The sequence below is a fragment of the Prinia subflava genome, chromosome 8, assembly GCF_021018805.1.
Source record: "Prinia subflava isolate CZ2003 ecotype Zambia chromosome 8, Cam_Psub_1.2, whole genome shotgun sequence".
In the NCBI taxonomy this organism is placed as follows: domain Eukaryota; kingdom Metazoa; phylum Chordata; class Aves; order Passeriformes; family Cisticolidae; genus Prinia; species Prinia subflava.
The window spans coordinates 199913-331154 of NC_086254.1; the positions used below are offsets into that span (position 1 = coordinate 199913).

Below are 131242 nucleotides of genomic sequence, written 5' to 3' on the forward strand. Positions count from 1 at the left end.
GGACTAGGAAAGAATTCTGTTAGACCATGTGAACTTTAGAAAATAATCTTCATGTCTTGAACAAGTTTCCCCATGAGAAGAACTGGAGGGTTCATGATACCTGTTTTCGAAAGTCTTCCAGAAATGTTGGGTTTGAGTGTTGGTTTTGAGGTTGGAGTTTTTGCAAGATAACATTAGATCTGATATGCTGGCTTCATGTTTTCAGGTTGTCCTCACAGAGAGAAGAACTGCAACAACTTCAACCCAAAGCAAATGATTGCTGGAGAATGGGAAAAATTTGTCTGTGCTAAGGCTTGAGTCTTTGGGGATTCCCTTCAATGATGTGCATAAACATCCAGCTGCCTGTCCCAAGGCACAGTCCCTCTGTGCACTCAGGCCTATGCAAACACTTGGAAATTTTCTTCTTACCATGGGCCAAGTTCCCTTAAAGTAAGGAGGTTCTCCTCTACCATCTCTACTGCCACCATCCCAAGTGACCAGATATCCACCTTGGTGTCGTGAGCACCACTGCTTCCAGCTGGGGTATAGTAGTTTAAGGTTCACCAATTTTAACTTTTCTCAGGCAACGCACTAAATTTGTGGTGGTTTTTGTGCTTACTCTTTTTCTTTTTGTGAGATAGATTTTTGGGAGGAAAACGGCAAAACAGGCCATCTTAAAAGTTGCAAAGATAGTTTTATTAACACCCACTAAACAAAGGAAAAAAAGGAAAAAAAAATTGAAATAAAAAAAAGAAAATTTGAACTTTTCAAAATCCTTCTCTTGTCTTCACAAACTGTTCACTTTCCCACAACTAACATAGAGAGACAAAACTATGATTTTTAGTCAGTTTCACTATTTAAACATAATCATCTATCACTTTGGGAGAGGAGTCTCTCTTGATGTCTCTGTGGAATTTCTCCACTGTTTTCCTGTGGGTTTTAACTGCCACAGAAAACAGCCATTCAGTAAAAAACCTTGCTTCTCTGACCCCTCCCATCAGCAGTTTCCCAAGCGGCTTAAGGGTCATGGGTCTAGACTTTTGCAAGTTAGGGTGTCACCTTTTAAAGATGCACAGCTCAAACAAACAAAGGATTCTTCTTCTCAAGAACAGAGACTGCTTCTCACTTCTTCCCCAGCACAATGAACCTACCTCTATCTCTGTTCAAGCATCTCACAAGATCAGTATCACTTAGTCTATCACACACACTTTTCTTTAAAATCTACACACAAATTTGCACAACATCTCCCTATTTTCCCATGATTTGAGGGGATATATTAGTCTAGTTTCCATGGTTTACATCCAGAGAAATCCAGTCAGAAATGTCTACTTCCTCAATCCCTCCTTCCAATAGTCTTTATCAGTTTTTACGCTGACTTCATGTTGTCTCTCTGCGTGTTAAATTACTCTTTCCTCTCTCTCTCCCTCAAGGAAAGGGTTGGAGTTTTGAAAACTTTGTCTTGCCCAGAAAGGGTTAAATCTGTCCAGGTCTGCAATGATCAATGTGATCAGCTGCTCTGAAGAAGCTGGGCTTTTTTCTCTCCTCCTTTTCCTCTCAGCCCGGGAGTCACCGGAGGAGGGGAAAGGGGAGGGAACAGTCTTTGCCCATCCCTCAGTGGCTATCGGGGTGGGCTCAGCTCAGCTGGGCCCAAAGGTGTTATCAGAGTCCCAGCTCAGCTGCTGGCCGTCTGGGCCCAGAGGCACAGCCAGGCCCTGAGTTAACTACCCCCAAGGGGAAGCGAGCAGCAGGGCCAGGCCAGCCTACCCTATGCCGTCCTAAGAGAATGGCCCAGCTCAATGTTACCTGTTTGAGTGGCCAGGAGGAAAGGGCTGACTTGGACTCACCTAGGATTTTATATGGGTATTCCTCAAAGTCGCATCCAGCTTCCTCAATGGTCCAAAAAATGGTCCAAATATTGACAACATGTCAATATTTAAAAATGGACTCTGATAGGTCTCTATCTCGAAAACAATCCCCATGTCCTGACAAAGAATTATTCCTACTTTAACTAAAAACCAAACTGTGTCAACCTGTAACAACAGCTGTGATCTCCTGTGTCACGGGAGCGTCCGCAGATCCAATGGGCTCAGCTCCGGCAGGTGTGTCTTGGTTTGAAAGACAGATATCTGCTACGAAGGGGCAGGACTTCTCTAGAGATGGAGAATTTAAATCTCCTCTCTCTAAATTATTCTAATTAAAAAAAAAAAAATTAAAGGAGCTTTCAGGCAGAGGTATGGGGGTAGGAATAACAGTTCTTTACTAGTATATATGACAAAACGACAAACAAACAACAACTATAGCATCAATAATAAACAGAACTAAGAACTTTGAGGGCTTTCTTTTACAAAAGCCCAGAGCAGTTTGATCTCGGCGCCCCTGCAGGACTCCGAGAGGCCGAGCTGGAAGGGAGGAAAGTCCCGGGCTGGTGGATGAGATGAGGAGCTCTGCGCTGGCAGCTGGAGCAGCAGGGGTGTCCCGGCAGGGCTGGGCAGTGCAGGGCTACAGAGTAGCAGGGGAACTTCAAAGCTCTGAAGAAGCAGCGGAGGTGGGGAGAGGCTGGAGAAAACGAGCTCAGGATTCCTGGGTACACAGCAGATGACAATAGATTTTTCAGGACGAGGCAGAGGCAGAGGGCAGCCTGACCGTCTTTCTCGGCGCTGAGAGCAAGAGTGCCTCCCCCTCTTCTAGATCTGTCTTTTTGCCTTTCCTAAAGCTCATCATCTCTCTCCTCTGAGGGACACTCCCAGGGACGCATAAACAATAGATGTAGCTTTGTGCTGCTATATCCCTCAAGTACTCCTTTTGTTCTGACTAAGTAGTCATCAAGGCTTCTTGGAAACTTATGGGAAAAAATTCTGTGAGAAGAAAAAAAAAAACTAAATCTAACCCCCAACAGGGTGGGAATTCCTCTCCTTCCAGCCGGGATCCAGGGTATTCGTGGTCACTGACAGCACTGCCGAGGTCACCAAGAGGCGCAGGGAACACAAGGAGATCCAGACTGAGGAATTCACAAATCCCTTGGGACACATCTGCCTGGAATGTCTCCAGAAATATGTCAGATATGGGCAGCAGGCACTGGAACCTAAAGGTGGGGAGGGTAGAATTCCCAGGGGAATATGGGAATTGTAAATGGGGGATTTTGGAGGGCAAAATTTGGGAACATGGGAATTCCCATGGGACCTCCACAGGAGGATCTCACTGCTGTTCCATTCCTATGGGAATTCTGTAGATGGATCTCACTGCCACCCCATTCCCATGGAATTCCATGGGCAGATCCCATCTCCATCCCACTGCCGTGGAAGCTCCAATTCAGTTCCCCCCCAAACCCATCCTTGGGATCCCACCATGACCCAGCCAGCCCCCCAAACTCCTCCTGCGCCCCCCTCACCTCCCACAGGGATTCCTGGAAGTCCCCCCATGTCCCCTCCCCCAGGACTTTGGGGGTCCCTCCTGACCTGTCAATGCCCCTCCCCCATTTTTGCCCCCCTGTGATGGTGGGGGGTGGGGCCAAGTGCTGGTACCCTCCTGCCTGCAGCAGATCCAGCAGTGAGGGGAGTTCAGGGGTTCCCTTAGCATTTGGGGTCCCCTGGGATTTGGGGTGACCCCCCAGGATCTCCCTGAACACGCTGACACTGCCCGTGCAGAGTGAGAAGTTTCAGACCTGGCACGGGGTCCCCACATCCGTCACTGGCATTGCCCAGGTACCCCCAAAACCTCCCGGGAATCCCAAACCCTCCCCACGATGCCCAAACCTCCCCAGGATCCCAAATTCATCCCTGGGACCCTCCAAAAGTGGCCCAAGACTGCAGAACCCCATACAGAGCCCTCAAAAACCTTCTAATCAAAATTTCCACAGGGCCTCCCTCCATCCCCTGGAGAACGTTTATACCTGGCATAGGATCCCCATCTCTGTCACTAGCAGGTACCTCAAAACAGATTTTGGTTCCCCCTGGGATAGCCTAATCCCCCCCCCACCCCGACCCCCTTGGGAACCCCCAAAAATCCACCATGACCCCGAAAATTCCTGGGATCCACATAACCTCCCCCAGTAACCCTCACAAATGTTTATACTCAGCATGAGGTCCCCATCATTGGCATCACCCAGTTACCCCCAAAACCTCTCAGGATCCCCAAACCCCTCCGGGGCTTCACTGCCGGAATCAATGGGAGTGGTGTTGACCTTTTAAGGGGAGTTACAGTGGGACCTCAAAACAGCGGGGCTCTTAAAGAGGTGATGGTAGAGAGAACCTCAAAAATCCACCCGGGGGGGCAAAACATCCCCCACAGGGGCTTGCAAATGGGGCCTCCCTAAAAATGTCACTTAAAGCCATCATGATCCCCCCTTAAAAGGGACTTGTGAGGCTGTGGCCTCATAAACACCCTAAAATGGAGAGGAAAACACACCCTTGTAGTGGTGGGATCCCACCTGGATCCCCCCTGGATGGCTGGAGCTGTTCCATGACTCATTTCTCGTATTCCAGGGGGATATATTCTGTTAATGGGCCACCTGTTAAAACCAGGTGGGGCAGTTTTCTTTATCTCTTCCATGACCTATCCTCCGCCCAGGGAGACATTTTCTTTTAATGGGCCGTTGAGTCTCACTGCATGACTGATAAAATTGCATCATCCCATTGTGAGATGCTCCACCCACAGGGAGGAGCAAAGCATTCCTACCTGGATATAATCTGGGATTTAGAACACCAGAAGCAGCCTGTTTCTACTGGATTACCAGAGGAAGACCAGACCCATCTACAACACCACTGGACCTTCAGACGAAAACTATATCCTTCTACAAGATCATTGCTTCAACAAAACCACATCTGTGACTCCAGGAGGACTGCAGCCACGATTTGATTGGACTGCTACCAACACCCTGAATAACAGGGTGTCAAGTTGTATTCTGACTCTGTCAGTGATTTTTTTTTACTACTGAATTTTTAGCTTAATTTTCCTACTGAAGAACTGGTATTCCTATTCCTATAACTTTGCTTGAGAGCCCGTTATATTCAAACTTATAATTCAGAGGGAGGGGGTTTATATTTTCCCTTTCAAGGTTGGCTCCTACCTTCCTTAGCAGACACCTGTTTTTCCAAACCTAGACAGGGAGCTTGGCCCAGATATCCTGGGGGGTCCAAGAGTTGGGTTTTCTTGGCGGGAGGATGTTTGGAGAATGAAGAACTCCAAAGCTGAGTGGAAAATGCCCCTTGGGTGGACATTGGGAGCTCCCAGTGGTGGCTGCCAGCAGAGGCAGCCTGGAGGAGCAGAGCCCTGTGTCCCCTAGGAGCCCAAATTGGGGAGCCCAGAGAGGGGGAGCGCCATGATTCACGGGACCCTCAACAGCCTGGAAAGGGGCAGGGGGGACTCCTTCGACTTCAAATTAGAAAATAAGGGGAAAATGGACCCCAGTACCCAAAACTCCCCTCTGGCATCCCTATTTAGGGAGGTGGAAAAGGGGTGACTTTTTGGGATTCTTGGGACTCCCAGCAGCCTCGGAATGGAGGGGGGCTGAGTAGACGGGGGACCTCCAGTACAAGCTCCAACAGCTGGGACAGGGGGGAACCCCTGAACGCCAAAAGGGAGAGACTAGAGACAGGGAACTCTGGGAGGCGTTTTCAGAGCTGAATCTAGGTGTTTGGGAGGTTTTTATGGACCCCAAATGGCTGGTGACTTCTAGAGATGGACTTGAGCAGGGGGATCTTTAAAATCAACATGCTCATCCATTGTTTTTCCCCCAAAACTTGGATTTCCCATTCTCAAACCTTGGATGGATGAAGGAGAAGGCTGTGAGGAAGAGGAAGATACTCCAGGACAGCCAGGCAGATGAGGAGGAAGTCACTGCCCCTTTCCCCCTCTCTCCTGCTCCATCTCCCAGCCCAGCATGGCCCCTGGCAGCAAGACAACCCCCCTGCTGATGCCGTCCTGGCAGGGATGCATTGGTGGAATCTCCTCCCCCTTCCCTCTGGCATGGAGGCAAATGCCATCCTCTCTTTGTCCTTCCTCCCCCAGACAAGGAGCTGAGGATGGAGACCAGGGAGGACAAATACCCATGGCAGAACCTCATGGAAGAGGCCGTTTTGAGCGGCTCCACAGCAAAGAAATCCAATGAGGAGGAAAAGCCCTAAGATCCCACAAGAGGAGGGGCCCCAAACCCATTCCATGGTGCTCCGAGGAGGAAAGACCCATGCTGAGCCAGGAAGGTGGACAGAGCTTCAGCAAGGGCTCAGAGCCGGTGGTCCATAAGCAGCTTCATGATGGGGAGAAGCCCTATAAGTGCTTGGAGTGTGGGAAGAGCTTCAGCTGGAGCCACAACCCGATTCACCACAAGATGATCCACACTGGGGAGAGGTCCTATGAGTGTCTGCAGTGTGGGAAGAGGTTTCACACCAGCTCAGATCTCCTCGTGCACCAGCGGATTTACACAGAGGAGAGGCCCTTCCACTTCCCCGACTGCGGGAAGGGCTTCAAGCACAACTCCAACCTCCTCAGGCATCGGCGGATCCACACCAGGGAGAGGCCCTATGAGTGACCCCAGTGGGCAAAGAGGTTTCAGACCAGTTCCAATCTGCTCTTGCACCAGTGGATTCATACAGAGGAGAGGCCCTTCTGTTGCCCTGACTGCAGGAAGGGCTTCAAGCACAACTCCACCCTCATCACTCACCAGCGCATCTACACTGGGGAGAAGCCCTGAGAGTGTCCCCAGCGTGGGAAGAGCCTCTCAGACAGCTCTCACTTGACCAGACACCAACACGAGGCACTGGTAAGGGAAGCCCTGTAAGTGCTCCAACTGGAGGAAGAGCTTTGTGCGCTGCTCCAACTTCATCCCCCATCAGACGACCCACAGGGGGCAATGACCTGGTAACCCACATTACCAGTGATCTGCACTGGGAAGTGTTGGGGGTTAGATCTGGGTTTCTTTCTTATAGGTGCTTGGGGAAAACAAAGAAGTGGCCAAAGGAGAGTGTAGCACCAGGTTACATCTTTCTTGGGCTCTGGGAGTTTTCTTTCAGAGGGAAAAAGATACCGTGAGGTTTGGGGGCAGGTAAAGGATGGGGATAGAGGCAGCTACACTCGCCATTGCTCTTGGCATCGGAGACAGGACAGCCGGGCTGTTGCTTGCTGCAGGAAGAATTCACTGTCACCACCAAATCCGGTCATGGGAAATCTACCACCATCTGCCGTGGAATTCTGAGCTCGCCTCCTCCTGCCCTGCTGGAGCTGGGCCGGCCCTGCCCCACTGCTGCTGCTTCTTCAGCACTGCTCTGAAGCTTTCTGCTACTCTGCAGCCCCCCACTGCCCTGCTGGGACATCCCTGCCATTCCACCTACCACCAACAGAGCTTCTGATAGAACTCATCCACCAGCTCAGTGTTATAAATTAGGGCCAGGAGAGCTTCTTCTCCTTTTAAAAGCCTTTATTAAAAGATTTCAGCCTTGGGGTGGGGGCTCAAGGGGTGTGCGCCGCCGCCTCCGCTGCTCCCAGGTCAATGTCGAAGAGGAGGAGCACGTCATCCCTGTTATCGTAGACACCAGGTCCGGGGGTCTCATCTTCACGGGAACATCCAAAGACCTCTCTTAATGGCTCAGAGTTCAGGGGTCCTTGCTCTAATGGAGCTGGGTACAAGTCAGGGCGACACTTGTGAACTCTTTCTGCTGAAAGCTACTTTTTCTCTTTATTAGGTAACATGTTTCTTTTGTGAGAACTCTTTCTAGGTTTGCTGATTTAAAAGATTGTTTCACTTAACTTGGCTACATGCCAGCTCATTTGCATATTCTGTACGTGAGGCAGCCATTTTGTGAAGTACGGGTAGCTGGCAGTGCCACTCTTAGGTCACATGGAGAGCAAAGCAGAGATGGTGGGAGCAGCGGGCGATTTTCCGATGGAAAAACAAGAGAGGGGGCTTTGGGGAGGATCAACAACATACACAGGAGAACAGGAGGGTACACAGGATGAGTACATTAAACAGGAACACATAAGAAAGCGAGGGGAGCACAAACGAATGCAATGAATACACTGGACTGCAACATGTAAGTGAACAGGGACTACACAAATGAATACAATACACATAGGAGGGCAGGGGGTACATAAATGAATACAGCAACTGGGATGGAAGTAAGATACATTAATTACAACTATCACAGCAGTAAGAATAACAGTTGGTAACACAGAATGAGACAACATGGGAGAACCAACATCAGGTTCGGGCCTTCATAACCTCTATTTCTTACACTTGGGATTTTCCACTGTTCCAGCTTGGTGCTCTTAAAGTCCTGCAGGGGCACCAAGATCAGACCGCCCCGAGCTTTGAAAAGCAAAGCCCCTCGAGGTTGCTGGTTCTGTTTTGTTGTTAAAGCTGTAGTTGTTATTTGCCTTGTTATACATACTAGTAAAGAACTGTTAATCCTATCCCTGTATCTTTGCCTGAGATCTGACCTCATTTTCAAAATTATAATAATTTGGAGGGAGGGGGTTTGAATTCTCCATCCCAAGGGAGGCCCTGTGTCACTGTTTGCCATGTTCAAAATGTCCACACGGGGGCTTGGAAGTTGTGTGAGAAAGCAGGGCAGAGAAAATTCGCTCTTTGTTTATTACATGCTCTTATATACTTTAAGAAAGGTGACCATTGATTGGAGAGTGTAGTGGTTGAGGGGGAGGTAAATTTTCCAGGAAGTTGTGGGCAAACCAATCAGTGGTCAGGTTTTATGCTGGCACCTGGAGTAGCCACTGGTAGGTTTGGACATGACTCTGAGAACACAAGGGGTTAAAAGCAAGGACTCCTAGAGGGACTTTCTCTTTTGGGTTCCAGTTTCAGCAGAGAAGCATCTTCTCCTCCTCCCCAGCCCAGCTTACAAGGCTGGGTGGGGGAAGGGCACCATGCGGCCGGGCTGAGGTGCCCTGGGGGGGAAGAGAGTGAACGGGACTGGAGCTGAGCCAGCCTCATCCAGGATGGAGGGGTGGAGAATTGTGGAGGTGCCTTCCGTCCTCCCCCCCCCCACCCCGCCCCTGGGAGAAGGTGCCCAGCTGCATGTGGGAGTTGTCGAGTCTGTGAGTGCCTGAGCCTGCAGCCCTGCCAGCAGCCAAGAACTGTTAACTCTTTCTGAGGCAGAAGGAAACTTTTCCCAGACACTGATTCTCATGGCTAGTGGTTTCAGAAGAGAAAGAGAGACAGCCTGGGACCAAGATGATAAAGGAAGATGAAAAGAACCTCAGATGAGCAGAGATGAAGAGAAGTGGCTTTTAGGCTGGACTTTTCTTACATAATGTTAGCCATAGACTGAACCTGAGTCTCTTTTGAACATAAACTGCATTTGGGTGGATGCAGCTGGCTCGACTTTGCTGCAGTGACTGGCACTTTAAGAGTGGAACGAACAGAGAAGAGAGCAAGAGGGTGTGGTGGCGCCCTCCGCCGTCAGGGAAGATCTGTTCTTTGAAACCCTCGGCCCCAGGGGAAAGATGGGGAGAGCTCGGCATGCAAGCATCCTTAAAAGAGCCCTATATGCAGCTTTGGCCCATGGACAGTGGTGAGAGCACTGGACATGGAAAAGAGAGTGTCACCACAGCAGACTTCTCCAGGTGGTGTCATGGGTGACATGGAAACACATAAGGGGTGGACCCGTGTTTTCTGAGGAGCAGGCTTTGGTGCGAGAGAAACTCCTCTCTCCCTTGCTGAATTGAAGATTAGATTTTTTGAGTGGTGATTGTTTGATTTAAAACCCAAGGTTTTGGTCTATGGAGAGTAATGTGTAAGGGATGGAAATTGGGGGAGCAGAAGAAGTGTTTTGGGAGGTTTTCATTTCGGGGTTTTTTTTCTGTGTTTAGAGTTTTTTCTTTTCTATTTCTTTTCTTATGTAATGTAATAAAGTTTTGTTTTCTGTTTTCAAGTTTTGGGCCTGCTCTGCTCTCTTCTTGATCACATCCCACAGTAGTTGTTAGGAAAAAACATATATTCGTGGGTGCATTAACATCTGACCAGTGCCAACCCATGACAGAGAGTGGAATCCCCACCTCTCAACCACATCGGTCAAAAGAACTGTCAAACAACCACCCTTCTCTTTGGAGAAGAATGTGAAAACAATGGTAATATTTATAAAACACAATCCCCTGTTTACATGAAAGAGTGTGAGAAAGTGAAACCTTCTGATTTAATATGAATGCTCAGAAAACTAGGAAATCTCATGATGACAGCCCTGCCCTCCCTAGCAGACACCTATCTTTCAAACTAAGACAGATTTTGGGACCCAAGTGTGGGGCATGAGGGTATTAAGAGAAAAAAGGTGAAAAAAAGAATAATAGTTCTTGAGTGACCTAATTTCTTGTGTACTAGATATAGAAACCTCGTAAAAAACCATGTGGTCTAACTTACCCTGGTTTGGGTGCTATGTAGTTGTGGCTATATCCCATTTGCAGGCCCTTATATAAACATGACTTCTATAACTAAGGCTACTGTGGCTGTTATCCAATTTGCTTTATGGGTTAAAAAGGTAAAGAATTCATGGATTTTTAACTGCCTCTGGAAGACAGGCACATGGATACAAGGCTATTATACACTAAGTGTATGTTTTTGGGGTTACTTTTAAAATGGTACCTTCTATGAGGAAGTGACAGCAGGGGAAGTTTTCTCCCAGACCTTCAACCAGTTCTTTGTGCCTACCCCACCTGCTTTTGAAGAGTTTGAATTCCCTCCAGATACTAACCAATTCTTGCTAATAGTCCAAGACTATTTAGCTTTCAGAGATAAAGTTGATTTAGATCACTGCACAGACACCTACCTCAGAGACTAAGGATTTTACCACAGAGCCTGACACTACCCCACAGACTAAGGATGCTGCCCCGGAGCCTGACACTGCCCCACAAACTGGGGATGCTGCCCAGGAGCCTGACACTGACCCACAGACTAAGGATGCTGTCCCACCACCTGACCCTGCCCCGCAGCCCACCTCTGAAATGAACCACCCAGACTGGGTGGGAGTTCTGGTGAAGGAGATGGGCCAGATGCTGAAGGAGCACCTTTCCCCAGGGGTGGCCTCATCAGCCCCAGCTGGTGGGAAACCCTCCCCCTGCCCTGAAGAGGGAGAGTCTGAAGGTGCAGCAGTGGAACCCACAGACGTTACAACCATCCAGGTTCCAGGTGAACCACAGGGGCAGTCACAGCCAGCAGCAGTCGCCCCTGTGGAAACTAAGAAATATAAGATGAAATCAGAGCACCCAGGTAATAAGGATAAGAAAGGAGGGCACTCACAACCCACAGGGGAGCCAGAGTTTGACATCATCACTGAGTCCCTGACATTTGAAAGTCTACGTAATCTGCAAAAAGATATTGCACAACACGGACATAAGGCTTACACAGCATGGTTATTTCAGCTCTGGGATTTTATGGGTACAGGCGTGCAAATAGATGGTGGTGAGGCAAGGAATTTGTGACCTTTGACCCAGGATTGAGGTTTGAATCAGGTATTCGTAAGGGAGCCAGGGCCCCTTTCCCTCTGGGAGCAGCTTTTTATGAGTGTAAGGGAGAGGTTTGTCCATAGAGACAGAATGCAGGAGCACCACCATAGAATGTGCTGGAAGACCTTTGAGGAAGAGATCAAATATCTGAGAGAAGTGGCCATACTGGAGGTACTCCTTGGGAGGGGTGGACAACATGACAATGACCCTGACAAGGTCAGGTGCACAGGGCAAATGTTGTGGAATCTAGCAACTAAAGGGCTATCTCAATACAGCACCTTCATTGCAGTGATTAATCCTGATACCAACAGAGAGACAGTGGGTTCTGTAGCCAGCAAGCTTAGAAATTATGACATAATGATCAGTAGCCAATCCACCCTCAAGTCTCACCCCTCGTTAAGGAACTCAAAGAGGAGATGAGGGAGATGAGAAAAGAAATGAGAGAGGAAATGAGGGAGGAGATGAAGACAAACAATTCCCATGTGGCATCGGTGTGAGTTACAGGCCCCAGAGTCAGAACCCAACGTCCCTCAGCTAGAGAGAGAGAGTACACCCCACCAGCTGACCTGTAGTCTTTCCTGCGTGACCATGGAGAAAACATAGGAATGTAGCATGGGAAACCTACTTCTGTTCTAGCAGCACAGGTGCGTGAGCTCAAAGAAAGAAACACTAACCGAGGGGGTTCCACAAAAATGAAAGTAGCCACAGCCTCCCATGATTGAGTCACCAAGTATTACAGAAGTGAAGATGCAGTGTCAGATCCCCTTGAAGGAACCTCTACTATTTACATCCAGGAAGAGAATAGTAACCAGGGGTCCTTGCCTCTAGCTAGGAAGAGGCACAGGAAAACAGAGTCTTTTAGACTGTGTGGATTCGATGGCCTGGTGCATCAGAGCCACAGAAATATAAAGCTTTGGTTGATACTGGTGCGCAGTGTACCCTAATGCCATCAGGACATGTAAGAACAGAACCTATTTCCATTGCCAGGGTGACGGGGGGATCACAAGAATTGACTCTGTTAGAAGCCAAGGTGAGCCTAACTGGGAAGAAGTGGCAGAAACATCTGATTGCAACTGGCCCAAAAGCTCTGTGTATTCTGGGCATAGACTATCTCAGGAACGGCTGTTACAAAGACCCTAAGAGACTCAAGTGGGCTTTTAGAATAGCTGCTGTGGAAGCAAAGGGCATTAAGAAATTGAACACCTTGCCTGGATTATCAAAGAACCCATCTGCAGTAGAACTCCTGAAGGTAGAAGAGCAAAGAGTACCTGTTGCCATCTCAACAGTGCATCGGCGGCAGTATCGGACTAATTGAGATGCTGCAATCCCCATTCTCAAGATGATCCGAGAGCTGGAGAGCCAAGGGGTGGTTGGCAAAACCCACTCGCTCTTCAACAGCCCCATTTGTTCTGTGCACAAGTCTGACAGAGAATGGAGACTGACTGTGGACTATCGTGGCTTGAATGAAGTGACTCCACCATTGAGCACTGCTGTGCTGGACATGCTGGAACTCCAGTACGAGCTGGAGTCCAAGGCAGAGAAGTGGTATGCCATAATTGACGTTGCTAATGCATTTTTCTCCATTCCTCTGGCTGCAGAATGCAGGCCTCAGTTTGCTTTCACCTGGAGGAGTGTGCAGTACACCTGGAACCGACTGCCCCAGGGGTGGAAGCACAGTCCCACCATCTGCCATGGACTGATCCAGACTGCACTGGAACAGGGGGAGGCTCTGGAACATCTACAGTACATTGATGACATCATTGTGTGGGGGAACATGGCAAGAGAAGTGTTTGAGAAAGGAGAGAAAATCATCCGGATTCTCCTAGAAGGCGGGTTCGCTATCAAGAAGAGAAAAGTCAAGGGACCTGCCAAGGAGATCCAGTTACTGAGAGTAAAATGGCAAGATGGGTGGCATCAGATTCTCCCTGAGGTCATCAATAAGATCACTGCGATGTCTCCACCCACCAGCAAGAAGGAAACACAAGCTTTCCTAGGCGCCATAGGCTTTTAGAAAATGCACATTCCTGAGTACAGCCAGATTGTGAGCCCTCTCTACCTGGTTACCCGCAAGAAGAATGACTTCCACTGGGGCCCTGAACAGCAGCAAGCCTTCGTCCAGATCAAGCAGGAAATTGCTCATGCAGTAGCGCTTGGCCCAGTCAGGACAGGACCAGAAGTGAAGAACGTGCTCTACTCTCCAGCCAGGAATCATGGCCTGTCCAGGAGCCTTTGGAAGAAGGTGTCTGGTGAGACTCAAGGCCGACCACTGGGATTTTGGAGCCGAAGTTACAGAGGGTCCAAAGCCAACTACACTCCCACAGAGAAGGAAATCTTGGCTGCCTATGAAGGAATTCAAGCTGCCTTAGAGATGATTGGCACGGAAGCACAACTCCTTCTGGCACCCCAACTATCAGTGCTGGGGTGAATGTTCAAAGGAAAAGTTCTTTTTACCCACCACACCACCAACGCCACATGGAGCAAATGGACTGCCCTCATCACTCAGCATGCCTGTATTGGAAACCTGAATCACCCTGGAATTTTGGAAATAATTACAAACTGGCCAAAAGGTGAAAACTTTGGTCTCACAGATGAAGAAGAACAAGAGCAAATGGCATGTGCTGAAGAAGCTCCACCATATAATTAGCTGCCAGCAGAAAAAACACTCTATGCTCTTTTCACTGATGGTTCCTGTCGCATCATAGGGATGAACCAGAAGTGGAAAGCAGCTGTATAGAGCTCCACTTGACAAGTTGCACAAGTGACTGAAGGAGAAGCTGGATCAAGTCAACTTGCAGAACTCAAGGCTATTCAATTGGCCCTGGACATTGCTGAGAGAGAGAAGTGGCCAAAGCTCTACTTCTACACTGATTTATGGATGGTGGCCAGTGCTCTGTGGGGTTGGCTGGAAAGGTAGAAAAAGGCCAACTTGGCAGCGTGGGGGAAAACCATTCAGAGCTGCTGATGAGTGGAAAGACATTGCCACTTGGGTAGAGAAGCTACCTGTAAAATCCGCCATGTAAATGCCCACGTCCCCAAGAGCTGGGCTAATGAGGAGCACTGAAACAACGAGCAAGTAGATCAAGCTGCCAAGATAGAAGTGTCAAAGACAGACTTAGATTGGCAACACAAGGGAGAGTTGTTCCTAGCTCGATGGGTCCATGACGCCTCAGGTCATCAGGGCAGAGATGCCACCTATAAGTGGACACGAGACCAAAGGGTGGATCTAACCATGGACAGCATTTCTCAGGTTATCCATGACTGCGATACGTGTGCTGCAATCAAGCAGGCCAAGCGTTTGAAGCCCCTATGGTATGGCGGGCGGTGGTCCAAATATAGGTCGACAGAAGCCTGGCAAATTGACTACATCACCCTTCCCCAAACCTGCCAAGGCAAGTGTTACGTGCTGACCATGGTGGAAGCCACCACTGGATAGTTAGAAACCTACCCTGTTCCTCACACTACTGCCCAGAACGCCATCCTGGGCCTGGAAAAGCAAGTTCTGTAGAGACATGGCAGCCCTGAGAGAATCGAGTCAGACAAGGGGACCCATTTCAAGAACAGCCTTATAACAACCTGGGCTAAGGAACATGGCATCGAGTGGGTGTACCATATTCCTTATCACCCACCAGCAGCCGGGAAAGTTGAACAGTGCCATGGCCTGCTTAAAACCACTTTGAAGGCACTAGGTGAAGAGACTTCCAGGAACTGAGAGATTAATTTAGCAAAGGCCACATGGTTAGTGAACACTCAAGGTTCCACCAACCGAGCAGGCCCTGCCCAATCTGAGCCCCTGAGAATAACAGATGGAGATAAGGTTCCAGGGGTACACATGAGAGGTATGCTGAGAAAAACTGTTTGGATTAATTCTGCCTCCAGCAAAGACAATCCCATCCATGGGTTGTCTTTGCTCATGGACCAGATTGCACCTGGTGGGTGATGCAAAAGGATAGAGAGACCCAATGCATACGTCAAGGAGACCTTGCTTTAGAGTGAACTACCCACATCGCTGTGTCTGTACCCGTATCTGTATGTGTATATGTATATAATTAAGGTAGTGCATGTATATATACATTTTAAAAGTTTAAATTCAATGTATGTGTTGATATGAGAAAAAATTTCAGAGTGGATAATGTTGACGGTTAGATTTGTGATTTGTTTGTGATGTTTCCCTCTCCTGCAGACCTGTGGCCCTGGATAGCTCTGGGGAGAGGGCATGACAGAGTCTACAAGGTAGACAGACAGGCATGTCTGGGACCTGGAAAGGAAGGCACGCGAGGCTGAGTGAATGGACGTTCCAGAACAGATTTATTCTCAAGGGGGTCCAACACACTCCAGTGCAGAACAAAGGATTACATAAACTTTTAGAAGGGGGTGTGACAGTGTAGGGGATTCAATCAGGGTATCCTGGAGGTGCAGTAGGGTGATACTCGACATGACAGGGAACCAACAGGGGTCCTTTGGGGGAGGATACAGGAAATCCAGGCCAATGGAGAAACTGATACAGGGGAACTTTCCAGAACCAGGTTTAGGGTGATGGGCAAGGGGTAGGAGTGAACAAATGTATCTTCTGGGGTGACTGGCATAAGGTCGAAACCATCTCTCAAGGGAGAGTGGGAATGTACCAAAGGGAAGAAGGGGTGCACCACAACAGTTTGTTGGGATTTTTTTCCTTTTCTTATAGAATTTTTCCCTATAAGTTGCTAGGAGAAAAATTGCTGAGTTTTTGACTGACACAAAGAAGCGATCAAAGGAGATTGCATCACCAGGCTAACCTATTGTTTTTGGGTCTCTGGGAGTTTCCCTCAGAGGGGCAAGATAAGGTGAGCTTTGGGAAAGGTAAAAGAGCTGGGGGAGTGTCGCCATGATATTTCCTAGTTTTCTGAGCATTCATATTGAAGTACAAGTTCTTGCTTTGTCAGGCTTTGCTCATGTAAACAGGAGAAATTTTTTTTTTTTTTTTTTTTTTCAGGTTGTCTGTCAGTCCCTTTGGCCAATCGTGGATGGGGATGGATGGCAATTCCACCCTCCAATCCATTGCAACCTTTCTGAAAGTATACAATAGGATATAATAAACAAGGAGCATGAGCTTTTTCTGCCCTGCTGTCTCTCTCTCAATTTCAGTCTTCGTATGGTCATGAGCGTGGCAAACAGTGACAGGGGGGCAGTTGCTCTCTCTTGCTCTCGGCATCGGGGAGGACGGTCGGGCTGCCGCTCACTGCAGGAAGATTCATGGTCATCACTCTGTCTCATCCTGGGAAATCTACCATCATTTGCTCGTGTACCCTGGAATCCTGAGCTTGCCTTCTCCTGCCCTGCTGGGCCGGCTCTGCCCTCACCGCTGCTGCTTCTTCGGAGCTTTGAAGCTTTCCTGCTACTCTGTAGCCCTGCACTGCCCTGCTCTGCCGGGACATTCCTGCCATTCCATCTACCAGTGCAAAGCATCTGATCTCATCCACCAGCCCGAGACTTTCCACCATTCCAGCTTGGTCTCTCGGACTCCCGTAGGGGCACCGAGATCAAACTGCCCCGGGCTTTTTGTGAAAGAAAGCCCTCGAGGTTCCTGGTTCTGTTTATTATAAATGCTGTAGTTGTTGTTGTTGTTTGTTTTGTCACATATACTAGTAAAGAACTCTTATACCTAGCCCCATACCTCTGCCTGAAAGCCCCTTTAATTTTCAAAATTAGAATAATTTAGAAGGAAGGGATTTGAATTCTACAACTCTAGGGAGGTCCTGCCCCTCCCTAGCAGATACCTGTCTTTCAAACCAAGACAACAACTCATAATAAGGGCATTCTCAGGAATATGACTTAATAGTTTACAAAACTAAAATGAACATCATTAAGCTGAATTAATAAGCAATAAAAAAAGCATTTGAGACTTAATTACAGAGGATAAAGTAACAGAAATTATGATACTGAATTAAATGAATACATTTTCACTTAATGAGTAAATAGTTCTATCTCCTTTGGCTTTTGGTCTTCTCACTAGAAGGAGTGCAGTTCCTTGATCTCCTCTTCACAAGAAGCATAGTCTTTAGTGTTTGGTCTTGGTGTTGTGGGTGTTAGTAGGTGATGATGAGGATGAATGTGAAGCAAGGAATGGTGAAAGCGGCAGTGGTGGAGCTACTAGCAGTGGCACGGCACGGCCCAGCCCTCTCTCAGGGTTGCCCAGCTCTGCCATGCCACCTCTGCCATGCCGGCCTGAGGTGGCGCCAGCTGCAACGGCACAGCAGGGCCCGGCCCCCTCAGGCCAGACCAGCCCTGCCTCGCCTCTCCTGCCACGCGGGCCAGAGGCGGGGCCAGCTGCAACACCACGGCAGGAAGGGGGGTGAGATAGGTAGGGGGGAAGGGCAAGCTCAAGACTGGAAAAGAAGGACTTCGGTGGGAAAAAAAGGATCTCAAAAACCATGTGGTAAGTGCCATTTTTGGAAGGAAAGGCCTGGGGCAGCATGCCCACTGCCTTCCCAGGCAGGGAACAGGCAATAAGAAGAGAGAGGGGACAAAGAAGGACACAGGATGGCGGAAGGACGGTAGCACTCCCATGTCACCTCTGGATGGGTTCTGACCTTTGTCCTGGCTTCAGGGAAAGAAGGGTAAGGGTGGAGAGGGGAACAGGATGACAGAGAGATGGTAGCAGCTTAGAGCCATCCTGGCAGTTTTCACTCCTTGCCACATTCTTAGGAACAAAGGGTAAGGAAAGACAGGTAGCTTCACAGAAACTGAAAAATGTGAAGTTTCACAGGAGGCAGGACTACTGATCTAGAGTACTGACACTCTGCATGCAAATCGTCCATAATCATCCATAAGTAGCCACCAGGGCTTTACCATCCATAAGCTGCAACAGCCGTGTTAGGAGAGTTGATAAGAGCCCCCAGCATGGTCCTTTTTGCAGGCAGACTAGCTGCTTGTAGCTCTTAAAACTCCCTCTCATGAAGAATGAGAAGACGTGTGATTGTAGATGTTCGTCTATTGCTCGGTCGCAGTAGGCCAGTGCCCTTACTGGGAGTTTCCCTCCCTGTAAGCTTTTTACCTCCATGTAAGATGGGGGTCCCACAAGGTGTAAGAATCTGTGGATGACTTACGGGGTGCTGGTTGTGCTGTCCTCACTGGGTGCCCACGTTCTCCACCAGTTGTTGCATCATGTGGCAACAGTGATCATCATGTCCAGGGAGGTACAGCCGCCAGCAGGGAAACAGATGAGACAAGTCTCTGTTTTGTTACGCTCAAGAATCCATTTTTATTTACCTCAGGGCCAGAGAGGGAGAGGAAGATGGAGAAAGCGCAGGAGCAGGGTCGTGGGGTTTTATAGGGTGTTGTAGGGGCAGAGCTTTAGGGTTTGGATCAAAGGAGGAGTTAACAAGGTAAGATCAAATTCCAGTGACGTTAGAACGGGAGCATTCACATAGAAACAAGGCTCCATTATTGCACAGAATGGCTTCATGGCACCTAGGAGGCAACTGTGTTGCAAAGAAATCTGATAGAAACAAGTGTCCATTGTGACATAGCAAGGCCGCATAGAACCAAGGAGATAACTGTGACGCAATGCAATCTCTGGGAACCAAATGACAACTGCAAACACTAACCCTAACCCTCGCCCTAATCCTAACTCCTAACCCCTAACCCCTAACCCCTAACTCCTTACCTTAACCCTCTGCCCTCCTCCATCACCACTGGCCCACCACCCTTGTCCTCACACCAGGAGGCACTGCAAGCAATACTGCATTGCAAACCAGAGGTCAAGGTCTAGCTTGTGCTCAAGCATTCTGGAAAACACCTTTCTGAGGAGAGAGTTCTACCCAAAACACAAATTTTGCATCCTTTCCCACAGTTCATTTTCAGCCTGCCACTATCTTGGGAAGGACAACTTGACCTGCATGCTCATGCCTCCCTCTTGAGTGTACCTGTAGTGACTTCTGTCCATTACTGCCATTTTGTGTGGCGTTGATGCAATTTCCAGTAAACCCTCACCATCCTGAGAGTAGCACTACAAGTTTGTTGTGTGTGGTAAATATGGTATATTAGTTCGTGTTCTTATGGATTATAGTATGTTAAGTCATGTTTTAGTAAATAGACTGTAAATATGTTATGTGGAATGTAACCTTAGTTCCAGCCAGCCACGGAATTGACGAATTCCAAGGCAGGCAACACCCAGAAACCACCATTTAGGAGGACACAATGAAATGTTGGGAACCAGAGGCACCATCATTGGCACCAGAAAGGAGGACACATTAAGATAAGCAATCAGTTCTCCTCCCAAAAGCAGCAGAGTCATCAGAGCTTCACCATCTCGCTGATCACCGGAGGAGAACATCTGTCCATTCAAAATTCCGTCTTTCATTCACTCACCGGAGGTCCGAAGTTGACACTTCTCCCTCCCATAGGAGACCCCATTCAGCAGACCAACGACGGCGATGCATTCGAATAACTATTCCAAGGAAACAAAGAACTGTGGGGAAATCTTATGCCGGGGGCAAAATAAACCATATAAAACCTGGACCCCAGACGAGGCAAATTTGTGAACACTGGGGGACTGCACTCCGATAGAGGCTGCTGTCTGATTCACCCTTTGATGATCCCGGGTTATCCTCACCGTAACTCCGCTTGTTGGTTTTACCAAAATTCTGTAATTTGACTTTTTAATAAACCAAATTATATTTCAATTGGCAAAGTGGATTGGCATTTATGACATTGTGAATCCGCCATCTTGACTGTTATGGCACGTGACTTCCTGTCATGCTCACCATCTTGAGACTGAACTGATGCCAATTACTGACTCCTCTACCATCTTGAGCACATTATCTTCACAGAATCACAGAATCACTAGGCTGGAAGAGACCTTTAAGATCATCAAGTCCAACCCATGCCCTAACACCATCTCAACTAAACCATGGCACTGAGTGCCACATCAAATCTTCTTTTAAACACATCCAGGGATGGTGACTCCATCATCTCTTGGGCAGATGATTCCAGTACTTTATCACTCTTTCAGTAAAAAACTTTTTCCTAACATCCAACCTAAGTTTCCCTTAGCACAGCTTAAAAATGTGTCATCTTGTTCTGTCAGTTGTTGCCTAGAAAAAGAGACCAAAGACCACCTGACTACAACCACTTTTCAGGTAGCTGTAGAGAGTGATAAGGTCACCTCTGAGTCTCCTTTTCTCCAGCCTAAACAACCCCAGCTCCCTCAGTGGTTCCTTACAGGGCTTGTGTTCCAAGCCCTTCAAGTCATGTGACTTCCTGCAGCCAAAGCCAAATGGCACACGGCGACAGCCCTTCTGCTCCTTTGGCTCACTACAACCCTTGTCTGCCACTGCTGCTGCAGCTGGGTCCCACACGTGGTGCTCCAGGCACCACGTGTGTGCCAGGGCCAGCAGGAGACAGAGGCATGGAAAACGCCACAGATACACTCTGACAAGTCAATGTCTGTGTGCACACTTCTTAGTTGCAGTACTACTTTTTAGCTGCAGGTAGCCGCAGCGAGTCATTTAAGTCATGGCACATATGCCCATATCTTAGTTGCAGTACCGCTTTTAGTCTACGAGTGACACTATTGAGTCATTACATAGAATGTATCTGCAGTACCTCGTGCTTATCACGAGGTGGCAGCAGCAATCTAAGTCCCAACCAAGATCTCAGACTGTCTTAAGAGTGACGCACAAAAAAGCTCTGAATACACAGAGCCATTTCTACTGCCTTCATAGAGATCATATTTTCTCCCATTTTCAAGTCTTTTCTTGTTTAAATTATATATACAAAAGGTACCTTCGTATTTTCAAACCCTATATATCTGTATTTAGGATTTCTTATACTCTTAAGATCCTGCATATAAACAGCAGATAAAGGCTTGTATTTGGAAATCAATTTTTATAAAAATTATTTGCATATAGATGTATAAAATATAAGAAAAGTTACCATTTGAAACTACTGTAACTACTACCCTAACCATTACCCCTTACAACTACATCTAACCTGGCATCTCACTGTCAGGGGCAGTTCAGAGGCAGCTCCCAGGAGCCCAAAGCCAGCCAGAGGCATAACTCCTGGCAGCGTTCATCTTGTAACAATCCTCCGACGTTCACAATTTTAGGAGGCAGAATCCCACTTTTAGCCCCAGGAGTGTGACTGTGAATGTTAGCTCTTTTCCATAGGAAGGAAAGCTCTGCAACCCACTGTCTCAGAGGCAGTTGAGACATAGCTCCCAGGAGCCAAGGCTAGACAGAGCCTGGCAGCTTTCATCTGGAAGGAAACCTCCAATACTCGCATATTTTGGAGGCAGAATCCCGTTTTTGGATTAAGGCACCTGACCACGAATTGATGGCCCTTTTCCATACGAAGGAAAGACTGGCAACCCAGTGTCTTGTGAACACAACCCAGTTGTGTTCCAGCCCAAACTGCTCCATGATTCTATGATTGGTATTGCTTCAAGAAGTCCTGCTGAATGAGTTCAGGGATAGGGGTGCCATTGCAGGCCAGTAACTGCACCATCATCCCAATGCCTATGGCTAGGATCAAAGGGCCCTTTCTAGGTTTGGTGAGAATACCCAGAAAACAAGTTGATCTTTCCTCCTGAACATTTACAGGACAACACAGAAATAAAGTTGACACTAACATAAATGCAGGTTTTATCTGGGTCTGCAACTGTCATGAACTCCATCCATTTCCTGATACTTAGTCTTTTGGTCCATGCCAGTCCCAGTCCTCCACACTTTCCTTCCTGGCAGCGCCCAGCACCATCCAGGATTGAGGGTCACCATCAAACACAGGGCAGCAGGATGGTTCAATATGCATGGCACAGGCATAGCCCTGTGAACAGCCTGCTTGGTCATAAACACTTTGGATATGCATCTGGATCTGCACGCCAGCCCCAGAGCCACAGAAGTGATGGGCAGACATTGAGCTGATGGCATCAGCCACTGTTTTTTCTAAGGCTACTTTCTCCACATTACTGTGGGTCCCAGTGACTTTACTGTCATCATCCACACCAAAAAAATCAATATCCACCCTCAGTGTTTGTAAAGGCAGAGATCTATTTAGGAAGGTTTTTCCTAATGTATTACAAGCTACTGTTTATACTGCATTCCTTAAATTCAATATATGTTGCCTCTGTGAAATCCAGGATCTCCCCAACCAGCATTTCATCTTTCTTTATAAACCTGGCCACAGCATCTTGGATGTTGTGCTCTTGGGTGTTCAGAAGAGTCTCTTTTACTCTCCCATCAAAACTCAGCTGAGCTCTCTTGGGGGTCAGTCCATTCTCATTGTGGTATATGGCACAGTTTTTCTTCCTCAGGAACTAAGGAGCTTGTCTGGAACTCACAGGATAAACCAAAGTGCCTGACCTATAAAACAAACCAGTGGTCAGACTGCAGAGGTGCAACTTTGTGGCTGCACCTCCTGGCTCCCAGCCTCCACAACTCCATATTTTAACAAAAAGTAGCAGGTTACTCCCCTGCTGCATCCATGCAAAGTATTCAGAGGCCTTGTTTCTGCCAATGCAATCCCTGAGGCTCACCTCTATGTTCTCACAAATGCCATGCTCCCGAAGAAGTAATTCCTGTCCTGACTCTCTATTCTCTCTATTCCTCATCCTGAATTCACCAATGCACACACTGTTATGGAAAAGACCTTTTGTTCTGTTTTCTGATTGCTAAACTACTTCTTTCTGGAACTCTTTCCTAAAAGTATTTTCCCAATAACTACCACCACATCAGGATAGTTTATCTTCAAATCAATCAGCAGCTACCCCTCCTGGCTGGCCATCCTGATCCTGAAAGGATACATTATTAAAAACGCTTCATGTGTATCACAGAATTCTTAGGGTTAGGAAAGCCCTCTGATACCATGGAGTCCAACTGTTCCCCATAGCACCACCAAGGCCACTGGTAACCCATGTCCCCATGTGCCACATCTACAGATCTGTTAAATCCCTCCACAGATGGTGATTCCAGCACTGGCCTGGGCAGCCTGTGCCAGAGCTGGACAACCCTTTCACTGAAGAAACTTTTCTGCAATGTAATAAACCTCCCCTGAGACAACTTGAGACTGTTTCCCCTCATGACACTCCTTGCTCTGTGGGAGCAGAACCCAACCCTCACCTTGCTGCACCCTCCTGTCAAAAGATTTGTGCAGAGCAAGAGGTCTCCCTTGAGCCTCCTTTTCCCCAGACAGAGTCCCCCTAGGTTCCTCAGCCACTCCTTATCAAACCATGCTCCAGACCATTCCCTGGCTCCGCTACCCTTCACTGGACATGCAAAGAAGGGCACACACACGGTATCGGGGCCAAAAAAACTTGGGAAAAAGGAAACATTGGAAAACCAAAATTAATTTATTGCAAGGGCAGTCACGTCTGAGCGGGCTGGTGCCGAGGCCGCGGGTTAATGATGGGAATTGGTGGGGCGCTCTGGCACTGTCCTGAAGTCACGTCCAAAGCACAACCCCGCTTCCCGCGGCTGCGGCCGATTTCTCCCGAGCCCCGCGGTCCCTGACGTCGAGGAACCCCGCGGGGGTGGCTGCGGAACGAGCAGAGCCCAGGGCCGGGGTCACAGTCGGAGCTGCTGCACAGGGCGGAGGAGCTGCCCCGAGCTCCTGTTCCCTCCCACCTGCCCTGAGCCGCCCCCGTCGGGCGCTGCTGCCTCCTCGGTTCGGGCTCAGGGCCGGCCCCCGCCTGCTCCGGACAGCGTCAACACCGGCAAAGACAAAAGTGTGGGGAAGCGGGACCGGGCGCTGACCGAACTTCCATGGGAATCGGACTACGAGCCTGCTCCGTGGGCGCGGCAGGCGGCGAGTGCCGGCACTGGGCCCCGTTCAGCAGAAACTTCCCCTCTCTTCCCGCACCGCCCCTCCCCACGCGGCCCTACGCAGCCTACACCGTGCTCTGCATCTGTATTTCAAACAGTTTAATTTTAAAAATATTCTATTCAGTGCTAAAATAACTTTCCACTTCCACGCGCGGCCGCACCTCCAGCTTCACCAGGCTCGATCACGGACTCGGTGGGACATGCAGTGGCAGCGGGGGGAGAATGGGGCTGGGCGGGGAGGGGGGGGCAGCGGGTATTGGGGGGCGGCAGAGGCCCACAGCAGGAGCGCTTCCCGGGGCCTCCAGCACCCTGCCGCTTCCCTTCCCCATTCCGGGGATACCTAGGCCAAGGCAAGGCCCCCAGCACAGGGCAGCGGCTCTCCCTGCTCTTCTGGCTCCCGGGAGACTGCAGATTCCACCCAGCTGGAGTTGTGCCCCGTGGCAGAGCCGAGGCCAGTCAGTACCTGCCCTCCGGGAAGAGAAAGCGCTTCCGCCTCTCCCAGCATGAATGGCTTAAACTAGCAGCGTATTGCACAGCGTCCCAGTGGGTCCCTGCCGGCCTCCCCTCACTGCCCCCACACCCACCACCACCATCACCACCACCTGCTCCCACAGCCAAGTAGACACATCACCTGGAGCAGGTACAAGGTGGCTCTCCTGTTCCCAGCACCCAGAGGAAGGGCAGGCAGGGGTGCCATGAGCAGGCAAACAGCATCTGCCAGTGTCCTGGGGACCATGGAGAGCAAGGAGAACCTTCCACACATGCAGCCCACCCAGCAGAGACCCCCAGCTCTAGGGCAGGGAGCAGGGAGAGAGGGAGCCAATAAATAGAGGCAAATTTGCAGGTACTGGCAGCAGCCCCAGGCAGGTCAGGGCAGGGTGAACTTGATGCGAGTGGTGGGAGCCCCTACACTGGGGAAGGGGCAGGCTGGAGGGAAGCGCTGGTCCTGAGGGGGGCCAGGCAGCTCTGCAAGGGGCTGGCAAAGGTGCCGGGCCAGGCAGGTTAGCTCTCCGAGGCCGTGTGGCACACAGAGTTCTGGTCAGCACAAAATCTCTTCAGAGGTGGTGCACCAGAGTCCTCCTCCTCTTCAGTTACCTGCAAGAGCCAGAGGTCACAGGCAGTGACACCGAGCTATGCACACCTAGACAAGGCTGTGTCACACCATGGGGACATCCCAGGTTGTCACCTATGCACAGACCTCAGGGCACCAGGAATGGGAACCCACTCTAGCCCTGGAGCCTGCCAGAATCATCATTTTCCCACACATCCACATCCTTCCTTCACACTTCAACACTTGATCTGAACCAGGGGATAAAGACCAAAGTTCACGAAACCAGGAGGTTCCAGGAGCTCCCGGGGGCACTTTGGGACTGCAGAGCAAGTCCATCCACCAAGATGTTTCTGCTATAAGAAGCACCAACAAGGGTCAGAGGGCCAATCTGGGTCCATGCACATTTAGAGGTTGTTTCAATCCGCCTTCCCTTACCTGAGTCTCAAGGGGGACTGGCTCTTCCTTTGTTAGAGTGGGAGGCTCATCTGCCACTTCTGAGGAAGGCAGGGAGGGTTCTGGGGAGAACAGGTGGGTCAACAAAAATGCAGACCCAGCACCCAGGACAGAACGACTAGCCAAACAAGTCCCCGATGCCCTGTCAGCTTCCAGCAGTGCCAAGGCCACCCACCAGACCACCAACAGCCCTGAAGGGGCCTTCCCTGAGCCCACCCATCTGCCTCCTCCCTCCCCAGCCCAGCACCCACCTTCCAGGGTCTCCTGCCCCAGGGTGGGAGGCTGCGAGTCGTCCGTGCGGAAGTCGGACGTGTGGGCAGGACTCATGGACTCGCTCTGCTGGGGACTGGGGCTGGAGTTGGGGCTGCTGTCCACCTTGAGCTGATACACGTCAGACAGGGAGCTCTGGTTGCTGTTCTCATCTGCAGAAACAGCACCTGGTGAAGAAGTGCACCTTGACCCAGAGGCACAGGCAGCCCAAGGTAACACTGCAAGCTGGGGTCTTGCCACAAAGGCAGAGCACAGTCAGAGAGTTAAACAGGAATTCACTGTCCCCCATCAGACCAAGGGCTGTCAGGCACAGGACTGTCCTCCAGAACTCAGTGGGAATCAAACAACTGACCATGGGAGAGGGAATGCTCCTGCCCTGGGAATGAGAATGAGCACTGCCAAATCCCACATCTGCTGCTTGGGAAGGCCCAGGGCATCTAAGCACAGGAATCTCCTGCCAGGGTTTTGTTCCTGCTCTGTGAAACAAGACCAGGATGAATGCTCAGCACCTGTCTCCCAATGAGGAGGCAGGCCTGGCACACACCTTCCCAAACTGCAGATCTGCAACATTAACTCCACCACATCTCCTAGAAGGTCCAGAACCTTCTGGATTTTCCTTAGCCAGGTGCAAAAAAGAGGCTGGGCAGATGTGTACACTACTTCAGCAGTGAGTCTGGTGTTGCCAGAGCCTCTCCTGGCGGTACCACACTGCCCAGACCAAGAGCAAGACCAGGGACATCCTTTGCCCCTTCACCCTAAGGTCCATGGAAGTAACTGTTGGAAAAGCTAGCTTGGCCGCAGGTGGATAGTGACCTCTCCCCAGCAGAGATTGGAAAGAGGGGAGCAGGAAACCCCACTCTTCCAGCTGGCTGTGAAGCTTCCCAGAGAGGATACCAGAAACAGCCCATTAAGACTCTCTGACAGCAAAAAAAAATAGTCTGGACAGGAACAATCCAGAAGCGGATCAGCCCAACTCCACAGCTCATTTCTATAGTTCTCCACTCCATGCCAGTGCTCAGAGTCGAGCACTGCTCTTCCCCATACAGGCAACACACAGAACCAGCAATGTCCCAGCTGCTGTACAGCCCTGGAGTCTTTCCCCACATTGAAGAGAGCTCGGCCAGACCCACCTTGGAACTCCAAAAGGAGAGAGGAGTTGGCAGAGGTGTCAGCTGGGAAGCCATTGGGTTCTCGGGCTGTGCTGCTACTTGATTTGGATTTCTCTTTCTTGAGGACAGAAAGAAAAGCACAAAGACAATGTCAGAGGAACACATGCTGCTCCAGAGGCGACATTCCCCTTTCTGTCTCCAGAAGCTCAGAGGGATGTGCTCAAGTTGGCCTTTTCCCTTGGCTTTGGGGGCACATTTCTAAGGAAGAGGCAAAACTCCATTTACAAAGGGACTGGGAATCAGGAAAGTGAGGAGGAGATGATGCCTATTGAGGAATAATACCTAATAAAGCAAGTCCTTAGAGAAGTCAGGCAGAGAGTCTTAGGGGGAGCAGGAGGGGGCTCAAGGGAGGTCCAGGATCTCGGCAGGGGCTTGATAGTTTGGGGGGTCAGGTCGGCTCAGGTCGGCTCGTTGGGGCTTGGGGGTCTCAAGAGGGATTGACAGGGGCTCATGAGGCTTCAGAAGGGACTACAGTGGGGTTCGTGTGGGCTTGGGGGTCAGCTTGGGGAGGGATCAGGGGCTTGGGGGGACTCAGGGAACCTCGATAGGGCAGGAGAGACTCGATGGGTTCTCAAGGGTGCTCAGCAGCGCTGGGAGGGCTCAGCGGGGGCTCAGGTGCTAGTTCAAGGAGGGCTCAGGGGTCGACTCGGAGGGGATTCAGGAGGGTTTGGTGGCATTCGGTGGAACTGGGGCCTCAGATGTGGCTCGGGGGGCTTCGGTGGTCAATGGGGCTGGAGGAGGCTCAGAACTCCCAGCTTAAGGGGGGTTGTTAAGGGGGCTAGGCTGGCTGTGGGCAGTGGCTCCCAGCTCATCTCCACGCGCACTACCCACCTCCTTACTGTCTGCCACTGGCACCCACTTGAATATCCGCAGGGACGTGTCGCCCACCGTCACCCACTTCTTCTCCCTGCGAGACACAACGTTGACAGGCCGGACTAGGCCTAGGGCACCATGGCAACAAACCCCGCCACGCCGCCACGCTCCGGTTGGCCTAGAGGAGCGTCAGTTCAGCACCCCGCAGCATCCCCCTGCCTCCCGCACTGTGACTGGCTGGACCAACTGCCCATCACGGGCGCTTCCGTCCCCGCCCCACTCCAATTGGCCACCGCCCCCCCGCCCACACCCTCTGGTTGGGCGCGCACTCCCGGGTCGCACCCCGCTGTGCGGTGATTGGGTGCGCGCGGGCAGCGGGGCCCTCCCCCCCGCGGACCCGCCCTCACCATCTGCGGACGCGCTCGATGGCTGCCATCACCTTCTTGATGTCATCCTTGGCGCGGCTGCGGGTCTCGGCCCGCACCGAGCGCCCCGACATGGCGCGCGCACCCCCGCAGCACCGGCCCCGCCGCACCCGCCGCCGCACCCGGCCCCGCGCACGCGCCCTGCGCGGCCCGCCCGCGCGCAGCGCGTCCTGCGTCACCACGCCCGACACGCCCCGGCTGCTGCGCCTGCGCAGACGTACACGCCCCCCACAACGGGTACGGAAACGACGCGCAGAGGAGGCGACAGTGCGCTGCCATCTTTCTCTGGGTCAAGCCCGCCTCACGCCACCGTGAGATCACCCTGAGACACCGGGCCGGCGGAATGAGGCCACCCTAAGTCCGCTGCACCGTTACAGTGCTGCCCCGTCCCTTGCAGCAGAATCCCCAACCTTTAGCATCAAAGATTGAGCTCTGGCAGCTCCTCTGGAAAAAAACAAATAAGCAACCGAAAAACCTACCCCAAATCCACACAACTCCCGTTTCTAAGCTTGTAAGAAAACTCGTAGGCACCGCCTCAGCAATCACTTCCATGGGATATTGATAATCCAAGCCTGAGGGGAAAACAGCACAAGAGCGTGACACTGATAGACCTCACAGTCTCCAGCCCTGCCCAGCCCATCACAGAGCACAAAAGGAAGGACCCAGGCATTTGTTTATTACTGCTGTTCACAGTTACTAAAAAAAAACATCCCCAAAGGCAGAGCACAGCTGCCTCCTGCTGTACAGGTAGCTTAGTACTTCTTGCCATAGATGGCAGCCAATGCTTTGCGAGCGCTGCAGATCTGCTGCTCCAGCCTTTCCTGCGTGGCTTTGTTCCCAGTTTTTTTCAGCATGGCCTCCATCTCCTCTACCACAGCACGGTGCCCAGTAGTGTTGTGGAAGACACGGATAGCGCGGTCCCCACATGACACGACATAGCGGCCAGTGGTGTCAAAGGCAAGGTCAGTGATACAGTGGCTGTGCACGCCAAGAAAACGCTCCTCCTCCTCAGCGCGCCGTGTGTTGTACACCACAATGTCTGTGCTGCCCGCTACAGCAACTGTGCGGCCATCCGGAGATAGGGCAATGCGGCATGGCTCCAATACTGCACACTGCCCTGTCAGAAGCAGGTATGGGTCCTGCTGCTTCTTGTACTCCACATCTGTGTCCCAGAACTTCCACGTGCCATCCTTTGACACGGTTGCCATCCTGCAGCCAAGAGAGAACACAGTGAGTGTGTGGAAAAGGGGTGGCACCTTGCCTATGAACCAGGAATCCTCTGTGGAGACAGATCTCTTGAGAAGGGTGAGTCTGTATACACATACAGGCTGTTCTCTTTCCAAAGCAAAAACCCTTCCACTAGACTAGGCTGCTCCAAGCCCCTTCCGACACAGCCTTGAACACTTCCAGGTATGGGGCAGTCATATCTTCTGTGGGCAACCTGTGTCAGGGCCTCACCACCCTCACAACCAAGGCTTTCTTCCTAATATCCCATCTAACACACTCTCTGTTAGCCTGAAACCATTACCCCTTATCACTCCAGGCCCTTGTAAATAGTCTCTCTCCAATCTTTGTTGTCAACTCCCTTCAGGTCCTGGAAGGCCACAATTACATAACCTGAAGCCTTCTGTTTTCCAGGCTGAGCAATTCCAATTCTCTCAGCCTTCCCTCACAGCAGAGCTGCTCCATCCCTCTGATCATCTTGGTGCCTCCTCTAGGCTCACTCCAGTAGTCCCATGTCCTTCCTGTGCTGGGACCCCAGAGCCAGAGACAGCTCTGCAGGTGGGGGTCTCACCTGAGTGGGGCAGAGGGGCAGAATTCCCCTCTCCCTTGCTACCCACACTGTGGGATCAATCCAGGGGAGTTTCTGGGCTGGATTACATCCAGCTCTCACCCACCAGCACCCCCAGGCTGCTCTCAATCTGTTCATCCCCGGCCTGGATTGATACTGGGGCTTGCCCTGATCCAGATGCAGCATCAGCACTTGGTCTTGTTAAACCACATGAGATTCCTATGGGCAGAAAAAAAACAGGTGGCACAAGCCAGATTTGGCTGTCCTGGGCAGTGTTTTTACTCCCCAAAGCTCAGTGGTGCAGCTGGTGAACCCTGGAAGAGATGAGCTTACATGTCCTGAGGGGATCTCAGAGCATACCTCCTCAGAGCATACACACACATACCTCCTTGAGTCGTTGGAGAAGGAAAACGACTGTACACCAGCAGTGTGGCCTTTCAACTCAAAAGCCCTGGTCACCTCCCTGAAGTCTCCGTTCTTGCTAAAACACACCTCCCACACCTTCACATCGGGGGTAAAGCCACAGGATGCCACAAACCTGCGTGAGGGAACAAACAGAGACACAGGTTGCCTCTTACAGAGGACTTGAGCGAGGCAGGGCCACAGCTCTGCAAACCTGTCCTGACTCCTGCACTGAAGTCTGGTCAGCTGAATTTCCACTTTTCCCTGAAACCTGGCTGGTAAAGGCAACACTAAGGAAGGGCACCAGAACAACTCAGGAAAGAGAAACTCTACAGTGAAAGTAAAAGAGCTAAATGCTTTTGATCCCCAAACTCCTCATGCCAGGAGCAAGGCAAATCAACCTACAGCAGCAAGTGATTTTCCTGATAAACAGATCTCACAGAAGTAAAACCTTTACTTTTATAATTAACCTTTAAGAGGTCACAGACAAATTCAAAATGCTGTTTCCTTTGCATATGCCATTTGCTCTGTTCCACCTCTGCTACCTGAGGCCAAAGCTGTTCTCAGGTTACCAGAACAGCAGCGCTGAGGCAGGATGGCAACACAGCAGTGCCTGAGCCCACATCAGCTCCATCTCCTGGGGGACCAAAATACCTTTTTCAACTGTGGAACCCTCAGAAAATTGCATTATAATAACAACTAACTGCCGATGGTCTGAACTGATGCTATCCTGTGCAAAGGAGCAGCCTGGAATCCTGCCTGTCACTCACCTCCCACAGGGTGATACTGTGGCATAGGAATTGTTCATCTGGTTGGTGTTAAAGCTGGCCAAGACTTCTCCCTTTGGGCTCCAGATCAGGATGGTAGTGTCACTGGAAGCTGTCATGATAAACTTCCCTAGGGAAAAAAAGGCAAAGATCCTGAGAGCCCCCAGCCCCCAGCTGCCATAGACTCAATGACGCCCCAGGACAACCTCTCCCTGCAGCTGGAGAAAACCAGCAGCAGCACCAAAATCCAAGGAATGCCAGTCTCCTGAGAGAGAGTAAAGAGCAGCATCAGAAGACTCAGCTTCTGATTATGCCTCCATACTCCCCTGGCTCCCAAGCAGGCAGCAGGCACTGTGAGCCCATGTGTGCTGTGTACTCAAGACCCTAAGCCCCATGAGCAGAGCTCATAGCCCCACATGCAACCCTACTGGGCTGTGCCACAAACAGGAACAAAGCACACTCCATCTGACCTGCATGCCTAAAATCAGCTCGAGGATAAGCACCTTTCAAGCTGTGGATTGCAGGCAGGCAACCGAATCCCAGTCACACCACCATGACCCATGATTGCTGGTTCTGCTCATGCTAGACTCCTGCTTGTTCCAACTTCCCCTTTGCCACCTCAGCCCAGGCAGGGAGTTGCCTGTTTACCTTCCAGCTACTTGTTGCAAGTCTAAGTTTTCACTTTCACAGCTCCAGTCTCAGTTCGTATTTTCTCTGCTCTCCTATTACAGAAGTGAACTCACATCCACCTGCTTCCAACTGCCACTGGCACGTACCTCATGCATTAATCCATCAAGCCCTCACCACTAAAATGTAATATCCACACACACACTTCCACCTCTGTTCTAGATCATCCCAAAAGTTCAAGATAGGCCATATGAACTCACTAGAGAGATTTCAGACTGGTTAAAGAGAGACTGGCAGCCCAGAGAACAGCGATCCTCTCAATATTGAGACCAGACCTTTTTGCAACACCATCCCTGAAAACGCAAATTAAGAGACTGTGCATATTGGGAAGCTGGTTACAGGGACAAAATCAGTGTGAAAACAACACCTTTTGATTCAGTCAGTAGCAAATTAAGTAAAAAAAACCCTAAGAGACTACAGAGTTCAGTACTGGTGCTGTACAGAGCCCTGAGAATGCCAAAAACTCCAACACTTTGAATCCAGTAGCTTCACAAGGAAATCAAAACTGTTCTGGAGAGGTAAGCAACTCATTTCCATACCTGTCTCTGCAATCCCTATGTTAATGACAGGAGCCTTGTGCTTCTTTGGGAAGTCCCCAGAAGTCACAGTGAAGGTGAAGTGACCATCATCCTTCTTGGTCATCTTGTAGACACGAATAGTCTCAGCATTGGCCAGCCAGACAATGAAAGCCCTGTGGAGGGACAGGTTCTGAGCCTCATCTCAGCCCAGGTTGCTCAAGGGCACCTGGGAAGAGAGATACACTGGCAGGTAAAAATATTTACAAGGACACCAAGTTCTCTCCCTGTGTTGACTCAACTACAGCACTGAATGAAAAAGAATGGAATTTATTATCCACACCAGGAAATGAGATTCCTTTCTCTCTTTCTAAAAGAGACCACTTCAAAAAGGCAAAACACACTTTTCCACCAAATTTCACACCCAGCAAGAGTTCCCCTGACCACCGGAGAGACTCAGCAGCACATTCTAGCTTCAGAGTCAGCTAGCAGTAACCTCAACAGGTACCTTCCATGGATGCAGCAAGCTGGGCACTGGGATATTTACCCTGAAAACCCCATTAACCCACCAGGAGCTGGACTAGATGATCTCCAGAGGTCCCCTCCATCTCGAACTACTGTGATTCTGTGACAAAGTGTCAGCTGCTCTCAGGAAAGACCATGGATCAGTGACACTGTGATGACCTAGTGAGAGATGCTGTCTCCACCCATCCCAGAGCAACACCACTGATCCCACCACAGCCTGGTCGTGAGACTGGCAGCTCTGCAGGACATCCCGATGCCAGTACAAGGTCCGGCGTACCGTGAGTCGGGGCTGAGGCGAACGAACTCGGCGTGGTCCAGCCCCACGTTGACGCGCAAGCAGCGGTGCTCCCGCCCCGCCAGCTCTCGGGTGCTCCACAGCCGCACCGTGCCGTCCTCAGAGCATGACGCCAGGTACTTGCCGTTGCTGCTGAAGTCCAGGCAGGTGACCGGGCTGCTGTGGCCCTGTAGACAGAGAGTGGTCACGGAGGAGGGAGGGGAGGGAAGGCGCAGTGGGACACCAGCACCGGAGGGAAAGGAGGACACCGGCACAGGTGGGACGCCAGCATCGAGAGGGACACCTGCACCGACCCCGGCAGGACAGCGGCACCGGCGGAGACATCGGCATCGAGAGGGACACCGATACCGAGGAGCATACTGGCATCAGCACCGGGGAGGCACCGACCTCGGGCACACGCGGTACCTTGAGAGCAGCGACCAGCAGCTGGTGTGCGAAGCTGTGCTGCTGCGGCTTCTCCCTGCGAACCCTAGCAGCCGGCTTCGTCTTCCGCGGCTCCTCCGGCCTGGAGTGCCCGTTCGCCCTGGGTCCTGAGGGAGCGGAGGGGTCTGTGGGTCCGGTTCAGCTCCGCTCCGCTCCGCGCTGCCGGGCGCCTCACCGTCCGCACGGTACTCACTGTCCTGCGGGGCCATGGGGGTCTCCCGCGGAGCGGATCGTTGCAGTGCGACCGCCAGCAGCAGAACTAGGACGACGAGGACGATGAGGGCGGCCGGCAGCCCCAACCCGCCCAGCGCTGCTGCAGCCTCCATGTTCCCACCGCCGCGTCAGCGACCGGTACTAGGAGGGAGGGAATTTCCGTGTGCGCATACGCGGTCCCGGTGATCCTCGCAGGGCGGCGTCTGGCGGTGGTACTGCACCCCCGTCTCCAGCCTTCCCCCCTTCAGCCACGGACACCCCCGACCCCCTCCTAGCCCCTGTTCTCAGCCCTTGCCTCCCACAAAGCCCCATCAACCCCCTAGACCCTTCCCACCCCCCCCCCCAGCACCTGACCACCCCAGGCCGTGCCTTCTGCACTGTCCAGGCTCCTCTCATCCCACCCCCAGCTTCTACGTCTACTGGTCCCTGTCCCCCCAGCCCCTGATCTCATGCTCCCCAACCCTGGCACCCCTCCAGTCGCTGCTCCCCCAAGCCCAGGCCATCATCTTCCGCCAACTCTGACCTTAACCCCGCCCCCACCAGCCCCTGCCCACCCTCCCTTCCCCTTAGCCCTCCCCACCCCCAGCCCTGGACCACCAGCTTGTTTCTTCACTTGGCCCCAACCTCGGTTTCCCTCATCTCCCCCAGCCCCTGCCCCCCCTCCCAGTAACGGCTTTCAACCCTTCCGGTCTCACTCCCCCTCAAGTCCCGGTCCCCCTCCACCATTCTCAGGCGTGCCCAAAGCTGCCCCGAGGCTGAAGAAGTGCGCGGGGTCCGTGGCACAGCAAGTAATTTATTGCAGGGGAACGGGGCGGGACAGCCCTCGTGCAGTCCGGCTCCCCACGCCGGTGTCCTTGGGAGACCATGGAGCAGTCAGGAGGAGGAGGCGCCGGGGCGTCCCAGCGCCGCCACTGCCCGCTCCGCCTGCTCGGGGACACGGGCCGGGTCGCTGAGGATGGAGGTGGAGGTGCTCAGCTGCCGCAGGGAGCTCAGGACGGCTGCGGGGACAGGGGGTTGGAAGGCGTGACCCATCCTGGGGGAGACAGCGCTGCCCGGCCTCACTCCAGCCCCCGGAACGGTGGGACTGGTCGCTCCCGCAGCCCTAACAGACGGGGTGAAGTGAAACCCACCCTGCGGGGCTTTGGGGTGGGCTGAGCCTGCCCTGCCAGGACATGGGATTAGGGCACTTCCGGCTCAGCTGGGCCGTGGGTGTGGCAGGAGCACGGGAAAGCGCTGAGCACGCACCGCAGGACATCCCACACATCAGCCCTGCCATACCCCAGGACACCCCTGTCCTTTTCCCCTCTGCCTCTCCCTCAGTCCATGCCAACCCAACTTGTTCAGGGTGCCACAGCGAGGCATTGGGCCACCTACTTGGCCGAAGCACTGGGAGGGAGCAGTGTTGGTCCAGCCAGGCAAGGGATGTTTGGGTGAGGCTCTCCATGCTGGCTGTGGACACCATACCGTTGAAAGACTCAAAGAGGGGCCGGATGATGACACTGAACTGGTTGGATCAGAGGAGTTAAGGACCAGGTTTGCTATGACAGTGATCTCATTCCCCAGTGTGGGCATCACCCTCCTATGACAGCAGGACAGACTTTCGTGTCTGGACATGGAACAGAGCTGCTGGGGCAGCAGAACAGGCTATGCAATAGACTTGCTGAGTGCCTTCCCAGCACAGCACCACACCTGGCACTAGCCCAGACTGCTGGGGTGATGGCATGAGTGTCACTTGGATAGGCAGTGGAAGAGATGCAAAACCCCTGTCATGGCTGGGGCTACCAGAAAAGGTTGCTGAGACACAAGACATATCCTCCAGAGCAGGTCAGGGAACCAGCTAGCAAAGTGCTCAGGGGCAAAGTAGGACACCAGTATCTCCCATAAGTTCCCCTGTTGCTCCAAGCCTGCAGGGACCAGCCTCGTGATTTTGTGCAGGCAGTATTCCATGGAGATACACCACCACAAGCATGTCCTGGAGCTCATGTTGGCTTTATGATACCCCGTGTCCTGAGGAAGGAGCTCCCCAGCTCTGCATCCGAAGTCACCTCTCCCTTGTCCAGATGTCCTGTACTGGATGGGACCATGGATAGCAGTGCCCTTCATCACTCTGCCACTTGGGATTCCACAGACCTCACAGGCTCTGCCAGTGAGTCCCAATGTGTCTAATCCATATTCACAGAGTAGCATATCCAGCCCCTTGCCCACAAGTTCCTTGGCTCTTGATCCTCTCCATCCCTGTGTTTCCAGGGTATGCCATGCAACCACCAAGACCAAGCCGTCATGTCCCCAGCTTTGTGTCTGGACCTTTCCTAATCCATGGCTGTTGCCTCTCAGAGCCAGTTTCCATGTCATCAGGAGCAATTCCCTCCATAAGCTTACTCCCCTTCTCCCTGAGGACCATTCACTGTTTTTGATCCCTTGGAGAAGATCCCTCCTAACCACAGAACATCAGCATGTTCCCACCATATGACTGGTTGGGAAACATCTCACTGTGGTCCCCAAAGCCTCCTGAGCTTGAGGGATACCAAAGACCCAGTAGCAGCAGATTAATCAGAGCACCTTATATCTGGTGGAGGGTGAGAGGGAGCAGCAGACACTGGCCCCAAAGGATACAATCCAGAACTTCCAGTTCTGCAATGTGGAGGAGCGAACGTACTCGTCGAACATTCTGCGCATGTGGTCGAAGCGCTGGCGCGTGATGGGCACCCCTGTGGCTGGCAGCTGCTCCTGGCACAGGCTGTGGGGCACAGCCAATGTTGTGGGGCCATGTTTGGGAGGCTGGGAGCCACAGAAGCTCAGCAGGAGTTGCCAGCCAATATCTCCCAGGGCACATGTGGAACCTGGCCCTACTCCATCCTGCCTCTTGAGCTTCAGCCCTCCCTCAAGAGAGGGTTGAGGAGGGACAGCCAGCTGGGAGGTGCTCCAGAGCAACCTGCCATGTCCTGCTGCTGTTGTGGCACTGCTGCTTGCCCTGCCTGGCTACCCTAAAGCAGGCAGTGCTCCCCCATCGTCCCCAGCCACGGCCCCCTTACTTGATGGAGCCATTGAGCTCCTCAATCTGCTCCCGCAGACGTTGTGTCTCATCCTGCAGAGCTGCCCGCTCCTGCTGTAGCTTGCAGATGTACTCGGCTGTCTTTTGCAGGGTGGTGGCCTTGCTGACCTGGGGGACCATGGGGTGAGAGGGGAAGTAAACCCAGACCACCCTTGCACAGCAGTGCTGTGTGCTCCAGCCTCCTGCACCACAGGCTGGGGCACAGGAGAGGAATTCTGTGCTGTGGGTCACAGCAGGGATGCAACATCTCTGGGTGATTCTCTGTCTCTGAATGCCTAGGGCTGGCTCTCGGTGCTCACCTTGATGCTGGGCTGAGCACTCAGTGTGCTCACCAAGCTGTGCAGCGTGGTGAAGCCAAGCTTGATGTTGAAGCGTCTCTTCTGCTCAGCGGAGATGTGTGTGATGCGCCGGCTCTCCAGCTGCAGGTCAGCGCCATCAGGCACCTCCCAGCAGCAGGGACAACCATGGGCCACCAGCCCCACTGAGGACAGGCTGGCCCAAAGCTTGAAGTGAGGGTGGATGGTGTCTTGGAGTAAGGAGCAAAGGGGGGTGCATATGAAGTTGGAAGCTCCTGCCATACCTTGCTGGACTCAGGCCTCCTCAGACGGGACACGGGCTGGTGCAGGGAGATGCTACTGCCCAGCTTTGCAGTGGGTCCTGGGGAAGCCTGGCTGGGCTTGGGCCAGTCACTGCCTGAAAAAGGGAAGGTGTTGTTACGAAGAGAGGGATAGCAACAGCACTCATGACAAGATGATGTCTCAGCACCTGGGACAGGCAGAGTGGGGCATCCCACAGTATTGTCATCCATTCAGCTGATGGGGATGCACCACTTCAAGCTCAAAGTACACATTGTCCCAAATCCCAGTCATTTTTGATGCTCAGAAATGGGAACATCTGGGATTCGACATTTTAAATTTCCAGCATTTCTTGGCGTGGAAATTGTGTGGAGAGAATTGTGAAGGCAGCAAGGTTGTGGTGTGCAGCACCAAACTAAACTGGGAACAACATGAGAGCCTGATTTCCAGCAGCTGCGCTGGTTACTGTGGGTGAAAGCGGATGCGTCTTGCTCCAAAACCAAGTTCCGGAGTTTCAAAACCACAGTCCGACATTTTGCTCCATTTTTGTCTTTCCCTATTTCTGCTTTTGCTGCTGGAGGCAAGTGAAGAGGCACAGAAGGAACCCTCCATGCTCAGCTGGATACATGGAAATAGCCGGGATTGAAGCCAAAATGAAATTTCCCACAGTGCTTGGTCCAAGTGCTCTGCAGGAACCCTCGTGCCCTGTGGAGTTCCTTGGGGTGCTCCAGACTCACCACAAGCCAAGGTGGGGGACAGCTGCTCTGCCTTGGGGACTTGCAGGGGGCCTGGCTGTGTGCCCACTGTGTGCAGCAACACCTGGGAAGGGCTGGAGCCAGGAGCCAGTTCTGGGCTCATCTGGGCCATTCTGGAGAGGAAGGTGGCAGGGACTTTCGGGACGGTGTTCTGCTGCTGGGAGAAGGCAGAGGGAAGGGGAGTTGGAGGGTCAGCACACCATGCACACGATGTTGGCCACTGCCCAGGCACTGGAAGCCAAACCCCCATGAGGGGATGGGGAAGGGGGATGTGCAGCCCCATGCCACCATCTGCAGGGGCAGCCCCAGTGCCCCAGGAAAGGGGCCCTAAAAGCAGGATATCTCTCACCTCTGCCTTGGTTGTTTTACAGGAGAAGAAACTCTGGCTACTCCTGCCATCCCCAGCCACATGCCCCCTCCTCCCCTCCATTTCTGTCCAGCCTACAGCAAAGTGTGACCCCCAGAGCCTATCTTCACCCCTTCCCCAGCAGCCAGGAGAAGGCAACTCCCAACCAAGGGGGTTGTTGGGTGCTTACCAGGGAGACAGGGGCTGTAGGCATCAGTCCTGCACTCATCGGGCAAGGAGTATCCAGTGCCAGGTCTTGCTTGGCTGAGGGGGCAGGGAACAAATGGGTGCTGCTGCGTAGGTCTGTTTGGGCAGGGGTGACCTTCCCTGACCCACGAGACAACCAGCCCCTCCCTGCACCAGAACTGCTACAGCCGCTTCCTTGCTGGATTGTCCCAGAGAACAGGGATGCACCTCTGGAGGAGGAGCCTGTTCTCTTCACATCAGGAATGTTCTCAGGAGCCTTGTGCAGGCAGGGAGTCCCAGCCCCTCCTCAAGCAAGGAGAGGGCCTTCCACAATGCCCAAGGGACCTGTCCCATCACACCCACAGGCAGCATATCAGGCAGGACACCAGTGACCCCCCCAGCCTGTTGTGCCAACAAGGCCATAAAGACCAGACTGGGTACACAGGAACTTCCCAGCAGTGCTCTTAGCCAAGTCCTGGGTCTGGGCTGCATCTCCCTCTGAGGCCACTGAAGTTAGAGTGATCCCTCAGGCATGGCTTCACCCTTGGGTTTGGAACTACCCCACTATGGGGACTGGGACTGCCATGTGCCCAGTATTCCCTGTGTCCCAACCCCAGGGAGAAATGGGGTCCCCACTCTGATCCCCAAAATAGCATGCCCCCACCTTACTCCTGTGTCCCCCCACAGCCCCTCAACCCTGTTACCTGTGGTCAGGAGCTGGCTCGGGCAGGAGTTGGGCTCGGACAGGTGGGACAGGGGGTGTCCTGGCAGCCTCCTTGCCTTGGTGCCACTGGGCTTCACCTTGGGCCGCCCACCCCTGCCCTGAGGCAGCCCCTTGTGGGGGGCAAACCTGGGGCTTCCCAGCAGGGTGGGGGGCAGGAGCTGGGAGACAGCAGAGCTGGGGTACCCCTGGGACCCCATACCTGTGGCACAGCCCAGCCCTGGGATGTAGGAGGCAAAGCAAGGGCTCGAGAGAGGGGAGGCAGGGTGGGTGACAAGTGAGGGGTCAGGTGAACTGCTGTAGGGGAACTTGGAGCAGGGGACCGAAGCGGGGATGAAGGGGGCTTCCAGGCTCAGCGGTGGTGCCCGGGGGGGTGGGATGGGAGAGACACAGTGGGGTGCTGGTGGTTCCAGGCTGAGACACTTGCCAGGGAAGTCGTACTGCAGTGTGGGCTTGTGTCGGAGCTGAGGGCTGAGGCTGCTGGGTGCCACACCAGGGGGTTCAGGGAGCAAGGGGTCCAGAGGCAGCTCAGAGCCCAGGAAGGCACTGTGGAGGCTGAGCTGGGAGGCACCACTGGGCTGCAGAAGACATGGCAGGGTCAGGGCAGGTGACTGGTACACCACCCTTAAGCCACAGCCTACAGGCTGGGATTCCACTCACCTGAAGGAGGGTGCCAGGTAGCAGTGGGGCCTCGGGGCTCACAGGCAGACCCCGAGCACCCATCAGGGATCCTCCACTGCTGAACAGGGGCTCAGCCATGGGCGAGAAGCAGGATGGATCCTGGTAGCCCGGTTGTGTCTGAGATGGGGGTGGCCGGTGGCTGGTGAAGATTTCTGCAGAGCCAAGTGAAGACACAGTGACCAGCATAAGCGGACCTGCCCGGAGAGGAGGGGGACACCCTGGAGCATGAGGGGTGGAGCCATACCCTATTACTGGCAACTCTGCACTTTTTGGAGCCCGAGGCAGCTCCAGCACATTTTCACCCAGGGCCAATGTTGCCACATGCATAGGGGCAGAAAAACCCACCTGGAATGCCACCCAAGTGTAGGGACACCATCCCCAAGACCCAGCTGAGCTCCAAGTGCTCCAGCCCCAGAGCTGTTCCCAGGGAGGTTCATTGCTGTATCGGCCTCAGGCTGGGGCAGGGATTGTGACACCCTGGGGCTGGGGGGCAGCCACAGCAGAGGGGACAGACAGTTAGGTCATGGCATTCCCAAGCCATGGAGATGCCATGGTGACAAGTTCTGTGCTGCCTAGTCCAGTGCTGCTCTGCATGCAGCCTGCGGCTAACCACATCCCATGGCCTTCCTGAAGCCGAGCCGCGTGACCCTGCCACGACTCCCACTCCCTTCCTCTCTCTTTCCCACAACACTTGTCCTTCCGCAGCCTCAGACACCACAGCACAAAGGGCCGGCACCACTCTTTTGGCAGCTGTCTCCCGGGGCACATAAGCTCCATGAATGCCTTGGCTCAGTACATGCTGGTTCTGGCATTGCCACAGGGAGGGTTTTTCATGGAGCAGATGGCTGTGGGACACAGATTACACCTCTGGATTCTTCCCCATAGGGTGGAGCAGGAGGGTTCACTGGGTTTGCTGCCTGGCAGCCCCTGGCACAGTGCAGTGCCTGAGCAGCCACAGGGGACAGGCACTTGCATCTCCTCTGGGAAGCACCCAGATGTGCTCTCCAGCCCTTGGCTGGCACTGGCAGTGCCAGCTCCAGGCCCTCCTGCCAGTTCTGGTTGCCTGGTGTGCACAGCCATGCTCAGGGCACCATCTGTGGTCCGTGCTCCAGCACCTGGGGTGCCCTGGCTAGGACTCACAAAGGCATCCTGCTGAATCTATACCAGAGGAGCAAACATGCCAGCACTGTGGGATGCCATGGGACTGGGCACGGTGATGATTCCAGTGTGCCACATGCTGCCATCTGAGGGGAACACTGATGTGAGACAGGACAGAGCCACTGCTGAGACATCCCAGTCAGCTCTCAGACTGCCCCTTACCCCTTTCACAGCCATGATGAATCCCTGACAGCATGTCGGGGCCATCCTTGCCCCTCCACAGGCCAGTACTCTATGTGTGCCGCAGTGCTGCCAGGCAGGAGCTTGGCCTTTCTGGGATGCAGTTCAGCCCCACATTGCCCCCGCCTCAGCCATGCCTATACCAGGATGTCCCTGCCACCAGCAGTGAAGCTCTGCAGGTATTTATAGGCATTTGTGGTACCCAGCCTCTCAGATCCGATTGTGCCTCTCACCATGCCTGTCAGACTCTCTTGTGTATCTCACTGTGCTACAGGAATGTAAGGTGGCTGGCAGTCCCTGGGAGCCTTGTCCTCCCTTTCTCCTGCCCCTTCCTGACCCCATAGCTCTTGCCCATGCTCTTCCTCACTGTTGTACTGCCCTGTTTTGCTCCAGGCAGTGCAGCATGACCAGGGCACAGCCTGCTCAAGGGAGAAGAGCCTGTGTGGTCAGCCAGCCACACCTTTGGTATCCTGCTCAAACCTGGGGATGCTCTCCAATGTGATTGGGCCTTCCCAGCCCAAAGACCCTCCAGCACTTGCCCCAGGCTTGGGAAGAGCCCTGCTGTGCAGCAGGGCATTGCCACCCCGTGTGACAGACAGCCCAGCCCCAGTGCCCAGCACCGATCCTACCTGGAGCACAGTGCCAGCAGGGCACAGGGCTGGACTGCTCCCTTGCCTCTGCCATCAGGACTTCTCCATCTGCCTCACATTGCACTCCAGCACCCACTGCAGACACGAGATGCTTCCTCATTTGGGGATTGGTTTGCAGGCACTGACTGACAGGCACTGAGCTCTGCCACGCCACCACATGCTATGTCAGCCCTGTGACCCCATGGTGCCCACCCCCCATGCCTGCCCTGTGTAGCTTTGCATGAGGCAGCTGGGTGATCCTTGCTCCCAAGTTACCTGTCCTGCTGAAAAAGTGACCTTTTGGGACGTAATTGGATGGCACCCAGCACCCCAGTCTCCGCTCCCCACTGTCCCCACACTCCCAGGGCTACATGGCACACACAGTGTTTATCACCCAGGGAGCTGGTCCCATCCAGGACAAAACTCCTACCAACAGGTCTCCAAGCACCCCATGGGATGCTGGTCTGTCCCAGGGCACAGTAGCCTGGCAGACCAGGAGCCACAGCTAGACTTGGGACCCTCTCCAGCAGTCCCTGGGCTGAGGTGCTGGACATGGTCAGAGCAGGAAGGGATGTTTCCTTGTGATGTTGTGGTCTGCAGTAAGACCTATCCCATTTCCAAGATGTACCCTGAAGCAAAATGTGGACCTTTTCCCAGGAAAAAAGCCAACCTCACTGATGTATTGGTTCAGAAAGGAACCACTGTGCTCCTGCCATCTCCTGCTGAGCTTGAGACCATGCTGGGTCCTCAGAGAGGGGCTGGAGCTGCTGCTGTGACACCATACAGGACCTCTCAGGATAAAGGACACTTATCAAGTGTCAATTTGACCCACTTGGAGCTGTTGCACCTTCCAGCAACTGATGCCCACTTGGGACACAGGGGACAGAAGGTAAAGCATTGGCCATGGCAACAGACCCTCTTCCCAGCACACGTCACTCTGATGGGATCTCTGGTTGGAATGAGTTGAGAGGGTGCTGGCATGAGTCTTCCCACCTCATTCATCCCAGAAACATCCATCCCAAGGGCAACCATGCCACCACCTGCCTTGGCACAGAGAATGCCCAGCCTGCTCCCTGCTAGCATCTGGTCTTGCAACACCCCACCGCCATATGGTGCAAGTACCCTTTTTTCCTCCTCCTGGAGGAAGTGGAGATGGGCCATGGAACTCCAGGGTGCTCACAGAGAGGTCTAGAGATGCTGGTGCTGCCCAAGGCCACTAGCTATAGCTGGGTAGCCACCAACCCCCACCAGCTTCCACCCTGCAGAGTGTGCCCAGGCCACCAGCTTTGGCATGCTCGAGGGCAAAGCTAATCCCAAATAGTGCCTTGCCTTGGCATTTGGGGACACTGGCGGGATCAGGACATGTCCCACCTGACTGCATGGACATTCAGAGCTCAGAGCCTGCATGGCAGCATGGAGGAGTTTGCCACTGCCCACTTGCTGGTGTTCCCTCAGCAGCCTCCTGCTCCAGCTGGAAACCAGTACCAGATTTGTCTTTGGGCAGCCTGGCAGGGACAATGGCTTGTGCCCAGGGGATGTAGCACAGCCCGGTGCAGGGTACCACTTCCAAACCAACCACCCAGGCTGGCTGGGCAGTGGGGTGAGGAGGGGACTCACAGAACCTATTCTCTAGGAGCTTCCTCTTCCTCTAGGGGACAATTGTCCTTCCTCTATCTGCAGCCAAAATGAGGGGCTTTGGCACTCCTGGAAATACCCTCTTTTTGTAGAACTTCTCCCTCCCAGCTCCTGGCCAAGCCCTTCCTGACCTTCCATGTCTCTTTCCAGGGGCAGGCAGGCACAATAAGGCTCTGCTCTGAGCCCCTGCCCATCCATGCTGCTTTTCCCATGCCATTGGATGTCCAGTGCTTTCTGTCTGTCTCAGCAGCTCCCACTGCTGCCAGGCCAAACCTGTGATTCCCCATTTTAGGCAGTCACAGGGTACAGGGCTGGGTGGTGTGTGGTACCATATCCAGGCTTCCTCTTACCTGATATGTCCATGTCATCCAGGCTGGGCTGCAGGGGTGCCAAATCGGGCTGTATCATGTCAGCATTCCCAACGTATGCTGGAAGAGGGCAGAACTAGAACATCAAGGCCCAGCCACTGCTTCCCCAAGACCCACCTTGAGGGCTGCTCCCACTCCTGACATCTGGCTGCTACATCTGTGTGTCACCCCAGAGTCACCCTGTATCACTGCACCCTGCCCTGGGCAGGGAGATAAGTGCCTACCCTGGGGAGAGCCAGGGCCATCCCATCCCACCACTCTGCCCATCAGCACTTCTAGGGCATCATTCCCAGGAACCCCAGTGAAAGGATGATTCTTGGCACAGGACCTGGCTGGAGCTGCACATGCCCAAGGGATACGGCCAGGTAGGGATAACAAAGAGTGGCCATGGAAGTGAGACCTGCCCTGCGGCCTGGGGCAAAGTCCTTCATGGTGCCAGTGGTCCCTGGGGTACTCAGCCCTGGGACAGCACTGGTGCACATGGAACCACAGGAGAAGGGTCTGATCCCACCCTTCCCAAGCACTCCTTAAGCATCCCCTCCCCTGGTGGCTCCTGTTTGGGCAAGACAGGAATATTTTTTCCCCTGCTCCATCAGGCAGATGCCAAGGGACCCTGCTTGCCCAAAAGGACATGACTGGCAGCTCTCAGGGGCTAAGCCAAGACACAGCATCTGGATTCCTCCTCCACATCCTGCTGAAGCATGGTCTGCAGCACCTACCATCCTCAGGGAGTGCCTCGTGCGTGCTGGGCGTCTGTGTCATGGTGAAGAGGGTGTCAGATATGTCCGACAGGAAGGTGTCCAAATCAAAATGCTGCCTGCTCCCACACTCCTCCTCCTCATCACCAAGCAGCATGGGCACTACGTTGCAGAACAGCTGGTTGCACCATTTCTCCGTTGGCCTCCAGACATCCTCATCCTGCATGAGGTAGAGCAAAGGAGCCCAGTGGACACCTTTTGTGGTAGGGTCCATGTCTGGCTCCCTGGCTGCTCCCCCTGGCAGCTCCCATGCTCCTTGCAGTGTCTGCTGCCTCCAAACCTTAATGCCTGGCACATTGCTGCTTCCAGAGGGTGAATCCAGCATCCCAGATGCTTAGCATTCCATTCCAATGGGCTTATCGTGCCCTGGGGCTTTTCTTTGTCCTTCTGCCCAGTTCAGGGGTCCAAACTGTGCTCCCCTTTCTCCCACTTCCCACCCTTTCTCAGCAGACTCACCCGCTTTGGACTGTAAATCTCTCCCTCCCGTGTGGACTTTCGGAGCTGGAAGGAGAAGACAGCCTATGTCACACCCCAGGCAGAGAGAGCTGAGGGGGCCAGCCAGCAACCTGTCATGTCCCACCCTGTCAGCCATGGCTGTGGGTTGGCCACACTGTTCCATCCCACTGCTGGCACTGCCACAGGATGGGGAGCACCACGGGCAGAGCCACTCACCCGCTTCTTATAGTAGATCCTCCATTTGTGGTACTCCCTCATCACCACCTCAATGCGGCGTTTCCAGTAGTTGCCCTCCAGCACAACAGCCTGGGGGCAGGACAGGGGATCATGGCTGAACTCCCCGGCCCCAGCATCCTACAGCCAGGGCTGCTTTCTTTGTGTCATATCAGAAACATCTTTTCCAGCAAATCTCTGAAATGTAATGTGTCCCCAAATCCCCACTGTGCCACACAGAGCTGCTGCTGCCCCAGAGAGCTGCAAGGGACCCTGCCCTACCTCTGGTTTTCGGTGCTCATCAGCCTCCATTCCCTCCAGAGGGGTGATGAAGCTGCACACAGGATTTTTCCTCCGCTCCACATCTGCACAGGAGAGAATACAGCTGGCTGTATCCCTGCCCCATCCCTATCTCTGCACCTGTACATGGTTGTTCTGATGCCAGCCCCATCCCATTGGCACAGCCTGGCATCTGGCAGACAGAGTGGGGTCTGGCCCATACTCACACTGGATGTACCATGCTCTCCAGATCACATTGTTGAGTCGAATTTTATCCCAGCAAAGCAGCCTCAGCCCCTTGAAATTCTTCCACTTTGGAGATACTAGCTTCCCACTGAAACACCAAGCAAAGGAGAGGCTGAGGGGCATCGCCTTAAAAGATGTCCAGGGGCCACCGGTCTAGTGGCAAATCAGGAGCAGGTACAGCAACGTGGCTCCACTGTAGGTGCTTGCCAGGCACCTGTAGGAGCACCCACAGGAGCATTCCAAGCTCCTGCACACTCTGGGAGCAGCACAGACCTAAACCCTAAGCTTCACAGACCCACAGGAGGCTTCTCAAACCCATGAATTAAAGCATAGCACACCGAGGCATTGATTCCTTGACATTTGAACCCCAGCTTTGAGGTGCCCCTGCCAAGCTAGCTGTGTCCTGGACCTGGGGAACAGGAAGGCAAGTCTCCTGCCCAGGTGAGATGCATGGTGACATGTACTGTAGTGGCTCTTGCCTCCTCACAGTGTTTGGGAAGCTAATTCTGATCCTCCTTTTAACACCAGGCAAGGTTTGGAAATGCTGCCTTCAGCTGGGGCAGTCAGGGGTGGCCATTGTGGAGGTTCTGGGAAGGCAGGACAACACTGGAGGATGTTCAGGATGTTAAGGGACACTTGCCTGTGCTCCAGGACAGAGTGACACCAGCCCTGGCCTCTTCTCCACAAGCCAGAGCTGCCCTGGCCTCTTCTCCACACCGATCCCTGCAAACCTGCACCCCCAGCCTGAGCTGGGCTCCCTGCTTCCCATTTCCTGGTTCCCAGAGGCAGCTGTGTTTTTTCTGCAGATCATTATAGTGATAGTGGCAATGTCCCTTATGGGACCTGCAGTGCAGGAAGCTTCATTTCACTCCTTGTCTTGTTTCCACCCAGCCGAGGGACACAACTCCTCATGTGCAGGCACCGAGGAGGTCCTCAGGGTCCTGCTGCCCCAGGAGGTCTGCAAGGGAGGTCAGAGTCCCTCTGCCTTACTTTGGGGTCAGTTTCACCTCTCCAGCTCTCCCAATGGCCTTGGAGCAATGCCAGGAGCTCCAGGAGCCCCTTCGAGAGCTGGCTGCAACTGGGAACAGCCACCTCAGATGTAGTTATTCGCTACAGTGGATCACAATTCCAAAGCAAGAAGAAGTTCCAAGACATGAGAAACTGCAAAATTAAGAGCAAGCAAGGGATTCTTTTTCTGGGATTTTTTTTTCTTTTTCTTTTTTTTCTAAGCTCAGGAGAAAAATTCCAGGAGCTATGTCCCTCTCCAGCAGACAGTTTGTACCCTAAATATCTTGGTGCTGCTTTGACTCCCACTTTTCCTTGGCACGTGGAGCAGGAAAGGTGGAGGCTAAGCTGATGTCAGGGTGCTGTATCCCCTGTTCCCAGGCCCTCCAGGTGCCACCAAGTCATGTCCCCAGGGAGGTGCTGGGGATGAGAGCGATGTATGAAGCCTCTGACTTGTTCGTTCAAGCTTGTGAAACTTCTAAGTGTTCTCAAATAATGATTTTTGTGGGTTCTGTTTTGACCTGCCTTGAAATCTGCCTCTGGCAGAGGGGGAAGGCTAGAAACCCCTACAATCCCAGAGCCTGATGCAGGGATGTGTCTAGGAGCAGGTGCAGGAGTGGATGGGGATGGTCTCCCAAGGGAGACCCAGCCCAACACACGGCCCCAGGGCCTGGGGAAGGACCTGTGACTCCAGCCTGCAGAGAGTTAAAGCTGACACTGACCACTCCGCTATCACCAGGATTTTGAACTTTCCCCAGCCGCACAAGGCAAACAGCGCCAAAAGATGGTGCCAAGTGGAGGAGCCAATGGAAGGGACAGGATTCCTGGGCACATGGCCAGATCCTGCTAGTCAAGGCCATGTTCCTCACTCACAGCCAGATGAGAAGAGCAGCCTGAGCGTGTGGGACACACCTTGGCCTCGTGTGAGGCCAGTGGGCCATGGCTAGGAGTTGCTGTGGGGCCTGGAGGCAACAGGGAGATGCCTTTGAACTTTACCACCAAATGCCTTTTTTTTCCCCCTAATGATCCTTTTCATTTTGGGGCTCAACAGGCTGATCTTTGGTCTCTGCTTTGCCTTGAAAAGGGCCCCACCCTTCCCTGCAATTATCTCCGCTGAGGAGATGGATGCAAACTTCACATTGAACCGTGGGAAGGGTATAGGGTGCCCCAAACAGGCTGGGGATCCTGCTGCCCTACACTGTCAGAAGGAGGGGGACACAGATCCTGCCACTGAGTGTTTGTGGGATAGGGTGAGGTGGGAACAGGGCTCAGCCTGGGTCCAACACTGGCATGGGTTCAGCAGCACCTTGTTTGGTCTGTGATTCATTTACCCATCCAGCAGTTTCAGGTCTTGCAGTCCCTGATTTCACGGCAACATGGTACTTTCCTCTTCATTAGCAGCAAGAGAGGGAAGACAGGAGTGATCTGGAGAGATGCGGGGCTGCACCAGCACACCAACCCAGTCCCTCTGCACAATCCTTGAACGGGATCAGCCTCAAAACCTTGGGGAATGACAGAAGAAAAGAGCGCAACTCCTGCTACTAAGGACAGCAGAGCTACAGTGCAGCTTGGGTGGGTTTAGCCCAAGCACGAGCCTTTCCCACTCATCAGACCCCCTAGAATGAAGGTCTTCTGCCAGAAAAAATGGGGTTGGATGATGAACTCCAGTGAGGGCATCCCTGGAGTCTCCGCCTGGTGTTCACTACCCTTGTGTGAGCATTTAAGGCACTGTGAATTAGAGAATCAATAGCAGCAATTCCTTCTCTCCCAGGAGGCTGACAAGAGGATGAATTAGAAGATATCTTGTTTTAAATCACAAGAGGGCTGAGTGGATACTCCAAGTCACTTCCCAGTCTGATGTCCCTGCCTGCCAAATCTCCTCTCTGGAGCACAAGACAGATGTTGCCAGATAAGACCATGAGTAACTGCAGTTTGCATCTCCCAGTCTGCCCCCAGTTTTCCTTCCTTCAGGAGGATATTCTCCAGGTCAGTGATTCCCAACAATAAGTCACAGGACAGGGTGTGGTGATGGAGAGGATGAGCCTTCTTGTGCTAAGGCCAAAGTGTGAAGGAGCTCAGCTCCACCCTCAGCTTTTTTAGTAATGAGACACAGCCAGGTGGGCTGCAGGGACAACATTCTAGGAAAGGATTCAAGGAATGCAGGATGTTGCAGGAAGAGTGGAAAAGGATCATTAAGCAGGAAGTTGCTCTAAATGTCCTGGAATATAGGTAAAAAGGAACTGCTTCATCCTAGCCTTAGGAGGAAGAACCTCAGAGAGGGGAGTTGCCTCCCTTTGGGGGATCTGAGGAGACAAGTTACTGCTGGAAGCAAACCCTGATGTGGAGAGACCATTTCTTTACCAGTTGATGATGCACAGTCCTGACAATGGAAGGAGGATAAGTCATATCCCCAGAATGGCTGAGACAGGACTGCTGAAATGTGTGTGAAAAGCAGAGGAGGAGTGCTGGAGAGAGGAGGAATTCCAGCTGTAGCCATTGAAAAATATTTAGGGATAGTTTAGTGAGTTGCCTTTGAAATGGTGTGAACCCAGACAGCAAAGGATGGATGGCTGCAGCAGTCACAGCACACCAGGAGACAGGATAGCTTTCCCCTCTACTCCACACTGTTATGGCCAAGTCTGGACACTGTGTTGAACAGACCAAGAGGGAGTTTTACAAACTAGAGTGATCCTGGAGGAGGATATCAAGGTGGTTAGGAACTAATATACATTACAGAAAATGAGTGTGAGGGATGGGTTTGTTTATCCTGAAGAAGGTGAAGAGAGATTTACTGCCCATCAGCTGCCCAAAAGAGGAGATGGAGCCAGACAGTTCTCAAACATGCGCTGAAAAATGCCAAGGGGAAATGGACATAAGAATTGGAACAGGTAAACTCCAAACTAGAGCCACGGACAGCAATTCTCTGTGGTAGAGGGGCAGCCCTGGGCAGGCTGGACAGGTGGTAGGCTCACATCCTAGGGCTCCATCTGTCAAAGTGATGGCCCTAAGCAACCTGACCTGGCTTTGGATCTAGCCCTGCCCTGCACGAGGGTTGGATAAGGAACTGGTGTCACAGGTGTCTCCCAGGTGACAGCTTTCAGTGGTTTCTCCTTGGTTAGGAAGTTAGTCTAACTGTGGGCACTCTCCTGAGGGCTAGAGGATATTGGGCTGGTGACCCCAACTGAGGCTGTGCTGCCTCTGGGAACCTGGCTGGGAGGGGAGGTGTGAACTGGCAGGAGATGCAAAGAAGTATAAAATCAGACAATACTAAATGTAGAAATGCACCAAGAACACTTCACTCCATTTTCCCACCCTGATACCTTTCTCCAGCTGCTGCCTACAAGTCTGTCAAAAATATATTAGCAAAAGAAAGTCTGAGTGAGCTGGGGTTGTCCAGCCTGGAGAAGAGAAGGCTCCAGGGAGACCTTAGAGCCTCCACCCCCAGTGCTTAAAGAGGGTCCCAGAGAGCTGGAGAGGGATTTTGGACAAGGGTCTGGAGTTACAGGACAAGGGGGAATGATTTCACAGTGTCAGAGGGCAGGGCTAGGTGAGATATTGGGAGAAAAATCTTCCCTGTGAGGGTGGTGAGGTCCCAGCACAGGCTGCCCAGAGAAGCTGTGTCTGCCCCATCCCTGGAAGTGTCTAAGGCCAGCCTGGACAAGGCTTGGGTGAGTGTCCCACTACATAGGAGCCAGTATCTGCACTGCCATGCTCAGTGCAGGAAGGAAATGAGCCACTGAGAGTCCAAGGGGTAGGGAGAACTGAAGCAATGAAGCCCTGACTGCAGTGGAATGGCCAGCCCCCAGTCACATACAGCACTCCAGCTGTCAAAGCCCTTGTATCCTGTCCATTTCCACTCTACCTGGGAGCTCCAGAGCCCAGGGGCACACTGAAGCTGCCTTGCACCTCATGAGTCTATGGTTTGAACATCCTGGTGTGACAGTGTCTGTTTCTGCAGCCTCAAAGCTGCAGGGCTCAGGTATGGAAAGAAAAGAGCTGGGAGAAGAAAAGAGAGTGAGGCCACTAGTGTCTTTATGTCCCCTATTTCTGTCACTCAGGGGTGACCTGCCCAATCAGGAAACATGATCCTCACCTGGGTCACCCCACGCTGATGCTCCCTGTGCTCCCACCACAGAGCACTGCCTTCCCCAGCCCCTTGCAGCAGAGCTGTGCTGTGCTGGCTGCTGGCAAACTGAGATGATCCCATCCACCACCTGGGATATGGTGACGGGTCAGATGGGCACAGCTATGTGGGAACTGGTACCCTTGGAGTGTGGTCTCTGTGCCCAGCATCCCCACGGATGTCCTGGCAAGTGACCACATTCCCTATTGCATTCAGCACTCAAGGACTCCAAGGCAAACCTGAGAGCTGTTGGGGGTTAGATTTGGGGGTTTTTGGGTTTTTTTTCTCACTTACAGAATTTTTTCCCATAAGTTTCCAAGAAGCCTTAATAACTACTTGATCAGAACAAAAGGGAGTACTTGAAGGACATGGCAACACAAGGCTACACCTATTGTTTTTAAGTCCCTGGGAGTGTCCCTCAGAGGGGAGAGATAACTCGAGCTTTGGGAAAGGTAAAAAGACAGAGCTGGGGGAGGGGAACTCACTCTTGCTCTCAGCGCCGAAGAGGACGGTCAAGCTGCTCCTGGCTGCAGGAAGAGTTCACGGCCATCTCTCTGCCTCTGCCTCGTCCTGGGAAATCTACCGTCATCTGCTCCTGTACCCGGGAATTCTGAGCTCGCTTTCTCCAGCCTCCCCCCCACCTCCACTGTTTCTTCGGAGCTTTGAGGTTCCCCTGCTACTCTGTAGCCCTGCACTGCCCAGCCCTGCCGGGACAACCCTGCTGCTCCAGCTGCCAGCGCAGAGCTCCTCATCTCATCCACCAGCCCGAGACTTTCCTCCCTTCCAGCTTGGCCTCTCGGAGTCCTGCAAGGGGCACCGAGATCAAACTGCCCCAGGTGTTTTGTTTTGGTTTTTTTTTTTTCTCCTTTTTGTGAAAAAAAAAGCCCTCAAGGTTCTTAGTTCTGTTTATTATTAATGCTGCAGTTGTTGTTTGTTTGTTGTTTTGTCATATATACTAGTAAAGAACTGTTATTCCTATCCCCATACCTCTGTCTGAAAGCTCCTTTAATGTTTTAAATTCGAATAATTTGGAGGGAGGGGATTTGAATTCTCCATCTCTAGGGAGGTCCTGCCCCCTTCCTAGCAGATATCTGTCTTTCAAACCAAGACAGAGCTCAGCCACTGGATGAGATTCTGGATGAGGCAACAGACACCTCTTCAAGGCTGCTTTGCTGAGGTTTTGCTTTCACATGGTAGGACTATGTTTCTGTCATCTAGGTTTTCGCATTTGGACATTTTGGGAAAGCTATGCAAGCAGTTTGGCACTGACTCCAACAGAGCAAGTCACGCTGATGCCATACTGGAGAGAATTCAAAACCTTGGGGCTTAGCAAAGGAGAGGAGCTGTCTCCCAGAATGTGGACCATGGCCATAGGGGATATGTTGCAGTCTGTCCTGTTGTCGCCAAAGAGCTGTCACTGGGCTTTGGCAATTTGTGTGGCAGGGAAACAATGCAGTCACTCATCTGATTTTGCAGGAGAGGAGAAAAGCTTTCAGCAGACCTTGGACAAAATCCATGCAGACATCCAGTCCCAAGTGCTGCTATATGTCATGGAATAACCTCAGGACGTGGGGACAGAGTCAAGGATGGAAGGCAGGACTCCTGTTCTGGGCTGAATTGCCAAAGAGCTGAGTGTTAGCTGTCCACAGAGCAGCTGCTGCTGTACAGAGTGAGCTAGATCTGGCCATGGGGGAAATACAGCTGGGCACAGTGACACCAGATCTCATCAGCAAATGGAAGAGAGTCAAGCTACACGTGAACAGAGAAGCTTCTCACCTGGCTCCATAGCCAACAACCCAACATCAGCTCTTTCCCCCTGAAACTTTCCAGGATGGCAGTTTCTGAGCATATGGCACATCACATCCCATGGAGAAGAGGAGGAGGAGGTCAGATGGAAACAAATTCCTGGCTGCAGAACAGGACTCAGCTAGCCTTCTGCCTTCAGCTAGCTGGGGGTCCATAAGACACTTGCAAGGGCTCTGGAACTCACCTGTACTCCAGGCTCATGCACTCAAAGAGTCGGGTGAGGGTCGGGTCGATACTCCGGGGATCAGCCAACTCAGGCTCAGCACGGTGATGCCGTCGCCGGGGCAGTGAGTCGCTGTGCGGGCATGACACCATGAAGTGGCCACTGTGGATGACCTGGGAGGAGTGCTGTGCCGCAGCATTGGGTACTGTGCCACCCACAGCTGCATCCTCTGAGTCAGAGTCAGAGTCAGAGACGGGGCAAGGCCCAACCAGAGGCTCCAGGAAAGGTCCCGGTAGTCCCACCTGAGCTCCTGCCATTCCTGCTGGCTACTGGGTGCCCCTTATGGCTCTGACCCAGCACTGTAATCCGTGTCCTGCTTGAGCTGAAGCCTTACAGGCACTGCATTGCCATCGAGCACGTGCTGTTGGGACCCTACAGGACACTGGTACCACGCCTCCTCCTAGGCACCTCCTTCACCCAGCCCACACAGTCCGTTCCTCACATCAGGGTTCAAAAGTTGTTCCCCAGGGTGGATTCCCTGCCGGCCCTATTTATAGTGCTGGTGGCTGATCCCGCCCATGGCACACCATCAGCAGGACACATCCAATGGCCACCAGGAACCAGCCACCAGAGCTTCAGCTCCGTGTCACCGTCCTGCTCCAGCAGAGTCCTGGCAACTCCAGCTTTTACATCCCCCACACACCTAGGGAGGAGCACTTTGGGTTCACCGTCCCCCCCTGCTGTGGCCAAGGGTTGGCTGGCAGTCGGCTCTGTTTACCCAGAGTTAATCACTGATCCCGAGTGCTGGTGGAGTGAGGAGCAGGCGGTATTTACCCAATGCCTCTGCTTTAATGGATCTCCCTGCACTTTCAAGGGAACAAATACAGATTAAGGGACACAAACAGGTAAAATTATAGCAACAGGCACTCAACTCAGCACAACACAGGCCAAGGTACTGAGCCAAGTGCTGAGCTGAGAAGCAGCCCAAGGAAAACCTGCTCCAAGCTGTGACCCAGCAGGAGAGGGGATACAAGCAACAAATGTGAGAGAGAATAGCTATGAGCTTGAGTATGGTGGGATTTACACACCTTGTGGTCATGCAGTCCTTAAAATTAAAGAACCATCAAATCCTAGAATGATTTGGGTTGGAGAGGACCTTAAAACTCACTTCATTCCATTCCCCTTCCACTAGACCAGATTGGAAACTTCCACTAGATCAGGGATACCTTCCACAAGAACAAGTTGCTCAAAACCCTGTCCAACCTGGCCCAGAATACTTCCAGGGATGAGACAGCCACAGCTTTTCTTGTGCTGGGACCTCACCACCCTCACAGGAAATAATTTTTTCCTAATATCCAGTCTAAATCCACCCTGGATTGCCTTCACCTCTGAGGTTTCCTGAGAGAGGCAGGCAGGCAGAGCTTGATGCACCAACCCCCTGCTCCATGACAGTGGATCTTGGATAAATACAGGATGTGGAATGTGCCATCCCAGCCAGACCTGTGTTGCAAGCATCTGCTTACTGATCTGAGCCACAGAGGGACACAGCACATATAATTTCAGACTTAAACCACTTCTTTTCTCTCTAGTTTCCTGCAACTTCTTTCCCAGCCCTACATCCTGGAAGGAGCATACATGCCTGGAAAACACTCAGGCACAGATCTTAGGTACCTCTGATGGAGATATGGTATAAATGGGTGGGATAAACCAAACATAGATGGCTGCAGGAATTGGAACCCTAATCCAGTTTGTAGATGGAGCTATGTATTTTCCATACCACCCAGGTGAGTCCAAGGAGGATTAGCAGCTATCCAGGATATTTTCCAGAGCTAGAAGTAGAATATGCACAAAAAGGTGGTTTTGGACAGCTTCTATACTGGTTGGTGCAAACTTCCTTTGGGACCATTTCTTCAGTTAGGAACCATTTCTTCATTTTCCAGCCAGATTTCTGTGGGTCTGTAGCTGTTTTTCCCCTCTGTGATTCATTACAACCACCTCAGCCTGTCCCAAGCTGCCTGTCAAGATGCTGAAGAAAGAAGTATTTTTAAAAGTGCTTTCTGCATACATTTTAAAGCAGTAATGGGCATGTGAGTGTCCTGGGAAACTAAGAATTAGGCAAGGCACAAAGATATAAACATGTCAGAGACACAGAGGCTTTCTGGGCACATTCTACTTATGTTGTGCAAAAGAGACTTCCCAGGATCTTGACAAAAAACATTTGCCGTCTGTTCACCAGCCACAGGCAGACTTCAGTCCTCTGAGATAACGTCTGTTTGAGGGAAACAGAGAACATCAGTGAGGCTTTTATGAACATTACAACTCCCTCATTCCTGGTTCTGCAGCTCTTGTCCTGCAGAGAAATCCCATGGGCAAAGGGCATCCAGCACAGGGAAAGGGGTGACAGATCCTTAGTCAACCAGGGAGCAGAGCAGGAATCCTACACAGGTAGGCTGCAGAGCTGAGGAATTTTGTAAAAGGCTGTTTGGATCCCAAAATGTATGATGCCAATTACAGATGGAGGGGTGCAACACAGTCTTGGAGAGAGTGTGGCAAGGGAGATGTAGTACAGAATGCAACACAAGATGAGTGCCCTAAAGTTCCCAAAGATATCCCAAAGGTGTCCCAAAGGTGTGCTGACATATGTGTGGTTAGAGACCACAGTCCCTAGAGCAGTGCTCCAAAATTATCCTGACATCACGCTCAGAGGTGCGGGGGAACAGCCTGTGCCTGGGAGAGAAATAGCTGGTACAGAAGGGTTGGATTTACTAGTAGCTGAAGAAACTAGGATTGGATAGGACATGCACAAACATGGAGATCTCCATGTGATCCAGACAGCACCAGGGCACTGGTCCGTGCAGTCACAGCAGTGCTGGATGGGGATGGCTGGGCTCAGACCTGCAGGGTTCAACAGAGGCAGAGGAGCACACAGCTTCCAGTCTGTTCCCACAGGATGAGGATCCTGGGAAGTCCTAAAAATTAAAAGTTATAAATAAAAAAAAAGCACTAGAAATGGAACTGGTAGCACTGTTGCCAGGAACAATGTAGAGAGGAGAAATATATCATGAAAGCTTTATTAGAAAACAAGCAGCAAAGCTGGTGGCCTAAGTACATCCTCATCAGGCAGACCAGGGAGACCGTACGGGTAGAAACAAGGAGAGCTTATTAAAAGGACATTAAAAGGAGCAGGAAACCGCAGCTCCTCTATTTCCAATCCCCTGCTGTGGGGACACCTTCCACTAGACCAGGTTGCTCCAAGCCCTGTCCAGCCTGGCCTGGAACACTTCCAGGGATTCTCTGGATAACAGGTAACATGTGCCAGGGCCTCATTACCCTAAAAGAGAAGGATTTCCTTCCAATATCCCATCTAATCCTGCCTTCTGGCAGTGAAAAGCCATTCCCCCTTATCTTGTCACTGCAGCCCCTTGTCCCAAGTCCCTCTCCAGCTCTCCTGGAGCCCCTTTAGGCACTGGATGGGGCTCTAAGGTCCCCCTAGAGCCTTCTCTTCTCCAGGTGAACACCCTTGGTTCTCCCAACCTATCTCCAGGGCAGAGGGGCTTCAGCCCTCAGAGAACTTCGGTGGCCTCTTTTGGACTTGCTCCAACAGGTTCAGGTTTTGTATGCTGAGGGGTCCAGTCCTGGATGCCATATTTGTCTAAAGATCTCTGGAAGTCTCATTTCTGTCACTGCTGGAAAAAATAGCAATAAACACAGAATTTGTAGGAACTAATGAATAAAAGGAAGTGGTAAGGCAAATGGTCCTGGACCCAAGGCTGCCAGAGCTCAAGGAGCATTTGGACAAGGCTGTTGGGAACAGGGTGGGATTTTGGGGGTGCCCTGTGCAGGGCCATGAGTTGCACTTTGATGTTCTTTGTGGGTCCCTTCCAACTCAGGATATTCCATGAATCTATGATTCTATAAATACAATGAACTGAGGAAGAGCCACCATAGTTTTTAGCAGAATGCTGTGGCTCAGAAATCTGCTCCAACTGTTGCAAGAAGAGGTGGTATGTGCGGACAAACTGATTTGCTCAATATAATGCCGTACAAAAACACTTTTAAGAAGGTCTGTCATAGAGTTTTCAGAGACACTGAGCTGTAACAGATCAGTAGCTTGGAAAGATAAGGCAAATTGGTAAAATGCAGAGATTTCCTGTTGGATTCTACAAATATCTCCACAGGGGCTGGAATTTTCAGCATATCCATGATATGGAAAAAAGACTGTAAATAGGATGGTGACAGTGTTTCTGCTGGAGAAAATAGTTCAGAACTGTTGCAGCTAAAGGTGGCTAGAGAGGACTGCAGAAGTATTTCAGGCTACAAAGCAAATGGGTGATAACATTGGAAATGAGAGTCAGTGTTGATAAGGGTAAAGTGAAGCACATCCCTAACTGTACACTGGACTTTAGATTAATGCCAGTCAAGAGCTAAAGGTAACTGTAAGCAGTTCCCTGAAAACATCAGCTGAAGGTTCAGGAGTAATTAAAATGTAAAAATGGTTCCATATATTGCTGGCCCCAGTAATAAAGCAAGCACACAAGTGTGTGTGGCTTTGGTGCCTGGCTCAGAAAAGATGGAGAAACACTGGAAAAGGTCACAGAGATGAAGAAAATGGGTGGTCAGAAGTGGGATTGGCATCTTTGCAAGAAAAGGGATCTGGACTGTTAGGAAAGAAGTGAATGAGGTGACAGGCACTGACAGTGTAGACATGGATGCAGTAGGAACAGGAAATGGTTAGAGGTGGTTATTCAGCACTTCTCAGAGATGGAGGTTGGAGTGGATGATCTCCTGAGGTCCCTTTGAATACTGACTGTTCTGTGATTCTGTGTTTCTAGGGGCACCAGGGAAAGGAAGGGCTGGCATGTTCATCTCAGGATGTTGTGAAACTAAAAGTCTAATTGGACTTAATAAGGAATTGGATAAACTTAGGGAGGACTGGAACTATTAAAATTCTTTGTGTGTCCAAAGCAAAGCTGACTGATGGGAACTCAGGACAGAGGTGCAAGTTCACCCTTGGCCTTCCATTGCTCAGGCAGGTGTTTTTGAGCACAGAGTGAAATTTTTCAGACCTTCAAGTGAGAGGCATGCCCAGCTTGTCAGAGCCACCTGGGTGTCTGTTCCTCACGGCCATGCAAGAATGGGAAGGTTTTTGTACTTTCCATCTTTGGCTGCAGATGAATAAGAGATTAAAAAAAAAAAAAAAAAAAAAAAAAGCAAATTACACCTTCAGCAAGCTCACCATGTTCCCTAGGAAACAGTTATGAAGTTTATAGACTTAAATCCTTTGGGAAAAGTTGAAAACTCCTAAGTCAGGGAAACATGTTGTACTCTCTCTGGAAAGAAATTTTCTGCTATATATTTTCTGCTTGCTGTTGGGGGTTAGATTTGCCTCTTTTTTCACTTACAGAATTTTTTCCCATACGTTTCTAAGAAACCTTAATGGCAGTACTTAATCAGAACAAAAGATTGAAGGACATGGCAGCACAAGCTACACCTATTGTTTTTAAGTCCCTGGGAGTGTCCCTCAGAGGGGAGAGATAACTCGAGCTTTGGGAAAGGTAAAAAGACAGAGCTGGGGGAGGGGAACTCACTCTTGCTCTCAGCGCCGAAGAGGACGGTCAAGCTGCTCCTGGCTTCAGGAAGAGTTCACGGCCATCTCTCTGCCTCTGCCTCGTCCTGGGAAAAGCTACTGTCATCTGCTCCTGTACCCGGGAATTCTGAGCTCGCTTTCTCCAGCCCTCCCCCCACCGCCGCTGTTTCTTCGGAGCTTTGAGGTTCCCCTGCTACTCTGTAGCCCTGAACTGCCCAGCCCTGCCGGGACACCCCTGCTGCTCCAGCTGCCAGCGCAGAGCTCCTCATCTCATCCACCAGCCCGGGACTTTCCTCCCTTCCAGCTCAGCCCCTCGGAGTCCTGCAAGGGGCACCGAGATCAAACTGCCCCGGGCTTTTTGTGAAAGAAAGCCCTCAAGGTTCTTAGTTCTGTTTATTATTGATGCTGCAGTTGTTGTTTGTTGTTTTGTCATATATACTAGTAAAGAACTGTTATTCCTATCCCCATACCTCTGCCTGAAAGCCCCTTTAATTTTCAAAATTCGAATAATTTGGAGGGAGGGGATTTGAATTCTCCATCTCTAGGGAGGTCCTGCCCCCTTCCTAGCAGATATCTGTCTTTCAAACCAAGACACTTGCCCAGAGAAGCTGTGGCTGCCCCATCTCTGGATGTGTTCAAGGCCAGGTTGGACAGGGCTTGGAGCAGCCTGGTCTAGTGGAAGGTGTCCCAGCCCATGGCAGAGGGATGAAAGGAGATGAGCTTTAAGATCCCAAACCATTCTGTGAGTCTATGACTCGATAGCTATGCCATGAGGTTCTTGGTGCTTTTTTCCTTGGATGGCCTCACTCACATTCCCTTTGTTGACAGCTGGTGCTGACAGAATCTCAACACTCCATGCAGCAGCAGGACAGAGCAAGGAACATGGAAAAGAAAATTACAGCCTTCAGCTAGACACCTTATAGATTATTTCTGGGCTCTCCTTGTCTGCCAGGCTTCCTTCCCACAGGAAGCTGCCTGGCAAACCCTGGGTAAGAGTGCCCTCTGGGGACCAACAGAAACGTAATGGTGAGATTACACTTGTCAAATCCCTTCTTTTCACATTGACGTTTCATTTTAAGTGGGTTTCATGATTGTGATGTGTGCCGGGTTGTTTGCCTAGAAAGCAGAGCCTGCTTGGGAGGGCTGGCTGTTACTATGGAACAAGCTGAGCCTCCCTGGAGGGAACAAGAGAGGCCTGAAGACACACAGCAACCTTGGAGCTTGTAGGGAAAGTGAGGTATCATTTCAAAAAAATCATGGAATGGTTTGCATTGGAAGGGATCTTAAACATTTCATTCCAATGCTACTGCCATGGCCAGGGACACCTTCCACTAGACCAAGTTGCTCCAAGCCCTGTCCAACCTAGCCTGGAACACTTCCAGGGATGAGGCATCCACAGTTTCTCTGGGCACCCTCCACCGGGGCCTCACCAGGAAAGAATTTCTTCTCAATATCCCGTCCAACCCTGCCCTCTGGCCATGTGAAGTCACTTCCCCTTGTCCTGTTACTCCAGGATCTTGTCCAAAGTCCCTCTCCAGCTCTCCTGGAGCCCTTTTAGGCACTGGAAGGGGCTCTAAGGTTACCCCAGAGACCTCTCTTTCCCAGGCTGGACATCCCCAGCTCTCCCAGCCTGTCTGCAGAGCAGAGGGGCTCCAGCCCTTGGAGCATCTCAGTGGCAACCACTGGACTAGCTTCAACAGCTTCACATCTTTTCTATGCAAAGGGCCCCAGAGCTGGAGGCAGCTCTGCAGGTGGGGTGTCACAAGGGCAGATGGGGACAATCTGTTCCACTTGACAAATGTCACACTGGTTAAAGATAACGAGGGAGCATGGTGCAAAGGAGACTTCTGCATCTTGCTAAGGAGACTCACCATGAGGATGGAATATCCAATGGAATTGTCTTCTCTGTCATGGAAGGGAATGTGGTGCTGGGAGCCCAGCACAGGTGGGTGGCACTGCCCCTGAGCTGCTTCTCACCCTACCTGGATGCATAGTGAGTGCCCAACCTGGGGAAAGGCATTAGCAGAGGGTTCCTTTAATCATACATCTCCGTGTGTGTCTCAAGGCAAGAGAATTAGCCAACAAAAAAAATTTTAAAAAAGCCAAAAGATTTCTAAATGTAACAAGTCCCAAGTTTGACAGCCAAGAACACTTTATTTAGGTTTTTGTCTCCTACCTGGATTTAGTCTCCATTCTGAGCTGGTAGATGCCTACTCCCGCCTCTCACACACCTCATGACTCACTGCAAAGGAGCAGGAAGCAGTAGGAGGCAGGGAGAGAAACTCCTCATTTCAAGGGAGACGTGCAATAAAATGACAGTGTAAAAAATCACACACAAGCACAACAAAGTAATAGATTTTTTAATTGATGATTTTCTAGCTCATGTCTCTATATTGATGAGTATCACTGCGAGCCTAGCCAGAAAGACACACTGGAGCTGGAGTTCTGGGTTGATCAAAGCAGCAGGGCAGAAGAAATGCCCCTTGTTTAGTACTTCCTATTATATACTTCTAGCAAGGTGCCCATGGATTGGAGAGTGAGCATTTCCACCTCTCACCACATTGGTCAAGCGGACTGTCACACAGTCTTGTTTGTCCCAGCATGGAATGTGAAAACAATGGTTATGTTTATAGAACATAGCTGGTGTTTACATGAAAAGAGCATGAGAAGGCACGAACTTCTACTTTAGTATGAAACGCTCAGCAGCTGGTAAATTCTCATGGTGACAGACCCTGAAAGTGAAACTATGACCAAAATTTTATAAGGATGTATATTTACATCTGGGATGGGCATGTGTCTTGGGTTGTAATATCTAACTAAAAATGTGTATTCTATTTGCCATCTGTTGAAACCAGTTGGGGAGGCATTTTTCTTTCTCTCTTGTATAACTCATTCCTCATAACTCTGGGGTGGAGGGGGTGGAGGTACCTTCTGTTAATGGGCCAACTGTCAAAACCAGGGGGAGCGATGTTCCTTATCTCTTCCACAACCCATCCTCCCTCTAGGGGGATATCTGCTGTTAATGAGCCATTAAGGTTCACCACATCACTGATAAAATGAAATCATTCCATTGTGAGATTCTCCACCCAGTGGGAGGAGCCAAGCATTCCTACCTGGATAAAAGCTGAGATTCAGAACAGCAGAGCATCCTCTTTTCCACTGGATTCTCAGAGGAAGACCAGACTCATCTCACCACCACTACAGGATCATCTCTACTCCAACAGAACCACATCTGTTATTCCAGGAGGACTTATTTGGACTGCTTCCAACACCCTGGCCAACATGGTGTCAGGTCGTATTCCTGTATCTGTCAGGGTTTTCTAGGACTTTCGTTTGCTTGCTTGTTTTTTTGTATTACTGGATTTGCATTTTTAATATTCCTAGTAAAGAACTGTTACTCCTATTCCCATATTTTTGCCTGAAAACTCCTAATTGCAAAATTGTAATAATTTGGAGGGAGAGGGTTTTACATTCTCCATTCCAAGGGAAACTCCAGTTTTCCCTGATAGATACCTGTCTTTCCAAACCAAGACACCATGTAACTGCCTGAGCAAGACCGTCAGCCCAAAAACATGGTTCAAGCTCACAGGTATGGAGTAAAGCCAGACCCTTTTAGTCCAGTTTAAGTATTCACTGATGTTAGAAAGGAACAAGATTCCATCTAGCATCTGGATTAACTTCAGGCTGGAGCAGGAGAGCTGACTGAGACACACCTGGGGATGCCATCACCAGCAGCAAAGAGAAAGAATATCTGCAGATGTTCCATGGAATCTGCACCTGTTGTGTGTGCTATGAGGCAGGAGCCTGGGTGGTGCTCACTGCCTCGCTGGGGAGGTCAGTGATGCTGGGTATCTTTGGGGACATTCTCTGGGAGCCTGTTGTTTTCCCACTCCTGGCAGCTCCCCAGGTGCTGCTCTGCCCACCCTACCAGGATCCTGCCTGCCTGGCAGGGAGACAATGTCACCTCAGCATCAGACAGGCAGCCAGTTTCACTGGAAATGATTGACTAAAATCAGTCAAGGAAAATAGTGTCAGAAATTTTATCACAGTCTCCTGGGAATATATCAAAGCAACATCAGGCTTCTAATAGAATAAGTACCATAAGCTGTCCTGCACACAGAAGCAGTAATGGGGTATAGCTTTCTGCAGGAGACAGTTTGATGTATCTGAGCCATTCCTAACTAAATCCTCCTTGAAGTCCCATCTCCACAGCTTTTCCAGCTCCTCTAGGATTAATCAGCTCTCTCCTTTTTCTCTAAAGACACAAGGCTGCTTGCAGCTCTAAATGCAAAGCCCTGCAGGAGCTCCCCTCTGGGGAGCATCAGTGGGGACAGCAGGGTGGCAGCTTTGGTCACCCACCCACAGCTGTGTCCTGCTCCCAAGTCCTGTGTTATTTATGGCGGCTCTTGCCAGAACAATGCCCAGATGGCTGGCACCGAGTCTAGCATTGTGTAGTCCAGCAGCACTGGGGTGAGGGCAATCCCTGATTTTGGATTCTGGCAGCTACTTGGAGTGAGGGGAGAGGCATGTTGTGACCCACATGGCCAAAATCACATTTAGGATCAAACTGACCTTGGAGCACTTGGGGCAGAGTTGGCTTCTGCAGGTTCACCAGCTCAGAGAAGCAGTATGGGGTAACTGGGAAGTCTGGATTACCATGGGAAGGATGGGGAAACTGAGAAATTGCTTGAAGGTGTAGGAACACAAGAGGAAACAGTTTTCAAGCAGAGATCCCAAAAACAGCTGACAGATCAGCAGGATGCTGTGCCCAGAGATTAGGTACATTGACTCCCTCCTGTGTGAGTATGGAGAAAGTCCATGATGCAGAGAAGGCCTTTGCAAATCACCAGGTCAAACACCTCCAAGTGTGTCTAGAAGCTGCTAGAAACAGCATCAATGCAGCACTTCCTCAGGTGCCCTCAGGCCAAGCAAGCTGGGGCAAGAGCTGGACCAGCAGCACAGCCAGCCTGGAGAGACCCATGTGTCACCTCTCCCATCACTCACCAGCTCTTCATTCCTCTGGGTCACCAACTCAATCTTGCTCTCTAAACATGCATGTACCAGACTTGCAAACCTGCTTTTATTTATGAAGAGGGAAAATCTGAGAACATCCCCACAGACACAGCTCCATCTCCTACCTGTATTCAACTCATTTGCTCAGATAAATCCCCTTAGTTCCACCAGCTTTTAACAGGAGTGGAAGGTTATTTCAAGTGAGTCCAAATGCTTCTATTTCCTCTATGCACACTGCTAGGAAGATGAGGGAGAATGGGGATTGAGGGGAAGGGCAAGAGCAGTTGAGGGCTGTAAGAGAGGAGCAGGGGGTTCAATGGCAATTTCCATCATGTGCTCCCTGCTGGAATGCTAAAGCCACCAGCCATGGCTGAGAAGAGGCAGCCAGTGGTAAGGCCTCATGACAGTGGGTTCCATCCTCACAAGGATGCTTTAATCTGTCTATGATTAAAGCCTTCACACCTGGAGGAGCTGCAGCTGCATGAAGCTCACATCTCCAGGTCCTCTGTGGTGATAACTACTTGACAATGACACCAACCCATTGCCGGAGTTTGCGCCATCAATACGCACCCAAGAACGCCTGCCTGCTGAACAGAGACTGTTCTCACAGCTCACCACCCCAAGCCCTGGTATGTCCCAGAACAGGACAGATCACCATACCCTGCAAATACGGCCATTTCCCTCCCCAGCAGAGCCAAGCAGGCAGCCCATGATGGGATTTTCCTCTTCAGGAAACTTCTGGTACATCTGGAGAACAGCTGCACATACTGTCCAAATGCAGGAGTGCCATCTCCTGGGCACAGGGAGACAGTATACAACAGCCTCAGAAAACCATCCTGGAGTAACTCAGAGCTCTTGAGGCTGAGAAGCTTCTGCAACAGGCAGGTACAAACCATGAAGAGAAACCCAACCTTTGGGTGGCTCAGCAAGCTGCTGCAGGGTCAAAGAACAGCTCTCTGATGAGTGTGTGTTTAACCTGAGGCAGGAACTACACACAATTTCACAGTCTGAAAAATGACTGAGGGACACCAGACCTTTGCTAGTCCTGTTACACTGTCCTGTGACACTGGAGGGTTGCCATGCCTCAGATCCCAATGGTTTGCTATGGAGGAACAGGCACATGGATCCACGGTGGATCTGCAGGCACAGGCAGCTCACGCTCCCATTCCTCCCTGTGGTCCTGCCTCCCTCAGCTCCCTACCCTGCCTCTGGCTCCCCTGAGGCTGCTCCCTGCCCAAGGACTAGCCCTGTATCTGCTGCCCTCCTCCCTGCATACTGCCATTCCCCAGGGTCAGACCCCTGATGTGTCCCCATAGTATCGGAGCTACAGAGTGGCCATATTCACTCAATACTGCCTTTCAGCTAAGCGTGTTCTTCCCAGATTATACTGCTCTACAGGTCTGTATCTGCTCCCCATTCTCCCTCAGTTCATTACACTCCAGTTTTCCCTCTCTTCCCCACTTTGCCCTCCAGCCCATACACCATATAAAATTTCAGCTCAGGTACTCTAATTTCTGTCAAAATAACACAGAATGAAGCCAAGGTCACTGTGAAGTACCACAAGAACCTGTTTTCACTGGCTGTGAGCTGGCTGCTTTCAAACAACTCCTACAGCACCTCACAGGGGTAATGGGAATTGTTAACGACCATTCTTACACTCAATCATGCATTTATGGCATTACATATCTGTTCTGGTACTGAAGAGAATCGCAGAATCATGAGATGGGATAGGTTAGAAGGGACCCTAAAGATCATCTTGTTCCATCCAAATCATGGACAGGGACACCTTTCACTAGACTAGGTTGCTCCAAACCCTATCCACCTAACCATGGACACTTCCAGAGATGGGGCGTAACTTCAATGGGAACTTGTTCCATTGCAGACTACTACTACTACTACTACTACCACCACCAATATAAGACTGAACACTTATGTTACAGCATTACCCTTCTTTCCTGCCTGTTTACAATGCTGTGGAAAATCCAGTGGATTTCTGGTACCAGCAGACACTGTACTCTGTGCTCCATTATGCAACTGCTGTGTTCCAGGGATACTCAGAGCACAAACTTCTTCCCAGAATTACACAACACCTCAAATGAGCGTGCACCCAGGGAAGTTAAAAGGCTTTTAATACTTCACCAGCAGAAATGATGGGATGCTCATTCCCATAAAGCAATCTGGTAAACACACAATAATTATCTGATAATTACATCTACAATTTGGAGAATAGTACATGAGATCCAGTTACTCTCCTAGCTGCTAGGGAAATGAATGTCACCATTAATTCTCTTGTTCCAGAACAGAACTGGTCCCAATTCGTACATCCCCTTGGGCCAGACCACCCAGTTTAGATTACCCACGTCCACATGCAGGGGGTAATCTTGGTGTCCATCTGCCTAACACATGGCACGATTAGACTGGATATCAGGAAAAATATTCTTCCCTGGGAGAACGGTGAGGCCCTGGTACAGGCTATCCAGAGAAGCTGTGGCTGCTCCATCCCTGGAAGTGTCCAAGGCAAGGTTGAATGGGACTTGGAGTAACTTGGTCTAGTGGAAGGGATCCCTGCCCATGGCAGGGGTTGGAGCAAGATGATCTTTAGGTCCCTTCCAACCCGAACCATTTTGGGATTCCATGATTCTAAGCAGTTTCCCAGGGCTGCTGCTTCTCATCATGAAGCAGCCACAACAGGGCTGTATAACGCAGACCCAGTCCTCAGTGCCATGAACAGCTTAGACTCAGGATCCCTAGAATACATTTGCACAATAAACACAAATCCGCTTTCCCAATCCCTGGAAAAGAGGTTTGATAACACTACTTCTGCTTTGACTGCTTTAGGCAGGAAGTGCTCGAGCTGCTGCCCCTCCAATCCCCGGTAAACGTTCATGCCACAAAAACTCCCCACACAACAACTCCTATAAAGTAAAACCATAAACCCATAAAACCCAAACCACAACTCTGGAATTTTTGTCTTTCCTCCGTTGCGAAGAGCAGCACCCACGGGATGGCCCGGCCTCCCTCCCCACTGCCCGTACAGCCTCCAGGCGGCGGCTCCCACCTCCTCTTCCCCCTCACCCGCCCGGGAGGCCAGCCCGCCGGAGCCGCCGCTCCGCTTTCCCGCAGAGCGGAGAGACCCGGCGCCGAGGCGACGCTGAGAGGCCGCACCAGCGGGCCCAGCCCGGGGCTTCCCGGGGCCCGCCACATAAATCCCTACAAGCCCACAATGCCCCGCGGCAGACGCGGAGGACAAAGCCCGGCGCGCGGCCTCGCCGCGGTACCCGGATAGGCGCGAGGAGGGGCGGTGGCCGGAAGGCGCTCTGATTGGTGGCAGAGGGACTGGAGGGGGCGGAGTGCGCTGTGATTGGCCGTCGCGCGGCAGGGAGGGCGGGCGGATAACGGGGGGCCACAAAATGGAGCCGCGCGCTGCGCCGCCACTTACATAACGCGACCTCTCACCCCCCTGCGCCGGCGGGGCGGGGCAAGGCGGCGCGATCGACCGGCCGCGCGGCCAATCTGCAGCTGGCAAAGCCGGCGTCCCGCCAATAGGCTGTCGGCGCCGCGGCGCGGGAGGTGGGCGCTGCGGGGCGGGACGGCCGGGTCGGGGCGCGCGCGCGAGGCCGGTCCCGCCGCCTGCCGTGAGAGGGAGCGGAATCTCCCGCCATTTTTCAATCGTTCCGCCCGGGCCCCGCCGGCTCCCACTATGGCGCCGCTACTCGGCCGCAAGCCGTTCCCGCTGGCTAAGCCATTGCCGCCGGGGGAGCCGGGCGAGCGGTTCGTCATCCCCCACACGCAGGAGGCCTTCCGCACCCGCGAGTATCCGCCGCACCGGACGCGCGGGGGGGATGGGGCGGGTCTCGGAGCGGTGGAGCCGAACAAAGCGGTGGGGCCGGGCGGGGAGCGGGACCGTGAGGGGAGCGTGGCGGGCACTGCTCCGCGCTCGGTGGGATCGTTGTTCCCTGAGGAGTTCCGGAGCCTGTTCCTGGTGGGCAGGGGAAGCAGTACAGCAGCTCCGCGGGGCTGGAGCAGGCGAGGAGGGAAGCTAACTGGGACCGTCAAAGCGGGCTGTGAGAGCAATTCGCGCACTCCCGTAGCGGGCGCGGACGTTGGGGTCCCGTGGGCCAGCAGCAAACTGGCACCAGAGGCTTCCCCAGTCCTTAATTTTTAGAGCATTAAACAGCGGCAGGAGCTCTCCCTGTGTACGTCCCAGGTTTTCGTTCTGAGCGTATCCATTCCTGGGGTGCTTTTGCATAAAAACCAATGTATTTTATTTTTTCTTTCTCCTGAATGTGACAGCTCTTGATCGCAGGAAGTGGCCGTGAGGCAGGCAGGTGACTGACGGAGCTGCGCGGCGGCAGAGCCACTGTCGGGGTCCGCAGCAGGGCTGAAGGGGCAGGATCTCGGCGCTGTAACGTGCAGACTTGCTGCTTCGGGAGGCTGGGTTGGTGTTTGTGTTGTAAAAATCAGGATCTGAGTTGAGAACTAAGGAAGGGCTGTAAGTGAGAAGGAATGCATGGCTGTAGAAAGGAGGTGTTGGCAGTGTGGAAGACAAAGGGGCTTCAGGACTTCCATAGTCCTGTGTTGAGGAGTGTCTTGGTTCTGCAGTGAGCAGAACAGGCAGAGGAAGCCCCTAGGAAGGATTGGGTGGCGTTTGAAGGGGAAATGCATCTCTTAAGTGCAGGTAGGCATTGTTAATGCACTCAGGACAGTATAACAAGATCAGGTGTCGTGTTGGAGACTTGCTCTTTAACTGCGTGTCAAATTAAAACATTCAGTCTGTGAGGCCAGTCTGCTCTTTTGGTGTGTGCAAACTGAAAGTAGCTCAGTCATCCACCTTACCAGGCAGTTCATACCCTTTCCCTCTGAGGAGCGATCAAAAAGACAAGAGTTTAAGCCTAAATACAACTTTTATAAAAGAAGATGTGGCTTTAAGGGTCATCTGCCTTGTCAGAATAGCACTGGGGAGTTCTGGGGCTCCTTCTGAGAGCACCATTTTATTGGGTAGCTCTTGTGGATCTTGTGAGTAGGTGGAGGACATGTTTCTGCAAACACTTGGGTGGTATTAAAATGAAGGGGCGAAAAAAGATATTTTTTCATCCTGAGAAGGGAGGGTGTTTGCTGTAGGATCAGAAGGGAAAATGAAACCAAGGCAAGCACTGAGGTTCTGGAGAGATGGGCTTTTCTTGGAGGAACTTCCTGGGGTGCTATGGGAGGCAGCCTAGCATGTTCTAGAAAGCTCATCTTGTCAGATAGACATCATGAGGCTAAAAAGAGAAACCAAGCAATGCTGGGTTTCTGCTTTGCCTTGTTGACTGCGTATAATATATGCTAGGCCAAAAGTGGAACAGAAAATTGCAAATTAGCCAGTGAGCTGGAGGGAGATGTTATCCAAGGAAGACTTGGAGGGGCTTTTTTTGTCACTTCTATTTATCCTATATAGTGTTGAGGAGGAGTGGCTCTGAAGATGGGAAGTGCCTACTGAGGGTGTGCCAGCAGGTACCTGGGTCTTCACCCAGTGTTATTTATGCCAAGATCTGACAGAGTATATTCTCCTGAATTGTTTCCTATCTTGGAAGATTATTGATCAGCTCTTCCCCTAAAGACTGTGTAAGTTTTTGTACTGCACAGCTACAGTGAGGCATTTGAAAGACATCAAAAGTCCTTAAAGCTTTTTTTTTTTTTTTGTTATGATTTGCAGCTGCTGCAGATTGGGCCGCACAAAAAATTGAGACTGTGATGCATAAGGAGAGACATTTGCCCTTTGGGTGTGTGTTATGGAAGTGTTTGGCCGCAGTGGGAGAGGAATAAGCTGGTCAGCAGAGCTCAGGTGTTTTTTTGGGCCTCTTTTCCTTTGTAGCTTTATGTGGGTTCCTTTGACTGCCAAGTCCTGCAAAAGCCTTCTCTTAGAAGTCCTGCTGTGTAGAGCCCTTTGCAACCTGGCAAAGCCTTGGGCCCTGCTAATCGTCTGGGTGTGGGGATGGCAGATCACGGGGCAGCCAGGGATAGACTCATCCCTGCAGGAGCTAGATGGGGTCTGCTCTGAGCTACCTGAAGTGTCAGGAAATGCTTTGCACGTGTAGGGTCCTGTCACCAGTGTAGAGAGTGGTGAGCATTTGCAGTCTCCCAAATACCCAGTGTGTACTGTGGTGAACAGTCAGCTCAGGTGTGGGCATGTGGGTCTGCTGCAGCATGGTTTGGAAAACTGCTGCCGGATCAGGAAAGATGCTGGGTTTAGAAGCCAGCCTGGGCTGTTCCAAGCCAAAGCTTTCCCTCAGTTTCCAGTGCATGGTTTTGGGAAGCTGTATTGTCTCCTCTCTGGATAAAAGCCTGATGTGTTTTTCTAGTTAATAATGCTGTATGGTATCAGCGTAGGGAAGAAGAGGGGCTGGGCTTCGTTTGGCAGGTTAAAGGCTGCTTGCTACTCATATCCTCACATGTGATAATGGCCAGGCAAACTCTGCCTGGAAGATGGCAGCACCAAGGTACTGTTGTATCACCCTCTCCAATTGCAGAAGAACTTTGCCACACATCCAGGGAGTAGCACCTTATAAATGTACCCACCTTTCTGAGAAGTTTACCTTCCTGGCTATTATAAGTGCAAACAATTCAGATAGAGTAAAACTTCTTTGGAGTTGATATTAGTGGTCTCCCAGAAATAACTAACTGAGGAAGACGTAAAGTTTTTACTCCCTCAGCAGTTGTTTTGTGCAGGGGTTAGCTTGGTTACTTTTAAACATCTTTCTTTAAAAGGGTCCCTTTTTTCTACTGTAATTTAATTTGTACTTTAATTTTGCTACCTTGCAGCATTGGGTGATCTGCAGTGGGATGCAAACAGATGTGATGTAGTAACAGCTACACAGTGGGTAGTCAGCTGTTTCATTTAATATACATGTTATTCCTAGCTTTTTGGGCAATGTTCACAAGTAGCTTGTGTCCAGGGTTTTTTTATTTATTCCTGTGTTGGGAATTTCTGGCAATGGAGGCTCCAGCTGTAGAGAGATGGGTTGGTTATGGCATACCAGGGGCATGATGACTTGCAGTCCTGGATCAGACCTGCTTAACAATCTGAAATTTCTTGGGTTTGTTTCCAGTCTGAGTGGAGAAGACAAACAGTGTTTATGTAGTGGAAAGTTTGAACTATAGTAAACTTTGCAGAAATCCTCCTGCATTTTGGCTTGGTGCATGAATTCAAAGCAGGGCCTGACCTGGAGGTCTTGGCAGAGCACAAAGGCAGGGTCAGCACTGTGGGACAGGTCTGGAGCCCTGAGTAAGGAGTATGTCCAAGGTCAGTGTTAGATGAACTGACCAGCTGGAGGTGGAACTAAATTGCATGGAAAAGGCAGATCTGAGCTGAACAGGCAATGGCCATATCTGTGACTTCTAAATTCTAGGCTAGTCTGGGAAATGTGAGTCCTGATATGGTGAGGCTAAGCATATTCTCATAGGTGTGTACAAGGAGGGGAACATTCATAGGGAAAAGTCTCTTGGATGTCCCTGCTGATATGGGAAATGATGTTGGGGAAAAAAATGTGTCATTCAATTATTCTGCGGATACACAGAAGGAGACCAAGGGGAGAATGCAGAGGGATTGCTGGATGAAGCTGAAGATGACTGGTGCTCCTGGATTTAAGGTGCTCCTGTCTGCAGTGAGGATTGGATTTGATTTTAATGCTGTTCTTTGTGGGAAAGGCACGGGAATAAATAGTATTATGGCTGCAACTTAGTCGTTATTAAAGTGATTAATTGAATTATTGAATCATAGAATCTCAGAATGGTATGAGTTGGAAGGGATCTTTAAGCTTGTCTTGTTTCACTCTTGTCTGTGCACAAGAGACCTGTCCAACCTGGCTCCAGGGATGAGGCAGCCATAGCTTCCCTGGGCAACCTGTGCCAGTCCCAAGTTGCTGTAAATTCAAAGAGGATTCCTGGTTTCTTGTTTGATTTTATTTTTTATATTTTTTGTCTCTCCTAGCTCAGCATCACTACAATAGGCATCACAGTGACACTCCTGGCCTGGCTGGTGGGGCTTTGCAGATTTGCTCCCTGTGAGCTGTGATTTTTCTTTGCCTCTCCTTCACCACCATGATCACACTTCCTGCCCCTGAACCATAGAACCTCTTGTTTCTGTGAAAAATTAAGCATGTTTTAAATCCCAAGGATGGTAAGAATGAGCCAGAGGGCTCAGATGAGGTGGGGTCATGACTTGTCAGGTCTGCTCTTCTGCTGAGGAGCAGGAGACTCCACAAGCAGGACAAGCTGGGAGATGATGGGATTTCTGCTGGATTGCGCAGTGTGCTCCAGGAAAATGGAGTATTGCGGCAGACTCTTCTGGAGTTGACTCTGTTACTGGTTAATATGCTTGCATAGTGCTGCTTACTGTGTCTTCAAGTTACCTGTACATCAACACCCATAATGCAGCTGCTGTACCTTGTTATGCTTTACCTTGGGGCTGTGAGGAAACAGCTAAGGAAATTTGCTTTGCTGGAGTTGTAATTCCTAATAGGAATCTTAAAAAAGGAAAAAAATACTTTGGTTGTATTAAAATGTTCTTTGAATGACAAAACATATGGGAGACGCACGGAACACTTTGCTGTGGCTGGTGGCTCTGCCTGTGCAAGAGTGTTGAGCAGTCTGCTGTTCCCAGAAGACTGAATCGGTGCTGGTGCAGCAGTGGGCTGAGCTATGGCTACACCCAGTGTCTTATGCTTCATGCTGGCTTTGCCACTGGAGAGCATATGCAGAAGGAAAAGATGCTTTTCTTGCTTCTCTTAGAATTTCTTCTCTTAACTTCCGGTTAGAAGGCATGTGGCAACTTGATCACAGGGCAATTGGTGTGGATTTATGTCACACTGATAGTTGTGCCTGTGTATCTTCTTTCCACTGTGAGTGTGAAGTAGCTGATCTGTTTACCCTGACCATTAATTACCACTCAGGTGCAGCAGGGAGAGCAGCCAAAGATACAGTGGAGTGGGTCCTTTCTGCATCCTGGTGACTTGCCCAGGCACCCTTTAATCATGTAATTCCACGTGGAATAACATAACTGTGAGGCAGGTTGTGATACAGGAGTGTCAGCACCTGAAGGGAGCCAACAAGAAAGATAGAGAGGGACTTTTTACAAGAGCATAGAGTGACAGGACAAGGGAATGGTTTCAGATTTAGAGTACGTTTGGATTAGATATTAGGAAGAAGTTCTTTGTTGTCCAGATGGTGAGTCCATGGCACATGTTGTCTGGAGAAGCTGTGGAAGTGTTCAAGGCCAGGTTGGACAGGGCTTGGAGCAACCTAATCTAATCACTGCCCATGACAGGGGGCATGGAACAAGATGGACTTTTATGTCCATTCTGACGCAAACTATTCTGTGATTCCAAGAGGCAGGTGATGTAATAGGTGAGAGAGATCCTCATGTTGGAATGCAAAAGGCTGTTCTTGTTGGAAACCAGAGGAAAAAATTACCTTTCTAAGGGTTTCAGTTTCAAATGGTTTAGATTTGGGTGGCTTTTTATGGTTTTTTTGGGTTTTGTTTTCCAAAATATCTGGAGTGATGGGTAGCCTGGGAATTTGCATCTGGATTTTATAACACCACTATAAAGCATTGGTAGTAGCAGTGCTGCAACAGTTATTGTCAGGGATTTAGCAGCAATCTATGCTGTACTTCCTGTATGTGTCTGTGACATTGATTATGCCGTTTTCCAGTGTATCAGACTGGAAAAGCTTAAAAGTAAGTTGGCAGTGCTGTGAAACCTTCAACCATCTGTATTCCCCTTGTGCAGTGCAGCTGCGCTATTTGTGGTGTGGAACCTTCTGTGCCAGGATGAGCAGGACAGGGGTTTTGGCCTCAGAAAGCACCAACACATTGAATTTAGTACAGCATCCTCATGGTAGTCACAGGGTCAGACTGTACTGAGGCTCTCCTTAGCCTGTGTGCACTCCAGTTATAAGAGTATAATTACATTTTACTGGTTTGTGCTACGGTGATTGTGCTTTCCACTGCATAAATCCTGTTTTCCTGAGCTGCCACTCGTACAGAGAGTACGAAGCACGTTTAGAGCGATACAGCGAGCGGATCTGGACGTGCAAGAGCACAGGAAGCAGCCAGCTGACACACAAAGAGGCTTGGGAGGAGGAGCAGGAGGTTGCTGAGCTGTAAGTACCACTGGAGACATGGGTTTGTGCCTATCTTTAGGTGTTGGAGCATAAGAGTGGACTTGGGAAGGTGTGTGGTAGTTTGTGAGGTGAGGTAAGAAGCTGTAAGGAGATCTGGGGATTCTGGAGTTGAAAGCAAATTAAGTCCAAATTTTACACCATCACTAATGCAGCTGGGTAATTACTTATTTGGTGCTGTTTCTTGATATTACTTGAACCAAAATAGTTCAGAATATAGCACTTGGCATATTTTAAACCCCCTGGAGTACTGGGAATATTTTAGAGGGGAAAACAAACAAATCTTGAACCATGTAAAGTCAAAATAGAATAAAAAGAGTCTGTTGAAGTGTTAAAGATCAGCCAGGTCCACACCTGTAATTATTTTCTCCAGATCTACATTAGAGTTGTTGGACTAAATAAAAAAAAAAAAGTTGTGGTGAGATTTTGGGGAATCTACTCTACTTGAAACAACAAGAGTCCTTGCTCTGTGCAGATTGTGTTCCTCTGGGCTGCTGTGGCCCTGACCTCCTCCTCTAGCCCACAGGAATCCTTAGATGAAATCCAGCATGGCCCTTTTCAGAGAAGTGAATTTTCTGTAAAGGTGCAAGTCCTTGTCTCAACCAACACATACAATTTACTCTGTGATTACCAAATCATAGGAATTAGGCCATACAAGTGACGTATTTCTCCATTCTGTCAACTGATGACTTGGACTTCTGTGACTTTTTTCCCCTGGATATAAACTGTGGAGAGTGTCAGCAGTACCACCTAAGAGGTGGAATTTTCTGCTGCCTCTCTTCATGTTTCTGATCCATTGGCAAAGAGTTCACAGCCTTCTTGTAAGGAGAAATTCACCATCATTTGTGATTAATCACAACCTTAAAGTCAACAAATAAGAAACCCATTTGCTAATAGTCCTAATTTCTTTGAGGGGTGGTACAGTACTGCCTTCAGGCTTTGCTCCCTGATGTTCTTGTTTAGAGGTCAGGGGCAGTGCGGAGACAGCTCCATGAACTTTAAATCCTGAGTCAAACGCCAGTAGTCTGCTGCTACTTTCTTTTGGTTATCTGTGTTGGATTGATTGACCACTTCTGGAAAAATTAAGAAATGTCAGTGAAATAAAAATGGGAGATTTCTCAACAACAAATTTAGCTATAGTCTCACGAATATGGGGTGACGGACAGGAAGGGTTCTGTGAAATGAGATTTTGTTCTTATCTCTTTGAAATGGGATGAAAAGCTACCCAGGCAGTTTGTCTACTTTAATACCTGACACTAAGCTGGATAAAAAAGTTCATTTAGACAGGTTACTAAAGGGATAAATTTGCTTATGGCAATTGTAACACAGCACATATAGCTGAGGGTTCTCAGCCATGAGTCCTGGAGTAGGACTTGGGGAAGCTAAAAGTGCTTTGGAGAAATGGAGTATTTTGTTCCTCCATATGGTAACTTGAAACAGACTTTACTTTTTAGCCAGGAGGCTTTATGCAATATATTCCTTGGTGCCCCTGTCAGTTACCTGAGGTCAGCTCTTAGAAGGGAAAGAAGGGAAGTAAATTTATCACAGTCCTTTCTTTTCTTTGGATGGAAATGTTTGAAGATCATGACGTGGTGAAACGCACAAGATATTTTTCTCTGGCAAAATAGTTTGATAGTGTAAACCTGCCCCTGTCTTTACTGCATTGGCAGCCTGTTGGCAGAGAAGGAAATGCTAAATCTTCATCAGAATCATGGTCTTACTGGAAACAAACATTTTAAAATAACAAACCCCAGGACAATTGCATCATCTTGAGCCTTATTTAATATCTTAATAGAGAAGCAGTAATAACCATCATGAAAGGGTTAATGCTCAGTGCTGCTCTTCCTGAGTGTTTACAGTATTCCTTCTGGGAAGGACCAGGACAATTGGGATTTTCAGGGCAGCTAATTCTGGGAGGAGGGATGGGAGCAAAAAGCCCTTGGATGTTTGCATGCTTATGGGGCGTCTGCCTCAAACATTGGCCTGGCTGTTAACAGGAATTCCTGGAACTGGGAAATGGGAGGATACTTTGCATTTGGGCTTTTATTCCCTTTATAATAATGAATAATGAAAACTTCTTCTGTGCTTGCTCAGCTTAAAGGAGGAGTTCCCTATCTGGTATGAGAAACTGGTCCTGGAAATAGTCCACCACAACACCGTGTCATTGGAAAAGTTGGTGGATGCAGCTTGGTTGGAGATTATGACCAAATTCGCAGTGGGGGAAGAATGTGATTTCGAGGTAAGGATATGTTTTCCATTTTATCCTGTGCTTCTGTGTAGGGCTAATTGCAGATAGCTAAAGGCAGGAGATGGGAAGAATATGTTAGCCACTCAAGTTATTAGAAGAATGTGAAATTTTATTCTCTATAGAATCCCAGTGATAGCACCTGCTTTTGGATGGAAAATGGTTCTCTAAGCCATACTTCTGGTGGAAGGTGTCCCTGTCCATGACAGGGATTTGGAACTGGATGATATGTAAGGGCCCTCCAACTCAAACCGTTCCAGAATCCTGGAATAATAGCAAGAGAAAAATGACTGATATATGTGTGTGTGGAGGGGGAAACAGCTGAAATTGTTACACTGCTTAAATATGTGAGTATCTGTGATTTATATATAAATACATGATTTAATTAGAAGAAGTTAAAAATTATCATGTCATAATCTTTTCACCTGACACATTGCCAAAAGGAGCAGTAGACTGAAACAAGTGGAACTTGAAGTCAAAGCTTAAAAGTCTCTAAAATGGCTCTAAAGATTTGAAAATTTGCTTCAGAACTGGATATGTTGATGAAAATTCAAACTTTTTGAAAATGTGGAGGAGTTAGTGTTGTGTGTGAGCAATGTTTAGGACATAGTCTCTAAACTGGGGTTGCTGAGAACACACTTGCACCTTGTACACATACTGTGTCTTTAGGCAAGGAGGCAGCATTGGAAAATGCTGTGGGTTGGGAGTTTCGCTTTTAGGTCTTCTTAGCTGGTATTTTTCCCCTTCCTCATAGTGTTAAACCCCACTAGATCACCTGTCTTGTTCAAGTTCAGTCTTCACCAATATTTCTGTGCAGGTTGGTAAGGAGAAAACGTTGCCTGTAAAAGTTGTGAAAATACATCCTCTGGAGAAAGTTGACGAAGAGGCCTCGGAAAAGAAATCTGATGGAGCCTGTGATTCTCCATCCAGTGACAAGGAGAACTCCAGCCAGGCAGCTCAGGACAACCAGAAGGAAGCTATGCTGAAGGAGGATGACAACAGGAGGGATAGTATGAGTAAGTAGAAGGACAGCGTGGCAGTAGGTAGCACTTGGCAGTGAGTGTTGGAGTTTATGTATATCTTGGGACTGGGCTGTGAATGTTTAAACAGTATTATGGGGTGAAAATCTAGAAGTTGTCCTTGTTAGTGGTGAATTTTAGAGGCATCAGTGCTGTTGGCTTTCAGCTGTTCTTGCCTGATTTAAAGCAGAAAGTGTGCTGTCATTCTAAGATGTAATACCAAAAGCAGTGCATGAAATGTATAAACTTCTAAAGTATAACAAATGTTAAAAAAAAAAAAAAGAGGGGAACAGCAAGGGTCCATTCAGAATTGTAAAATTCTGCTGTGATGTTCATCCTCAGAAGAAACCTCCCTAGTTCTTAAGTGTGTTCTTTTGGAGTCAGAGGCAAGCTGTAATTCTCTTTGTCCCCAGGTGTAATAAGAAGTAAGTGGGGGTTTTTAATTTTTAGTTTTTTCTCTTTCTAATTTTCATATGTTGAGACATTTTTTTTCCTAGGAGCTCAAAATAAAGCATCCTTTGAAACCTTGTTCCTCTTTCATATGCTCTCCCTTCATGCAGAGCTAGGTAGTGATGTCCAAGGCTTTTCTTGACTCTGAGGAAGTATTGTTGAAAGAAAAAAAACCCCAACAAACCAAAAAACCAACCAAACACATTAAGTTTGTCCCGTGCAACTTCTTAAAATGAAATTACAAGATTCTTTAAAACAGATTACAAAAAGTGTTTTCAAACAAACCGACCCCAATCCTACAACATAGTTCTAACCTGGAGAGCTTTATTTTGAAGTCTCATAAATGAAAAAACTGTTGACATTTGTAAATAGTGACTCCAGCATACAGGAAAGCGTGTGTAATCTCCTCTGATGTGAGGAAGAGGAAACCAAAAATAGCTCAGCCACCAAATAGCGAAGTCAAGAGTAGAAAATTAGTTATACCAAGTTCTAGTCCCAAGCTTAAAAATGATCAGCTCTTTCTGATGGGTTCTGTTGTGATCTGTTCTGATATCATTGCAGTGCTCCATATAATCAGAAAGCAAAAAAATGTGTTTCAGAAACAATCTGGCCTTATACACAGCATTTGAAACAGGATTGTGCTTGGAGAGGGGCTAATGATGCTATTTATTTATACATGTATTTTTTGAGTGGTGGTTCTCTCCTGCATAAGAGGCATGGGAGCTTTTTCTTCAAAAATGCTCATTGATCAAATTTACGGCAGTAATTTTGGATCTGGATGTTTAAAAAAGATTTACTATGATCCTTTGTGCATTGGTGTGTGGTATTCCAGCAGCTGTGGGCATTGCCAATGCAACACTTCAAGATCTGATACTGCAGGAGTAGTGAGGGTTCGTCCTCTTGTTTCAGTCCCTGATTCAGTTGGTTCTGACCTGTGAGTAGTCACCTCTGTAAGCTGGGACTGTCCTCCACTTTCTGGAAACGATGAACCTTAACATTTTCCAAATCAAGATTCTGGCAAAGTCAACCTAAGCAGCAGACATGCATTCTTTTAATTCTTCTCCTTGTACATATACTGTTACTAGAAGGATATTTTATTGCTAATGCTTTTATATTCTGGGTTATAACAGAACATAGGCTCATAGTAACATCATTGAAACAAATTATTATAGAGTGTTTTAAAGTAATTATGTAGCATTTCTTACAGTTACACAACAGACTACAGAAATAGGAAATGCTGAGTTGCATCTACAGAGGCGTGGGGTTCCCAGCCACACTGACCTGGACTTTTTCTCTGTAATAAATGTTCACATGTGGCCATGTCACTACACTACACTAGAAGTGATTAAGTCACTACACTAGAGCGATTAATTGGAAGCAGTAACAAGCTGTGTATAACTGTGGTGTAAGAGCTGTGTGTGCTTGTGTGCACACGAGGAGGCAGAGCAAACCTTGGCAGTTCTATTAATACTTGAGTCAAACTTGCTGGTTTTGTTGGAGGAGAAATGGGGCAGAGAAACATAGTTTCAGTCTCTCTACTTAGGAATCTACTCTCCTTCGGAAGCTGAAAACAAGGCTTTATACTGACTCTGTTGCATCATTTGTGCAGTCTTAAATGACTTTGTATTTTTAGTTGCTTAAGGAATGAACTCTGGAAAATCTGCGGGAGCAAAGAAAGGCTAGATTGCCCTGAAAATCAATGGTGAACTGCTGAAGGCAGTTTCTGTAGCTTGAGCTGGAACCTGTACTGCTCTGGAAAATCTGAAACAAAGTAAATACAGGAGACAATACAATACAGATGCTTCAGAAACACAGAATCAGCTGTGTTGGAAGGGGCCTTAAAGATCTTTTCATTCCAACCCCCCTGCTATGGACAGGGACACCTTCCAAGTAGATCATTTTCCTAAGAGCTCCATCCACCTGGCTTTGAGCTCTTCCAGGGATAAATGTATATTTTATTACAAGAGAATGCAAGAACAAATGAAGTTGGCTTTTTAAAATTAACTTTAGGATGGAAAGGATAGTAGTTTCTTCTTCCTCACCCAGATATCCAGGTGCTATTTGATGGAATTGCGTATAGCCATCCTTATTTGTGAATCTAGAAAGTGAATCATTAAAAAAAAGGTCACTTTTGTTTATACTGTGTTAGGTATAATGGTGCTAGAGCTTCAGTGCTCTCTTATGTGATTCTGAGATCTATATTTTTAAGTGTTATTAAGATTTAACATCTGCTTGTGTTCTCTATGTATTTAGTAGATGATTACCGTCATACCTCATGCTTGCTTTATTGTTTTCTTTGAATCCAAGGAAGAAGTTCTTCCCTGTAAGAGTATTGAGGCCCTGGCACAGATTGCCCGTAGTAGCTGTGGCTGCCCCATCCCTGGAAGTGTCCAAGGCTAGGTTGGGCAGGGCTTAAAGCGTGCTGATGTAGTGGAAGGTGTCTCTGGTCTATTGAAGGGGGTGGAATGAAATGAGCTTTAAGGTCCCTTCCAATTTAGACTATTCCGTGATTCTGTGGTAGCCACAAACATAAAAACATTTGCAGATTTCTTTCTTCTTAAGACAAAAGCAAGTTAGTGATTCCTGCCATTGCACTATTTCAAAGAAGGCATGGTAGAGGCAGCCAGGGCTGTTGGCAGGGGTTGCCTGAGCAGGTTTACTGGTTGGGGGTTCTGTCTCCCCTTCATAAATCCTGCAGACATTTTCTACCTTTGCATAGGTGGTTGCAGCTTACTGTCTGCAGAGATGAGTTTAAATGAAGATGGTCCTTTGTACTCCTTGAAGATAGGTGTTACCTCCTTAGTTCAGAGCTGGTCTGGGCCTCCATTCCCAGCGTGTATCTTCAGGCTTCTTCTAAAACCCAGCTCGGGTTATTTTCCTAATGTTCTAGTTTAACCAAACATCGTATAGATAGTGAGAAGTAGGGTGCCCCGTCCAGTGGTGGTTTGGATTTTTTAACTTTTATTTTTTTAACTGTAATAATAAGACTGCATCTCACCTTCTTTTATCAGATGATCGAGCACGTAGGTCTCCTCGAAAGCTTCCCACTTCGCTGAAGAAGGAAGAAAGGAAGTGGGTTCCACCTAAATTCCTGCCACACAAATATGATGTCAAACTGAAAAATGAGGATAAGGTGAGTTGTCTGCTTGAGTCCTCTCTATTATAACATGAATATGTAAGTTAAATTAATTACTGCCAGTAATTAATTATACAGCACAATTAAGTACTTTAGAATCATGGCACTGGAAGCGGGATAGTTGTCTGTGAGGCTGCCCAGCCTGGCTGTTTCTATCTGTAATTAAGTTTTGTGCATGGAAACACTTGGTACCACACACACTGGGTTACAGAGCTTTATGTAGTTGCTGTTAAGTGCCTCATCTCTGGTCGTGCAGTTAACGAGACCAGTGAAATCATGAGTCACAGCTGTTGTCCTGACCGAGCTGCTCTGAGTTGGAGGTGGCAGTGCTTTGGGAAGCTCTGGGTAGCTGCAGCACTGCTCTGTGCTTTTTGTCTGCTCTTTGGTAATTTGACAAGCGAGGCAGTGCTGACCTCAAAGAGTACCATGTGCTGAGGTGCTCCTCTGGTCTTAGGAAAAAAGATTAAACATGAATATGTAAAAGCTTTAAAGTCAGTAGCAAGCACAAGCTGGAGGGAGGTCAGAGATAAAACAGTGGGCTTTGGCAAAAAATCTGCATCATAAACTTATGGTTTTTACTGTTTTGACTATCTCATTCTCCTACCAATCTCTGTTGTGTCTCAGTTCTGCAAATTCTGTTTGGTTTGAGTCTTTCCAAGAGAGCTTTGAATGAGAGAAGAGGTTTTGGACATGAAGCACTACAGTGATCCTCGTTCCTTACAGCCATATAATCTGTATCTATAATGTGGTTATAAGTTAATCATTAACAGTGTGCCTGTTTGTTATCTCCAAGATCATCAGTAACGTTCCAGCAGATAGCTTAGTCCGTACAGAGCGTCCTCCAAACAAGGAGATCCTGAGGTACTTCATCCGTCACAATGCGCTACGTGCTGGCACATGTGAGAACGCCCCGTGGGTTGTGGAGGATGAGTTAGTGAAGAAATACTCTCTCCCCAGTAAATTCAGTGACTTCTTGCTTGACCCACATAAGGTAAGAATGCCTAGAAGTACCTGCTTTGGTTTCCCACATGTTCCTTGGGTCTTGGCAGAGAACTCAGTGTGCTGGTTGGGTTTTAGAATCACGAAATCATTAGGTTTGGAAAAGCCTCCTAAGATTATCAAGCCTACCTGTTACCCAATACCACCAAGGCCACCACTAAATGATGTTCCCAAGTGCCAGTTCCACATATCTGTTAAATCCAGGGAGAAGTAGAGCAGGAAAACCTACTCTTTTAAAGGTTGACCTTTTGAGAGGTGACATGGCTTGAACATCTGAAACAGTGGTCTGCTTTGAAAATTTGAGCTGCAACTGCCTTTTAGCTTTTCCAGTAGTTTGCATTACTTGTCTACAAGTAAAGACGTGATTTCCTGGTGAAAGAGAAATGGGAGAGCTACAGTCTTTATGTGGTAGTGTCAGGTATTGGGCACAAGACCTGGATGCATATAACTTCATGAGGTGGGGTTCATGTACGGGGCTGCATTGAGTGATGGCAGATACTACAAATTTAGTACTAAATAAATACATAGAATAAATGGGTTCTTCTGGCCCTTTGTGCTAACCAGCCAAATATAACATTAGTCAACTAAATACCATACCCTGAAATGTACTGTTTTAAAATCCATCTTGTGATGTGGAAGTCACTACGGTGTTCATTCAGTAAACTCACTTTTTCATAGACTCTGTCAAATGTTGTTCTAAAACTAGAAGGTGAGTATTTGTTCAGGACAAGGGGGAATGACTTCAAGCTCGCATGGAGTAAGTTTAAATTGAATATTGGAAAAAGATTCTCCCCTGTGAATGTGGTGAGGCCCTGGTATAGGTTGTTGAGAGAAGCTGCGGCTGCCTCATCCCTGGAAGTGTCCAAGGCCAGGTTGGACAGGGCTCAAAGCAACCTGGTCTAGTGGTAGGTGTCTGTGCCTGTGGCAGGGATTGGAACAAGATGATCTTTATGGTCCCTTCCAACCCAGGCCATTCTCTGACTGATTATGATTGCAGAGGCCTGTTACTCTTAATGCAGTGAGCAATTTCATTAGAAAAAGCATTAAAACATGGGCAAAAATAATTGACAGAAAAATACCTAGATAACCTTTATTTACCTTTCAATATTAATACAAAATCATTCTTTCTTTTGTTTTAGTATATGGCTCTCAATCCTTCAGCCAAGAGGAAGAGCTCTCGGTCACCTGACAGAAAGCTTCCTAAGAAATCCAAAGCAGATGGATCTTCACTAGGACAGACACTGAGTCCAACCCTGTGGTGCCACGTGCATTTGGAGAAATCTATAATTGGCTCTCCACTGAAGGTGAAGAACTCTAAGAACTCAAAATGCCCTAAAGAGGGTCTGGAAGAGGTGATGAAAATGGTGTCACCTGCTAAACTTGGTTCTAATTTTCACATTCCAAAGAGGAGCCGACTAGGAAAGGGCAACAACAAATCCTTGGACAAAAAGCAAAGAGGCAAAAGAGTTCTGAATGGGCAGAAGTCATCAGGGAAGGCAAAGTCTCCCAGGAAAGGTTTGAAGACCCCTAAGATGAAAATGAAACAAATGACACTGCTGGACATGGCTAAAGGTACCACTAAGGTGTCCAGGGCTCCCAGGAATTCTGGAGGCACCCCTGGATCTTCCAGGAAACCCCAGAAACACCTGCCTCCTGCAGCACTCCATCTCATTGCCTATTACAAAGAAAACAAAGACCGAGAAGACAAAAAAAGTGCTCTTTCCTGCATTATCTCCAAAACAGCTCGGTTGCTCTCCAATGAGGACCGTGCCCGTCTGCCCGAGGATTTGCGGGGATTGGTACAGAAACGCTATGAGCTCCTGGAGCACAGGAAGAGATGGGCCACCATGACGGAGGAACAGCGGAAGGAGTACATGAAGAAGAAAAGAGAAAAGCTGAAAGAGAAACTGAAGGAAAGAGCAAAGGAGCGGAAAGAGAAGGAGATGAAAGAAAAACTGGAAAAACAGAGGAGATTTGAGGACCAAGATCTGAAAGGGAAGACATTGCCTACTTTTAAACTGGTTGATACTCCAGAGGGACTTCCTAACACACTTTTTGGGGATGTGGCCATGGTGGTAGAGTTCCTGAGCTGTTACTCAGGGTTATTGATGCCAGATGCTCAGTATCCCATCACAGCAGTGTCCCTGATGGAAGCCCTTTGTGCAGAAAAGGGAGGCTTCTTGTACTTGAACAGAGTACTGGTCATCCTCTTGCAGACCCTGCTGCAGGATGAAATTGCTGAGGATTATGCTGAGCTGGGAATGAAACTTTCTGAAATCCCACTTACTCTGCATTCCGCTTCCGAGTTGGTTCGCCTGTGCCTGCGCAAGTCAGATGTGCAAGAGGAAAGCGAGGTCTCAGATAATGTAGATGAAAGTAAGGATTCAGCAGCTTTTGAGGATAATGAGGTACAGGATGAGTTTTTGGAGAAACTGGAGACATCAGAGTTCTTTGAGCTGACTCCTGAAGAGAAGTTGCAGATCCTTGGAGCACTGTGTCACCGGATCCTAATGACATACTCGGTGCAGGACCATGTGGAGGCCAAGCAGCAGGCCTCAGCTGAGCTGTGGAAAGAGCGCCTGGCTGTCCTGAAGGAGGAAAACGACAAGAAGAGAGCAGAGAAACAGAAGCGAAAAGAAATGGTGGCCAAAAACAAGGAGAACGGGAAAGAAGAGCATACAATGGGAAGAAATGAAAAGAAGAAACATGAAATTATGAAAATAGAGCACCGGGTGGAAATTGAAGCAGATGATATGATCAGTGCTGTGAAGAGCAGGCGCCTTCTTGCCATCCAAGCAAAGAAGGAAAGGGAGCAACAAGAAATACAAATGAGAGGTAAGAAAAATTACGTAGCAATTTCTTTGAGTGTTTTGTGTGTTGTGGAATAACTTAATGGCAAGAATGACAGCCTGTTTTCAGAAGCATTGTCTGGTTTTAAGGGATTTGCTTACTAGAGATTTATAATTCAGTTGCTGTGGCTCCTGTGATGGCTTAAACCCTGTAAATTTAAGAAAAACAATACCTGCTTCTAGTTTCTGTGATGTCTTTTGTTCAGTACCTTTCTAATTATGGCAGGCCCAGAGGTTGAACAACACAGTATCTTTTTAAGAACAGAAAACAACCAAAAATTTGTCTTATGTCCAAACATCCTCTGGTTCTTTGGTTCAGAGGAGTTCCTACTGCTGCTGCTGGCCCTGCTGCTGTTCCCATGGTCAGATTGTTGCCAGCAGCCTTTCTCCCATATGAGGATTTGGGCAATAAATCTCAGTTTACTGTTTCTCACTTTAAAGGAGCTACTCAAACCTCTCTAAATCATGAGTTGCAACACCAGACTTTGTCTCTGTGTAAGTAATGCTGTTTGAGGAGTATGGATGTAAAGAGAGAACACTTCGGAATTACAGTTTGGGGGTTTTATTGGTTGTAAATGTGGATACTGGGCAGACAAAAGTGGACAATGTAGCTCACCTAGGTTATTTCTCTTCTGAAACAAGTGAGGGATAAGCATCCCTCATGGAGCCTGGCTTTTGCACCTTAGCTGGAATATGGGAGTATCTGTTCTGAGAGACCAAGAATCACAGAATAGTTTGTGTTGGAAGGGGCCTTGATTATATTCCACCCCCCTTCAAGGGCAAGGACACCTTCCACTAGACCGGGTTGTTCCAAGTCCCATCCAACCTGGCTTGGCACAGGTTGTGCAGAGAAGCTGTGTCTGTCCTATCCTTGGGATTATCCAAGGCCAGGCTGGACAGGGCTAGGAGCAACCTGGTCTAGTGAAAGGTGTCCCTGACCCTGTCAGGGGTTGGAACAAGATGATCTTTAAGTTGTATTCTGACCCAAACCATTCCCTGATTCTGTAATATGGTGGGTTTTGTCCAAAGTGTCTTCAGCCCAGTCCATCCTTATACTTTGACTTGTTCTTTTATGGTTGTTTGTTTGGGTTTTTTGGTTTGGTTTTGGTTGTTTTTGTTTTTTGTTTTGGTTTCTGGTTTTTTTTGGGGGGGGGGTGTTTTTTGTTGTGTGTTGTTTTGTTTGTTTGTTTGTTTGTTTTTGGGGGGTTTCTGGGGTTTTGTTTTTGGGGGGGTTTTTTGGGTTGTTTGTTTGTTTGTTTTGGGGTTTTTTTTTTGTTTGGTTTGGTTGGTTTTTTTTTTTTTTTTAGAATTGCAGGCAGAAAGTAAACTGAAGAGTGTATGTAAAGAATTTTAACTAAAATCTCCAGTAAATGCTGTTTTTACTCCCATGGTGTAGTAAAATAAAAGACAATATTGATGTCTGGATACAATAAAGGAAAGCTAATGCTGCTCTTTGCTGATTTTAACAGTGAGGATGGAGAAAGAAGCAGAGGAAGAAAGAATCCGGAGGCATAAAGCTGCTGCTGAGAAAACTTTCCAGGATGGAATTGCCAAAGCCAAACTGGTGATGCGCAGGACCCCAATTGGCACTGACAGGAATCATAACAGGTGAGAAAGGAAATGACCATGAGCTTCCATCTCTGACCTGAGAGAAGTGCTCTGTCAGGTACCATCCCACAGGAAGGGATTGATAGGGAGGGTATATGGAATTGTGGAGGAGAGAGAGGAGAAAGTATTTGTGTATATAGACTGTAGTGGCTGGTTACGTGCCCAGCTTTTTTGAAGCTTTCCCATGGAGGTCAGGACTAGTGGAGGTTCAAGTGCTCGCAATGGGTGCTCAGGAAGCTCATTACCATATTTTCTTTTTTTTCATGTTTGTTGCACAGGCATGCTCTTGGAATGGATTCTAACCAAAGCTTTCCCTGTTTCTCAGCTGTGCTAACATAAAGATATGCATTGCATTCAGCTTTTAGGGAATAAAGCACACAGATGCTTCTCCCCTCAATCCAAATGAAAGTGTGTATATGTTTAACTAGCCAGAAAAGGAGACAGGTACCTATTAACATACATTTCTTACAGGTACTGGCTGTTTTCGGATGAGGTTCCTGGTTTGTTTATTGAGAAGGGCTGGGCACATGACAGTATAGACTACAGATTTACCCTTCCCCACCAGAAAAAAGAAGATTTGAAGGACTACAGCCCTGGAGGTATGGTCTCTTGAGAGTATTTGCTCTATCTGACTGTTTGAATGGAGTCAAACAGTGTGAAAGAACTGTCTAGTCTGGGTGTATTCATGGGGATACACTGATTTAAGCCTCCTTTTAACTCTAGAAGCCTGCACACAGGAGGTGCTGGTGATATTTCCATTCTGCTGCTGCAGGTCTGGAGACTTGCCTGCAGTGTCCCAACTAAGGACCGTGGGATACAGTCTCCTTTCCTACAAGTAGCGAGGTTGATGTCAGTTGGTATCATCTCTCTGGTTCACCCTGACCCTCCTGAGTTGCAGTGTGCCCTAGCACAATTTGCAAGTTGTGTTGTAGAATGAGGATGTCTGTCACAGTGCTGATATTCCACTGGTGCAAATCGATCAGCCTTTGGAATAGTAACAAGCAGGGCAGTCTGTTAGATGTGCACACCTTTGCTGATTGAGATTGTTTTGGCAAACATCCTTTGCACTTCCTCTCAGCCTGCTCTTCACCTTTGCTGAACGTGCAGGTGGGGTGCAAGGGACTTGCTGAACTTCTGGTTCAGGTTCCTGGAGCCTTGCAAGCTTGAACATGCACAAGAATCCATCTGTACAGAAATAAACTTAACAGTTCTCTGTGGAAGTAGTTCTTGGGACAGAAGACTCTGCAGTAATCTGACTCAGCTGAGTTTCAGTCATGATCATTTCTTGCTTTTGGAACATCACGTTCTGGCACTGAGTCCATCTACAGCAGTCCCACATAGGAGAGGTTATGGAGTTAGATCCAAGCCCTCACCTGGTAGAATTGCCTTAGACAAGGGACAAATTAGACACCTGTAGAGGAATGGAATAGGGCAAACCTACAGTGAGATCCTTCATCCAAGTGTAACTTTACAGCCACCTGTGTCTTGGAGACTTACTGAGCTGGAGGTGCACCATTCCAAGGTCCTCCATGGGTATATTTTCTTACAAGAACTGTTTCAAGTGTCTCCTGACCAGCTGTGTCTCCTGATCAGCTCCTTGCTTGCAGCTGTTTTCATCTGTCAGCTGCTGTCACAGCCAATGGGCAGGATTTCAGCATGTTCATTTGGAAACTTAATAATCAAAGGCCTGAATGAGCAAAGATTTAAATTAATTTCGGTGTTGTCTGAAATGTTGAGAAATAAAAATTCATGCTGCTTATACCTTCTTTGGTTTTCAAAGTGCTTTGTCAATATACAGCTAAAAAGTGAAACTGGTTTTATGTATTTGGAATAGTAGGAATGCTGCTCAGGAATCTACCGGAGCCTGTGCTTTGCTTTTGCAGAGAAGCGGAAGAGCACAGGCAGTGACGGCCGAGGGAACAAGCTGCACCGCTCCATGCCCACCACAGACCTGCCTGCTGAGACCACCACTCCAAAGCAGGGCCAGAACTTATGGTAACACACACTTTCATGGCTGCAAAGTACTCAAAGTGTAGAGGTCAAGGAATCTAGACAGATTTCTTTTGCTAAACCCTACTACAGATGTGTTCCTCTTTCAGTGCTGAGCAGTTGGATTGGTTCAGTAGCACCCCAGGCCTTGATTGCTGATATTATTACTGCCCTGCTAACAGGACAGCCAGTCCAAGAGTCAATGGAATTGTCATTCAACCTAATCAATCATATAAAGCCAGTATGAATTAAGCTATTAAAATGCTTTTTTGATGTATTGCTTTTAAAACATTTTCTTCCATGTTGACAGCCTGTTATCCCTTTAAGTCTTCCCAGTGCCAAGCAGTGTCTTCTAAGTGAATCTAATCTACCTTTGAGCAATGTTTGATTGTAACCTGCTCCAGTAGTTGGCCCTATCAGTCTCCTTTAAGAAATTCCCCCACGTTGAATGTTGCTCTATGTGGTAAGGAGTGCTCATCAATGTCCCTGTGCCAGAAGACCCTGGCTGAGCTTTACCTATTAACTGCTGTGGAGCATTGTGTATTTTTCAGATAACCCTGAGGAAAAGTGTCACAAAGTATGTGCTCCTGCAGCTCCCTTCTTAGCAGTGTCTGTCCCACAGAGTTACACTGCTGACACATTGAGTGGGGTTACTTGGTCTTTGATAGAGTTAAACTCTCTAAAGAATAGTTTCCAGTCAGAACTACTTTACTAAACATGTACCTGCTCCCCTACCAAGAACTGTAAAAGAGGCTGAAATTACGAATGTCTTGATTTATCTGAACCATCAGCACTAAGTACTGACTCTTGGTATTGCTCTGTCACAGCAGCAGGTCATAGGATATCAGAGAATTCTGTGCTTTCCTTCACTGTCCCATCCTCCCATGACAAATTCCCACCCCATTACCAGTCTGGGCCTTTGCACATCTTGCCAAAATTCAGGCAATTGGGCTTTCCTAGGGAATGAGTCCAGCACAGGGATTGTGATCCACAGGAACATCCTCTGCTTTTCCTAACTACCTCCTCTAGCACTTGATCTTTATTGAGCAGAGATGGCAAGGTGTGTTCCAGGAGAAGGACCCATTCTGTAAGGATAACAGTAGCTTGAATTTAGAGAGCGTATTGCTGCCATGGAGGGCAGCACAGAGACAAATTGGATGAGCTAACACAGTTAAAACAGAATTCCACCAACTTGTGACTCCAGGCTGAACTTGAAAAAGCACAGTATTTGATGTGCTCTTCCAGGTTGGCAATTCCCAAAACATTCTGAGGGAGATCAGTGTGATGACAAAGGCAGGAGTGCTGTATGGAGCAACCAGTCACAGCCTGGGAGGAGCAGCTCTTGGAACCAGGTCCTGGACACATTCAGTGCTGAATTATATTCTGTCACTAAGGGCTGCTTTGTATGGAGTGACCATAATGGACAGTATTCTCCTTTTATGAACAAAAGCAACAAAAATTATTAAAAAGCTTCTTAAAAAAAAAAAAGCTTAAAGTGGCAGCCAGAAGCCCAAAACACTTTCAAAATATTTGCCTTAGAGTTCCCATACTAATGGTCAGAGCAAGTTCTGCCTCTTACCTTTGGAAAAAAAAGAGGTTGAGGAACTTGGAAACAAAACTGTAGCAGCAATAACAAAACATTTTGAGTTCACATCAGGATAAGGAAGCTGTTAAAAGTAAGAAAGCCTACTTACAACCTGTGGTGGATATCAGTGAAAGAAGTAAAAAGAATGATAAAGTGAAGTACAGGCTTAAGGGCAAAATAATTTTCTTTTCCCTTTGGGGAACAGTCCTGCTTCACACAATCTATTGTTACATGGTCTGCCTTCAGAGAAGAGGGAAGCTCTTTGCATCAAAGGATAATTGGCTAAGAAATGCTGAATAAATTACGGAAATAAGGTAAACTTGTATGGTCAGCAGGGAGATGGAGAGTAAGGCTAGAGGAAACTGGGCAAGTCTCCTAAAGAGGTTTTCTTTGATAAAGAAAAAAGGGATTAGGAAATACAGGTAGCAAAAGCTGTTTTGAAATAGAGAGGAAGGTTCTGCAGCTGAGGAACACAACTGGCTGCTACCAACTGCTGTGGATCTGTGAATTGCGCCTGTTCAAAGCACCAGTGGACAAATTGCTGAGAGAGGAGCTCATTGAGGAATAGGAAGCGCAAAGGTAATTGTCCTGGCACACAGAGGAGTCCTTAAACTAGAAGATGATGCAGTCTGGAGGGGTAGGTTGAATAACTGTGACTGCATACCTGCCTGCCTTTTGGCCACTCAGTGTTGATTTTCAGACGGCACAGGAATAACAACAACTCAAGACATCAGACACTGAGCTGCGTGGGGTTTTTTTTTTTGGCTAGCTGTTATGCCACAGCGTCCTTAATTTCTGTCTTTTTTCATCCCTGCTAGGAAGGACTTTTAAGTGCTGACAGTCACAGTATTTGCTGGTTTTTTATAAGAATCTTGTGCCTGTTCTTCCAGGCAGGGGCAGCAGTGCAGGTGGAAGATCTGAGCCAAGCGTGGCCCTTGAGCAGGGGCACAGAGGCAGCTTCTCAAAGGACACATAACCCCTTCAAACTGAGTGCTGTGCAGGCTGTCTCTCCCTGACTGATAGGGCACCCAAAGCTATGCCTGCAGCTAAGCAATAAGGTCTCTCAGCTGAAAGGCTTTTCCTTAAAGATCTGGAACTTCTTAGAGTCTGTTTGCTAAGTACCTGTCTGACACCTGCCACTACTTACATATAAGCATCCACAGAAAGCCAAATGACAGGTTGGCAGCTGTTACTTCAAAGGATAGCCAGGAACTAGAACTTCCCTCTGAGGAAATCCATATTCCTATTTCTGTATTTTCCTCTGGGGCCATTGCCATTGATCTCAAGGACTTTAAGCTGAAGAGAACATTAAAGATAAAAACAAATGTGAGGGATCTTTATCCCTGAGCAAAAATGAGCATAATTAAGTAATAAAAAAAAATCCTGGGCATAAATAAATTTATCTCTTGAGCATAAATGGTTATGGAAGTGTCTCCTCCCTGAGGAGCCCCAAGCCCACACTGAAGTCCTTGGATATCTCTGTGTCTTGTTGTTTGGATACAAGGACTTGTCCAGCTATAAGTCATAATTTTGGCATGTGCATAGATAGTTTGATTTCTTTGTGTTCTGCTTTAAGTTCTGCTGTTTGTCTCTTTTCCTAGTGGTATGTGGGACATGGGATTGAGTAGCCTCACAGTGCATATAGAGCATCTTTAGCTTTACCATTGTATACTTTAGAGTGATGAGACTTTGAAATTGAACACCAAATTAACTCTTATATTTCTTAATTAGTTAATTTCTTCTTAATTAATTTCTTGTATGTGAATAGTTGTATTTCACAGTCCTGCCCCTTTTCCCCTTGAGAATGGGTGCTGGTAGGGCACTGATAAAGGGAGAAATAGATCTGTATTTCTTTCAAGAGTTACACAAACAATATCTCCCGGAAGTGGTTCTGCTGTCAATACTCCCAAAAAGAAGAGGGTCCAGTGTTCTGTCCTAAAGTGCAGCATCATAAACACTTGCTTACTTCTGTCTTCTCCAGACAGATAGACTCCCTCTCTTCACCTTGTGGTCCACTTGCACAGATGTTGATACTTATTAAAAAATCTTCTGGGCACATAGGCACTGAAGAAGTGTCTGTCCATACACATAGTGTCCATAGTGCTTGTGAGCTGTGTACTTCCTTGTTTTTCCTGCAAGAACCATGGAAGAATCACAGCCTTGGCAGGATATTAGCATGCGGGAGACTTCTTGCTCATCCTGATCAGAAAGGAGTTGAATTTTGGAAACAGTGGCATCTCTGCAGAGTAACTGCCATTGAACTTCATCTATTAGGAATTCAGCATGGTATGGTGGGTCCCCTCAGCAGACAATTTGAGTTAACCATAAGTGGGTGCTGACAGACTCCATTCTTATGCCTGTTCTCTACAGATGGAGTTCCCCTGTTTCCACCAACCCTCCAGAGCAGGTCCTGGTCCTGGGCTCCTCTAGATGTTCTCCTCTCAATTTCATTGTTCCTTAGTCCAGGTTTTAGAGCTTTCTGTGTTCCTTGCAGCCTGTACCTTGAGAACAGGTAGGAATATTCAGCCTGACTGAATACTGGGAACTCCTTTTGACTTGATGCTCATGCCATTTGTCCCTTCTGTTCTGGTTGCTGACCAGTCAGCTGGCTTGTGCTGCTAGAAGTGTCAGGAGAGGATCTAGGCTATTCTTTAGGAATGCAGGAAGCCCTTACACCAGTCAAGATTTCCTCCTTGTAGATCAGTTTGAAGACCCCCACCTGGTCTTGACTTTCCCAAAGGGATCTTTCCCATCACTCTGGAGCGTGTGATTAACCTGTGCCAGGCCACATGAAGAGCACCAACTATGTTACTGTCCCCCTCTGCAAGACTCACTTTTGCTGTTCCCATTTAAAATGCTAGCCCTGTCTTACCATGCCCATGCTCCCAGCCTGGAGGTGGCTGAGCTCCAGTTGGATGTGCAGGTAGTTCCTATAGGTAGGGAGTGCCTGGAGCTAGTTTGGGATGCAGGAGCTGTGGCTGCACAGAGCAGCAAGGGGTCACTAATCAAATTAACATGATACCTCTGATATGTTTGTATTTTGAAGATCAGACTTAGGTTCTGACTTGAGTTCAGGCTTAGGTGGATCAGTTCCTGTCCCAGAAATCCCAGTTCTTACTCTCAGGGTGAATTGGGAAGATTTAAATATCTGTTGCAGATTCTCTTCCTTCCCTGTCCCATGTCAGGAACATGGGACCAAAGTTGTATCAGGGCTTAACAGTAGCTTTCTTAAAAGGGTGGGAGCTGCTTTCTGCAGCTGCCCAGCAGCCTGTGTTGCCTTCGCCCAAAATACTGGAGCATAGAAACCCTACATGACCGCTGTTTACAGTGCCCTTTCCTTTTTATGTGACAAAACAGTGCAGTGAGTTTTCCCCCTCTGCTTTATCTCCAAGGGAGAAAGCAGGGAAAGCTCAGATGTGGTTATCTTTATCTTGGATAATTTTCTGGATTCCATACTGTCTCACCAACAATGTCAGGGTTTTTTTTTTTTTGTCATGACCTGGGCAATCCATCTCACATTATCTGGGAAATACCAGCACTCCTGTGCTGAGTATTTGTAGGGCAGATGGTTTGCACTGTGGTTTATGCCATTCCCAGATGGTGACAGATTCTAGTGTTTGAAGGATATCTGAAGCTGCTCTGTCCTGTTCAAAGAGAGAGATATAGAGACTAGTGGTGCCCAAAGGTTTTGATCTCAAGGTCCAATGAGGATGCTCCACAGGGTCAGATGTACTGAAGCAGATGACTGGCTAAAGAACATCCTCCTTCCATTGTTGAATAAACAATCCTATGTTCTATTAGAGTAAGGAATTTCCTAGCTGAATGTGAATTGTGAGGCCATTGCCCTAGTAGGACCATACTAGAATTATGAAATATTTTCAGATATGGTATTTAGTAAGTATTTCTGCCAAAAAAATACACATCATCGAGACTGGTATTCTAAGAGGAGCCACAACAATATCTTTCTCTAGTTGTTGCTTGGCTTATCTCAGCTTGTGCCCAAGAAGAAAGATTAGATCTGGAATTTTCTGGTAAGGATCACAGAGTGGTCCTTTGCACTTGTTTCCAAATAAGGTTGACTCTCCGATTTCCTGTTTTCCCTCTTCTAATGAGCAGTCCTCTTACAGAAGACAGCGAATTAGTCATATTTTCTGTAAGCTTGAGTTGAATCCACATCCCATGAGATGAAGAGGCCCCATGGTTTCCTGGAACACAGGAAAGAAAAGAAGGAACGCAGAATTTCAGGCTATCTTAAAACTCATTTAAATGTACAGCTCAGCATGCAAACATGATTGTACTCTGGAACTGCAGAAAGAATATCTAATTTAGAGAACTCTGTGAAAGTATTCCCATTTTAGATTGGACTAAATGCTGATGGCCATCGCTGTCCTCAAGGATTCCTGAGCACGAAGATTTCAAGTTGATCAATATGGTTTTCAGATTCTGCACTTGACCTTTCAAGTTTGGACAAATTTAGAGAGAAGGACTTGTGTACTTGGAGAGACAGAGCCTGCACAGGCACACAGCTCCAGCAGCAGCAGTTGTGGGATCACTCAGGACATCCCCTTTTTAATCTGGAGACTTCTGATTAGTGAAAAAACATACTATTAAATTGCCGTGCTGTCAGTGCATAGTGTGTTAATCTTTTCTAGTACATCTAACATGACATTCAGATCACTTGAACGAACTGCAGAGTAGTGAATAGAATCCCTGGGGCAGACAACTAAATTTAAATGCCAGCGTTTTAATAAACTTAATAGGGAAAATACATCTATAAACCAGTTTTGTATTTATTTTGATTCTGTTTTTCTTACCCTGGAATTGGCTGCGTTTGGGGACCTTGAAACAAAGCCAACCTGAGTCAGAATTCTTCTACCATCATTCCTGGAAGTGTTTCACCTTGTTCTGTGGGGTCAGGATATAGGTTACCTCTTATCCCTACCTACTGATCCTTGGGAACTATTTAGAAGAAATTGTATTGTCACAGAGACACCCTAGGTGATCTAGGTGCATTTTTCTATGTTTCAGGTTTCTCTGTGACAGTCAGAAGGATTTGGATGAACTGCTGGATTGCCTGCACCCCCAAGGAGTAAGGGAGAGCCAGCTCAAGGAGCGCTTGGAGAAAAAGTGAGCCTGCTCTTTGTTTTTCTATGTGTGCCTTCTCCAAGTCAGAGCACGTCCTTGGCACACAGCAAGCCTTGCCATTCCTGGGGCAGCATCCCAGGCTGGGCTTTGATTGTTCCCATGCTGGAGAGGGGAAGATATTCAGGTTGAGTAATTGCTGGTTTTCTTGGGCAGATTCTTGTTAAATAACACTCTGAACACTGAGGAAGTTCTGTCAATCTTTAAATAGCTCCTTGAAACCAGGAACAAAGGCAGTGCTGGTTGCTCTGAGCCAGAACTGCCACGTGCTTTCATGTGTCTTTCAAAGAACATTCTGCACTGGTAGAGCTCATAGCTCTCAATGGAGACTGTTGTCCCAGAGCCTACCCAGCTCCCAGGACAGTGCTGTTCCTGTACTCAAAGGTTGGGTTTGATTTTCCAGGTATCAGGATGTCACTCATTCCATTCATTTGGCTCGGAAACAGAACTTGGGTCTCAAATCTTGTGATGGCAACCAGGAACTGCTGAACTACCTCCGGAGTGATCTGATTGAGGTTGCAACGCGGCTGCAGAAGGGAGGCCTGGGATATGTTGATGTGACACCAGAATATGAAGCAAAAGTGAGTGAACAGGCAAAATACTGAACGAGACAAGTATGACATGATATTTTCTGTGGAAGATCTTCAGTCTTTTGTTCTTGTCAGACAAGAGGAGCAGGAAATTGCTTTTCTTATTTCTCCTTTAAACAATTATTTCAAGATTACAGCACTGATGGCTTGAGGTGTAGGTGGGCCATAATGTTGGAGCTGAGTGTCCTGTTCAGTTGTCCTGTTTCATATTCCCATGACAGACTTATTTATGGAGCAGAACTCCATAGCTGATTTTTATCTTCTATATCAAAGCCAGCATGTCTTGTTGACACAGCAGCAATATGCCAATTCCATAACCAGGTGTGGCAGATAACCACACTGCATTAGATACCACAGATGTCCATTTGGAGACCCACTTGAAGCAGCAGAGAGAGTAATATCCAGCTGTTAAGGGGTCGTATGCTCTTCCCAACAGGTGTACTCGCTGGAGAGCCTAAAGGATTTTGGAGAGTGTGTGATTGCGCTCCAGGCTGGTGTTGTTAAGAAGTTTCTGCAAGGTTTCATGGCCCCTAAGCAGAAGAGAAGGAAACACCAAGGAGAGGATTACATTGCCAAGGCTGAGGAGATAGATGAAGACAAGAAAATGGCAGAAGAAGCCAAGGTACTGTTTACCTCAGGGCTCTGTTTCGGTCTTGCAATAGAACTCTTTGCATTATATTTCATGGGATACTAAATCTTGAGCAACTTCCTCCCATTCCAGATTTGTAGTTGAGTGTGTTTGGTGTTTATGGGGCCAAGGTGTTCGCTGTTTATTTTGAGGAGTAACTGTATGGGGAAAATAAAAATAATAGTGAGGAGGTACTTAATTTTCTCTCTGTGAACAGGAAATGGGTCAACTTCCTTCCATACAGTTGTGCTTAAATAAAAGTACAATATGGAGCATTTTCGCTGAACTTAATTGGAGTTGTATCTGTCAGAGAGGACTGATGGTGCTTTGGTCCTTAAAGAGAAGGAGAGACATGTTGAGGTTCTGGTAACTGCAAGGGAGTGAGATTCAGGTAAATACCACATTAGGCAAAGGGAGATATAAGTTGTTGGATGTGTGGAGGCACTTGGGGAGATGTCTGGGCAAACACGCTGTATGTGCCTTCTCCTATTAAAAGGGATGGAGATGAGCTGCAGAGGATTGGGAAGGGTACTGCAGGCACTTGTGCTGTACCACTGTTTCACCTTAGCAGGGATACTTGTGTTCAGGGGTAGTTTCTATGCACTAAGTTGAACAGGACATTAATGTCCCATGACAAGACTTGCCCCACGACCCTCAGCTCTGCCCTGACTGATCATTGACTTCAGCAGAGGCAACAATATCAGAATTGGATCAGCAGAAGTACTTGAAAGTTCCAACATAAAAAAAGAAATAGTATTTCTCCACCTGTGTTTACCTGAAGGGAGCAGGCAAGAAAGGTGGGGAGAGACTAATTTACAAGAGCATGTAGTGACAGGACAAGGGGGAATGACTTCACACTGATGGGGAGTGGGGTTAGAGTGGATATTGGGAAGAAATTCTTCCCTATAAGAGTGGTGAGACCCTGGTACACATTGCCCAGAGAAGCTGTGGCTGCACCATCCCTGGTAGTGTTCCAGGCCAGGTTGGATGGGGCTTGTAGCAACCTAATACAGCGGTAGGTGTCCTTGCCTATGGCAGGGAGTTGGAACAAGATGATCTTTAAATTCCCAACAAACCCTTCTGGGAATCTATGCGTGATGCTGGGGTAGTTTTTTTGGTGTGGATCTGTGGTGGTTTTTTTAAAGCTCCTGTCAGTATATGCTGAACCCTTGTTTGAATATCAGGTCTTTGCTAAGCTGTGCCCATTGCTGTGTTAGCAGGATATTTTGGATAGAGACTAGAAATTTTCACATTCTTCAGTTCTCGTGAAGTATTTAAACTTTTCTAATTTTGAATCTTCCCTCCTAAGTGCAAGGATAAGGGGAAGATGCTGTATCCTGAAAGCTCTCAGCAGAATGGAGTGCTGTAAAAATCAGGGAAGTCTGGGGCAGAAAGGGCTTGGATCAGCATATTTCCTGTTTCTACAACAGCACAATATTGTGCCTTACTCCTGTCTGCCTTAGAGCTGTAACCATGAGGGCTGTACCTCTAGGGCACACTCAGGGTAGCATCAGATTTATTACAACACAGTCACAAAGTGTGATTGTGCAGGTCTCCCTCCCCCAAGCACTGGCTTTAGTGTCATGCCAATATCTCTGGAGCATTTATTTATGCAGTGTGGTGCTTACTATCTCATTCAGACTTTTCTAGACCCTTGTGGTGGTACAAGCAATGTTCAACTTTTTGGGGGTTGTTTGTTGGTTTGTTTGGTTTGGCAATTTTTTTTAACCTCAATTTATTTGGAATAAGCTTTTTTTTTACTAAAGCAGAAAACCATTACAGATGACCTTGAAAGAGCAGCCTTGTTCTTAGATACAGTTATCTGATGAAAATCCCTGACTGCCAGGCAGACTATTCTGAAGAAAAATCTCCTGCATAGGCCAAGAATTTTTAAGTCTTGTGAGTCAGAACTGCACTGAGAGCACATAGCAGGTAAAATGCAGCATAGCCACACTGGAAAAACACACTCAGTGTACTTCCAGACTACAGAGGAAGAATTGCAGCCCTGTGGTATGGGGATGTCGCATTTTCCCTGTGAGAAACAAATTGTAGCTTAACAGGCACCCATTTGCTGACATAATTGTCTGTACTAAGGGTTCCTGCTGGCTCAGCTGCATTGCTGGAGCTCACACTGCTGAGTGGCAAAGGATTGCAGTGAGACCTGGCTTGTGGCTGCTCCTGAAAATCAGGCTGGTGCCTCTGTTGATGCAAACATTCCCATTTTCCAGTGGCAGTAGCAAGCTGGACTGTCCCATAACAGGACAGGGAATATGTGACCTCTTTGCAGCATGACATTGCATCACAACAGCGTGAGCAGAGTGAAGAACATGGGTGGGTTACCACCCCGGTGACCCACGTTCAGTAGTCTGTGCAAGGGGAGAGTCAGTCTGCACCTGCAGACAATACCTCAAAGAGTGGCTTCACAACCAAGCAATTATAGCTGTTCCAAGGGGTTTCAGCTCAGGGTGTCAGGTGAGAGCCTATGTGTCCAGAGGCTTGTCCACCTTTACCAAATAAGGTGTTTCTGTCACTCTGAGGTTGACATGTGACTGAGTACTTCTCCTTTTATTTTGGGGGTTGGTTTTTGTTTAGTTTTCCCTGCTAGGTTGCTCCTATCCAGTCAGGAGAGGATTTAAGTAACTTCTTCCAATCTCCCATTTTGCCTTGTTGGCAAATCGAACTCCCTTGGTACTGGTGCTATTCAAATGCCAGTCTCCTGATGCTTTTTTCTGTTAAATTCCACAGACCTGGGGAGAAATACCTCAGCAGAACTTGCCAACAGATTTTGCAGATTTATCTTGGCCCAGCAGTTACTCAGTATGTTAACAGCAAAACCCATGGAACAGTTCCTTGGAAAATCAATTACACAGTATGTGAAGCACCTCAACAATGCTCTGCAGAGAAAGAGCGCAGAGCTGGGTAACCTCCACAGTGGGATGGGCAGCTTTCCGTTTGTCTCTGGTGGTTCTCCCAGGATCCACACCAGCAACAGCAGTAGGGGTGTTGGCATTTCAGAACAGTTTGTGTGTTTTCTGAGTATCTAATACATGCTGTGCTTCCTCAGATTCAGTCAGAGGAGAATGTGCAACTCTGCAAAACTCTCAGGTTTTGCTTGGCTCCCAAATTGCTGTCAGCTGCAGAGTTTAGATTTTCCCATCTGACACGCCACTGTTTGTTTTTTCATTCTCCTGGGGTAGAAGAAATTAAACTTGAGGCCTATTATGTCCCTGTCATGTCTGGGCCATTGCCTCATTGTTGTAGAGCACAGGATTACCATTGGAGAGGGACATGGCTCTGCATAACTTCTGTCCTGCTGCATTTCTGATTTATCAAAATTATATTTTCAAACCTGAGCTGGATGTATGGTTTCCCATTGGCCTTGCTCCATACAGATCCTGGCAGCTGCCCTGGTGCAGAGTTTGTCTTTGATGTTGTCATCCTCATTTGCAGTTTCTGGGTTTTCAGATAAACTGAGACCATCCTGTCTCAGGGAAGCAGCTGGTTTCATATTTGGGGGTCCAAATGCCTGTGCAGTGTAATTGTAGCTGGTGGAACAGGGTCCCCTGTGCCACCTGAACAGCTTGGGGACCACAAGGGTGTTGCTGAGGTCCAGGTGCCTGTGTGGTACCCACTGGAGGGCAGCACAGGCCACTTCAACCCTCCTTCCACTGTGATTGCTGGTTGTTCCACAGCTTTCATCCCACATTTTACAGTGCTAGATTTCTGCCTTTTATTTTCTTAGCTTGCTGATTATTTGGATTAGACCTTCAGAGAAAGTATTTAGTGGAGTTCACGTAGGTTGATTCAGCCTGACTGTGAAATGCAAAACGGTCAACTATTATGAACAAACTGTCTGATCCAGGGAGACTGGGTATGGATAAACCACAACCAGGACTGCTGAGGTGACACAGAAAGAAAGAAGTATCAGAGTTGAGCTTCGGTTATGAAGGGTCCCAGCTAAGGGATATTAAAACATCTTTAGACTGAAAGGAGCTGTGTCTGTGCATTGTTGTAAGCTGTTAGGTTTGTCTGCAGGTTGCTTCAGCTATGGAAAAATGGAAGACAGCAATCCGTGAGGCCCAGACCTTCTCCCGTATGCATGTACTGCTGGGGATGCTGGATGCCTGTATCAAGTGGGATATGTCAGCAGAGAATGCCAGATGCAAAGTGTGTCGCAAGAAAGGTACGCAATCCCGCCCCATGGAATTCCTATCTGTGCAACAGTTGGATGCTGTCACCTCTCTGCTCTGCTTAGGCTATGTGCCCTTGTAGTCTGTCACTCTGACTGTAGCTGTAATTTAAGTTCTGAATGTCAGGATTTATAGTAAACAGCACCAATCTCTGAGAAACATTTGACCCTGACTCCAGTAAAGCATTCTTACATAACCAGTACACAGTATTGCAGAGCTGCTATCCCCTGGATATTTAGGGTACTTGGACAAAAGTCATCTATAAATCCTTCTGGGAACACTTGTTCAACTGTCCATTCCCGAGTTTCATTGTTGGAATGGTCTTTGTGTCTCTGAGCCTTGTCAGTTAATCCTGTCTTTTAGAAAAGGAGCAAGCAAGAAGAGGTTGGAAAGATTATTATGGGGAAAGCGAGGTGGGATGTTGCTGCTCTGAGGCCTAAGTGGGAGTAGAACTGCTCAATGAGCTGAGGAGGTCACCAAACAGGTGACGAGAGCATACTTTTCTCTGTGTGCACTGTAGAATGGAAGGCTTTAGAGTCTTGTAGGTGGAGGGTGAAGTAGAAGATGGGGTGCTGGTATTTGTTCTGCCATAACCTCACCTGTTGGATGGGTGACTGGAGGAAAGAGCCTGGTGGTACATTCTGCTTTACCACTTCTGTATTTGCTGAAATTGTACTGGGAAATGAGGACAGGCAGAGCTTGGGGGACTGCTGGGTAACTTTGGTTTACCACAAGGCTTTGCCATTCATCCCTTCAGAGAAATAAGGGCTGAACTGGTGCAAAGTCTGCCTTCACTGCAGAACCTCAGGGGTATTCCAAACCAGTGCCAAAACTATCCTACCTGCTGTTGAGAGGAGTTCCTAGGCAAAAGTAAGGGGCGGTTCACCTGAGACTAACACAGTAGTTTCACAGAAATTAAGAACTGAGATGTTAAAGAAAGACAAGCTGGCAAGCCCTCTGCACTTTCTTTTTCCACTTGCAGTAAAAGAAAGCTGGCTCAAGAAAGCAAGCTTTCCCTGTTTGCCTTCATCAGTGGGAAGCACAGAGAGAGACTAGTCCTGCTGCATACTGATTTTCAGTGTAGCCTCATTATCCTGAGTAGAAAGAATATACCATGTAGGTTAACCAGACTGAACACAGAACAAGAATAGCTCCATTTTTAGCTTACAGCACTGGGGTCCTGTTTGCAGCAAACTTCTCTTTCCCCATGTTTGTCTGGGTGGAACCTCTGGCAGGTTTCTATCTTTGCCACCAGGGAAGTCTTTGCAGGGTAAAGGACTTTGCATTGGGTTTTTTTGTTTTTAAATGTTGCTGTTCATAAATAAAGTGGTGGAATAGAAAGGAGGATCCCCAAGGAAGGTTATCAGAGAAAGGGTCCCTGCCCTCAGAGGAGAGTCTGCATCTTTCCCTTGCTTAGTCCTGCCCTCAAGCAATGCAGCTGCTTCTGCCTCTCAGGTTGAGTGAGGCTGTGGCCTTGTTACAAGTCAGCTGCACTTTCCTAGGTGAAGATGACAAGCTGATCCTGTGTGATGAGTGTAACAAGGCCTTCCACCTGTTCTGCCTGCGGCCAGCACTCTATGAGATCCCAGATGGGGAATGGCAGTGCCCAGCATGCCAGCCTTCGACAGCCCGGCGCAGCTCACGAGGCAGGTGAGTGACCTTCCTGCCCGTAGCCTTGTTACAGCACAGTCCTGGGCCTCTTTTCACAAGACCCAAATTAGCCTGGAGCAAAGCCCTTTAAAAGGTTTGAAATCACCCAGTTAAAGCAGCACTGGAACAGAAGAAAAGCAGTTTCTTCAGTATGTAAGTTTAGCACACCTGTGTTGTATTCATTACAATTGCATTACAAGTTCATGAGTTTTAATAACTTTCTAATAACTTGGGTTTGGAAATGAAAACGTGCAAAACAACCACCAAAATTAGCTGCACTAAGGATTGTTGTTTCCCAAAGGTTGTTTCTTCATGTAGTTGGGTGGCTGCAATTCTGTGGGTCTCTTGGCTGGGTTACAGGAGTTCTTGTAAGCTAAAGCAGACATTACTCAAGGCTGCAGCTCAATCCCTACTCTGCTATGACAAGTCAGGCTACAAAATGCCATTCTAATGGTTTTCTGTACCTGATAGTCTTAGCAAGACAGGAGCACCTTATAAGGTGACAAAGGTAACATGATTTGAAGAAGTGTGACAGATATGAGTAATTTCCTTTGAACCACAGGGGGTTAGGTTGGTTTTTTGAGTTGCAAGCTGGAACTTAAGCATTTTACAGTGAGTGTCCTTTGCTGGTGGTGACTGTACTGCATCTCTCCGTGTGTCAGTGAGGTGAGGCTGTTTAGTGGCACCTGATGCAGAAGCAGCCGGCATATCCTCCCTGACAGAGCGGCAGCACAATAGAGGTGTGCCAGCCAGTACCGTGCAGGTGGTGTATGGCCTTAAAAGTATTACTTACTCCCTGGACACCATTTAAGAGTTCCTCAGGCTTGTACAGAAATGACAGGGCTTAAAGGCAGCTGTTGTGGACTGAGTTCATAGTTACTTTGATGTGGCAGAGTCACCTGCAAGCTGCTCAGCTCCTGGCCCAGAGCCATCAGGGAACACTTGTCCTGTTACCTGCTTTCTGCTCTTGTCTTCCTGGCTGAGATGGGAAAAGAATGTCAGCCTGGCAGATCTTTTACCCTCTGGTTTGGAAGTTTTATTCATTTTATTGCTCAAGATCCTCTTTCTCCAGGGGATTTAGACTCCCACAGCAGCTTTACCTGTGTCCCCTTTTGCCTGGGCATGCTGGCTTTTAATGAGAATGAGACCCCACCTGCAGTGCTGCCGGTAGCTCAGGCATCCCCAGCACAGGAAGGACATTGACCTGTTGGAGCAAGTCCAGAGCAGACCACCTAGTTGGTATGAGGGATGGAGCACCTCTGCTGTGAAGGAAGGCTGAGAGAGTTGTGATTGTTCAGCCTGGAAAGGAGAAGGCTTTGGGGTGATCTAATTGCAACCTTCCAGTACCTGAAGGGAGCCTGCAAAAAAGATGGGGAGATACTGTTTACAAGGGGGAATGGCTTCGTTGACAGAAGGCAGGGTTAAATTGGATTTTGATTGGGAAGAGATTTTTTTCCTGTGAGGGTGAGGAAGCCCTGGCACGGATTGCCCAAAGAAGCTGTGACTGCCCCATCCGTGGAAGTGATGGAGCTTGAAGCAACTTTGCTCTAGTGAGAGGTGTCCCTGGTATGGTTCTGTGAATGATTGAAGAGTCACAAGTGAGAAGCCAGAATATGCTGGATAGGGAGTCTGCGTGGCTTCTGACTTCAGCATGCGAGGAGCCTGACATTCTGTTCACCAATCTGTTTCCTTTAATATACAGAAAATATTCCAGCGGGGAAAAGAGCCCCTGTTGAAACTCTTTAGGCTGGGCCTGCAGACCTGGGCAAATAGCAAATCGTCCTCTCAGGGAGAAGTAATTATGCAGCAATCACAGTCTTAAACTCTCCTGCCAGGTGGTCACAGTGCCTAGAACACCAAAAAAAAACCCAGATTCAGCTGCTGGAAATTTTCAGCCCAGATAAAAATGGGGAAGTGGCCTTTGAGCTGTAGCTATTACTTGATACTCTGGAATATAGCAAACTGCTTTGGGCTGAGCCTGATGTTTATTGTACAGCCCAAATAATACCAGGGCCCCCGGAGCCACTGATGCCCAGGCTCTTGTACCACAAATATGTATACGTGCCTTGTTCTAGGAACTATGCAGAGGATTCTCCTGAAGATGAAGGTGAAGAAGGTGAGGAAGTGTCTGATGAACCAGATGCTGAGGAGGAAGAGGAGGAAGAAGAAGATTATGAAGTTGCTGGACTGAAATGTAAGGCTTTGACCATGTAGGGAAATAACAGAAAATAGTAACCCTCCTGCCTTCAGTATCTGAAATACTAATCCTCTTTGGGACTTGTGCTTTCCCTCATGCAGAGCAGCTATAAGCCCAGGAGATGTCACAGGGGAAGGCTTTGGCTATGCTGTAGTTACCTGGGGAGCAGGAGTAAACCTTTGGCTGTTCGTGATGTGTTCAGTACTAGCAAAGATTGAAACTGCTCACTGCCCAGTCACTCCCTGGGGACACTAATGACACTGTTCTGAGGGCTGAGAGGGATCAGTAGAGACTGCAGTGGGGTGAGGGGTGTCAGGAGAGCCTGCAGAGCAGTGGCAGCACCAGCAGTTCCTGGGATTGACAGTCTCTGCGCCTACAGGATTTGTTGTGCACTGGAAACTGTTTAAATGCTTATGGCAGCTCTCATCACAGCCCTCTTTCCTTTCTTTTCTTTTTCCCCATCAGTTCATAACCCCTGGAGTGCAGGACTTCTAGTGATTTGGCGAGGAGGCATCTTGAAATAGGAGGACTAGCACTTCCTCTCTTTATTTCAGTGGGAAGGCACAGTGCTCCAGGTGTAGTGTGGCCTGGACCATAAGCACCTTTTGATTACTTCCAGAGACTACTTGGGATGCATAACTGGAGCATTCCTGGGCAGCTGGGAGGAATAAAAGACTATTTTCTAGACTCCTCAATGTCTGCTTCTTGACCTAAACATATTTAGTATGTGTATCCACTTTGGTTCTAGGGGAGTTTGATTTGGTCTCAGGCAACTTGCTGCACTGAAAAGCTCGGTCTGGGAATGGCACACTGCCAGTATTTGCTTTCTGTCAAACTGTCCTTGACTGACATAACATTAACTGCAGCTTGTCTTAAACAGAGCAGATGGAATCCATCTGAGGCTGGGACTCAGAGGATTATCCCATGGTCTTTTGAGGGTTTCCATCCAGGCTTGAGCCTTGATTCCCTTACTTTATTCACTGATACCACGGCTGTGCACACTGCTTGTTGTCCTGCAGTGTATCCATGTCCACACTTGGAGTGTGTTCAGCCTGTGTTGCATGGCCAAGGCAGAAGCTGAGCCAAGCTTTCCAAACAATAGCAAGGGTTTGGAGGGTTAGTCACTAAAAATAAAGTGCTAAATGCAACCCCTGGCTTTAGAGAGCATTAACATGGAAAGGTCACTGTGGAAAACTTTTGTTTTAATAGAGAAGTCACATTGATCCTCATGGCGTTTATCCTGAGGGATCTAACCTAGAATGTTGGATTGTCAGACATTTAGCACGTGCTGCACGCTTGACACACAGCAGAGTGACAGCAGGCGGACGTCTCATGGCCCTGCCACACGCCCGGCATGGGGGGGCTCAGCATGATGATTTATGGGACATAGCTGGATCAGAGGCTGCAGCTGAAGTATCCAGTGTGCTGGATACAGCTTGCTCAAGGACTTGGGATCAGGTTTGACATGGGAAGGCAAACACATTCTCCTTGTACAGAGGGTCATGGGAGAAACTTAAGACAAGGGAGTGCGTCAGCATGCTTGCATTGCCACCAGTGTGGAGCTCAGAGAGACAAACTCACACAGGCAAGTGTCTTTTCATAGGATGTAATGTGGCAGCCCCACATTACATCCTACAGAAAGGCAGATTTTATTCTTGGGGAATAAAATCCCATTGTTTCTCACTTGTAGCATGTGGAGCAGCTCCCAGCTGTGGTAATTTGACACTCCCCCTGCACACAGTTCCCTTCTCAGGGGTGCTTACCAGCTGGCTTATCCCACTGTGTGGGCCACTTGAAAAAACACCCATCCCCAAAACTGAGGAGCAAGGAGGCAGCAGGAAACCAAGGAAATTTCAAGTTTCTGCTCCCAGTGCTTTCAGGAGGGTATGTTGTAGTAGTGTTTGAGACAACTGTCCTTGCGTTGCTTCCCTGTCTCTCTTTCAAGCCTTGATGTGTTGGGGTCTCTTGGTGCTGCAGGCAGAGGGGTTTGCTGTGACCTGCAGTGGATGATCCAGGAGCTCCCAGGTCTCCCTCGGAGCTTGAGGATTTGCTCTGTGTGAGTACCCTGTAGCAGCAGGCTGTTGCTAGCCATTGCCTGATTGGGCAGAAGGTGATGACCCACAGATCCCCTTCTGGAGAAGGTGTGAGAGTGCAGCTGACATGAGACCGAGTGGTCCCTAGGCTCACCAGCTTGAGTGAGGCTCAGCCTGGTGTGGGAGGAAAAGGGCTGGTGGTGTCTGGTTCCAGATGCACCCAGGCCTCTAAGCCCATGGCTTATCTGTTTCAGTGAGGCCCAGGAAGGCAGCCCGGGGCAAGCAAGGCTCCATGTACTCCTCGAGGCAGGGAAGGCACCAGAAGAAGAAGCAGATGCTTCACCCTGCACGGGGACCCCGGCAGCGCACAGCACCTGTCAACGGTGCAGACATTGATGAGCTGGTAAGAGCCAAATTGCTCCCGTGAGATTGCTCACATCGTGAGTTATAAACGGAGCAGGTGGCACGCTTCCTCCCATCCCTTCACAGAGAAATACCCTGAATCCTAGTGGAAGCCCAGGCTGGGCTGAGTTAACAAAGGAGACATACCCTTAAGGGCCTGCTGCAGACGGAGCACAGATATGCCAAGCATCCCTCTCCAGCCACTTTCACACATTGTCCCCTTGAGCACCAGGCAGCCTGCAGCTTGTTAAAGGGTTTTAAATAGTATCCATATGTCTCTGCAGAGAGGTGGGGGAACTGAGGGGGTCCTGGATGGCCAGGGAATGCCAGCAATGCTGGACCCTTGTTCCCCAGCCTCGGCCATTTTCTGACAGTTGTTTTCCGTATGGTCACTCCCCAACTTCCAGGGCATAATTTGGCTGGTTTAGGTTTCACTTGATATTTAAAGAACAAAACCATAGGCTCCTGCACAGAGCAGTGTGTGTGTGCTGGGTGGGGGGAGCTGCAGTAACTGTCTCTGGGAAGCTACACGCCATAGGGGATACGTGAGGATACTCCAGCCCCACAGCCACATCACAGTGCCCTGCAGATCTGCCATCTGTCCCATGACCAGCACTAGTGGTGCTGGTGTGTCCTGTCACTCTCTTTGCTCATGGTCTGGGCTCACTGCTGCTCACGCTGGGTCTGAGGGACTGGCTTGTGTTCCGTGTTACACACTGGAAGGCAAGCAAGCCCAACATAGGCAGCCACAGCCAGCACAGAGGAATGTTGCAATGGGGAATATCTGCACACTGGCTCAGAGAAGACGACTCTGCCAGGATTTATCATTTGTCCTGGGAAGAGACCAGAGCTGGGTCAGAATAGTGAGTGCCCTCTGCTGTAGAGCCTTCTTGTCATTCAATATTTCTTCAGCAGTGATGTCTCATGAGCTGTGATCTGGGAGCTGAGGGGATGTCTCCATGCTGGGTGTGACCTGTGCTGGGTCCCTGGGCACATGACTGACCTTGTGCTGAGCCTGTGTGGGGACAGCAGCACTCGGGGCACCAGCTGCTCCCTGGGATTTGAAATGGCATAGTCTGCTCTGCCAAGGCAGAACGGCAGCACAAGTGCTTCTCCGTCTGCCTTGGGTGCTGCTTGCCACAAGCTCAGGAGGAGGCGGGGAGAGGGAATTCACATTCTCCATTTGTTGACATTTATTTTTTGGCTGCTTGTTGTGGCCATATTGTCTTTGAACTTGTTTTGAAAAAGCCACCTGCCACCAGAGGAGAGCTCTGTTTGTGGGCTGTTCCCATCAAGCTCATGAATGGGACTGCTGTCTAAACCCAAGTAGCTGCTGCATGTCATAATCACAGAATGGCCTGGCTTGGAAGGGCCCCTAAATGCATCTCATTCCAACCCCTCTGCCATGGGCAGGAACACTTTCCACTAGACCAGGTTGCTCCAAGCTTTGTCCAGCCTGTCCTTGGACACTTCCAGGGATGGGGCAGCCACTGCTCCTCTGCAGAGCCACTGGCAGCCTCTCGCCATGTTCAGAGGGAAGAAATGTCCTGGCTGTGCTAAGAGCTAGCTCCTTTGGCCTCAGGGCTGTTTCCTGAACCCCAAAGCCTGTAGCAGTTCCCTCCTTTTACCAACACCCTTTATGTGGGCAGGTCCTTCAGACAAAGAGGACAGCACGTCGCCAGAACCTTGAGCTGCAGAAGTGTGAGGAAATCCTCAGCAAGCTGATCAAGTACCGCTTCAGCTGGCCCTTCAGGTGAGAGCAAGTGGTGTCCTCCTCTGTGGGCAGGAGGCTCAAGCTGCAGGCAGTGTGGGAGTGTGGGCTGGCTTTGGTGCAATCCTGCCAGATCCACCTGGGAGACTTAGGGCTCCAAAAGCAAGTCATCTGGGAAGAAGCTGCTCCAGAAGAAACCACTATGTTCTCAGTCTTCTGCTGGACTGAAGATGTGGTGCCCTTCTGAGGTAGCAGGGAAGGGGCTGATGCAGGAGGTAGGTGTTCTCTGCTGCCCCCTGGATTTTTGAAGCACTGAGGTGCTGTGACTGAGGACCTTCCCAATGCCTGAACCAGCTCACTGGGCTCCTGTGCTCCATTCCTGTGCCATAGGGCTGATGTATCTATAACACTGTCAAGGTATTGCCTGGGCTTGTTGCACCACTGTGGGGCTCCAGGTCAGGGGTGCCACAGGGGTGAAGGGGTTGGCGGGACCCCACTTCTCTGCAGCAGTCCCAGGGTCGGCATTCCCTTCCTATCCCTATGGCCCTTCCTTTGGCAGGGAGCCAGTGACCACGGAGGAAGCTGAAGACTACTTTGAGGTCATCAGCAACCCCATGGACTTCCAGACTATGCAGAGCAAGTGCTCTTGTGGCAATTACCGCTCTGTGCAGGAGTTCCTCTCTGACATGAAGCAGGTGTTCTCCAATGCTGAGCGCTACAACCAGAACGGGAGTCACGTATTGTCCTGCCTGGAGAAGACAGAGCAGTGTTTGATTGACATGGTGCACAAACACCTGCCAGGCCACACATATGCACGCAGGAAACGCAAGAAGCTCTCTGCCAGGTGCCAGGAACTGGAGGAGCAGGAAGGGGACAGTGAGTCAGAGCCCCTTGAACATTCCCGGGGGCGGAAGAGGAAGAAATGAGAGATGGGGAGACTGAGGGGAGAGCCAGAACTGGAGCAGGCATTCTGGTGCTGCCAGGCAGTCGGATGGGTTATCTGGAGGGAAATGAGAAGCAGCGTGCAACTTCTCTACTATTCCAGCCTTCCCTTGTGCCCATCCTAGTTTTAATTTTTCTGCAGTTTCCTCAAGTATTTGGTCATCCATTGAGTGGTGATTACTTAAAGCTTCCTCCAGAATCCACAAAGCTCTTCATGAGTCTGTCCTGTCAGGAGGGGAAGGTGGGAGGGCAAGGGGAGGGCCTGACCAAGCTTGTCTGGGCTGAGGAACACCAATGTGCTCCGGCTCAGGCACTCGGTTTCCTGAAATGAATTGCTTCTTTGCCTCTGCAAGCAGCGGGAGCGTGGTGGGACCGTCTGCTGTGAGTCATGTGAGCACACCAGCCTCAGTCTGGTGCAGGGGGTATTGTGTTGCTCCACAGAAGGACTGGGTGCTATCAGGCCAATGGGCTGCTCGGGCTTGTATATATATATTTATATGGTGTTAATTTTGAGCCCTGGTTCCAGGTTCTGTGGGGCAAGCAAGCACTTAGGTGTACCATGGTCTGGCTTTCACCAGCATCCCAACACCACTTCTCTGATATGCTCCTGCTTTCCCCTCTCCTTGGGGAGCAGTCTCTGGAGGTCTCAGTCCAAGGAGGGCTCTGAGCTCAGCTGCCTAGCTGTGCATGCCAAGAGGAGGCTCTCTGCTCACCTGGACTTGCACGCAGTCATGCAGCCCTTTGGATGCCCCAAGTGCCAGCAGCAAACTGGAGAGTACAGCTGTCTGTACAGCCCAAGGAGAGCTCCAAGGCCAGGGTAGCAGCAGAAACGTGCTATGTAACTTTTTAAATTAATTTTTTAGTTGAAAGTGGCTTGTTTCTAGCTGTGATCTTGTACAAAAAACACCTGTAAGATACCCTTGTCTTGCTTTGGCACATGTACAGTTTATATAAAATCGTGTTTGCTTTATATTTTCCCCCTCCTTAAAACTCATTTTCCTACCAGTAGCAGAAGTTACATCAGGGGACTTTGAGGGGTGAGAGGGGGATCCCAGTCTCTCTCAGCCACACTCTCATATTTTGTAGTAACACTCTTGTTCCTGTGCCATGGCCCAGCACCAGCTCCTTCTGCCCCAGATGCTGACTGTTCCCTAAGAAAAGGGTTTGTTTTCTCATTCTCTCTTCCTCTACATCATGACAGGTTTGGATTATACAATCAGGGCTTGAATTTATCCCAGCATTGTTTGATTTGGAATAAATGGGCCATGGGGCTGTTCATGCTGGTTTTGTAACAGAAAAGCTGTTGTAGCTCCTGAGATTTGAGAAGACAAGAATCATCAATTACAAATTGCAGCCTAGTTTTGTGAGCATTTTAGGTTTGGGGTTTTTTTTTAAACAGGTACTTGTTTTCAGTTCTGGACTGTCAGTGACTGCAGATGAGGCAAGTTTCCAGCCTTTTCCCTCTCCTCAGCCTCACTCCCTGCCCCACAAAATAGCACTGATATTTGTATCTCGCACGTCCCTTCAGAGGCTGTTTTGTCCTGTTTCCCAGAGAACATTTCCTGCAGGTCCTACATGGTGGAACCTTTGGAACTGCACGTTTTCTAAAAATCAGTGTCATTTGGGGGGAGGGGGTTTCTGCAAAGGGCTGTACTTGTAATAAATTGGAACCTTAAGAATAAACATTATGTACTTGTGTTTGTAGATGTGGCTTGTGAGTTCGTTGTAGGTCCCTGTGTTTGTTTGGGATTGTCTGAGATGGCTCTCTTCTGCCTTCCCAGAGCCACCACTGGACATTTATGGAGCACAAATGGAGCTGTGGAGTAAAGGAATGGCGAGTCAGCATCAGATCAACTTCTGGGACTGTGCTGGTGTGTTGTTACCCTTCCCAGGGCCAAGGAACAGGGCTGTGCTCTGCCTGCCCCTGGAGTGGGGAGCAGTCCTTATTCCTTGTCCCCTGCAGCGTGCCAGTGTGACACTTGTCCTCCTGTTTCATTCAGGGTGGCACTGGGTACCCCTGGAGGGACTACAAAGGGTGATGGGGAGCTGGGATGTCTCTGCTCTTTTGCCCCAGCGTGGCTTGGCTGCCCCCAAAGCCTCTTCTTTCATGTTGAAGTGCGTTTTGCAACCTAAGCCATGCTTGCAGTAAGTATTATTGCTGCCGCGTCCCAAGCCCCCATCCTGATCAGCTGCCCAGCAGGGACACTTGGAGTTCCAAGGGCAGCATGGCTGGAGCAGTGATGTGCCAGTGCTCATGACAGCTGTGAGACAAAGGGTTTGGCGAAAGCTTTGCTTGTTTCTGCTGGGAGGATGAGGGTTCCTGGGTGTCTTCATCCTGCTCCTCACTCCAGATCTGAGCTGGGAGTGTTACAGCCAGGCTCCATACTGCTGGGCAGGGAAATCTTGATGGGTTTGAGGGCTTGAAGGCTCTTGGCCATGGGCAGATGCTGTTTTCCCTGGAGAAGCCTTATCCCCTTTCCTCAGGAGATGGTTTGGCTTGCTGGCCATGCAACGGGACCTGGGTGAATCTCAGTGACTCCAGCTGGGACATTTCCAAGCCTCAGTGCAGAGATCTCGCAGCAGCATCTGCTCCAAGACCTTTTTGGAGACTTGCTTTTTATAGCAGCCCCTCCATGGCATCAGTGTCCTGTGTAGTGCTATAAATAGCTGTCCCCACACCTGGCAGGGCAGTGTGGGGGGTTGGCGGGCAGCCAGGGCCCTGCTACCACCATCAGCCCTGCTGCACTTGTTGCCTGCAACAAACCCTCAGGGCTCCTATTATTGCTGGAGTTCCAGCATGGCCTTGGGAAAACAAGACCCGACTTTGGTCCCTTGGGTTTCCTCTTGGCTTAATTCTCAATCAAAAATTAATATTCTGAGTAATGGGGTTTTTAGCAAATTCCCAGGGCACAGTGGCTTTTCTTTTGCTATTCAGACCTGGAAGGAGTGTCCATCCATGTGAGGGTGGATAAACTCCATGGCTCTGCCAAGTGCCAGGAGTGACAAGATTCCATTTCTCTATGCTGAGCTGGACTAAGACCTCAGGGTCTCCTGGCCCTGTTCTCACCCAGCTGGCAGCCGCACCTCATTCTCCACAGGCGTCCCAAGCCAGGTGCTGCCCTGTAGGGCTTAGGCAGTGCTGAACCCCACTTGTCTCTTGCTGGGGGTTTATATTGGAGGCAGGTGTTTGGTGCCCTTAGGGCTGCTCTGAGGAGGATGGAGAGGGGATGCAGGAGTGAGCTTGGGGATGTACAGAGGGAGGCTGAGCTCCACAGCACAGGGTTGAAAGAAGGTGTGACTAGGAGCCACTGGTGTCCCTGGGCCAGTCCTTCCATGTGACAGCTCTGCTTTGCACCAGGCTCTGTGGAACTGTCCCAGCCACACTCAGTTCTCAGGACTGGCAGCCTCCAGTGGAGCCAGCTGGGCTGCCGGGGCTGATAGTGGGCAGTGGTGGGCGCCAGTGGCCCCTCTTGGGCCTGATAGCAGGGGCCCGTTGGGACGGGTTATCTGGGTGAGCACTCCAGAGGCAGCCGCTCCTTGGCAAGCACTGGGTGCTCAAGGGCAGCCTGTCCCCAGGGGTGCCGCCAGCCGGGCATCAGCACTGGGCTGTGTGCCTGGCACACAAGGTGAACCGAGCTAGCTCTGGGCTTAGCACCTGGGGCAGAACACAGGGACAAGATGCTGCCCTGTGTGCTCTTCCTGGGCAGCCCCCAGCCAGAGCCATGCCCAGCTCCCCAGCTGGACTTTGGAGCCTGACCCGCAGCCAATATTGATTCTTCTGCCCCACGTCACGGCTCTTTTCTCTGACCAAAACAAACTTTCCTATGGCAGCCAAGGGAGCTCCAGAGGCTGCAGCCCACCAGTCCTGGAGCCAGGTAGGGTCCCTACCCTAGCACCAATCATCACCACCAGCCTGGGAAAGGGGCTGGATGCCCAACAGCACAGACAGGGGTACCCAAATCTGCTGAGAGACCCTCGGTGTCCCCCCAGCGACACCACATGGGTACTGGGGGCTCCTTCACACTTCATCCACCACACCAGCTCCTGGGGGAGAAAAAGGCTTTTCTCAGCTCAGTGACTCAACTTCTCCTGCCTTCCTGGCATCCCAGGAGTGGCGAGGAGCAGATTAAACGTGCTTCACCACATCAGTCCCAGCATCCCGGCAGCACAAAGCCCTGGCACAGCTCGATGGTGAGTGAGGGGCCCCAGCCCCAGACCCTGCCCCCACTCCAGCTGTGGGGGGAGCGTTGCCCCTGTCCTACAGCGACAGTTTGATAGTCAGAACCCTAAGGGCTTCATCAAATGGGGGCCAGAGGCTGTTGGGGTGAGCAGTAAATGCCAGGTTGAGTGCTGGAGAGAGTGTTGCTGGATTGTTGCTCCCTGGATAAGGGTCCATCCTCCCTGGGGCCCAGCGCTGCCCAGCCTGCAGGCTGGCTGATTAGATGATGGACAAGTCTAAACATCACTAGAGCTGTGTTGCCCCCATGGGTCCTGACTGCCATAGGTGCTGTACTGCCTATGCCCCTGCCACAGCCCCCTGCCCACTCCTCTTCCACTGGAAACCGCTGCCATATGCCTGAGGACAGCCAGGCAAAACAGGCCCACCAAACCCCTGCAGAGATGAGCTGGCCCCTGCCAGCACCTCAGGATGTCTTGGGGAAGGGTGGGCAGTTCCCCCTCTCCAAGCCCCTGCAGAGCCATTCTGCTGCTCGCCCTGTGCCAGCCAGCCTTGGCTCCCCCCGCCAGCCCCACCAGCACCAGCTGAGGCTTGAATTTCCCTCCGGACAATGGGGAAGGCGAGCTGGGATTGTAACCAGAGCGGGGATAAATAAAGCTGCCCAGAAGTTTCCATTACCCGCACCTCGGGCTTGTGCGGGGGACATCAAAGCTGAGCCCTCTCTGCCCCAAGGTCCTGTGCCCCTAACCCATCTCCCTGGCCCCTGGCCTGCCCTTTCAAAGCCCCTCAGCCTGGCACTGAGGCTCTGGCAGCCGATGGCACCGATACAAATCACCTTCAGAGCATGGAGTGGAAAAGATGATTCGTGACAGCAACAGGAAAACCCTCCTCCTCCTCCTCTTCCTCCTCCTCCTCCTTGCCGGGAGCCAGAAACAGCCCCAGGGAAGCCACGGAGGGGAAATGGATGGTGGCACCCACTGGTACCACCCTCCTGCCAGAGACCTCTGAGCTGGGGTGTCTCTGCACCCTGGCATGGCCTGACATGAAAACCTGCAAACTGGGGAGGGGTCCCATGGGGAAGCCCTTGACCCCCTGGAATCCCTGCAAACAGCACCAGGCTCAGATCAAATACCACATCCATTTATTGGTTTTTCCATTTCTCGCAGCTAATGATCAAAAAAAATTAAAATAAATTACAGAATTAAATAAACACAGATGGATTTTTCCTCTCCCTGCCCCATCCCCACCATCCTCCAAAGAAAGCGTTAGAAGAGTCACTGGATTTGACAACAACAAAACAACCTCTAGGAAAAAGCTACTTGTCAGTGAGTGGTGCTGGGGGGTCCTGCAGCCTCGCCCTCCTAAACCTGGGAGTGTCCCTCCTGCCGCCACACAGCCCTTGCCCCTTACCCGTGAGGCCACTTCTCCTGGCGTGGGGGGCAGACCCTCTCTCTAGACGTGAGTTGGGTTATCCAAGTATGGGTCCGTCTTGGTCATGTGCAGCATGACTGTGGGTGCTTTGTAGTGGCAGTGTCCCCCGCCACAGCTGACCCCACTGCAGGGCTTGCCCCGTGTCCTCATGCCCAGCCGCCTGTTGCACAGGCTCTGCCAGGTCTGCAGCGTTTTAGAGCTCCACACCCATACCCCGCTGGTGATGCCCACCACCAGAGACATGAAAATCTTTAGCATGAAGACAGCCACAGTAGGCACCGAGGCCTCAAGAGAGCAGTTGGCGGCACGGCGGCCAGGCAGATGCAGGCAGCCATGCTCCAGCGCCCGCAGCATCCAGTAATCCACGTTCAGCCGCTCGTAGAAGTAGCAGACAATGACACAGGTGGCTGGGACGGTGTAGAGAATGGAGAAGACCCCAATCTTCACCATCAGCTTCTCCAGCTTCTCTGTGTTGGTGCCACCTGTCTTCATGATCTTCCGGATGTGGAAGAGGGCAACGAAGCCAGTGAGGATGAAGGAGGTGCCGACGACCAGGTAGCAGGAGAGGGGGATGAGGACAAAGCCAGTCAGGGCGCTGACATCCATGCTGCCCACATAGCACAGGCCCGTGAGCTCATCCCCTGCCACCTTCCGCATGGTGAGGATGACAATGGTCTTCATGGCTGGGATGCCCCAGGCAGCCATGTGGAAATAGCTGCTGTGGGCCTCAATGGCCTCGTGTCCCCACTTCTTCCCAGCTGCCAGGAACCAGGTGAGGGTGAGGACAACCCACCAGAGAGAGCTAGCCATGCCAAAATAGTAGAGGATTAGGAAGACAATGGTGCAGCCTGTGCTCTCCAACCCCTCCTGTATGATGTAGAGCTCACCGTTCTCCCGGTCGCAGGCAATGTTCTCAGCCCCGGCCACAGAGCGGATGATGAAGGCCACAGAGTAGACATTGTAGCACATGGAGAGGAAAATGATGGGCCTTTCAGGGTACTGGAAGCGGTGGGGGTCAAGCAGAAAAGTGAGGACGGTGAAGGCAGTGGAGACGAAGCAGAGGGTGGACCAGACAGCCATCCAGATGAAGGCAAAGTCCTTGTCTTCCCGGGACCAGTACACGTCCACTCCAGGGGAGCACCGGGGTGCGCATGAAAGGCTCTTCTCCACATACTGGAACTTCCCGGGGTTGTTGCAAGACCCCATCCCATTGGGTCCCCGTCCCTCAGTAGCGGTGCCAGGTGGCCAGGGCCGAGGGGCCACGGGCAGCATCCCCTGTCCCTTGTGTGGCTCAGCAGCTGAGGCATTTTCAGGGGCCTCCATGCAGAGGGCATTGGGGTCGTTCTTGGTGGGCAACCTGCCACAGTCAAGTGACTCAGGCCAGCCGAAATTGAACTGTTCCATGATGGGGACGCACTTGTGGCGGGCTTGCTCACACATGGGGCGGCAGGCGGGGATGCTGGCGCTCACCTGATCGGTGCACATGGGTGCGTAGAGGGAGCAGAGGAAGAAGCGCAGGTGAACGTGGCAGCCGTACTCCACCAGTGGGGCGAACTCGTGCAGCTTCAGGGCAGCCTCACGCTGGCTCTCGTGCCCCAGCAGGTTGGGCATGCGGGTCAGGTTGTAGCCGATCCCCCGGCACATCGGGATGTCCACGGGCTGGCACCGCGCCGCGCGACCCCGCGGGCCTTCCAGTCCCACCAGCTCCAACCCACGACCGCCCACCCCAAAATGCCACAGCACCCACAGGGCCACCCGCACCCGTACCGCCGCCATCGCCCGCCGCCCGCACCGGCCCCGAGGCTGCTACAGCTCCGCCATCGCCCGGTCACGGTGCCCCCGCCGCCACGGGGCCGATCGCTGCGGTGCTGGAGGCGCCCCGCCGGGGCAGTCCCCGGCCCCGGCCCGCGCCATGCGGCGGCGGCCCCGCCGAGCGCCCCGCGCCGCCCCGCGCCCGCCGACACCGGCAGCGCCCGCCGAGCACTCCCGCCCCGCCCCGCCCCGCCGGGCGTGTCCGGGAGGGGGCCGGACGGGACGGGGAGGGGCGGGGGGCGGGACCCACGCGGGAACCGGCAGCGGGACCCGCGCGCAGCCCTGGAGCTCCCTGGCACGGGGGACACGCGGGCGGGGGAAACGCAGACACGCACGCACGCACGCACGCACACGTGCATAAACAGTACACTTACACAGGTATAGATACACACGTGTGCGCTCTCACACACACCGATGAGCACGTGTCCATGTGCACGCACACGCACGTAACACACACTGACATACACACGCTGCCACACATTAATAAACACACACGTCTACATACACGCATGTGCACACCCTAACGTACACATGCCCACACACACACACACACAATCACACGTTGTCACACACTAAAACACACTAACACACATGCACACACTAACATGCACTCACAGAGACATATCCACACACTAATGTGCACACACACACACATTAACACACATGCCCATACCGTGTGCATGTCCATGTTTACGCACACATACACTCACATGCACATGCCCACACACATGTAGACAAGCACAAACACGCTAGCACACACACACACATACACATACAAGCTGCATACAAGTGCACATATACTCACAGCCAGACACACGTGCATACCACCAGCCAGGCCCCGCACACCCAGAGGGACATGCGCTAGCACATGTGTGCAAACATACACCTGGGCGCAGGATCACATGTGGCCTCACGGCTGCCCAGACCTGCTGGGGTCTGCCAGGCTCCCGTGTGCCCACAGGGTGTGCGTGAGTGGCTGAGCACACCTGGGCACCCCTCAGGGCTTGTTGTCCCTGGGGAAGGCACCCTCTCCCCGCAGGGTGGTGTCCCTCAGTTTGGGAACACAATCTGTCGCTTTGGTGCCACCACTGAGAACTGGGGAGCTCACCGTGCATGGTACATGGTGCGTGTGCCCCTTGGGCTGGGGACGTGGTTGGACAGTGGGGACTCCAGGAAACGGCTCAGCTGCAGTGCCCACAGCACAGGCCAGGAAAGCCGTGTCCCCGGCTGAATGACAATTCAGGGCAGGCACAGAGCAGGGGACAGCAGTGTCACTGGAAGACCAGGGCAGTTCCTGGGAGATGACGTAAGTCAGGGTGGTCAAGCCAGGGCTGCCAGACCCCAAAATCCAATGTCTCACTCACAGGGTGACAAATTACATCCAAGGCATGGTGAGGCGTTACAAACGGTCTGGGGGTGACAGTACCCTTGAGGACAGGCTGTCCTGCCCAGGCCCCCATCAAAAGGCACCACCAGCAGCTACCTGCTCCTAGGAGCTGCCGATCCCAGGTGAGCCTAGGTTGCTCTGTGCCATCTCCTGCACCCGTTTTGGAGCAGCTCGTCTGCCCCTGGGTGATTCCAGCAGGGTGCCGTGAGTGCACTGTGGGGCACTCGGCACCCAGTGCCTAGCTGTCACCAGGGGGTCTGGGCATCCCGCCATTCCCAGGCATTCCCACAGCCCTGTGATTTCTTTAGTAACAGCATAACAACCTGTCAGCACGGCCCCTAATCGCTGACACCCACTGTGCACATCCAAACATCCCAGTCCGGCGCTATAGGGAAATTCCATGGGAGCTGCTTATCAGCCATGTAACCGAGTGGGAGATAAGGCGTCGCCCTGGAATTTCCCTCTAGCATGGGGTGTCTCTACAATGGGCTCTGGGGCCCTGGGGAAAGGGTTACTGGAGGATATTTGGGATTATTTGGGATGTTGGGAGGGCTTTGTCACCTTGGCCACCAGCTCTGGGGTGTTCCAGAAATCACTGTCCCATGTGCCCAGAAACATGGAGCAGCTTCAGGGGGCTTCATACCGTGGGTTAGGGCCACATGCTCTAAGAAATGGCTGTTTGGGGGTAGTTTGTGCTGCGGTGCAGTCCTAGGGACAAATTGTCACATATGGCTGAGCAGCAAAGTGATGGGGATGGAGGTGGCAACTGCAGTGTGCTTGGACATTTCCCTGGGTCCCTATTCCCTCCACCCCCAGACCCAGGACATGTGTCCTGTGTGAGGTGAAGGACCCAAGGCTGTCACTGCCACCACTCCAGGGCACCCCAAGCACAGCTCTGGCCACTGAGGCTTCCCTTCAGGGAACTGTTTGCTAAGGAAAGCTGGGAAGCCTCACTTGGAAAACCTGAAATGTCTCTGACCCAGCCCTGGCTGCCCAGTGAGGGTCCTGCGTGGGCACAGGCAGGGGCTGGATGAGATCCAGGACCCTAGCCCCACATTCCTGGTTGACCCCCATGAGTGCCCTCCACCTGGACTATGGAAGGTTAAGGGGGGGGGGGGGGGGCGAGGGTCACAAATAAATATATTTTAATTTAATTTTGCTTTAATATGTAAAACTGTTGCTCTTGGCTCCTGTTACTGCAGCCTGGCCAAGAGCAACACAAAGATTTTTAGAGTCAAGGGGCTCCCTGTAGAGGTGTGGCTGCCCCTCACCTCTGCCCTGCATCTTGGGGTGCTCCTCCCTCACCCCACACCCCTCAGTACTCCACGGGGTGCCCGAGCCCTGCCTGAGCCTCAGGGACCTTCCCGGAGCTTCATCCTACCCCAGAGCTGGGCAGAGGGTATCGGGAGGTACCACCAGCACCCCAAGCCTTGCTCTTGCATTGCCCCACTGCCTGTGCCGGATAAAGAAGTGTCCTGTCCCTGGTGGCCGCAGATCTGGGGAACGCGGGGACAGCGGCGAGGGGCAGGAGTGGGGACATCCCGGCCATGCACAGAAGCCAAGATCTCCAGCAGGTCTGGGAGCTCCACAGTGCAAACAAGAACCCCAGGTAGGGCAACACAGAAATTTATGGTCTTGGAAGTGGCCCTGCGCTGTGGATCCAAGATCAATAGCAGAAAGAAAGGGCTCTCAGAACTGCACAGGAATCCTGCCCAGGAAGCGGCCAGGCAGGCGAGCGGGACGGATCGCTGGAGCCCGGGAGCCTGTGGTTCCTGGCAGAGCCTTGCCCCATTTCCTTTCTTCCCGTCAACAGCGCCTGAAAACTGTGCGAGAGCCTCGGCAAGGGGAGGGAATGGAGGGGAACACGGGGGCTGCAGTAGTGGCCCTATGGCCAGCCATGGGAGGGGCGAGGGTGTCTTTCTGGGTGGAAAGACTTGGGGGATCCCCTGGCACCAGAGACGGGGACAACCCTGGTGGGAGTCAGGGAGGGGCAGTGGAGGTGGGGAGGAGGTGACGGAGCAAAGAAGGGCGTGGTGGCGCAAGGGAGGGCATGGCGGAGCTGGGGAAAGGGTGACGGAGCAAGAGAGGAGGCAATGGATGTGGGGAGAGGGAGGGAAGAGAGGATGAGGAAATGGAACTGGGTGAGTGAGGAGTAGGGAAGAGAGTTACGGAGGTGGGGAGGGAGCAGTAGAGTAGAGGAGGGAGTGATGAAGCTGGAGAGAGGAGCAACAGAGCCTGGGAGAGGCTGATGGAGCAGGGAAGGGAGTGACAGAGCTGGGCAAGGGAGGAGGTGATTGATTGAGAGAGGAGGCAATCGACCTGGGGAAGGGCAATGAAGGCTGGGCGAGGTCAGCAGGCAGGGGAGGGTGTAATATGGCAGGGGATAGGAAGATGCAGCTGGGGAGTGGGCAATGGATTTGGCAGGGGGTTGTGGAACTGTGGCGGGACTGTGGGTGCTGCTCTGCCCAGCCTTGGCCAGGGCAGCAGGACTGGTTGCAGGGAGGTGAGGGGCTCCATGCCAGCAATGCCTCTGCCCTGCCGAGCCCTCAGATCCCCAGTGGTCCCAGTTCCCACCAGTGTCTGGCTCCTAGAGAGAGGCAGGGGCTGGGGCAGGGAGAAGAATCCACCTCACGAGGACAGGCCATGTCCAGGGTGAGTCAGGGTTCCAGGCACCCCATGCCCTCCCTGCCAGCTTGAAGGTGGGAGATGGCATATTCCTGCAGGGATCTGGGAGATATAATTTTCCCTTCCTGAAGAATTTCACAGGAATAGCTGTGCAAAAGGCCAGTCAGTGGCTTCAGTTTCAAAAGGCTACCAGTGCCAGGCCGGATGGGCTGGTGAGGAGATGGAAGGGTCCATCCTGGGAGCAACCCATGGGGCTGTGGGCTGGCACCCACCTGATCAGAGAGGCAGATTACCCCTGCCCCAGCCACCATCTGACTGGGGACACCAGGAACATCACCAGGAGTGATCCTCAAGTCCAAGCTCCTCCTACCCCAGGCACAATCCTCTGTGATGCCAATGCACATGCATGTGCAACAGACTGTGCCCACCATAGGACAACTGATCTCTGTGTCCCTGGGCAGGTTCTGTGCCATGGGCAGGTGCAGTATGGGGGAAGATGAGGATTTTGGGGTCTGGTCCCCAGACAAGCTGGTGGAGCACAAACAGTGTCCCCAGGCAGTGTCTCCACTCAGTGTCCCAGTCACCTCCTAACCTCTGGTTCTCTGCAGGTGTTTGTGGTTACAACGCAGCCCACGGCGCAAGGACATTGTGGCCAGGACTCAGGGACGCAGGCTGACATGTGTGACAATACCAGAGATGCTCACTGCTGCCTTGTCACCCCATCACGCTGCAGCTGGAGACTTGTGTGTCCCGCTGCTAGCCAGCATCCCCTCCCCATCCCTGGCCACAGGATCTCTGGGCCATGACATCCCCATTCACACAGCAGTGACATAAAGCAGGCAGGAGACACACAGCTCAGGGCATGACCTTAACCCTATAATCCCTGGGAGCCTGAGGGACCAGCACATGGATGGGGACCACATGCAGCTGTGGGACTCAGGGTATGGGGCAGGAGGACAGTGGTGTGTCCCAGGAGAGCTGTGGTTGGGAGAATGAGGGATGAGAAAGGACCATGGCCCATCTCACCCACAGTATTTCACTTGGTGAGTGTGGTGGCAGCAAAAAGGGGCTGCTTTCAGCTCCTGGCTGCAATGAGACACTTGTCCCGAGCAGTGGAGACCTCTCCCATCAAAGGTGAACCTGGATTGAGTCATGTCCCACCCTCAGCCATCTCGTTCACACCTGCAGACCCTTTCTAGGGGGATAGGAGCCAGGTGAGCCTTAGGAGCAGCCTTTCACTCTGAACCCTACTGATGGCAGCAGCTGCAGATTGGAGCAGCTGCCTGAGAGGCAGGTGAAGGGTTGGCGCTCCCTCCCAGCTGGCTCAGCCCCAGGAAGAGCTGCTCATACACCCCCATGCTCGGCCCCCTCTCAGCTGGCTCAGCCCCAGAAAGAGCTGCTCATACACCCCCATGCTGGGCCATGGGGCCACCATGTGCCCCCTAAGTGATCTTGAGTGTCCACCTCTGTTTCCTGGCAGCCCAAGGATGGGCTGAGGAGGTTTCTTGTGCTGGGAGGAGGCTCTGAGGTGCTTCCAGACAACATCCCAAACCAGCACAGGAGCCCTTTCCCTCCCCAGCCCTGCTTGCCCCCTGAAGTGAAGTTTCTTCCTCAGGATCCCCCATCGTGGGGCGGGTGCCGGCACTAGGTCCCTGTGCTCACATACACACTCAGCCCTCTCTTCAGCCTCAGCCACAGGCTCGATGCTGGCAGAAGGCTCCATGCTGCACAATGTGCCTCCTTGTTCACCCGGCCCAGGGCTGGCTTGTGGGGAATGGCAGGGAATCGCCTCTGTTTCCTGCTGGAGTTTTATTACATTCACCGTATAAATAAATAAATACGATCCAGAGGCGAAGGAGAGAAGCACGGGGCAGGCTGGAGCCAGGCAGAGTGTGGGCTGGGACTCAGCCCCACAGCACCAGGGCTGGGGGCAGGAGATGCCCCACAGCAGCTGTGTCCTGGGTTGTTCATGCTCCCTGGTCCCTCATGCCTTTCCAAAGAGCAGCAAAATCCAGGAGGCAACTGCCCAGTCAGGGACTGGAGGAGAAACCTTCTCCCAAGCAATTTTAGAAGAGTGGGAGTCCCCTCCAGCCCCACCACTTCTTGATGAATTGCTGTGTCACACTGAATGATGCCATGGGCCAAGAACCTCTGCACAGGTTCAGGCTTTTACAGAATCACAGGCTGGACACAGTCAAACCATCTCCTAGGAAGAGGGAACATCCTTACAGATCTGAGCCCCAGCCTGCAGTGTGCTGCAGGAGCGGGGAGGGCTCTTAGAACCTGCTAGAAAATGTTTAATTACACCACTGACTTGGCCAAGCTGCCCAATTGCTTACCAAGACCAACCACATGGCTCCAGTACAACCTCAAGGCTCTGTCATCTTGTCTCTTCCCCTGGGTGCCCCACATCCATGGAGGGCTTTCTCCAGATCCTCACCTGCTGGCAGTGCCATTGGTCCTGTGGTTCTCCAGCTGCATGGATCAGGAGGAAGAATCCTGGCTTTTCCAGGGATCTTGGGTTGGTGTCAGCTCTTCTAGCACAGCTGAGCCCAAGTGCAGGGAGAAGGCAGGAACAGCCCCAACTGATGCTGTCCTGTCTGATACCTCTGGGTGAGCATTTCTCCTCCCAGTTACTGGACAGAGTTATCAGTGCTGGGATTCAGATTGCATTTCTCCCTTTCTTCCCAGGCCCCAAACATCTTCTAGCAGGTGGCATCCCAGTCTATGGCAGGAAGTTGTAACAAGAGGATCTTTAAGGTCCCTTCCAATCCAAACTACTCTCTTTATTCCATTGAAACAGCCCAGGCAGTTCAGGCATCATTCTGATGCTTCCCACCCAAGGCTGGGTCACTCCTTGCTCTGGACAAACCATCTGGCATGAGCATCCTCCTCCCTGAGTTGATTCCTCCTCGAATACTATCTCTTCTCCTTGTCTCTGTGAGGAGAACACTAGGAGATCCTCACCTCTCACCTCACCAGAGGAGAAAGGAGGAATTTCCTCAGACATGTCTAACCCGTTCACCAGAGAGCTGCTACAGTGCAACTGTAGCAATCCTCACCTTCCCTGGGCCCTCTTGGAAGAGTAGCTGTTGTGGATGAGCTGCAGCTCAATGACCTGAGTTCCCCAGAACCTTATTTCTCAAAGAGCCTGATGTCCTGGCAGGGCCAGCTCAAGGGACACAGAATTTTGACAAGTTTAGGTGAAGAATTTTCTGCTCCACTGGCTCCACTGAGCCCTTCTGCTCCTCTGCCTCCCATCACCCACAGGATTTGGGTTCATGTCCAAATGGGAGGTTCCTGATAGGTCACTCTGCTCTTCATTGTCACCAGCTAGTCAGATGGGCTCTGAAACCCCTCACGTGCCTGGGTCCCCCAAACACTCCACTGGGAAGTTCAGACTTGATCCTGCTCTCCCTAGGTGAGATGGGATTTAGGTACAGGGAATCCAAACTAGCAAAGAACTACACCCTAGATGATCCAAGTGTGTTCCAGAAAAACAAGGTGACCTCTTACCATTCCCTGCAGCCCCATTCAGACCAATCAGGAGCATGTCAACCCTCCCAGCTCCCTGAGGCACCCATCCCTTGGGGCAGCACTGGTGCAGGCAGGGAGCTGGAGAGATGTATTCCACCAGGGAAGAACTTTGTACTGGAGCAGCATCAGTGTGACCTACTTCTATCTCAAAAACACCCTAATATGCCAGTATCTCTGACCATATTAAAAAAAACAAAGTTTAATAAAGAAAGCAAGTAGCACCATGGTGTGTGAGCCAGCTGCTCCTTTTCTTTTCCAAAAAGTATCTTTACAAGATGGGGCAGTGCCTTGTCAGCTCTATCATCATCATCTTCACCGCACCAGGAGCTCAAAACAGCAACCTGTAGTAGAAACCCTCAGGTATGTCAAACAAAAACATGCTTCTTTGTTGGCTAGTTAATTCTGTTCTCCTCGAAGGTAAAAAAAAAAAAAATTACAAAGCTCCCAGATTTATTCAGCCAAACTCAGCACTTTAAGGTTTTGCTGATGGTGTCTAAATATAGTTTGTGCAAAACAAATAATCATTCAGGGATTTCTGCTACTTCCCTCTCTCCAACCACCTTTTTCAAAGGTCAGCAGCTGCAGGGAGAGCTCACTGGCATCACTGGGCAGGAGCCTGGAGGTGAAGAAATGAGCTTTTTGGTGTGTCACCAAGGCCGTGAGCTGGGTCACCCATCCCTGGGCTCCTCCAGCAGTGCTAGGGTGAGCTCTGGGGTGCCTCCAGACTGTCCCTCTCCTGACCCTCCTAATAGTAAGAATTTCCCTGTCATGTGCTGGTAACTGGAGGAGATGGGGAGAGCAAAAGCTCTTACTGGGGAGGCCAACAGCTAGAGGTGACATCCCTGGAAGTGTTCAAGGTCAGGTTGGATGGGGCTTGGAGCAATCTGGTCTAGTGAAAGGTGGCCATTGCAGGAAGTTGGAACTGGATCATCTTTCAAGTCCTGTCCAACTCAAACCATTCCGTGATTCCATGATCTCATCACAGGGCAGCATCAGACAACAGATCCCAGCTCTCTGAGTGCCCTGCTGAGCCTCTTCCCTTGATGTTCAACCTGCATGTTCCTCCTTTTGCCCTGGCCAGGGTACCCTGAGTTATCTTTCCCCTCTCTCCATCCTGCCCTGTTGCATGCGAAAAGAGCCACGGGCAAGGGTGTTGGTGCTGGCTGGCAGAGCTGAAGGTCCCACCAACTCTACATACTCCCAAAATCCAGGGCTGCAATTTTCAGTAGAGCCTAGCCTGAAGGAACACCACATCCCATGGCCCAAGGAAATGTCATATCCTATCACCCTGCTGTGGCTGCCTGAGGATTTGTGTTGGCAGCACCGAGGGGAGAACCCAGCTGCCCTCTTAGGTGAGTCCAGGTGTCTCTGTAGCCAGCTCATGGCTCCCAGTAACAGGTTTGCTGCAGACACCTCCAGAGCAGCAGTGAGGTGTCTAAGTGGGATTTGAGGTATCTGCATGACATGGGGGATGGCCTTAGGTGGTGGGAGGGTGCTGCAGGACTGCAGCAAACCTGTGTTCACCCCTATGCTCCATGTTCTGGTGGAGAACCTCTGGCACCTCTGTAGCATTTCTATTTCATGTCAGCGCCAGAGGTGCCAGACCATCCCATGGGAGCTGAAGGCCAGGCAGCCCTGCTTTCCACCAAATTCCTGTCCCCAACCACCCTGAGTGGGGACACTTCCTAGATCCACTGGGCTTTGGTGTGTACCATGTCCCTGCCATGAGCTCTGCCCTGGCAGGCAGGTCATATCCCAAAGCCCCCAGCAGCCCCACTCCCCTCCCATCCCACCACATTTTCCACCCTCACTGCAAACTTCCAGTGAAGGAAAATGTGAAGCCATGGAAAACCAAGCCCATGCCTGTCAGCCAGGCCACATTCCTCCTCCTCAGCCCCCTGACTCTCAGACCACAGATTGTCCAGCTGCAGGATCTCCAGTGTTCCACCTCAGCTGGTTGCCCACTCCCTCTGTGCAGGACCAGGAGCACCTCGAGCTGCAGGGAGTCTGTTTTGGAGTGCACTGAGAGTTTTGTGGAGAAGCCAGAGCTTCAAGGGTGAGAGTGCTGCTGGTGAAGCCCCAGTGGTTCCCCCATTCACCTTTTCTTGTGTTGCTCCAAGCCCAGGTCCTGCATCAGCTCCAGTCTTCCTAACCCCACAGTTGGGACTGGTCCCTCTCACATCTGACATATGAGACTAGGGAGACTCCACCATTGCTCTCCTCTGGCCTCACCAAGGGGAACAGAGCTGGGAATCACTGTATTCCTGACCCTTCCACATTGAAATGACCACAACCTTTCCCCCAGCACTTCACATTCCTGACCCAGGTTAGTGTTTCACCCTCAGCTTTCAGACCTAAAAATTTCAGACCTAAAATGTGCAAAATCTGAAGTTCTCCTTTGCCTACATAACTCCAGAACCTTCTCTACTACCTTCTCCAGAATTAGCCCCCATATCCTGTCAGGCCCAGTTCCTGTTTGGTTTTACACAAGAGGATGCTCTGCGCTGTGGGAGAGGCAGGGGAGGCACCAGGAGACACTGAAAACGGGTATGGGGAGGGCTGGACAAACTAGCAAAACCCTAGAGAAAACAGCTCCAATCTGATTTTTTCCCAAAACCTGAAAAAGAAGTGCAGGATTATCAGGGAGCTCCCACTTTCCTGACAATGTCAGGATCAGGTGAGGGGTTGAGGATGCATAAGCTGGACCCCTCCCAAGAGCAACCTTACCTGGGAGTGTTATCCCTAGGGAGCTCCCTCAGGCCCTGCTCAGATGGGAATGCTTCTGTCAGCTCTGGAGCTACAAGTGTATCCTGAAACAAATACTAATTGTCCCCAGTTAAGGACAGACCTTGGATACTTATCAGCACATAGTATGAGCCTTAATGATTTTCCCATGATGGCTGGAAGTGGGGGCAATGGAGCTCAGGAAGGCTCCTGCTGCTGGTGTCTGCCCTGGGAGGGTAGATTTGTGTATATGCTGCTTTTACGGAAATGGAAAACGTACTTTGGGCTCCACTGGGTTTTCATAGCAGCTCCTTGAGGGATGCAGAGGTGTGGGGGTCCGCAGGGACCCCAGTGCCCCACAGCAGTAGTGCAAGAGCCAGCCCTGGGGATCCTTTTGCCGCACCCAGTGTTCCCCCTACATCCCCCCGCTATGATTTGCTGTCTTAGGGCATGCCAAAAGCAGCTGGGGCCAGGGCTGAGATGGCACGACCCAACAGGCAGGTCCAGTCTGGGCTATTCCCAGCTGGGCTGGGCTGAGGACATCGAGTGAGGGCACTAGGGGCTGCATGGCCTTGCAAAACCACCCAAATATGGCAAACAACTGAACCCAGAGCTTGGCTGATGGGTGCCAAGCCTTGTGGGTGCCCTTCAAGGAACTCAGACAAGAGGGAAGCAGAGCTGTTTCCCCTGGATCTCAAAGGCTGAGCCAGGCTGGATACTCTGCATGTGATACCACTGTCACTGCTTCTGCAGCTTACAGGGATTTTCTCAAAGCTGGAGGAAAAAACCTTATGGAAGCTGCAAAGCCATGAAGAGCAGCAACAGAAGATGGCAATACTGGGGTACAGTTGCACCCAACACCCTCAAACCCACTTAACAAGCTTCCAAAACCTGGCAGATGCTGGAAACACTTTCAGCACTGAATGGGAACACATGGGAACCCCTGTGGCTGGGCCCCAACTCTGCTAGCGGGGTTTGCACCTGGAAACACCAGCCAAGGGCGCTGGGAACCCCTGGAAGCATCTGGTCTGCTTGGGGAGGATCTCCTCAGTGACCACACTGTGGGGGAGGTGAGGTATCCCCAGTCACCCTGTAAGCAACAGCCGCTTCCTCCATTACACAGCCAGCACATTGGGGAAGAAAGGAATTTCTGTGTAAATCCCATTTACTGTTGAGTTTCTCACTTCCCGCCCAGTAGACAATCCCAGACCTCAGCACAGTGCTGCATGAAAGGGCAGTTTAATGTATTTTTGGATGGAGAGGAAAAAAAAAAATCCCTCTCTGAAAAGAGCCTCTTTCAGCTAATAATGAAGTGAATATTATATTAAGAGTGAAAACATATTCAGGGGAACTTACAGAGGGAGACAGAAAACCTTTTCATAACACCCTGGCCACAAACACAACTGCCAATTAAACCAGCTTCACTCTCTGGCTGATGCCAACACAAACGAGGGGCCAGGAGCAGAGTGTGGAGCTGGCGCATTCTGTGCCCGGCTAGGCTCGGCTGTGGCTGGCAGCACAGAGGGGTTTCTGCTTCCATGACTTCAGAGGCAGCCATTGGAATAAAAAGGTCTGAGTCCCTTGTCATGACCTGGGGGAACGGGTGCCCAGTGAGGCAAGGGACTCCAGTGCCATGGGAGTTCCTAGTTCCTATCCCAACACAGAAGAACAGGGTGCTCAGTGACTCAAGGGGCTCCAGAACCCCAGGGAGCCCTCTGCCCCTATTACCAATCCAGGCGATCCAGTGCCTTGGGGGCCCTTGGTCTCTGCCCACAGCCTCCCCTCTGCCCTGTCAGCAGCACAGGGATGGTGGCAGGAGCCTGAATCCTGCTGGGATCAGCAGGATTCTCCTGGCCCAGGGGAGGGTGCTGAGCACCCCCCCTGGCTGAGCTGATAGGACCAGCATCCCATGCATACAAGGAAGGTTTGCATCTCTCACAGCAGCACCTCATGCCTTGGAGGAAACCTGTGACCAGCCTGCATTGTAACAGGAGGTGCCACAACATGGAGCACCTTCCAGCATCATTATTTCACATGCCCTGGATGTCTCAGCACAGGTTTGGCACAACCATCCCATATGTTTTGGTTGCTTACCAGTGGTCTCAGCTCACCCTTGCCCTGGTAGAGTACAGCCCACACCGTGGGGGCACACAAGGACACCCACCCACACTCTCCAGGGTTTCTGCACCAGCTGCCAGTGGAGGGAACACGCATGGAGTGGGATCTCACTGCTCTTGTGTGTTCTTGGGGGTCAGTGGTGTGCAGGGGAGGATAATGTGATGGGAGACACTCAGGTGACACACAGGGGTTGTGATTCATACTTCAAAGAGGCCCAAGGAGCCTTTGTAGCCCAAGGAGCTGCTGGATTGATGGGCTGAGGGTGTGTGGCATTTCAGGTTTGAATAAAGAGCCATACCAGGAAAACTTCACCTGAGATCAGATAATCTTGGAATTAAGCAAACCCAGCACAGCTGCAGAGCTGCAAGTTGACATTTGATAAAGCCAAACTGGAAATACAAGACCACTGCTGAGCTGGGACCAAGCTTTGGAACAGCTTCTCCAGAGACCACATAGAAGATGTTTGTCAAAAACTATTTCATGCAGGGGAAAAAGGGAGGCATTTTGGCCAAAATTAAAACTTCCAGTAGGAAACTTTTCTCCGATTCGGTGTTTTTTGAATACCACCCCAAAAGCGTGGTTCTCTGTAGAGATTTTTGTCTCTTTTGCCAAGAGTCAGGATCCAAACACACCTCTGATTTTGCCCAGAGGCTAAAAGATCATATTACTTCCTTTAATTAAAATAAAGAGGGGAGGGGAGGGGAGGGAGGGGAGGGAGGGGAGGGAGGGGAGGGAGGGGAGGGACGGGAGGGACGGGAGAGAAAAGAAAAAAAAGAAAAAAGGAAGAAAAAAAAAGGAAGTCATTTTTGGCCATAATTTGGTAAAGAAAAATGCACTTCAACAAGGTCTGCCTCACCATGGGAATTCTGTCAACCTGCCTGTCAGTGGACTTCAGGTAAAGTACAATTAACCAGTATGGCCTGGGTGACAGGGAAGGGTAGCTGCTGTTCCTGCAGTTTGACACTGGCGGCAGGACTGGAATGGACCTTCCAGAGGCTTGGAAAGCTCCTCACTGTGCCACAGCAGCCACACCACTCCTACACTTCAGATTTAGCAGATGAAATGTCTCCCTCAATTTGCTTTTCCCCCACAGTTTAGGCTCCAGAAGATCCTGACTTTCCAAGGTCATAGGTGGACAGGGATATGCCAACGTTCCACTCATGGATCCAGTTGCCCTCGGTCGTTTGACCCCAGGGCTGGCAGGAAGTGCCAGCACAGACCATGTCAGGGAACTCCAGGGAGGCACAGCTGTCCCCTTTTGGAAAACTTGCCTTATTTATGTCTTCAGCACTATCTTATCCCAGGAAGCACAAAGTTCTTTGCTTGTAGGGAAGAGGCATCATCTCCCAATCAGTTACCATGGAATTTATGCAGAGAAAGACAGATATCCAGATTGAAAGGCCGTCAGAAAGGAGTTCTGCACACCGTTAGGAAGGAGGCATTGCCATCTAGTGTCGGGCTAGGAAAGGGCTCGGAACACACTGGCCCTCCAGCGGGAGCTGAACTGGATTATCCCAGTGGGTCACTTCAGATCAGGATATTCCAATTGCTTCTACAATTCACCTCTTAGTGCCAACCCAACTACTACTGACTGAGGAGACAGTTTTAGACCCTTCTGTGAAAGAGCAAGGCCAAGAAGGTGGACAGACAAGGCCACCTGTGATGCATGGATGGTTGGAAAGCCCCAGCTGGTATGACTGTGGAAGTCCGAATCATGGAATGGTTGAGAGGGGCCTTAAAGCTCGTCTTGTTCCACCCACTGCCATGGGCAGGGGCACTTTTCACTAAGGCAGGGTGCTCTTAGCCCATCCAACCTGGCCTTGGACACTTCCAGGGATGGGGCAGACACAGTTTCTCTGGGCAACCTGTGCCAGGGCCTCACCACACTCACAGGTAGGAATTTCTTCCCAATATCCCATCTAACCCTGCCCTCTGGCATCCCCCCTTGTTACTCC

At 50.3% G+C, this 131242-nt stretch overlaps 5 protein-coding genes and 1 pseudogene across 24 annotated transcripts; 1 reads left to right on the plus strand and 5 right to left on the minus strand.

Moving 5' to 3' along the window:
• Positions 1 to 17401: 17401 nt before the first annotated feature.
• Positions 17402 to 23312, minus strand: LOC134554218 (protein SLFN14-like; annotated as a pseudogene).
• A 413-nt stretch (positions 23313 to 23725) lies between these two features.
• Positions 23726 to 28594, minus strand: BCL7B (BAF chromatin remodeling complex subunit BCL7B). 5 transcript variants are annotated; one of them, XM_063402287.1, is made up of 6 exons: positions 28382 to 28590; positions 27993 to 28068; positions 27123 to 27219; positions 25974 to 26159; positions 25705 to 25784; positions 23726 to 25313 (listed from the first exon to the last, which is right to left on the minus strand). In XM_063402287.1, exons 1-6 carry the CDS (start codon positions 28471 to 28473, stop codon positions 25221 to 25223), a joined length of 624 nt encoding a protein of 207 aa, XP_063258357.1. In that variant the 5' UTR covers positions 28474 to 28590; the 3' UTR covers positions 23726 to 25220. The 5 variants fall into 5 exon arrangements, with proteins under 5 accessions (XP_063258357.1, XP_063258358.1, XP_063258355.1 ...); XM_063402288.1 differs by having other exon boundaries at positions 25974 to 26144; positions 28382 to 28585; XM_063402285.1 differs by lacking the exon at positions 23726 to 25313 and adding an exon at positions 25320 to 25622 and having other exon boundaries at positions 28382 to 28594.
• Positions 28595 to 29058: 464 nt separating this feature from the next.
• On the minus strand, positions 29059 to 34280 carry TBL2 (transducin beta like 2). Of its 4 annotated transcripts, none has more exons than XM_063402283.1 (7): positions 33999 to 34280; positions 33770 to 33912; positions 33365 to 33549; positions 32587 to 32738; positions 31364 to 31490; positions 30577 to 30729; positions 29059 to 29608 (listed from the first exon to the last, which is right to left on the minus strand). In XM_063402283.1, exons 1-7 carry the CDS (start codon positions 34129 to 34131, stop codon positions 29152 to 29154), a joined length of 1350 nt encoding a protein of 449 aa, XP_063258353.1. In that variant the 5' UTR covers positions 34132 to 34280; the 3' UTR covers positions 29059 to 29151. The 4 variants fall into 4 exon arrangements, with proteins under 4 accessions (XP_063258353.1, XP_063258352.1, XP_063258351.1 ...); XM_063402282.1 differs by having other exon boundaries at positions 33788 to 33930; XM_063402281.1 differs by having other exon boundaries at positions 33770 to 33930.
• A 405-nt stretch (positions 34281 to 34685) lies between these two features.
• Positions 34686 to 59436, minus strand: MLXIPL (MLX interacting protein like). Of its 11 annotated transcripts, none has more exons than XM_063402274.1 (19): positions 58942 to 59430; positions 58420 to 58518; positions 53375 to 55622; positions 46238 to 46344; positions 46014 to 46096; positions 45735 to 45824; positions 45519 to 45563; positions 45024 to 45222; positions 44287 to 44364; positions 40314 to 40528; positions 39637 to 40231; positions 38937 to 39010; positions 38383 to 38554; positions 37651 to 37763; positions 37370 to 37489; positions 37051 to 37178; positions 36632 to 36755; positions 35393 to 35522; positions 34686 to 35016 (listed from the first exon to the last, which is right to left on the minus strand). In XM_063402274.1, exons 3-19 carry the CDS (start codon positions 53668 to 53670, stop codon positions 34892 to 34894), a joined length of 2694 nt encoding a protein of 897 aa, XP_063258344.1. In that variant the 5' UTR covers positions 53671 to 55622; positions 58420 to 58518; positions 58942 to 59430; the 3' UTR covers positions 34686 to 34891. The 11 variants fall into 11 exon arrangements, with proteins under 11 accessions (XP_063258344.1, XP_063258340.1, XP_063258345.1 ...); XM_063402270.1 differs by having other exon boundaries at positions 37370 to 37573; XM_063402275.1 differs by having other exon boundaries at positions 37370 to 37450; positions 38383 to 38557.
• Positions 59437 to 67432: 7996 nt separating this feature from the next.
• Positions 67433 to 111443, plus strand: BAZ1B (bromodomain adjacent to zinc finger domain 1B). 3 transcript variants are annotated; one of them, XM_063402292.1, is made up of 19 exons: positions 67438 to 67766; positions 73977 to 74093; positions 76206 to 76350; positions 77174 to 77372; positions 80837 to 80958; positions 81755 to 81952; positions 83100 to 84795; positions 86279 to 86417; positions 86889 to 87016; positions 88301 to 88412; positions 95020 to 95118; positions 95537 to 95714; positions 96160 to 96345; positions 100387 to 100534; positions 102044 to 102191; positions 104267 to 104385; positions 106676 to 106824; positions 108473 to 108576; positions 111258 to 111443. In XM_063402292.1, the coding sequence occupies exons 1-19, from the start codon at positions 67654 to 67656 to the stop codon at positions 111301 to 111303; spliced, it is 4146 nt and encodes a 1381-aa protein (XP_063258362.1). In that variant the 5' UTR covers positions 67438 to 67653; the 3' UTR covers positions 111304 to 111443. The 3 variants fall into 3 exon arrangements, with proteins under 3 accessions (XP_063258363.1, XP_063258362.1, XP_063258361.1); XM_063402291.1 differs by lacking the exon at positions 111258 to 111443 and adding an exon at positions 109094 to 111180 and having other exon boundaries at positions 67441 to 67766; XM_063402293.1 differs by lacking the exons at positions 106676 to 106824; positions 108473 to 108576; positions 111258 to 111443 and adding an exon at positions 104854 to 106643 and having other exon boundaries at positions 67433 to 67766.
• Positions 111444 to 114864: 3421 nt separating this feature from the next.
• On the minus strand, positions 114865 to 117087 carry FZD9 (frizzled class receptor 9). Its single transcript, XM_063402294.1, has one exon. The coding sequence runs from the start codon at positions 116858 to 116860 to the stop codon at positions 115106 to 115108; it is 1755 nt and encodes a 584-aa protein (XP_063258364.1). The 5' UTR covers positions 116861 to 117087; the 3' UTR covers positions 114865 to 115105.
• Between the last annotated feature and the right edge of the window lie 14155 nt (positions 117088 to 131242).

Excerpts from the sequence above, each read along its gene's own strand:
- BCL7B (XM_063402285.1), bottom strand. The coding sequence starts at position 28,473 with ATGTCGGGGCGCTCGGTGCGGGCCGAGACCCGCAGCCGCGCCAAGGAT. Across the intron at positions 27,220-27,992 it reads CAGTGGCAGACAGTAAGGAG|AAAGAGAAATCCAAATCAAG; the intron begins GTGGGTAGTGCG and ends TCTGTCCTCAAG. Across the intron at positions 25,785-25,973 it reads GGGGCAGGAGACCCTGGAAG|AACCCTCCCTGCCTTCCTCA; the intron begins GTGGGTGCTGGG and ends TGTTCTCCCCAG.
- TBL2 (XM_063402281.1), bottom strand. The coding sequence starts at position 34,131 with ATGGAGGCTGCAGCAGCGCTGGGCGGGTTGGGGCTGCCGGCCGCCCTC. Across the intron at positions 31,491-32,586 it reads CATAGGGATTGCAGAGACAG|GGAAGTTTATCATGACAGCT; the intron begins GTATGGAAATGA and ends TTTTTTCCCTAG. Across the intron at positions 30,730-31,363 it reads ACAGTATCACCCTGTGGGAG|GTTTGTGGCATCCTGTGGCT; the intron begins GTGAGTGACAGG and ends TCCCTCACGCAG.
- MLXIPL (XM_063402268.1), bottom strand. The coding sequence starts at position 53,670 with ATGGCAGGAGCTCAGGTGGGACTACCGGGACCTTTCCTGGAGCCTCTG. Across the intron at positions 46,345-53,374 it reads TGCATGAGCCTGGAGTACAG|TGGGAAGCTAGTATCTCCAA; the intron begins GTGAGTTCCAGA and ends TTGGTGTTTCAG. Across the intron at positions 37,764-38,382 it reads GTCCCCCACCTTGGCTTGTG|GCAGTGACTGGCCCAAGCCC; the intron begins GTGAGTCTGGAG and ends TCCCTTTTTCAG.
- BAZ1B (XM_063402291.1), top strand. The coding sequence starts at position 67,654 with ATGGCGCCGCTACTCGGCCGCAAGCCGTTCCCGCTGGCTAAGCCATTG. Across the intron at positions 95,715-96,159 it reads CACCAGAATATGAAGCAAAA|GTGTACTCGCTGGAGAGCCT; the intron begins GTGAGTGAACAG and ends TCTTCCCAACAG. Across the intron at positions 104,386-106,675 it reads TGAAGTTGCTGGACTGAAAT|TGAGGCCCAGGAAGGCAGCC; the intron begins GTAAGGCTTTGA and ends TATCTGTTTCAG.
- FZD9 (XM_063402294.1), bottom strand. The coding sequence starts at position 116,860 with ATGGCGGCGGTACGGGTGCGGGTGGCCCTGTGGGTGCTGTGGCATTTT.